At 35.6% G+C, this 144,179-nt stretch overlaps 4 protein-coding genes across 10 annotated transcripts; 2 read left to right on the plus strand and 2 right to left on the minus strand.

Annotated features, from left to right (window-relative positions):
* The first annotated feature begins 29,996 nt into the window (after nucleotides 1–29,996).
* LOC131801110 (protein artichoke-like) lies at nucleotides 29,997–97,455 on the plus strand. The gene is made up of 9 exons (XM_059119215.1): nucleotides 29,997–30,318; nucleotides 30,693–30,771; nucleotides 73,219–73,352; nucleotides 75,013–75,172; nucleotides 83,802–84,065; nucleotides 90,960–91,059; nucleotides 91,125–91,414; nucleotides 91,474–91,620; nucleotides 93,365–97,455. The coding sequence occupies exons 3-9, from the start codon at nucleotides 73,219–73,221 to the stop codon at nucleotides 96,458–96,460; spliced, it is 4,191 nt and encodes a 1,396-aa protein (XP_058975198.1). The 5' UTR covers nucleotides 29,997–30,318; nucleotides 30,693–30,771; the 3' UTR covers nucleotides 96,461–97,455.
* On the minus strand, nucleotides 90,552–120,745 carry LOC131801115 (prostatic acid phosphatase-like). 4 transcript variants are annotated; one of them, XM_059119223.1, is made up of 7 exons: nucleotides 120,113–120,745; nucleotides 119,936–120,034; nucleotides 109,173–109,412; nucleotides 108,659–109,108; nucleotides 108,339–108,597; nucleotides 106,412–106,512; nucleotides 90,552–90,848 (listed from the first exon to the last, which is right to left on the minus strand). In XM_059119223.1, the coding sequence occupies exons 1-7, from the start codon at nucleotides 120,443–120,445 to the stop codon at nucleotides 90,744–90,746; spliced, it is 1,587 nt and encodes a 528-aa protein (XP_058975206.1). In that variant the 5' UTR covers nucleotides 120,446–120,745; the 3' UTR covers nucleotides 90,552–90,743. The 4 variants fall into 4 exon arrangements, with proteins under 4 accessions (XP_058975206.1, XP_058975218.1, XP_058975211.1 ...); XM_059119228.1 differs by lacking the exon at nucleotides 90,552–90,848 and adding an exon at nucleotides 105,990–106,265 and having other exon boundaries at nucleotides 120,113–120,744; XM_059119235.1 differs by lacking the exon at nucleotides 106,412–106,512.
* Nucleotides 120,746–121,772: 1,027 nt separating this feature from the next.
* LOC101889452 (uncharacterized) lies at nucleotides 121,773–126,167 on the minus strand. 4 transcript variants are annotated; one of them, XM_011292079.3, is made up of 5 exons: nucleotides 125,999–126,159; nucleotides 125,538–125,844; nucleotides 124,564–125,356; nucleotides 124,038–124,439; nucleotides 121,773–122,118 (listed from the first exon to the last, which is right to left on the minus strand). In XM_011292079.3, exons 1-5 carry the CDS (start codon nucleotides 126,023–126,025, stop codon nucleotides 122,106–122,108), a joined length of 1,542 nt encoding a protein of 513 aa, XP_011290381.2. In that variant the 5' UTR covers nucleotides 126,026–126,159; the 3' UTR covers nucleotides 121,773–122,105. The 4 variants fall into 4 exon arrangements, with proteins under 4 accessions (XP_011290381.2, XP_011290374.2, XP_005175108.3 ...); XM_011292072.3 differs by lacking the exon at nucleotides 121,773–122,118 and adding an exon at nucleotides 123,333–123,466 and having other exon boundaries at nucleotides 126,020–126,167; XM_005175051.4 differs by lacking the exon at nucleotides 121,773–122,118 and adding an exon at nucleotides 123,333–123,466 and having other exon boundaries at nucleotides 124,564–125,239.
* A 3,773-nt stretch (nucleotides 126,168–129,940) lies between these two features.
* LOC101889278 (beta-arrestin-1) lies at nucleotides 129,941–140,069 on the plus strand. Its single transcript, XM_059119253.1, has 2 exons — nucleotides 129,941–130,926; nucleotides 136,958–140,069. The coding sequence occupies exons 1-2, from the start codon at nucleotides 130,356–130,358 to the stop codon at nucleotides 137,818–137,820; spliced, it is 1,434 nt and encodes a 477-aa protein (XP_058975236.1). The 5' UTR covers nucleotides 129,941–130,355; the 3' UTR covers nucleotides 137,821–140,069.
* The last annotated feature ends 4,110 nt before the right edge of the window (nucleotides 140,070–144,179 follow it).

Below are 144,179 nucleotides of genomic sequence, written 5' to 3' on the forward strand. Positions count from 1 at the left end.
GATCAGGCCATTAATCTCGACTGGAATGTCGACAATGAGGGAAAGACAAATAAAGAACAACTTTCATTTTCCACAATGGAATTCTCAACTATGAATTTTCACATGATGAACTAGCCACTAGAAATGTGCATTCAAAGAAAATAAGTTTCATAAACAATGGAATGTCATAGGGGTATTAAAATGGACTTTGAAAACTTTAAGGTCGTATATGACGACGACTTAAAAGTCGTCAACAGAGATGACTTTAAGGTCGTCTACAGAGATGACTTTAAGGGCGGCAACAGAGACGACTTTAAGGTCGTCTACAGGGATGACTTTCTAGGTCGGCTACAGAGAAGACTTTAAGGTCGTCTACAGAGACGACTTTTTTCGGGTCGTCTACAGAGATGACTTTCTAGGTCGTCTACAGAGATGACTTTCTAGGTCGTCAACAGAAATGAAATTAAGGTCGTCTATAGCTGGTCGACTATATAGAGAATGTTTTCAACTACGAATTTGTGCGCCTCACATGCTGAACCAGTCATTAGCAATATGCAGTTAAAGAAATATTCTAAACAATGGATTGTCATAGGGATATCGAATTGGACCTTGAATATAAGGACGACTATAAAATCTTCTATAAAGGCGACTTCATCTTTATACAGTGTGAGATATAAAAACTGCAACAAATTTACATAATTTTTACATTTTTTTAAATTTACTGAATGAAAGCGAAAAATGTCGGAAATAGCATCAAATTTTAGAATTAGTTTAAATTTGTTCGTATTGGTCACTTTGGCACAAATTATGGCCGTCCAACGGCCAATGAAACCGTCATACGCTGCCCGAATGTTGTTCTGCGGTATTTTGGCCCATTCCCGGCGAAACGCTTGCTTGAGGTTATCGACACTTTGGTATTTTTTAGTGCCAACCTTGCTTTCCAAAATACTCCAGACACAATAAACCAACGGATTGGTATCCGGAGATTTTGGTGACCATTGTGCGCTGGGAATTAAGCGAAGAACCTAATTTTTTAATCACTCTTGGGTGGCGCGTGCTGAGTGCGATGGTGCTAAGTCCTGTTGGAAAGTCCAAGATCTGCGGCCAAAATGTTTGCGTACCCTCCAGAATATTTTCGCGATAATATTCGGCACTTATTCTGGTGACACGGTCAATTAATACGAGCGGAGAGCGACCATCGGCTATTATGGCGGCCCACACCATCACCATGGCCGGCGCTTGAGTTCTGGTGGCCAACCGAAGGTGCAAATTTTCAGCTGACCTCTTTGGCAAGTAAACACGATTATTTTCTTTGTTTACAAACTGCTGGACAACTAATGTTTTCTCATTGGAGAAAACCAAATTCGGCAGTTTACCACTTTCGGCCAAGCAAAGCAACTCTTTAGCTCTTCTGAGTCTATTTTCTTTCTGTGGCGGTGTAAATTCTTGCACTTTTTGGAATTTCAATGGCTTTACCCCGAGCTAATTTTTCAATATTTAGCGAATAGAATATTGCGATATGTTCAGCTCACGAGCCATTTTGGCCACTGCGATGCTGGTTTCGATCAAGTTGCTTCTTTACTTTTCGAACCATTTCTCCAGATGTTGCTGTTTTCTTCCGTCCACTTATTTGTCGTCGGGCTACGCTACCAATATCACGGTAACGAGCGATGGTATGAGACACAAAAGGTTTATTCACATTTAAATGCTGGAGTGCTCTAACGATAGGCACTTCTGGTTTTCCACCCAATTATAAAGAAATCACACTATCACGCTTGAATTCCATCAGGAGTAACTTATTTTCTGGAATATTCTCACCAAAATGCTTTTGTACGCTTGTAAACAATATAATGAGCTGTCACTGGAACAATTTTAACATTTGTCGGACGAGTGGTTACAAATGACAGCAGTCTAAAGTTGATTGCAGTTTTTTCATCTCACCCTATAACAGGGTTGCCCATATTCGACGGCCCTTTGGGCCCATTCCAATCGACGAGGCTTGTCCGCAGGCAACATTCTTCGCGTCAATTGAATTTTGTACGGGAACAAATGCAAATCAATGCGAATAATCCGTTGTAAAGTGGACCGAGCCATGCCCAACTGCTGAGAACGGCGTTTTTGGGATGTTCTTGGGGACCTCTCAACACTGGCTCGTACGGCAGCGATATTCTCGGCCGATCGCCTTGGTCGACTTTTATATGGCCTCTTCGGATTAGAAAGAGCCTTACCAGTTAAAAAATTTTTCGTATAAACGCTTAATGGTGTTCTTAGAAGGCGCACTTCTCACATTTTTTAATGTTTTAAAAGCACGTTGAGTTTTCACAATTGACTTCTTCTGTTGAATGTAAATTTCAACTATTTCAGAGCGCTCGCGTGGCGTGTATTGGTTCATGGTAAAAATCTGCTTGGACTGACGCTTCAAACGCGGTATGTCATTAAGCGATGTGACATCTCTGTCAAAAGTTATGGCGTTGCTAGGTGGGTCCGTCGAATATGGGCAACCCTGTAGAATGTCATAAGAATTTAATATTTTTTTCAATAACCCTTTACCAAAAAAATCTACATATATATGTATTTAAATACAATGTCACGTGACGTTAGATGCTCAGGCATATTCGCATAAATCACCGGCTACAAAAAAAAATCCCCACGATTGCGCTTTCATCAAAGCTTTTATCGAGACCTTTCATGACTACAACGAAATGTAATTGAAGACTTCATAATAACACATGTATGTACGTAATGTAGTGTATCGCAAATCCAACAAATACAATTGGGTAAAGAATTCATTGAAGTGTATGAACATTTTGTTGTTCTTTCAGCTGGTTATTGTTGTTGCTTTATTAAATAATTTCTTTGGCTTCTGACTTTCATTACACTCCCTCCATCTAATTTCCAGAGACAGAGAGGGAGATGGAGACCACAAAAATGATGCTTGAACGAATGAATGAACGACACAGACAATATGTGAAAGCGGTGTAAATTAGCACAAACCGTCAGTGACGACAACACAACACAACGACCATCAGCTGCCAGACGTCGATCAAAAAGTAGTACTAGCTGGCGCATTAGAAGTTGACAATTGAGAGAGTTAAGAAGAGGATGTGGATACGAGATCAAGAGGACGGGAAGCAAAGCATCCACATTTATGCGATGTTGTGATGTTGAGTTAAGATGGTGTGTTAATTCGCTTGCATTCCTGTGCATATATTGTTACACATATTTACATACATATGTATTTCTATATGGTTCGCTGATAAAATGCCGACAAGTATTTTGACGACAAGTATTTTTTGACTTAGATCTGCGAATAATTTTCGTTCATACATCCCTTTACACTTACCATTTTCGGAAAAATTTGATGTGGTGGGATGGACTCTGGTTGCTGCTTTTTGCCTTTTTTTCTTCAGCTATCGCCGATATGAAAATATTGTCCTGTGTTTGCCACTGCGTATAAGAAATTTTGGTATAGAAATTTTTTAGATTACGTTACGGTTGAAGAGTAAGTAGAACTTAATTTATTAAATTTGATGAGGAGACTTCTTATATTTGCCCGTTTTCCTGATAGTTTGTTCCTGAAAAAGAATAATAAACTATTATAAATTAAAACAATATGATTCAAAAAAAATTATCAAAATATAAAAAATGACATTTAAATGCATGAATTTCCAAAAACTGTTCGAAAGAAATTGAACAAGTCTTGAAAGCATTGGGCTTAGCATGGCAGAAAACCATTAGGAAAAACTAAAATCTTTGAAAATAAAAGCACTAAGATTCAGTACTCGGAACGAGTCGATTTTCCAATAAAATCAGTAGAAAAATTTGGTTGGTCTGGTCTTCTACGAGAAGAAGACCTCCTGGTATTCTACGGGAAGAAGACCTACTGGAGAAGACCTACGAGAAGAAGACCTTCTGGTCTTCTACGAGAAGAAGACCTTCTGGTCTTCTACGAGAAGAAGACCTTCAGGTCTTCTACGAGAAGAAATCCTTCTGGTCTTCTACGAGAAGAAGACCTTCTGGTCTTCTATGAGAAGACCTTATGGTCTGGTCTTCTATGAGAAGACCTTATGGTCTGGTCTTCTATGAGAAGACCTTCTGGTCTGCTATGAGAAGACCTTCTGGTCTTCTATATGAAGACCTTTTTCTCCTCTATGAGAAGACCTCTTGGTCTCCCAAAAGACGACCTTATGGTCTTCTATGAGAAGTCGCTATGGTCTTCAATGAGAAGACCTTATGGTCTTCTATGAGAGGAAGACCTTCTTGTCTTCTATGAGAGGAAGACCTTCTGGTCTTCTATGAGAAGAAGACCTTCTGGTCTTCTTTGAGAAGTCCATGTGATCTTCTTTTAGAAAACCTTGTGGTCTTCTATGAAAAGATGTTGTGGTCTTCTTTTAGAAGACCTTCTGGTCTTCTATGAGAAGACCTTCTGGTCTTCTATGAGAAGACCTTCTGGTCTTCTATGAGAAGACCTTCTGGTCTTCTATGAGAAGACCTTCTGGTCTTCTATGAGAAGACCTTCTGGTCTTCTATGAGAAGACCTTCTGGTCTTCTGTGAGAAACCTACTGGTTATCTGTGAGAAGATCTTCTGGTCTTCTATGAGAAAATCTTCTGGTCTTCTATGAGAAGACTTTCTGGCCTTCTTTGAGAAGTCCTTCTGGTCTTCTATGAGAAGTTCATTTGGTCTTCAAGGTTTGTGAACATATTTTCCAATCGATTTTCGCAATGTATGTCCATCTTTAGAAGTACCTCTACCAATAGAATGCTGCATTAATTTCAAGGGTCTTTACCATATTTTCCAATCGATTTTACTATGCGATTTTGTTGTATTTTGGTTTCTTTGCGGGTAGAAAACAAAAGAAGGAAAGAGAAGTACCAAGTGCGCATTCCCAACGGATTTGGTGCAGTATGTAGTGAAGTTGTTGGTCAGGAAACCCATACTCCAAAAGGGTTTTCCAATTTCAGATTAATTATTAATATTAAATATTTAGATATTTTTTAAATTTTATTTAATGAAAGCAAAAAATTTCGGAAATAGCATTTTAGAAAAAGTTTAGATTTGTTCGAATTGGTCACCTTTGGCACGAATTATGTCCTTGCTTGAGGTGATCGAAACTTTGGTATTTTTTAGTGCCAACTTTGCTTTCCAAAATACTCCAGACACAGACCAACAGATTGGTATCCGAAGATGTTGGTGGCCATTGTGCACTGGAAATGGAGCGAGGAACCTCATTTTGTAACCATTCTTGGGTGGCGCGTGTTGAGTGCGATGGTACTGAGTCCTGTTGGAATGTCCAAGGTCTGCGGCCAAAATGTTTACGTGCCCAAGACTTTGGTACATCCTCCAGAATATTTTCGCGATAATATTCGGCATTTATTCTGATGCCACGATCGATCTATACGAGCGGAGAGCGGCCATCGGCTGTTATGGCGGCCCACATCATCACCATGGCCGACGCTTGAGTTCTGGTGGCCAACCGAAGGTGCACATTTTCGGCTGACCTCTTTGGAAAGTAAATACGATCATTTTGTTTGTTTACAAACTGCTGGACAACGAATGTTTATTCATCGGAGAAACCCAAATTCGGCAGTTCACCACTTTCGACCAAGCGAAGCAACTCTTTAGCTCTTTTGAGTCTATTTTCTTTTTGTTGCTGTGTAAATTTTTGAACTTTTTGGAATTTCAATGGCTTTACCCCGAGCTCATTTTTCAGTATATGCAGAATGGAATATTGCGATATGTTTAGCTTACGAGCCATTTTTCGGCCACTGCGACGTGGGTTTCGATCAAGTCGCTTTTTTACTATTCGAACCATTTCTGCTGATGTTGCTGTTTTCTTTCGTCTACTTCCTTGACGTCGGGCTACGCTACCAGTATCACGGTAACGAGCGATGGTACGAGACACAAACGATTTATTCGCATTTAAATGCTGGAGTGCCCTAACCATAGCCACTTATGGTATTCCAGCCAAATATAAAGAAATCTCACTATCACGCTTGAATTCCATCACGAATAACATCTTTTCTGGAAAATTCTCACCAAAATGTTTTTGTACGCTTGTAAACAATATAATGAGCTGTCACTGGAATAATTTTAGCAGCTTTCGGACGAGTGGCTTAGAAATGACCGCAGTCTGAATTTGGTTACAGTTTTTTCATCTCACCCTGTATACCTCGAAACATTGGGGTTCCTTGTAAAGGGTGAAGGCTCTATAAAGACCTTCATAAAATTTGGCCTTGAGCACGAAACTCATTTGAATTAATTTAGGTCTATTTTCAAGTTTTTCGAATTTGTTTATTATGTATTTCGAATTGCTTACAAGTGGCTCGAAAATGCACAATATCATCCCAATGAAATTGAGAATTTTAATGATCGTTTCAAATCGATAAGAATGATCTTGATTTTTGATTTGATTTCCAAATATTTCAAAACAATCCCAGGAGCAAAATCTGCATATTACATGGAATTTCGGGAGTAATTCATAAATTATGGGTATGTGCAACACCTTAATTTAAAATAAAAAAAATAATATCAGATAATTTACATTACAAAACTTAAACGCTCTTGCAACATATTTAATACGATGCATGAACATAGATACATCCACATATCACATATATGATTATGTGTGAGTTTTCATCGCCAGATGGCAGAGGCAGTCAACGCAATTTCGAGACGTAAGAAGCAGCTATCAAAGTGCCTATTTATGTAAGATGCCAGTTGTTTTGGCTGGCAAGCATAATTTCAACAAGAAAAATGAAAAATATGAGGCACATTCAACTCAGCCCGTCGTCGAAGAAGAAGAAGCTGAAAAAATAACAACAGCAGCAACATCGGCAGGCTGTTGTTGTTGTTGTTTTTTGTTTTCCAATTTGGCATGGAACATGCTATGCCAATTGTTTAGATAATACCCAAGGCATGGCTAAAATATGACGACGGCAGCCAGATATCGACAGCAACAACAACAATTAACTACAGACAAACACACACGCACACATATAAGCTACATACATATACATATGTGAATGAATTGCCTTAAACTAACAAGTGGCCCAAACCATTGAAAACCCACCTTCAGAAGGCAACGCACCTCCAAATAATAAAATCGCCATCTCTGTGTTGTTGGTTGTTGTTTGCATTGTTGTAATTGTTGTTGTTGTTGGGAATTTCTCTGCATGGCTTGTTTAATAAAGGCTTAACACTTTCTTCATTAGCGGAGGAGCAAAACAAAAAAAATGAAAAAAACCAACATCAAAATCAACAAATTGAATTTAATTGAAACCTTTTGCAAGGTAATTTGGAAAATAAAAATATGATACCGATTTTTTTTCAGAAATGAAATTTTGAATTATTTTTAAACGCAGTAATACCAGACTTTCTTAATTTCTTTTTTGATGTAGTTTTTTTTTTTGAAGATAGTTTATGAAATAAAACTGTGAAGAAATTTATAGAAATCGAAAAAAACATAATTTCTTTATACAAAGTGCTTGTTTACAACAAAACACATTATTGAACAATATTTTAACAAGTATTATTATAACATAAGCGCATATTTGCAAAGTACTAGATATGTGAATGAACGAGTGGACATTGATTAACAGAAATTTTTTTGGCATTTGTGAAACTCCAGATCGAAATCAAAGTTTTATAATAACCAACATTTAGAGGAAGGAGTAATTAAATTTACATACCCTACAACACTATATTGTGAGGGCATTATATGTTTGATTGGGCCAAAAAGTCTGAAACACCCCGGAGTATATGCCCTAAGTCCGCTAAGTTGTATATTAATTATAAGGGAGTAAAATTCTTTTTTTAAGGTTTCGCAGCTCAAAATTATCAACGTGTGAGATAAAAAAACTGCAACAAAGTCACCCGCCATAATGTTTACATTTATTTTTTTTTTTTTATTTTATTGAATGAAAGAAAAAAATGTCGGGAATAGCATCAAATTTGGAAAAAGTTTATATTTGTTCGAATTGATCACCATTTGGTCACGAATTATAGCCTTCAAACGGTCAATGAAACCGTCACACGCTGCTCGAATGTTGCTCTGCGGTATTTTGGCCCATTCCTGGCAAAGCGCTTTCTTGAGGTGATCGACACTTTGGTATTTTTTAGTGCCAACCTTGCTTTCCAAAATACTCCAGACACAATTGTCCAACGGCTTAGTATCCGAAGATTTTGGTGGCCATTGTACACTGGAAATGAAGCGAAGAAACTCATTTTGTAATCATTCTTGGGTGGCGCGTGTTGAGTGCGATGGTGCTGAGTCCTGTTGGAATGTCCAAGGTCTGCGGCCAAAATGTTTGCGTGTCCAAGGCTTTAATACACCCTCCAGAATATTTTTGCGATAATATTTGGCATTTATTCTGATGCCACGGTCGATTAATACGAGCAGAGATCGACCATCGGCTGTTATGGTGGACCACACCATCACCATTGCCGGCGCTTGAGTTCTGGTGGCCAACCGAAGGTGCACATTTTTAGCTGACCTCTTTGGCAAGTAAACTTTGTTTGTTTACAAACTGCTGGACAACGAATGTTTTCTCTTCGGAGACGGAGAAAACCAAATTCGGCAGTTCACCACTTTCGGCCAAGCGAAGCAACACTTTAGCTCTATTTTCTTTCTGTTTTGGTGTAAGTTCTAACACTTTTTGGAATTTCAATGGCTTTATCCCGAGCTCTTTTTTCAATATTTGCAGAATGGAATATTGAGATATGTTCAGCTCACGATCCATTTTTCACTTCCTTGACGTCGAGCTACGCTACCAGCATCACGGTAACGAGCGATGGTACAAGATACAAAAGATTTATTCACATTGAAATGCTGGAGTACTCTAATGATAGCCAATTGTGGTTTTCTAGCCAAATATAAAGAAATCACACTATCACGCTTGAATTCCATCACGAATAACTTTTCTTTCTGGAAAATGCTCACCAAAATTCTTTTGTACGCTAGTGTTAACAATATAATGAGCTGTCACTGGCATAATTTTAAGAGCTATCGGAGGAGTGGCTTAGAAATGACAGCAGTCTGAAGTTTGTTTCAGTTTTTTCATCTCACCCTGTTTTTCACAGAATATAATTTACCTTATAGAACAAGAAAGAATGAACCACTTTTGTGCGAATTTTGCAATTCCCAATATTTGCATCAGTACCAGATCAGGTGAGAAAATGGACTATATCGACCCACTCTTTCAAATTTTAACTTTTTTAATATGAACAGAATTTCCAAAAAAATCCCATGACAAATTTTAACAAATTCGGAAAAATACCGTTTAAATGATGACCTTTATACGGGGGCTATACGAAGACGTGGACCTAAATAAGTTTTTTTTCGTAGGCTGTATTTGAAACAATTCGGGTAAATAATGTAGCTAAAAATCATCAAAATACCGAATATCGGGAGGAACCGTTATATATGGGATATATGGGGGATATACGAAAACGTAAACCGACATGGCCCATTTTCCTGTCTACTTATAAAAATACACATGTGCGCAAAATTTAAGCCTTCTATCTCAATTCGTTCGGAAGATAAGCGTGATTGCAAACAGACATACAGACGGGCAGACAGACAAGCACCGCTAAATTGTCTTAGAATTTTACGCTGATCCAAAATATATATCATGAATATTATATATGAATATATACCCTCCATAAAATGGAGGAGCGTATAAAAAATAAAAAAAAAAAACATTTCACGAAACTCCCATATTCGACGGACCCATCTGACAACGCCATATCTTTTGACAGAGATGTCACATCGCTTAATGACATACCACGTTTGAAGCGTCAGTCCAAGCAGATTATTACCATGAACCAATACACGCCACGCGAGCGCTCTGAAATAGTTGAAATTTACATTCAACAGAAGAAGTCAATTCTGAAAACTCAACGTGCTTTTAAAACATTAAAAAATGTGAGAAGTGCGCCTTCTAAGAACACCATTAAGCGTTTATACGAAAATTTTTCGACTGGTAAGGCTCTTTCTAATCCGAAGAGGCCATATAAAAATCAACCAAGGCGATCGGCCGAGAATATTGCTGCCGTACGAGCCAGTGTTAAGAGGTCCCCAAGAACATCCCAAAAACGCCGTTCTCAGCAGTTGGGCATGGCTCGGTCCACTTTACAACGGATTATTCGCATTGATTTGCATTTGTTCCCGTACAAAATTCAATTGACGCAAAGAATGTTGCCTGCGGACAAGCCTCGTCGATTGGAATGGGCCCAAGGAGTCATGGGTCCGTCGAATATGGGCAACCCTGTACAGACGGGCAGACAGACGAGCATCGCTAAATTGTCTTAGAATTTTACGCTGATCCAAAATATATATCATGAATATTATATATGAATATATACCCTCCATTAAATGGTGGAGCGTATAAACAAATAAAAAAACATTTCACATGTCATTTCCCAAATGGCAAACCATAACGTTTGCTTCATTACGGTACGTTTCGAACCATTTTAGCTAGAATTTTCGCTACAGTCACCTACATTCCAAATTTCAGAGTTTTACATTTACATGACACTAAATTCCATGAGACGGTATTAATTAGTATTATAATTTATATTTAGTTATAATTATATTTAGTACGCTCATAGAGCTATTAAAAACACAAAAAAACCACCTTATATGACTACTATTTACTTTAAGTACTTTTCGTATACCGTCCCTACAAAGACACCGACTTTGTAGAAATGCTTTTCGAAAACATTTTGAGAATTTTGTGATTTTTTCAACCCGAATTTTATTTAAAAATCCAAATTTTACAAGTTTTACGGAGGCCCGAGGGCGAACTGCCTACATGTCGGTGTCGGTAGGCTAGAACTCTAGCTTAACCAATTTCGTAAATGACATGGCACGAAGTGTATCAGAAAATAGTACGCATCGTGCCCTTTAAAATTTTTCAAACCCAGACTTATCTCACCCCCGTTTATCAATTGTAGGCAATGTGCTAAATGTAAAGTTTCTCCCAATATAAACGGTACAAAGCCTTTAGACTTAAAAATATAAAAAATATACTACAAACTTTTTCGTCTTTAATATAATCTTAACGAAATGAATCTAATTCCAAAGAACCCCTTTCAACCATAATCAAGCTCTATACCATTTGTATTAACAAACAATGTGCAACAAAGTCCACAACAGCACGCTGAAACGTATCCGACAACAAAACTGAATGCCATATCATGTCATAATGCATTAGCTGCAACATGTTTTTCCATCATCAACACCGTCATCAACCATTGAAAACGTCATCGCAGATATCAAAGCCATAAAAAGAAATTAAATCAGATGCACATGACCAAAACCTATTAATAAATTCAAGCGGCTGGAAAAAAAGCAGAAACACTCACGATGAAATGATGTTCATAGCCATAACCTCTTTTCGAAACAAAAAAACACGAGTGTAAGACGTTGTTGCTGCTGCCATCAATGTCGTCAACACAATCGCAAATGGTTGCTGCAACATCATGTCAACAGCTGACTTTCCATATTCATTTGATTTGTTTTCTTTGGGTTTTGTGTAATTTCGACTGGCAGTACGACTTCACTTGACTCCGTGATTCCATGACAAGTGAAGATCCCGCCAAGTACTAAACAGACGACATCACCTCTCCATTACTGAAAAGTAATTAGTGTTTGTCAATGTCGTTGATGGCGTGGTGGTACACTTGTATCTGCCCAATTGCAGGCAGGTGGAAATATTGACAGGCACCTCATCCAAATTTTAATTCCAGTTGTTGTGAAACGAAAGGGGCGGGAAAAGAGGCAGAGATTTGTGATTGCCAAGATATGTGCGTATTTATGTCTATTGCAACTGTAAAAGTAATTGACAAGTAAATCTTTGTAAAATGACGTAAAATAACCAGTAAAGAAAGTCTTAAAGTCGGGCAGGGCCGACTTTATGATACCCTACACCACTTTGCTTATTTAGTAGAGCTGCGCATAACAATTAAAAGTTTTTATGGGAGAATTCAATCATATATGATTATAATTATAATTTAAAGTTCAAAGGACTAAATATGCCGAAGCATTTGTATCTTTTAAATTCGGACTTGTATTGTACATTTGGTGCACAATTAATTTGAAATCGGATAAAAATATATATGGGAGCTATATCCAAATCGGAACCGATCTCGAAAAAATTTGGCAAAGATATTTCTGAGCTGTATTTGATATATTTCCCTGATTATCGTTGTTACGGAGTGCATATTATGGCTGTAGGTAACAAATATACCAAAACGGATGAACAATATATATGGGAGCCATAGCTATATCTGAACCGATCTTCACCAAATTTGACATACTAGCTTCTAGACTCAATTCGGCCGTAAGTGTCATTTCATCCAATTTGGGCAAATATTATACGTTTGCTGCACAATCCAAGGTAAATCGGACGAAGTTATATATGGGAGCTATATCCAAATCTGAACGGATCTCGATAAAATTTAGCAAATATATTTCTGAGCTGTATTTGATATATCTCCCCAAATATTGTTATTGCAGGGTGCATATTACGGCTGCGGAGGACAAAAATAACAAATCGGATGAACAATATATATGGGAGCTATAGCTATATCTGAACCGATTTCGATCGAATTTGGTATACTTATTTTGAGGTCCAATCTGATCGTACGTGCAAAATTCCATACTATTCGGACTGATATTACACGTTTGGTGCACAATAAAAAGCAAATCGGACGAAGATACATATGGGAGCTATATCTAAATTTTGACCTATTATCTCCAATTTCAATAGGGTTCGTCCTTGGGCCAAACAAATGATTTGTGCAAAATTTCATCTGGATAGGGCAATAAATGCGAACTGTACTTTGTTTACAAAAATACATGGACAGACGGACGGACCGACATGCATAAATCGGCTCAGAATGTGATTCTATGCACATCATCAAAAGGAACTGTGGGTCTATCTCGTTTCCTTTTGCCTGTTACAAAGAAATGCACAAAGACATAATACCCTGACCACCTTGTGGTGTAGGGTATAATAAAGTAATTTATAATAAAGATAAAATATGAAAAGGTTATGGAGATTGCAACATTTTAGATAAGACTAAGTGAAGAGGAAGAGCCAAAGTATTCTCTTTGCAATGAAATGATTTTTTTAGCTACCAATAAACGTTGCGTCATAATAACAAATTAAATAGTATCAGTCATGTTTGCAGGAAGATGTATACCACCGGCCTTGAGTTGTGATTATTCTGATTCTTGACCCTTTATGGGCGAGGTTCCGATGCATTTGGACAATATTGTCCAATACGTATCTAACCTAAGACTGATATAAATATAACAATGTGTCATATTTAGACAATATCGTCTACTTCGTCTAATTTGAGATATGTGATAATATTTGGAAAATGTGGAAATATGTGTGAGGTAACAGATATAGCGGACCGAAGTATTCCATTTTATATAATACAGACAAAAATTTCAAAATTTAAAGGAAATTGAATATTTATATCGAATTTTATATGAAATCATAAATTCCGATAAATTACTTATTCATATCAGAGAAATATTTAGGTATAGCAAGTTGTATAGAATCGCCGAATTGTTTCACAAGTTATGACAGATATCAGTATTGAAAATTGTGACTCTTTGTTGGTGAGGTACCAGAAGTGGTAAATAGATATCTATCATCTTCACAACAGATTTTGCGTTAGCAAAAATGTTTGGATATATGAAATCTGAAGAAAGTTGGATGCCTATTTCGCGTTTTATGATCGTTTTTTTTTTCAAAATGTTAAACCCTTTGTGGGGGTAGTTCTTTCTTAATGGCCGATATATGCCATTTTCACAGCTGATCTTGTGTTAGTAAAAATAATGGCATATGTGAAATTTAAAGAGAACCGGATGCTTATTTCGGATTTTATGATAGTTTTGGTTATTCAAAATTTGGATTTGGTGGAGGAGATACCAGAAGAAGTAGTCCGATCTATATCATCTTTAAAACAAATCTTATATTAATGAAAGTATTAAGATGTACCAAGTCTGAATGGAGTCTAATGTTAATTTCGCGCTTTATGAGCTTCATTGATATTCAAAATTTTGACCCTTTTTGGCAGAGGTACTTTGACCGTTTGTGGGGGAGGTACCAGAAGGAACGGTCCGATCTCTACCATCTTTATAACAGATCTTGTGTTGATAGAAATATTGATATGTGCCAAGTCTGAATGAAATCGAATGTTAAACTCGCGTTTTATGAGCTTCACGGATATTCAAAATTTAGACCATTTGTGAGGGAGATACCAGAAGGAGTAGATCGATATATTCCATCTTCGCACCTGACCCTGAGTTAAAAAAAAATATTTCGATGTGTATAATTTGAAGACAATCGGACATCACATTTTGTAAATGTTATAATTATTCATTATTTTGTGGGGAACGAACTTGATGGAGTGAACCGATACAGTCCACTTTAGCACCTGACCTAGCTCTGAGACAAATAATAGGATTTGCAAAGTTGAAACAAAATCGGATTACCCTTTCTGTGTCTGTGCAGCAAATTTATTTATTTATTTATTTTTTCTTTTTTGAAAATTTCGAACTTTTATAGGGGAGGTACAAGAAGGAGTGGCTCGATATTGCCCATCTCCGAACTCGATCTAAGTTTGACAATAATAATACGATGTACCAAGTTTGGCATAAATCGGATACTTCCTTCGAAACTTATCGTGCGCACCACCCATCCAGACAAACAGACGGACGCACCGGCGGATGAACATAGACTCAAAATGTCCTGAAACGGATATGGTCCAAAGAGACCTAGGATCTAAAACTATTATATACCCTCTGTAGGCATATGGCTGTTGGTATAAAAGTATCGGTGTTGCCCACAGATGTGATCCTTCATGTCCTATGTCCGTTTATAAGTCTAGCCAGGTTGGACTATATATCTACTAATTTCTCCACTTTATATTATATATATACAGGGTGAGATAAACAAACTGCAACAAGATCAAACGTTATAATTTTTATTGAATGAAAGAAAAAAAAAGAAATGTCGGAAATAGCTTTAACTTTGAGAATAAGTGTAGATTCGAATTGGTCACCTTTGGCACCAATTATGGCCTTCAAACGTCCAATGAAACCGTCACACGCTGCCCGAATATTGCTCTGCGGTATTTTGCTTGAGGTGATGCGTTTGCTTGAGTTGATCGACACTTTGGTATTTTTTAGTTCCAACCTTGCTTTCCAAAATACTCCAGACACAATAATCCAACGGATTGGTATCCGGAGATTTTGGTGGAGATGTTTGCGTGACCAAGGCTTTAGTACACCCTCAAGAATATTTTCGCGATAATATTCGGTATTTATTCTGATGCCACGGTCGATTAATACGAGCGGGGAGCGATCATCAGCTGATATGGCGGTCCACACCATCACCATGGCCGGCGCTTGAGTTCTGATGGTCAACCGAAGGCGCACATTTTCAGCTGACCTCTTTGGCAAGTAAACACGATCATTTTGTTTGTTTACAAACTGCTGGGCAACGAATGTTTTCTTATCGGAGAAACCCAAATTCGGTAGTTCGAATTTTTCGGCCAAGCGAAGCTACTCTTTAGCACTTTTGAGTCTATTTTCTTGCACTTTTTGGAATTTCAATGGCTTTAAACCGAGCTCATTTTTCAATATTTGCCAAATATAATATTGCGATATGATCAGCTCACGAGCCATTTTTCGGGCACTGCGACAAGGGTTCGATCAAGTCGCTTCTTTACTTTTCGAACCATTTCTGCTGATGTTGCTGTTTTCTTCCGTCCACTTTCTTGGCGTCGGGCATTGCTACCAGTATCACGGTAATGAGCGATGGTACAAGACACAAAAGATTTATTCACATTTAAATGCTGGAGTGCTCTAACGATAGCCACTTGTGGTTTTCCAGCCAAATATAAAGAAATCACGCTTGAATTCCATCACGAATAACTTTTTTCCTGGAAAATTCTTACCAAAATGCTCTTTTACGCTTGTAAAAAATATAATGTGCTGTCACTGGAATAATTTTAACAGCTGTCGGACGAGTGGCTTAGAAATGACAGCAGTCTGAAGTTAGTTGCAGTTTTTTCATCTCATCCTGTATCTATGCCAAATTTAACGTTTTATTTACCACTATCAAAAATTATTAGTAAAACTTCTCTTCCTTTGATTGGTAGGGATCTAATAACCCTTTCAGATTATCTGCATTGCATCTCTTTTAAATGGGTTATTTCACAATAATGCCTTAAAATATTATTCATTCTCTATTTCAACGACGGCAACTTTATGCGTTCAATAGCAATCTAAAGTTTAAACCGCAATAACTTTTACCAACACCACAACCTATGGGAATTCTAAACTAACACACTTTTTTGTTCAAGTGAAAAAACAAAAACTGTGTTAATAAATGTTTCAAACCACAACCATGTTCACCTACTAACAGACAGACAAAACAATTCACCACAGAACAGACGATAAGAACGCACCAAGATGCTTCACGGAATAGAATATTTCAAAAATCGGTGGCAATAGAAAAACAGAAAGAAAATGAGAAATTCTGGAGCATCAACAGCTTAACACAATTCGATCGTTCTAGCTGCGTTCGTTTGCTGCAAATGATTTTTTTCTCTTCGCCACAACATCATCATTATTAGCCTTGTCATCAGACGGCAAATTTCGAAAAAGAAAAATAACCGCAAAAATAAGTTAATGGAACTGAAGAACGAAATGAAAGCTAAGAACCGAAAAATAAAAACTTTCTTCCACAAAAATATAAGAAAGAAAAAAAGTTTTTTGTTATTATCACATTAAATAGTGCATTAAAGGCATTTGGAGAATTTCATGTAAAAGAACTTAGACCCAGCATACAAAGATTGGAATTTATAGAAGAAGAACAAATATCAATTTAAAATTCAATTTTTGTAATTACCAACTTGTTAATAAAAAATGACAAATGACCAATGCTGAAATACCAGTTTTTTTCGTATAAAAAATTGCGGAACATCTTACTGACGCAGACATAATCTCTGCAGTTTGTCTGTCTACCTGGCTGAATCGCTGTCTCTTGTGGTCGTCATACATTTAAAACTTGTCACATGTAATGAAGTCTAAAAATTGCAATTAATATAAATCAATGGATGCTCTTAGAATAGAAATATTGGATGTGTTTTATTTAATAAATCTAACGAATAATTCAAAAAGATGGAGTTGGTTTCAAGAGGTGTCAACTAGTTATATTTCGCAGCCTGAACCAAAGATAAGTGGGCTTTGAAGAACCTATTCTCAAGGAATGTAGTGGAATACTCTGTGCAACACAAAACATAATTACAGGGGAAAATACGCAGGTTATGCAATATCTACAAATAGAAAATACATGTATCGACGTTTTTGAAATTTACATCGCAAATAAACAAAATCGAGGGGCAAGCACATTACATTCAAAATTTTGTATATTGAATGTGAAAATTATGTGTAATGTTGCTGAATCGAAAGTAATGAAAATGATCCTCATATATTTATTAGTAATATTGCCAATGACACTATATACTAAAAATGGAAGGATTCAAACGAATCTAAATTCGAAAAAATGTTGTTGAGATCTTACCCTTCTCCTTAGAGAAGACCATAAACATGTCTTCAATTTTTAGCTACTTTAATAGTCTACTAAGTTTTCATATAATTATTGAAAAAATGAATTTCAAGTATCTCTGACTCAATGTAAGCACGATTCTTAACCACTGTATGGTTGTGATTCTCACAAAAGGTTGTGTTAAAACAGCTCCAAATATATAAGAACAAACAAGTGAAAAAAATGTCAAACCAATTTTGCAATTTTCAAAAAAATAAAATCCGGGAGGGGGACTTGATTGATTGGACCGATTTTGTCCATTTTCTCACTTGACCTAGCTTACTTACTTAGCTGGCACGAGACAGAACATTTGTTCCATAAGCTGAGTTTAGAAAAGATTTCCAGGTGGGTCTGTCTTGTGCGCAGTTTTTCCAATTTGAAAGACCATGTTCCGATATATTGTCTTCTACTTGGTCTTTCCATCTAATTCTTGGCCTTACCCTTCTGTGTGAACCATCAGTAGGCTCGCTCTTATATACCTTATGAGTTGGGGCATCCTCATCCATACGCACTACATGACCTAGCCACCGTAGTCGCTACAGCTCGATACGTCTGACTATGTCGATGTCCGAGTATAGATGGTATAGCTCGTGATTCATTCGAAGTCGATATTCACCGTCGATGCAGATCGGCCCGTAGATCTTTCGGAGAATTTTTCTCTCAAACACTCCAAGCGCTGCCTCATCTGCTTGCGCAAGTACCCACGCTTCAGATCCATACAACAGCACGGGTAGTATCAGTGTCTTGTAGAGTGTGAGTTTGGTCTGGCGAGATGTGGCCTTATTTCTGAACTGCTTACATAGACCATAGTAGCATCTATTGGTCAACACTATCCTTCTCCGAATCTCAATACTGATGTCATTTTTTTGTTTATGACGGTACCGAGGTAGATAAGGTCACTGACTACCTCAAAGCTGTAGTTTTCAAGTTCCACAGTTGGCCCGAGTCTACTGGACGTCTTGCGCGTTGATACCATCAGCTTGGTCTTCTCGCCATTTACTACCAGACCCACTTTCGCAGACTCCTTCTCAATTTGTTCAAAGGTGGCTGTTACCGCTCTCAATGTTCGACCCATTATGTCGATGTCATCTGCGTAGGCGAGCAACATGTGTTGTTTGGTGTACAGAGTGCCTTTCTGTTCACCTTTGCATCTCGTATGACCTTTTCCAGCAGGATGTTAAATAGGTCACACGAGAGGCTGTCAACTTGTCTGAACCCTCGTTCCTTATTGAAGGGCTCCGAGAGGTCCTTTCCGACTCTAACTGCTGACCTTGTGCCAATTAAAGTTATCCTGCATATCCTTATTAATTTTGCAGGAATGCCGAACGCAGACATGGCTTTAAACACCTCTGAGCGGATAGGACTGTCAAATGCGGCTTTATAGTCGACGAAGAGGTGGAATGTGTCGATATGTTTTTCTTGGGTCTTTTCCAGGATTTGGCGCAGAGTGAAAATCTGGTCTATGGTGGATTTGCCAGGTCTGAAGCCGCATTGGTATGGTCCAATAATGTCATTGACCATTGGCTTCAGTCCATAAGAACCATAAAAAAATGGGTTGAGGCGTCGGGTTAGTTGCCCACACTCGGAAAACTCCCTCAACTATGAAAAAGCAAAGAAAAAGAAAACCAAACCCCCACTTGACCTAGCACTGATGCAAATATTAGGAGTTGGAAAGTTGGAGCAAAATATTTTTTTTCTGTGCAGCAAAATAATTTTATTTTTAGCTGAAGTGCGGCTGAGACGAACCTTGAATGCCCTCCGCCTTTTGGAACGAATTTGGCCGTTATATTAGGGTTCATACGACAACGTGGACCTGCTTACGCAACTTTAGTAACAGGCCATTACAATATTCAAATGCAAAACTTAAAAAAGTCGATGCATAATGTAGCTAAAACCATCAAAATACCGAATATCGGGAGGTATTGTGGGGGCTAGACGAAGACGTGGACCTGCACAGACAATTTTCTGTCATAGGCTGGATACTACCATTACAAACTTCAAATACCAAATTTGAAAAAATTCCGGTGAATAATGTCGCTAAAATCAACAAAATATCGAATATAGGGGGGTGCCGTTGTATGGGGGGCTATACGAAAATGTGGACCTGCACAGACAATTTTCTGTCATAGGCTGTAGTATCCATTACGAACTTCAAATACCAAATTTGAAACAATTCTGGTGAATAATGTCGCTAAAATCAACAAAATATCGAATATAGGGAGGTGCCGTTGTATGGGGGGCTATACGAAAATGTGGACCTGCACAGACAATTTTCTGTCATAGGCTGTAGTATCCATTACGAACTTCAAATACCAAATTTGAAACAATTCTGGTGAATAATGTCGCTAAAATCAACAAAATATCGAATATAGGGAGGTGCCGTTGTATGGGGGGCTATACGAAAATGTGGACCTGCACAGACAATTTTCTGTCGTAGGCTGTAGTATCCATTACGAACTTCAAATACTAAATTTGAAACAATTCCGGTGAATAATGTCGCTTAAATCACCAAAAAAACCGAAGGAAGGAAGGTAGCATTATATCTGGACTATTCCAAAACGTAGACCTACATGACCCATTTTCAATACCGAAAGTCCTGCAGACATAATATACATTTTAAAAAAATTTTATCAACCTTTCATTCCGTTCGGAAGCTAGAGTGATTTCCACAGACGGACAAACATCGCTAAATAGACATAGAGTTTTATGCTGATCAAGAATACAGGGTGAGATAAAAAAAAAAACAAGCAACAAAGTCAAACGCCATAATTTTACATTTTTTTTTTTTAATTTATTAAATGAAAGCAGAAAATGGCGGAAATAGCATCAAATTATAGAATAAGTTTAGATTTGTTCGAATTGATCACCTTTGGCACGAATTATGGTCTTTAAACGGCCAATGAAACCGTCACACGCTGCCCGAATGTTTCTCTGCGGTATTTTGGCCCATTTCCGGCAAAGCGCTTGCTTGAGGTTATCGACAGTTTGGTATTTTTTAGTGTCAACTTAGCTTTGGTATCCGGAGATTTTTATGGCAATTGTGCGCTAAAACCATACTTGGGTGGCGCTGTAACCATACTTGGGTGGCGTGTGCTGAGTGCGATGGTGCTGAGTCCTGTTGGAATGTCCAAGGTCTGCGGCCAAAATGTTTGCGTGCCCAAGACTTTAATACACCCTCCAGAATATTTTCGCGATAATATTCGGCATTTATTCTGATGCCACGGTCGATTAATACGAGCGGAGAGCGACAATCGGCTGTTATGGCGGCCCACACCTCACCATGGCCGGCATGGTTCTCCACTGGCGGAACGTAATATGTATAGGTCCACGTTTTCGTATAGCCCCCACATAATAGTACCCCCGGATATTTGAGTACAAATTTCAATACATACAGGGTTGCCCATATTCGACAGACCCATAACTCTTTGGGCCCATTCCAATCGACCGAGCCATGCCCAACTGCTGAGAACGGCGTTTTTGGGATGTTCTTAAGGACCTCTCAACAATGGCTCGTACGGCAGCGATATTCTCGGCCGATCGCCTTGGTCGACTTTTATATGGCCTCTTCGGATTAGAAAGAGCCTTACCAGTCGAACATTTTTCGTATAAACGCTTAATGGTGTTCTTAGAAGGCGCACTTCTCACATTTTTTAATGTTTTAAAAGCACGTTGAGTTTTCACAATTGACTTCTTCTGTTGAATGTAAATTTCAACTATTTCAGAACGCTCGCGTGGCGTGTATTGGTTCATGGTAACAATCTGCTTGGACTGAAGCTTCAAACGCGGTATGTCATTATATGGGCAACCCTGCACAGAAACGCTTATGCTATGAAAGAAAGTCTATTAAATTAATTTATAGTTTGTAACGATATACAAATATTTAGATCGCTAGCTCTACACGTTCACTTCCTGTCCGTCAATATCAATTTATTATCTTTTAGTACTAATCTTAATTTTAGTCTAAAAATAGAACGACTTATTTACAGGTTCTTAATGACATATTGTAGGTACTTACTTATAATATCTTCTCCATGATAAAATAAGGAGTTACTATTACTGGTGTCAAAACGTACTTAAGAAGCTTTTTATTTGGCTATTAGGTTTTTGGTAAATTTAATAATGCCTTGAGAACACTGGTGTAGACTGCGAAAGTTTTTTTCAATAATTTCTACCTCCTGTATTTGTTTCAAATTTCAATCTTATTTCTCCCAATTTCCGAAGCAAAGAACTCTAATTCATAAACATTTTTTACTTAACAAAAGTCTGTCAATTTTTGGAAGGATATGATCATTTTAACTAATTATGCATTTACATATTACACTATACTTATACTAGTATAAACATTACATTTTAAAATTGTTAAGATTTCCAAAACACAACTATTATTTTTATCGACAGACTTTAGCATCTTCTAGCCTCTGTACATCATAGTTATTGACCAGAGCTAAACGAAAAAAAAATAATTACCAACAGTAACCATCATCCTCATCTTTCGTTACTGGCACGAGCACTTGCCATCAAGATGCGGCGATCTATGTAAGTATTTGTGTGTGTCTGTTCGCGTTGGCTGGAAAAGAAGAAGATAATCAGCTAAAGTCAATTGCAACACTTTGCAATCGCTAACAAAAAAAAATCCCCATTTACCAAGGTAAACTGGTAATAAATGCATTTTTTTGTTCCCAATGCTATTTCCTATCAACCTGTTACAACTGCAAAATAACAACAACAACAAATCGCAAACGTAAATGGGTACATGCGTGTGTGGATTCTAGATCATGTAAATAATTTATTGAACAGAAAGGTATGTGTTAAGAGCTATGGGATGTTAATGCGTAGGTGTTGAGTGAAAAAGTGTTAATCTTTTCTTTACAAATTACATTTTTGATATGAAAACTTGAAAGATTTGATATTTGAAAAACTAGGAAGTTAAAAAAAAACTCCGCAACGTCCTCAAAATGTTGGATAACTATAACCGATCATAAAATCCGAAATAAGCGTCTTGTTCTCTTAATATTTAAAACATTTCATTATTTCTACTAACACAAGATCTGCTGCGAAGATGGGATATATCGGTCAATTCCCTCTGGTACCTCCCCCACAAAGGGTCAATATTTTGAATATCAATGAAGCTCATAAAACGCGAAATTAACAAACGATTCCTTCCGAACTTGTTACATCTCAATATTTCTATCAACACAAGATATGTTATAAAGTTGGGAGGGGGGATCAGATAATGTTTTCTGGTACGCTCAAGAGAAAGCGAAATAAGCATTCAACTTTCTTCAAATTTCACAGTTTTCTATCAAAAGATCTGTGAAGATGATATATATCTGGCAACCCCTTCTGATACCTCACCCACTAAGGGTCACAATTTCCAATACTTATATCTGTCATAACTTGCGAAACAAGTCGGCGAATCTTTATCTAAATATTTCTCTTAAACAGAAATCTTATATATACAGGGTTGCCTATATTTGACGGACCTTTGGGCCCTTTGGGCTCATTCCAATCGACGAGGCTTGTCCGCAGACAACATTCTTTGCGTCAATTAAATTTTGTACGGGAACAAATGCAAAACAATGCGAATAATCCGTTGTAAAGTGGACCGAGCCATGCCCAACTGCTGAGAACGGCGTTTTTGGGATGTTCTAGGGGACCTCTCAGCACTGGCTCGTACGGCAGCAATATTCTTGGTCGACTTTTATATGGCCTCTTCGGATTAGAAAGAGCCTTACCAGTCGAAAATGTTTCGTATAAACGCTTAATGTTTTAAAAGCACGTTGAGTTTTCACAATTGACTTCTTCTGTTGAATGTAAATTTCAACTATTTCAGAGCGCTCGCGTGGCGTGTGACTAACCATAAAAAAGAATAAATCGTTTTGAGTCTCGTATCATCGCTCGTTACAGTGATACTGGTAACGTAGCCCAACGTCAAGGAAGTGGCCGGAAGAAAACAGCAACATCAGCAGAAATGGTTCGAAAAGTAAAGAAGCGACTTGATCGAAACCCGCGTCGCAGGGGCCGAAAAATGGCTCGTGAGATGAACATATCGCAATATTCCATTCGACAAATATTGAAAAAATGAGCTCGGGGTAAAGCCATTGAAATTCCAAAAAGTGCAAGAACTTATACCGCAACAGAAAGAAAATCAACTCAAAAGTGCTAAAGAGTTGTTTCGCTTGGCCGAAACTGGTGAACTTCCGAATTTGGTTTTCTCCGATGAGAAGTCATTCGTTGTCCAGCAGTTTGTAAACACACAAAATGATTGTGTTTACCTGCCAAAGAGGTCAGCTGAAAATGTGCACCTTCGGTTGGCCACCAGAACTCAAGCGCCGACCATGGTGATGGTGTGGGCCGCCATAACAGCCGGTGGTCGCTCTCCGCTCGTATCGACCGTAGCATTAGAATAAATACCGAATATTATCGCGAAAATATTCTGGAGGGTGTATTAAAGCCTTGGGCATTCCAAGAGGACTCAGTACCATCGCACTCAGCACGCGCCACCCAAGAATGGTTACAAAATGAGGTTTCTCGCTTCATTTCCAGCGCACAATGGCCATCCAAATCTCCGGCCAATCCGTTGGACTATTGTGTCTGGAGTATTTTGGAAAGCAAGCAAGTTGCCACTAAAAAATACCAAAGTGTCGATCACCTCAAGCAAGCGCTTCACCTGGAAAGGGCCAAAATACCGCAGAGCAACATTCGGGCAGCGTGTGACGGTTTCATTGGCCGTTTGATGGCCATGGGGGACCACTTCGAACAAATCTAAACTTATTCTATAATTTAAATATCGCTGCCGTACGAGCCAGTGTTGAGAGGTCCCCAAGAACATCCCAAAAACGCCGTTCTCAGCAGTTGGGCATGGCTCGGTCCACTTTACAACGGATTATTCGCATTGATTTGCATTTGTTCCCGTACAAAATTTAATTGACGCAAAGAATGTTGCCTGCGGACAAGCCTCGTCGATTGGAATGGGCCCAAAGGGCCCAAAGGTCCGTCGAATATGGGCAACCCTGTATGTAAGGAAGTAGTCGATATAGTCCAAATATGGCACGTCGTAATATTTTTATCAGTTTTAGTTCTGATACGAAGAGGTAAATATTGTCCAACTGCTTCGGAACCTCCCCCATAAAGGGTCAAGATTTTGAATAATCATAACTGAAGGCTGGAGGTATATATCTGTCGGCAAAACCGACTGATACTATTTTACTTGCTTTTTACGAAAATCTGTTATTTATTTGATGTAGAATTAAAAGAAAATTTAGGATTTACTTCTACATCTCATGGCTATATTGGTTAATCTTATATAATAAAATATGTGAGTAATTAGATTCAAATACATATGGATCTCGTTCATCCATCATTTTATCTGTATGACTTGGGAGGCACGAGAAATAAAGCATTCATTTTCGATTAATATGAGTTTTTATTTTATTTAATTATTTATTTTTTTTTTAATTTCATCTTTTGAGTGGACCTATCAGAAGGAGTGCAATGGTATTGCCCATCTTCAGGATCGATCTAAGTTTAATATAAATATTACGGACCAAATTGGATATTCCCTTCTAGGGTTATTATTCGAACCTGACAGCTTAACTTACAAACAGGAGACGAACATCGTGAGATTGGCCCCAATTGTTCTACAAGGGTTTTGATCTGAAGAAAAATGGTGTAAAATTTCAAATAAATTGAGATAGGTTTCCCAATATTATTTCAAATGATACTTTTTTTCTTGGAACCTCAAGCTTAATATTAATATGCTAGAAAATCACTTCTCCAGCAGTCTATGTCAAGAAAAGTGTTAGAAACTAATTAATATCCATTTGACATTGTAAGATAATTTAATTTAATTAGAATACACACCATGCAGCATAGTTTCCGTACAAATGGAAAAAAAAAGAAAACAAAAACAAAAGTCTAACAAAAAATGAAACAACAATACAACAACCTTATTCACAGCAATGGGCCGCTACCTGTAGAGGAACAATAAGAAAAACCACAACACACATCAAAGCCAACTTAAAGAAAAACTGTTAGATTACAACAACAAGATCGTAACGAAACGCGGCGCAACAGCGGCGGTAATCAATAAGAAGCTATTTCTTGTTGTTGCTGTTGTTTCTACTATTGTTTGTGTCAAGAATGAGGTTCTTTCAAAACAATGCTGCTGCCACAAAGAGGTCAACACATTTTGAAAAATTAAGTAAACAAATAAACCAAAAACAAAAGACTTAAGCAACGAACTTGACTGGGGCAAGGAACAGCAATGAAATTAGAAGGGGGGGGAATGGTTATTTTTGTTCGTTTTTTTTTTTTTTTTTTTTTTTTTGAATTAAATTTTAATTTGAGTAGCGTGGCCTAAAAAGGTGATATAATTTTTTGGGAAACTTCGATTTGAAAACATTTTTTAGACTTTATATTTACCACTGAAAATAAAATTGGACAAATTACAAGAATAAAACACATTCAAAAATTGTAAACCAGATCAGTTTTGGATTCAACCTAACAAGGATATCGCTAGCAAAACATCACTTTTTATACCCTCCACCATAGTATGGAGGGTATATTAAGTTTTTCATTCCGATTGTAACACCTCGAAATATACATTTTAGACCCCATGACGACTTAGCGATGTCCACCCGTCTGTCCGTCTGTGGAAATCACTCTAGCTTTCGAACGAATTGAAGTACATTGATAAAATTTTACTCAAATGTATTTTGGTATTTGAAGTTTGTAATGGATACTACAGCCTATGACAGAAAATTGCCTAGGCAGGTCCAGGTAATTGTATAGCCCCCATATAATGCTACCTACCGATATTCGGTATTTTGATGGTTTTAGCGATATTATTCACCGGCATTGTTTCAAATTTGGTATTTGAAGCTCGTAATGGATACTACAGCCTATGACAGAAAATTGCCTAGGCAGGTCCAGGTATTCGTATAGCTCCCATATAACGGTACCTCCCGATATTCGGTATTTTGATGATTTTAGCTACATTATTCACCGATTTTTTTTAAGTTTCGTATTTGTATATTGTAATGGCTTTTGACAAAAGTTGCCTGTGCAGGTCCACGTCGTCGTACAGACCCTAATATGACGGCAACATTATTTTTAAGATTTTAACAGAATTTTTAATAGATTTTATTTATTTATTTATTTATTTTTTTTTTTTTTTTTTTTGAGAATTGTCAAATTCGTTCCAAATGGTGGAGTTTATTCAAAGTTCGGTCCGGCAGAACTTACAGTTTTTTACTTGTTTAATAATAGGCTTCCATCGCAAGATTTCATTCGTAAGCCCAATGCAATGGGCGATTTATCGAACATACAACCGAGATGGTCTGGTTGTTATTGTTGTTAGTTTATGATGATAGAAAATCGAAAGAAAAAAACAAGATGCAACAATTACCACAGCATTGCATTGAATAGGAGCGCTATATAGACAGCAGGCGAAAATTATATAAGCTTTGTTTGCAAGAAAAAAAACAACAAAACAATTTCATAGCCGGGTCAGTAGAAGGAAGCTTCGCCACTTTTTTATTTCTTCTTTGAACATCCGAGCAACATTTCAAACGATGAAAAAATTAAATGTTTGCAACTACCAAAGCATTGGTGTTATTGCGTCTGTTTTATGTAAATTATGATTGGAATGTAGAGATGCTGGTGTTTAGATGAATGTATTTGTTTCTACTTCCATAAGAGGCAACTTGAACTGCATTCGAAGATCACAACAACGGATGTTACATTGATGGAGATCTGTTGAGAAGTATGTGATTTTTTTCAAGATTTATGGAAGTTTAAAATATTCTTTTTTTTCGAAATCAATATAAAAACAAAAAAAGGATTTTTGGCAACACGTTTGAGATCTTTAATCAAATACGTAATTATTTCCTTGAAAAGAACAAAAAAATCTTACACAAAAATGGTGAAATAAATTACTATAGCATAGTAAGCTGTAGGTAACGGTTTAATCAATCTTGAGCTCCAGAAAAAAACAGGAGGGGACCATAACGACATAACGATGACTGATCTAAAGAGTTGCGCTAGATGCTTTAACCGACAATATGTAGAGCACCCCAAGAGCCCCGAGGCAAAGCGATGAGTACAACGTCGTCTCTACCCGTCGAAGAGGCACCACCATAATTTGCGATGGGTGATGTTGAAAATGTCATTCGAAACGCTAAGTCATCCAAAAGCGTTAGGCCCAAAGGGAATGTTAATGGTAATGTTGAAACAACTGCATACGCCGGATGTTGAGTACCCGGTAAAAGTTCACAACCTGTCGCTTGCCACCCACGTCGTTCCCGAAACCAGGAAAATGGGCCGCTACTGACACCAGACAAGGTTGCCAGCAAAGGCGAATTAAACCGTCCCATTTTCCTTTTGTCGCCAGCGACAGAGACTCAGAAGAAGCTATCCAGTTGCTTCGCTTGGCCGAAAGTGGTGAACTGCCGAATTTGGTTTTCCCCGATGAGGAAACATTCGTTGTCCAGTAGTTTGTAAACAAACAAAATGAGTTTGCTTGCCAAAGAGGTCAGCTGAAAATGTACACCTTCGGTTGGCCACCAGAACTCAAGCCCTGGCCATGGTGATGGTGTGGGCCGCCATAACAGCCGATGGTCGCTCTCGCACGTATTAATCGACCGTAGCATCAGAATAAATGCCGAATATTAATCGGGTAGCGTGTGACGGTTTCATTGGCCGTTTAAAGGCCATTATTCGTGCAAAAGGTGACCAATTCGAACAAATCTAAATTTATTCTAAAATTTGAGACTATTTCCGACATTTTTGCTTTTATTCAATATAATTAAAAAACACAAGTAAAAAAGCAGATAAGTTCGGCCGGGTCGAACTTTTAATATCCTTCACCATTTCGAAGGAACTTGAAGAATTTAAAAAAAAATCGAAAACTACAGCTTAAATGAAAACCGTCATATGGGGGCTATACCAAAACGTGAACCTGCATACGAAATTTTTTGCCATAAGGTGTAGTACCCATTAAGATCTTTCAATACGAAATTTGAAACGATTCCGCAGAATAATATTGCTGAAATCGTCAAAATACCGACTATCAGGAGGTACCGTTATATGGGGGCTATACGAAAATTTTGACCTACATACGAAATTTGAAACTATTCCTAATGTTGCTAAAATTATCAAAATACCCAATATCGGTAGGTACCGTTATATGGGGGCTATCGAAGATTTGGACCTGCATACAAGAATTTTTGTCATAGACTGTAATGGGCCCGACCTTCAAATACGAAATTTTAAATAATTCCGGTAAATAATGTCTTTAATATCATGAAAATACCGAATATCGGGAGGTACCGTTATAGGAGGGCTATACGAAAACGTGGACCGAAATGGCCCATTTACTCCATAGAATGGTGGAGGGTATAAAAATTTAAAAATTATGGCGTTCGAATTTGTTGCAGTTTTTTATCTCACCCTGTATATGTACGAGAAATCGGTGTTAGTTATTCCGCTTAACAAAACATCGGATTTTTTCATGAGAAGAATGTTAAGGATGGGGAAGAAGTCTCGCATTATGGATGACCATTGGATTATATTTAACTGTAAAATGGATCACAACTTTCGTGTGAAATTGTTTTGAACACCTTACATCACGATGGAGTGCGTAAATATTGGGTAAATGCCCCCGGTCTGGGCATTATTTCAAAGACAAAATCTTCCAAAACGGATTTGGGCATAATGGGGCTTCCAACATATTGTAGTGTTGTAGAGTTATAGCTTTTGCTTACTTGTTCAAACCTCTACTAGGCTATGCTATAAATGTAAAACCTTAATTTTCATAGCACGCGAACACTTCAATGTCTAAGAAAACAAAACCATTTTAATTTACTTGAAAAATTGTCTGCACTTAAAAAGGGTTCAGTTCGAAAACAAAAAACAATAGACTTAAGCAACAAACCTCCCCAAAATGATCTCCACCTTTGACATGTTCGAGAGTAGCTTTTCAAAACTCAATGCAAAACCATTCATAAAATCTGCATGGTGTTGTTTTACTACGACATTTTAGTACTATTTTAGTACTAAATTAAAGAGAACCAAAGAGCACATCCATCTCTCACTTCTTTGTGCAAATTTGCTTGTTGTTGGCTCAAAACTTGTTCTTTGAAATTTTGTTGGAAAACCATGGCTGCTCGCGAGATATTTAACACCTGCCTAGGCGGCTCTTCCACGAGCGTGTTTGTGTGCGAGTGTTGGTACAACACAAGACGAAGAGAAAAAGAGTATTGTGTGCCCAGACATAGTAGCGTTTAATTGTTGCTGCCACCATCTCATATCGCCTGTGCTCCAAATGATGCTTTGTGGTTATGTTCAAGTTTCAGTTATAGAGCGACTGTGATACGTGGTGGTACGTTTCAAAACAAGTTAACGGATAGTAACGACTGAATTGGACTTTTTTTTGTTGTGTCTGTGTGTTTTGTTTTGGGCCTTTGCAAAGCTTAACCACCAGGTTGCTACTGTTGGCTAGCCGGTCGGGTTGTATACCTTCAAGTTGCGTTTAACGTTACTCTATTTGGGCCTTCGATGTGGCACTGGTGGCAGTTCTGAGCCATAACGCATTGCAGTGCGCAGACTTGTTTGTCTGCATTTTTGTAACTCTTCGCCAGGCAACAACAACAACACCAAAAGACACAATCAAGGCAACTTTCGTGACGCGTCTTCGCTTCTCGGTAATAGAAATTATCTTCTTTGGCAGTACTCCATTTTTTTGGTTCGTTCATGTTTTTCAGTATTACTACTGCTGCTGCTGCTCCTGCTTCTGTGCAATTGTGAAAATACACAAGAAAAAAATATAATTTTAAAGCAAAAAAAAAATAAAAAATCATAAAGAAAAATCTCTAAACTTGAATGGAGGGAGAAGAAAGAAACCAACCTCATTAAAAGAGTGGGAATTTCTTCTCCATAAAGAAAGAATCGTAATTATAAGCAGCAATAAGTGCACGCTACCAGAAAAAAAAAAATGTGGAACAAAATTTAAATAAATTTTCAAGAAAAAGAAATATCAAAAAATTGCAAAAAAAATAATAGATTTGTTCAATTTCAGTTTTTAGAATTTTTTGTGTGTGCGACATCTAACAAATAACTACAAAACCAAAATAACCAACAGCATAGCAGCATTCAAGGTGAGTTCAACCAAATAGAATCATATTGAAATAGCCAAATCGAGTCTTGTGAACAAAAAATGTTTTTTTTTTTTATTAAAATACTACCTTCAAAAAAAACTTGTTCTTCTATTCTTGTGAAATTATGAATGCTTTTGATTTATGAATGCATATAACTTGGTTTCAAATAAAATGGTTTTTGGTGATTTTTGCAATGGTACAAGGTCCGTCAAAGGATTTTAAACGCTTTTCGAAGAGGTACAAAGTTATAAACATGGACCATGTCGTGTGTAAAACCACCTTCTTAAGATCCATCATGATCATAGCAAAAATTATATTTTCGATAGAATTTTTCTACATTTTAAAGAAAAATGAAATTTCTTAGTTACTCCTCTAAATGTTCGTCGTCGACCCTATAAAGTATTCCATATATAAAAATCTATATCCATAAAAATGGAAAATGTTTGATTGTTTTTTTATACCCTCCACCGTACTATGGAGGATATATTAAATTTGCCATTCCGTTTGTAACTCCTCGAAATACTCATGTCAGACCCAACAAAGTACATATATTCTGGATCAGCGTAAAATTCTAAGTCCATTTTGGAACGTCCGTCTGTCTTTGTGTTGTAATTACGCTGTTTTTCGAACGAATTAAGATAGAAGGCTAAAATTTTGCACACATACAGGGTTGCCCATATTCGACGGACCTTTGGGCCCATTCCAATCGACGAGGCTTGTCCGCAGGCAACATTCTTTGCGTTAATTGAATTTTGTACGGGAACAAATGCAAATCAATGCGAATAATCCGTTGTAAAGTGGACCGAGCCATGTCCAACTGCTGAGAACGGCGTTTTTGAATGTTCTTGGGGACCTCTCAACACTGGCTCGTACGGCAGCGATATTCTCGGCCGATCGCCTTGGTCGATTTTTACATGGCCTCTTCGGATTAGGAAGAGACTTACCAGTCGAAAATTTTTCGTATAAACGCTTTATGGTGTTCTTAGATATATTCGGTATTTTAATGATTTTATGAACATTTTTTCACCAGAATTGTTTCAAATTTGGTATTTGAAGTTCGAAATGGATACTACAGCCTAGGACAGAAAATTGTCTATGCAGGTCCACATCTTCGTATAGGCCCCATATACCAGTACCTCACCATATTCGGTATTTTGACAAGTTTCGGTACAATACTCACCGAAATTGTTTCAAATTTCGTAATGGATACTACAGCCTAAGACAGAAAATTGTCTGTGCAGGTCCACGTTTTGCATATAGCCCCCATATAAAGGTACCTTCCGATATTCGGTATTTTAATGATTTTAGCGACATTATTCACCGGAATTGTTTCAAATTTGGTATTTCAAGTTCGTAATGGATACTACAGGCTGAGACAGAAAATTGTCTGTGCAGGTCCATGTCTTCGTATAGCCCCCATATAACGGTACATCCCGAAATTCGGTATTTTAATGATTTTAGCGACATTATTCACCGGAATTGTTTCAAATTACGGATTTGGAGTTCGCAATGGGAACTACAGTCTGTGACAGAAAATTGTCTATGCAGGTCCATGTCTTCGTATAGGCCCCATACACCAGGACCTCCCTATATTCGGTATTTTGACGAGTTTAGGTGCAATACTCCCCGAAATTGTTTGAGATGTCCTATTTGAAGTTCGTAATGGATGCAACAGCCTATAACAGAAAATTGTCTATGCTGGTCCAGGTCTTCGCACAGCACCGATATACGATATTAAATCATCAAAATATCGTATTTCGGTGCTGTGCAAGTATGGTAATGACTAATGGCAAACAATGCCTATGTAGGTCCACGTCATATAGACACCAACATAACGGTTATATTCGGTATTTTTAAAATTTTAACAGAATTTTTTAAGGATTTTTTTTTCCAAATTCGTTCCAAATGGCGGAGGGTATTCAAAGTTCGGCCCAGCCGAACTTACTGCTTTTTAACTTGTTGTTTGTAATTTATGGACTTGAAAACCGCTGCACAGATTTTCCTGAAAATTTCCAAGTATACTACAAAATCGCCTGAAGGTAACATAGGCTATTTACATTTTTGAAATTCCTCCTGGAACTGAAGATATAGCATCAGAATCGTAGGTACCTAGATTTTAGATTTTACATGCACATATCTATTGATCGATGACAGATACAGTCTCCAAATTTGGAATGCGTAACGGAATTTGGAACAAAAATAAATTTGCCGAATTATATTAAAATTGGTTCAGATTTGGATATAGCTCCCATATATATTTTCGAGCGATTTCGTTTATTTTATGCACCAAAAACGATAGGTATATTCGATTTCAATGAAATTCGGTGTGAGTTACGGGATTTTATCAGAAAATAAATTTTCCAAATTATATTCAAATCGGTTCAGATTTGGATATACCTCCCATATACAAGGTTGCCCATGTTCGACGGACCCATCTGACAACGACATAACTTTTGACAGAGATGTCACATCGCTTAATGACATATCGCGTTTGAAGCGTCAGTCCAAGCTGATTTTTACCATGAACCAATACACGCCACGCGAGCGCTCTGAAATAGTCAATTGTATCAATTAAAGTCAATTGCGAAAACTCAACGTGCTTTTAAAACATTAAAAAATGTGAGAAGTGCGCCTTCTAAGAACACCATTAAGCGTTTATACGAAACATTTTCTACTGGTAAGGCTCTTTCTAATCCGAAGGCCATATAAAAGTCGACCAAGGCGATCGGCCGAGTATATCGCTGCCGTACTTGCCAGTGTTGAGAGGTCCCCAAGAACATACCAAAAACGCCGTTCTCAGCAGTTGGGCATGGCTCGGTCCACATTACAACGGATTATTCGCATTGATTTGCATTTGTTCCCGTACAAAATTCAATTAACGCAAAGAATATTGCCTGCGGACAAGCCTCGTCGATTGGAATGAGCCCAAAGGTCCGTCGAATATGGGCAACCCTGTACCGATTTCGTTTATTTGATGCACCAAACCCGATATGTATGTTCGACTCCAACGAAATTGAATATGAATGATGTCATACGATCAGAAAATTAATGCGCCAAATTATATTGAAATCGCTTCAGATATGGATATAGCTTCCATACATAATTCCGGACGATTTCCCACATTTAATGCACCAAACACGATACGTATGTCCGATTCAAATGAAATTCGGCATAAGTGACGAAATTTGGTACAAAAATAAATTTGGTGGAATTTAGCTGCAATAATAAAGTTGACAAATTAATTAGAAATCCGTTAAAATTTGGCCATAGGTCCCATATATATTCTCTGCCGATTTCACATATTTGATGCACCAAACAAATTTCAATGAAATATGGAAGGTGTGACAGGATTTTGTGTAAAAGTAAATTTTGTCAAATTATATTGAAATCGGAAAATAATGGGATATGATTCTATTAAGAAGCATTGACCCACAACACGTTTGCAATGCTATTAGGGTACCAGTAAAAAACTACACAACAATTTAATTGAGGATGCGATTATTACGAAAAAGGGCAGGGTGAGATAAAAAAAAACTGCAACAAAGTCAAACGCCATAATTTTTACATTTTTTTTTTTTAAATTCATGGAATGAAAGCAAAAAATGTCGGAAATAGCATCAAATTTTAGAATAAGTTTAGAGTTCTTCGAGTTGCTCACCTTTGGCATAAATTATGCCCTTAAAATGGCCAATGAAAGCGTCACACGCTGTCCGAATGTTGGTCTGAGGTATTTTGGCCCATTCCCGGTGAAGCGCTTACTTGAGGTGATCGACACTTTGGTATTTTTTAGTGCCAACCTTGCTTTCCCAAATACTGCAGACTGGGGATTTTGGTGGCCATTGTGGGCTGAAAATGAAGCGAGGAACCTCATTTTGTAACCATTCTTGGGTGGCGCGTGCTGAGTGCGATGGTGCTAAGACCTGTTGGAATGTCCAAGGTCTGCGGCCAAAATGTTTGCTTGCCCAAGGCTGTAATACACCCCCCAGAATATTTTCGCGATAATATTCGGCATTTATTCTGATGCCACGGTCGATTAATCGGAGAGCGATCATCGGCTGTTATGGCGGCCCACACAATAACCATGGCCGGCGCTTGAGTTCTGGTGGCCAACCGAAGGTGCACATTTTCAGCTGACCTCTTTTGCAACTAAACACGATCATTTTGTTTGTTTACAAACTGCTGGACAACGAATGTTTTCTCATCGGAGAAAACTAAATTCGACAGTTCACCACTTTCGGCCAAGCGAAGCAACTCTTTAGCGCTTTTGAGTCAATTTTCTTTCAGCTGCGGTGTAAGTTCTTGCACTTTTTGAAATTTCTATGGCTTTACCACGAGCTCATTTTTTAATATTTTCCAAATGGAATATTGCGATATGTTCAGCTCACGAGCCATTTTTCGGTCAATCCGACGCGGGTTTCGATCAAGTCGAGCTTCTTTACTTTTCGAAACATTTCTGCCGATGTTGCTGTTTTCTTCCGTCCACTTCCTTGACGTCGGGCTACGCTACTAGTATCATGGTAACGAGCGATGGTACGAGTCACAAAAGATTTATTCACATTTAATTTCTGGAGTGCTCTAACGATAGCCACTTGTGGTTTTGAAGCCAAATATAAAGATATCACACTATCACGTTTAAATTCCATCACGAATAACTTTTTTCTGAAAATTTCTCAGCAAAATGCTTTTGTACGCTTCTAAACAATATATTGAGCTATCACTGGAATAATTCTAACAGCTGTCGGACGAGTGCCTTAGAAATGACAGCAGTTTTAAGTTGGTTGCAGTTTTTTTTTTCATCTCACCCTGTGTTTACCCAGATAAATATGCATGATATGACTTCGAGGTGGGTTATATAAAAAAAATATATTTATTGGCGCATGTCCAAGTTTCAGTAAGTGGTAAAATTGAATATAAAAAAATCTAACCAATTTGTGTTTATATTACATATAGGGTGAGCTATATGTCTGGTCCAACTATCCAATACTTTACGATGATTCCTGAATCCATATTGATAATAATATTGAAAATAAAATCTTAAAATATTGTTATTTGTGGAGCTAACCAAATATTAAAGAATTTATTAAATAGTCGAAGACTGTCAAATTACAATCCTTTCGGACTAGGCATGTGGTCGAAGCATTACATATAGCTGAGAAAATTGTAGTAAATACATAAGTAGGCATAACCTCGCAGTGATATATTCGAGTGGGCCACATTAACGTAAAATTACATTTTTAGGAACTCATTCAGCATTTAAATATTAATAAAATCGTCTTTTGAAAACTCTACAACTTCCTAATTTCTAAAGACACGCGTCCTTATTTATGGCCCCTTCGACATACACCCAATCATAAGCAACTTTCCCATTTACCGGGTATTTGAAATCATAATTTTATTATGTCCATTAGATGCATTTTTTCGATTTCTGATGTTGGTAGTTAAAACACCATCTTATAAGTACAGCTTACAAGCTTTTGTAACCTTCACGATACTACTTTTCAACTTGCTAAATGCGACCCCTTACATTTTTGATTTCCTTATTTCCAATTCCACGATTCAACAAACACAACGCTTGCTGGCTTTGATCTTCATGACATTGTTATAGGTTCGGTTTATCGATTTTCAGCATCTGCCAATAAGAAGATGTTTTGGTTATTGTTGCCAGCCACCATTGCAACGACTGTAGCTTAAAGTCAATGAATTCTTTTAAAGGCCTTTTGTAGCGGCAGCATCCACGCCATTTCTGGTGGCATCTTTTGCGCTGCATCCATGAATTCATCATTTCAGGCAAAAACATCGATGGACAAAAAAAAAAAAACAAAAACAAACCTGTTAACCAAGGTTACGCTATTCGTATATAGTAAAAATTGCTGGAAGCTGATCTTTTGTTTATAGAAAACAAGAAATAAAATAAAACCTGCAATCATAGTTACATCGAATGTTTTGTAGTTTAGCTATTTTATTTGTTTTATTTTTTTTTAATTTTTTAAATAAAACCAATGGAAGCCAAGGAATTTTGTTGTGTTTTTTTTTTAAGAAAACAAAAGACTTAAGCAACGAACTTGACTTTGAAAAACAATTTTGATGCACCTCAAAACTTATGGGGGCAATGCATTGCGATTACCTTGAATCGTTTGCTTGCCGAGAGAATTAAATGACGAAAAACTTTTGTAAAACAAAATATGTGGGATATTTCTTGGTAGGTGTAGTTTTGTAATTTTCGTCAACATTAATTATAGGTCTAGGAAAATATGGCCGGTGAGTGAACAGCAATTTAGCGATTTATTGCCAATAAACAATAATTATTTTTGACATATGTGTTGGGAGTATACCAGTAATGATGAAATGTTCGACCATTTGTTAGGAGGGAATATTTAAACCAGTAAGGAAAGTTCAAAAGTCGGGCGAGGCCGACTATATGATACCCTACACCACTATGCGTGTTTCGCAGAGCTTCTGTAACAAAAAAAATTAATTGGGAATTTATGTGAAGTAGATCATGCCAACTCTGAACCAAATAACATTGCTGTATAGTACATGATATGACTTCGAAGAGGATTATATTAAAATATTTTTTGGAGCAATATACCAGACCAGATATACCTGACAGAGTTTCACCATATGAAAAAATTCGGTTGAATATAAAAAAAATCTAACCAATTTGTGTTTATATTACACATATGATGTGCAATAACCGTAAAATCGAATGAAGAAGAATGTCGAAGCTATATAAAAATCTGAACCGTCTCGACAAAAATTTGGCAGAAGTATTTTCGAGCAGTGTCTGATATATGGTATCAAATATTATTGTTGCGGAGTGCATATTACGTATTTTAGGGACTTAAAACCCCAAATCTAACAATACATATACAGGGTGAGATGAAAAAACTGCAACCAACTTCAGAATGCTGTCATTTCTAAGCCACTCGTCCGACAGCTGTTAAAATTATTCCAGTGACAGCTCATTATATTACTTGCAAGCGTACAAAAGCATTTTCGTGAGAATTTTCCAGAAAAAGAGGTAATCGTGATGGAATTAATGCGTGACAGTGTGATTTCTTTATATTTGCCTGGAAAACCCATAAGTGGCTATCGTTAGAGGACTCCAGCATTTAAATGTGAATAAATTTTTTGCGTCTCGTACCATCGCTCGTTACCGCGATACTAGTATCCCGGCGTCAAGAAAGTGGACGGAAGAAAACAGCAACATCAGCAGATATGGTTCGAAAAGTAAAGAAGCTACTTGATCGAAACCCGCGTCCCAGTGACCGAAAAATGGCTCGTGAGCTGAACATATCGCAATATTCCATTCGGCAAATATTGAAAAATGAGCTCGTGTAAAGCCGAAACAGAAAGAAAATAGACTCAAAAGAGCTAAAGAGTTGCTTCGCTTGGCCGAAAGTGGTGAACTGCCGAATATGGTTATCTCCGATGAGAAAACCTTCGTTGTTCAGCAGTTTGTAAACAAACAAAATGATCGTGTTTACTTGCCAAAGAGGTCAGCTGAAAATGTGCACCTTCGGTTGGCCACCAGAACTCAAGCGCCGGCCATGGTGATGGTATGGGCCGCCATAACAGCCGATGGTCGATCTACGCTCGTATTAATCGACATTAGAATTTCGCATTCAGCACGCGTCACCAAAGAATGGTTACAAAATTAGGTTCCTCGCTTCATTTCCAGCGCACCATGGCTACCAAAATCTGCGGATAGCAATCCGTGTTTTAGAAAGCAAGGTTGGCACTAAAAAATACCAAAGTGCCGATCACCTCAATCAAGCGCTTCGCCGGGAATGGGCCATAATATCGAAAAGCCACATTCGGGCAGCGAGTGACGTTTTCATGGGCCGTTTGAAGGCCATAATTCGTGCCAAACAAATCTAAACTTATTCTTAAATTTGATGCTATTTCCGACATTGTTTGCTTTAGTTCAATAAAATTAAAAATTATGGCATTTGGCTTAGTTGCAGTTTTTTATATCAGCCTGTATATCCAAATCTGAACACTTGTGAGGGACTCAAAACCCCAAATCATATGAATATGATTGCTATAGCTATATCTGAACCGGTTTTCACCAAATTTGTAGTGCTTGTTTCTAGGATAAATTCAGTCGGAATTACCAAAATTCAGTCCATTTGGGCTGATACTATCCATTTTGTGCCCAAAAAATCTAAACTCGGAAAACGATATGTATGGGAGCTACATCCAAATCTGAACCGATCATGACAAAATTTTAGACACTTATTTCCGAGATTTTGGTTGTGGAGTACATATTACGAATTTGAGGGACTTAAAACCCCAAATCCGATGAAACATGTATATGGGAGCTATAGCTGTATCTGAACTTGAAGTAATCCGGTTGGATGTGCCAAAATTCAGGTCATTTGGACTGATATTGCCCATTCGGTGCACAATTAACCTGAGATCGGTGGAAAAACTGTATGGAAGCTATATCTAATTTTAAGCTGATTTCAATAGGGTTCGTCCTTGGGCCAAACAGATATTGTTTGGAAAATTTCATCTCAATCGGATAATAAATGCGACCTGCATTTTGTCCACATAAACACATGGACAGACGGATGGGCATGCATAAATCTATCCAGAAAGTGATGCCATGAAGATCCTCAAAAGTCACTATGTGTCTATCTCGCTTCCTTCTCCATTTTACAAACAAATGCGGAAAGACGTAATACTCTTACCACTATGTGGTGTAGGGTATAAAAAGGTTGAGTGACTGATAAAGCAAAGCAAGCATTTTGAAAAAGTAGTCTGGGTTTTGGGAAACTCTCAGGATAAAGGATTTAACAAAATTTTACTAGATTTTTTGGAGTTTTGATTTACAGCAGACCCCGTTTTTATACCATCCACCATACTATGGAGGGTATATTAATTTTGTCATTCCGTTTCTAACTCCTCGAAATACTCATGTCAGGCCCAACAAAGTATATATATTCTTGATCAGCGTAAAATTCTAAGACGATTTAGCCCTGTCCGTCCGTCTGTCCGTCCGTCCATCCGTCAGTTGTAATCACGCTACAGTCTAAACGAATTAAGATAAGAAGCTAAAATTTTGCACAGATCTCTCTTTTGTCTTCTGGCAGGTCAAGTTCGAAGATGGGCTATATCGGTCCACGATGTCGTATAGCCCCCATATAACGATACCCCCGATATTCGGTATTTTGATGATTTTAGCCACATTTTTCAGTGGAATTGTCTGAAAATCCACACAAGTAGTTCCTTGTTGGTACTTTATACCTCGGCAAAGAATTGTCTATATAGGTCCACGATATCGTATATCCCCCATATAACTGTACCGACCGATATTCGGTATTTTGATGATGTTAGCCACATTTTTCAATGTAATTGTCTTTAAATCCACACAAGTAGTTCCTTGTGAGTTCTTTACCCCCTGAGAGAGAATTGTCTATACAGGTCCACGATATCGTATATCCCCCATATAACGGTACCCCCGATATTCGGTATTTTCATGATTTTACCCACATTTTTCATCGGAATTGTCTGAAAATCCACACAAGGAGTTCCTTGTGGGTACTTTATACCTCGGCAGAGAATTATCTATATAAGTCCACCATATCGTATAGCGATATTTGGTATTTTGATGATTTTATCCACATTTTTCAATGGAATGGTCACAAGGGGTTCTTTGTGAGCACTTTACCTCCGACAGAGAATTCTCTATATAGGTTAACGATAACGTATAGCTCCCATATAACGATACCCCGCTATATTCGGTATTTTGAAAATCCACACAAGGAGTTCCTTGTGAGTACGTTACACGCAGACATAGATTTGTCTTTATAGGTCCACAATATCGTATATCCCCACATATCGGCACCTTCTTATATTAGATATTTTAAAGATTTTAAAATAATTTTTAATGGATTTTTTTTTTTTTTTTTTTTTTTTTCTTGAAAATTTTCTAATTCGTTCCAAATGGTGGAGGGTATTAAAAGTCCGGCCCGGTCGAACTTACTGCTTTTTTACCTGTTACCATTAAGATTTAAAAACTCTTTTGTAACAAATTTATTATTTCTGGGAAGTCCTTGAGATTTTTCACACCCTACACCAAAGTATGGAGGCTACTTTACAATTGCCATTCTGATTGTGACTTCTCGAAATAAGGATTTTAGTCCCAACAAAGTGTATATATATTCTGATTAGCATAAGATTCGTCCACGCGCCAATAGTAATCCACATCTAGGGGACCAAGGCAATCATTCTCAATTTTAATACTTTTACTTTAGCCGTTACCTTGGTCATTGATGAAACCATTACACAGTCAGTCATCTTAACAACCAATCCCAAAATTAAATTATTAACCATTAATTATTATATTAGTTTTCCCCCCTAATTATATATTTGTTTGTTTAACACAAATCTATTTTTTAAACACACACTTATTATTTCCAAAACCAACTGACATCTATTTCCAAACAGATTTTGTTTAAATTTCTGGCCTTACCATATTTAGAAAGTTCCCAGCAAACCAAAAATAAATGCGGCTTTTCAAGAGATTTCACTGAGATCCCAAACCGTTCTGCATGCTTGTGTGTGTTTTCGTTAAAATATTAAGAATGTACATAAATTAACATAACCCAGTATGGACATTAACAATCATCACAAGAGCTCTAATGAATATTTTCAACTTGTCAAAAAGCTGACTGTCTGTCTGTCTGTCGGGCTTGTTGAGATGATGATGTTTGATGAGAATTTGTTTTTGTGAACAAGGTTTCGCTTTCAAAAAAATGTGTTTTTTATAACTGGTTTTCTTTAAATGGATGTTATTTAGGCGATCTTTGTTGGATTCTTTTGCTAAAAATAATTTTAATTATTTAAAGAGGGTAATGTGAGGTTGTTTTTGATGGAATTTATGAAAAAAAGGCGTGATATTTTGGACGTAGTTTAAAATATAACAAAGCCAAGCCCAAGATTGAGAGGAGTACAAAATATTGCAGAAATGTTGAATAAAAATTCGGACATAAGACGTAGAAGGAAAACACAATATTTTTAGCTTATCTCGTACCACAGCTTTTTATCGATAGCTTTAAAATTTGACATTTTTTAGCGAGGACTGTAAACAGAAATTTTGGGATTCAATTGTTAAAATTTAGTGATAAAGACCTACTAAAACGAAAAACGGTCATTCAGTAGAAAAACTTATTGCAAAACGAATTACCAATATAAACTAAGTTAATTCATTGGTCACAAATAAGTCTACATATAAGTAGTTGTTTTTTGTAGTGTATGAAGAATCAGTGCTATCTATTTTTTTATTCTTTAGCCAAGGAATACGTATTCATTCGAGAGATACACCATTGTTAAAGCAATGTGTTAGAAACACGAAGGAGTGAGTTTGTATGGGCAATGTTTGATCATAAGAAGCAGTACCCACTGACAACCTCAAATTTCGAAACTCAAATAATTCTGGTCCGAAAATAAAGAAATACCGTTATATGGTATCTACACAAAGGCATGAAATACTAAATTCCGGTGAAAGTGTGACAGAAATCATCAAAATACCAAACGTATGGAGGTACCGTTATATGGGGCCTATACGAAACAAGTAAGCAAAGACTATAGTAGTGCAGGGCCGACTATGTTATACCCTACAACACTACAATATGTTAGAAGCCCCCTTATGTCCAAATCCATTTTGGAAGATTTCGCTTTTGAAATTAGGATTTCGACTAGGGACATTTCCCCAATATTTATGCACTCCGTCGGGCTGTTAGTTGTTGTAGTCCATTTTACAGCTAAATATAATCCAATGGTCATCCAAAATGCTAAAATTCTTCCCTGTCCTTAACTCTCTTCACAGGCGTGTCGATTGGCTTCAATTGTGTAATCGGGAAAACATTTCTGTTTTTGGTTAATTTGAACCCCTAAATATTTTGCAATCATCTTCAAAAGCAAGAAGCCCCTCCGTACCTCCAATTTTAGACTCATCTATATGATTTGCTTGTCTACGATATTTGGCTATATTCGTCAACGAAATCAGCATAAAAAAGCCAGAAGTTTGCCTTTTGTGTATTTCGGATATCGCCTGTAAGTAATGCAGGTATTTTTCACACAAAATTAGTGGTCTATTGTACCCGCTGTCCTAAACTCTAACTTTATGCGAGATTTCGAGTCCTTTGGTTTCTATTTGTGACCTTTATAATGGCTGCAAAATCAGGAACATTTTTAGTTGTTGGTCCATTTCAACCCCTAATATATTGCGATCATCTTTGAAAACAATAGGCCTAGCCCTTCTGAGCCCAACAATACCCTTGTGAAAATTTTCGTGAGGATCGGACGATATTTGAAATACTTATATAATATCCCCAAACTGTGTTGTAAGGTGAAAAAATATTACAAAATATTAAAAGTAAATTGAAAAAATCGCATGCGATAAAAAATATGAAAAAAAAATATCACAAAATACTACAAAATCTATATTAACACCATTATTGGTGCGATTTTTTTAGATTTTATGCTTTTATGTCAAGAGGGCATTCTGAACTGACAACATTTGTCAAAATCGGTCCAGACATTCTTGAGATATAAGCATTCTAACTAACATCCCCTTCCTTTGTATATACACATTGTATATATTTCGCTATAGATAACCGATATATTTACTATCGGCATCTACGTAACTGTCAGAATTGACATGTTCGTCTATTTGTGATTTCGCCGGGATTAAAAATATACGCGGTTTAATGGAAAATATGACTTTTATTTAACACAAATGTTGTGGTCTATTTCACCCACTAAATATTGCCCGATGACCCTTAAAATTGGAAGGCTTCTGCCCAGCCCTAAGCTCTAGCCCCATGCTAACTTCCGCTTGGATTGGTCTATAATTGCGACCTGTAGAGCAAGTGCAAAGTCAGGAATTTGTTCAGTTTTTGGTCCATTTCAATCCCTAAATATTATGCGATCATCTCCAAAAGAAATAGGGTTCTATTCTGACCCTAGCTCCACCTCCATTCTAAATTTCGTGAAGATTGGGCCATAATTGCGACCTGGATGGATGGACATGGATAGACGGACGGACGGACATACATACATCGTCTCAGCTCGGCGAGATAGGAAGACCCATATATACTTTCCTATGTATATATATATATAGGTCCACGTCTTCGTATGGCCTCCATATAACGGTACCTCCCGATATTCCATTTTTTTGATGATTTCAGCTACTTTATTTATCGAGATTTTTTTCAAGTTTCGCATTTGAATATTATAATGGCTTATGACAAATGTTACCTATGCAGGTCCACGTCGTCATATAGACACTAGTATTAAAGCTACATTCGCTATATTTAAGATTTTAACATGGTTTTTAACGGATTTTATTTTTTTTTTTCGAAAATTGTCAAATTCGTTCCTTTTTTTACTTGTTTTAAGATAAAATCTATTTATTATCATTTACCTACACAAACCTCAATTGGCAAATTCTATATGACGAAAAATGTGGATAAAATCATTTAAATGCAAAAAGTCGGTACACCGAATATTATATGGGTGCTATACTGGAACCCTATTGAATATTATCATCCAGAGGGTTAGAGTCTACAACAAATTTCAACCACTGGAAGTGTCAACTTTTTTTTTTTGGTGTGAAAGGTTCTTACGACGAAAGGGTTCTCCATTTTCTCCACCTCCCTCACCAATAAACCAATCATGTAATTGCTTGATATAAATCAGGAAATATTTCATATTTGTTTTATTTTGTAGATATTTGCTAAATTCATAATTGGGCGAGTACGTTTCAACGCATATGACATAAGTCAAAAGGCAACTCCTATAGGATCCACCCTTATTTCAAAAATTCTTTATAAAAATCTGACATCATAAATAAACAACGCCCATAAAAAGCCATACCAAGTGGAAATATATTTTGCAAATAAATTTTTTTGTTCAATATACCAAGACTACTAGCCACAAATTGAAACAAAAACACCAAAAACTAACAACATCAAAACAACACGAGCCCCACCAAACCCATCATCTACCGTTTGCTGTTAGAAATTCTTCTCATATCTTCAAAGTATGAGAAGATAGATATAGAGAGAGAATGAAAAATGGGTCACAAGGGGTTTTGTGTGGCTGTGGTTTAGAAAAACAAATAACAATGCTGATGATGATGATCATCGTCAGTCGTCAGTAAGCCAAGAGTTGGCATATTTTACCACAACCCAACTAATGTCTAATGTTGTGGGTAAAAAAAAATGATGATAAAAAAAAAACGCTGACTACCTTAATTACAGCCAAAACAAAAAGATGAAGTACATACAAACAATTTCAAAAAATAAAACAAAAAAATGCACGAAAAAATCTTCTTGCAGCCACATAAATTCCACCACAATTTTAATGAGATTCATTTATTCTGATCACTTGCCCAAACCGTCAAACAACCAGAAAAAATTAGGTTTTCATAAAGTCTTGGCAATCTCAATTTCCTCTGGCTTCATCGTTTTTGGCCTTTGTGTGTGTGTGTGTGTTATTGTCGCCGATCACTGAACCATGTGAAAGCTTAATTTTTCATTTTGGCTAAATTTATTGTACACTTTTATGTTATGAGATAATTTGAGGAACGCTTGAAAAATACAACAAACAAATAGAAAGAAAACGCCATCAACTCCCAGTGATTTTTATGGGTGCGTTATTTACATGAGTAATTTTCGCATAATGAAAACAAAAGACTTAAGACACAAACATGATGTTTATTTATCCCCCTTCTCAAATGACAAACATAAAATCGCATAACCAACGTTTTTATACCCTCCACCATAATATGGAGGGTATATTAACTCTGTCATTCCGTTTGTAACTCCTCGAAATACTCATGTCAGACCCAACAAAGTATATATATTCTTGATCAGCGATTTAGCCATGTCTGTCTGTCTGTGTGCCTGTCTGTCTGTCCGTCTGTCTGTTGTAATAACGCTATCTTTCGAACAAATTGAGATAGAAGGCTAAAATTTTGCACACATGTATATTTTGCCAGTAGGCAGGTTAAGTTCGTAAATGGGCCATGTAGGTCCAAGTTATCATATAGCCCCCATATACCGTACCCCCCGATATTCGCTATTTTAATGATTTTAGCGACATTATTTACCGGGATTGTTTCAAATTTCTCATGTGAAATTCGTAATGGATACTTCAGCCCATGCCAGAAAATTGTCTGTGCAGGTCCACGCCTTCGTTTAGCCCCCATATAACGGTACCCCCTGTATTCGGTATTTTGATGATTTTAGCTACATTATAAACAGATTTTTCTTCAAGTTTCGCATTTAAATATTGTAATAACTTATGACAAAAGTTGCCTATGCAGGTCTACGTCGTCGTATAGGCATTTGGTATTTTTAAGATTTTAACATAATTTTAAACGGATTTTATTATTTTTTTTTTTTTTAATTTTTTTTTTGGAAAAATTTGTACCAAATGGTGGAGGGTATTAAAAGTTCGACCCGGCCGAACTTACAGCTTTTTTACGTGTTTTTTTTTCGCCATGGTAAGTAAATATGTGATGATGTTTTGAAATGATTTTCGAAATGTTTACACGCCACTTAAGAAGGAAGTAAACTTAATTAAGCTGATGAATGTAACATTGGGTTATGGCAAATGTAAATGTCTTTCAATCATAGTGTTTGTGTAACAATTTCAATCATGTATGGATGGGTCGATAAGGATTGCCCCAATTTCATACCCATACCATAATTGTTTGATTTTGTTTTGGTAAATCTTATTTTCCCACAGAAATTTCGGAGTCTCCATAATGCAATTGTAAATTCTTATACCAGCCAATAAATGCAAATAAAATTTATATTGTCAATAAAAGTAGCCATACACGTTACCCAATCACATAAACATCGTTAATGCCAAAAGTCACAGCTGTGTAAACCATTGCTTGATTGCACTGGACAGTGAGTGAGTCAGTGCAACATTTTATGGAGTCATGTAAAGTGATTTTCTCTGAAAAGTACTTGTAAAGTTGAAACAACGGTACTTGTTTATCATCCTCACAATTTCAATAATAAAGTGTTATAAATATATTGACAGGTTATGAGAATTGAGTTATGAGCATTATAAAATAGGCTATTTTTCCTCTTTAAGAAACTGCAATCAAAACGATGCCAAAAACCCCGAAATGTCATTATTTAAGGAGTTATGAGCATTTTAAAATAGGCTATTTTTCCTTTTTAAGAAACTGCAAACAAAACTATGCTAAAAACCCCGAAATGTCAATATTTAAGGAGTTAGGCTATTTTTGGTTATGTTTAATTGATTCTTTATAAAAGTTATGATATATTTATGATTTCTGTTTTTTTTTTTTTAATGACGTTAATCAAAAACAAATATAATAATTTTTAAAACGGAAACATTGAGCACAGGTGGCTATGAGTATTTAAGAATTAAAAAATCAAGTCAAAATATGTCCAAATTTTCGCCATATCTAAATAGTATATGAAACTAAAAAAAAAAACTTTGAATGGCCTTCACCATTTGGAACGAATTTGGCAATTTTCAAAAAAAAAGCTAAAATACATTAAATATTCTGTTAAAATCTTAAAAATAGCGAAGGTAGATATTATATTAGGGTCTATGCGACGACGTGGACCTGCATAGGCAACTTTTGTCATAAGCCATTACAATATTCAAATGCGAAACTTGAAAAAAAATCGGTGAATAAAATTCTGCAGACATAATATACATTTGAGTACAATTCTTCAACCTAGTTCAATTTCTTCGGAAGCTAGAGTTATTTGCACAGACGGACAGACATCGCTCAATCGACATAGAATGTTATGCTGATCAAGAATATATATATTTTGTGGGGTCTAAAATGTGTATTTCGGACAATTTTCTGTCATAGGCTGTAGTATCCATTACGAACTTTAAATGCCAAATTTGAAACAATTCTGGTGAATAATGTCGCTTAAATCATCAAAATACCGAATGTCGGGAGGTACCGTTATATTGGGGCTATACAAAGACTTGGACCTGCACAGACAATTTTCTGTCTTAGGCTGTAGTATCCATCACGAACATCAAATACCAAATTTGAAACAATTCCCTTAAATAATGTCGCTAAAATCGATCAATCAATATACCCAATATCGGGAGGCTATACGAAGACGTGGACATGCTCAGACAATTTTCTGTCTTAGGCTGTAGTATCCATTACGAACTTCAAATACCAAATTTGAAACAATTCCGGGGAATAATGACGCTAAAATAATCAAAATACCGAATATCGGGAGGAACCGTTATATTGGGGCTATACGAAGACGTGGACCTGCACAGACAATTTTCTGTCTTAGGCTGTAGTATCCATTACGAACTTCAAATGCCAAAGTTGAAACAATTCCGGTGAATAATGTCGGTAAAATAATCAAAATACCGAATATCGGGAGGTAACGTTACATGGGGGCTATACGAAGACGTAGACATGCACAGACAATTTTCTGTCTTAGGCTGTAGTATCCATTACGAACTTCAGATACAAAATTTGAAATAATTCCGGTGAATAATGTCGCTAAAATCATACAAATACAGAATATCAGGAGGTGCCGTTATGCAAAAAAGGTGGACCTACATCGCCCATTTTCAATACCAAAAGTCCTGCAGACATAATATACATTCGAGTAAAATTTTATGAATCTATTTCATTTCGTTCGGAAGCTAGAGTGATTTCCACAGACGGATAGACGGACACAAGGACGGATATCGTTAAATCGACATAGAATTTTATGCTGATGACGTATACAGGGTAAGCTAAAAAACTGCAACTCTGTCAAATGCCATAATTGTTACATTTTTTTTTTAATTTATTGAATGAAAGCAAAAAATGTCGGAAATAGCATCAAATTTTAGAATAACTTTAGATTTGTTCGAATTGGTCACCTTTGGCACGAATTATGGCCTTCAAACGGCCAATGAAACCGTCACACGCTGCCCGAATGTTGTCCTGCAGTATTTTGGCCCATGCCGGGCGAAGGGCTTGCTTGAGGTGATCGACACTTTGGTATTTTTTAGTGCCAACCTTGCTTTCCAAAATACTCCAGACACAATAGTCCAAGGGATTGGTATCCGGAGATTTTGGTTGCCATTGTGCGCTGGAAATGAAACGAGAAATCTCATTTTTTAATCATTCTTGGGCGGCGCGTGCTGAGTGCGATGGTGCTGAGTCCGCGATAACATTCGGCATTTATTCTGATGCCACGATCGATGAATACGTGCGGATAGCGATCATCAGCTGTTATGGCGGCCCACACCATCACTTTTCGAATCATATCTGCTGAAGTTGCTGTTTTCTTCCGTCCACTTCCTTGACGTCGGGCTACGCTACCAGTATCACGGTAACGAGCGATGGCACGAGACACAAAAGATTTATTCACATTTAAATGCTGGAGTGCTCTAACGATAGCCACTTGTGGTTTTCCAGCCAAATATAAAGAAATCACACTATCACGCTTAAATTCCATCACGAATAACTTTTTTTCTGGAAAATTCTCACAAAAATGCTTTTGTATGCTTGTAAACAATTTAGTGAGCTGTCACTGGAATAATTTTAACAGCTGTCGGACGAGTGACTTAGAAATGACAGCATTCTGAAGTTGGTTGCAGTTTTTTCATCTCACCCTGTATACCACCCAGCCTTGAGTTATGATTATTCAAACTGTTGAACCTTTATAGAGGAGGTTTCGAAGCAGTTGGCCAATATTGTCCAATTCGTATCTGACCTAAATCTGATATAAATATTATAACGTGCCAGATTTGAACTATATCGACTACTTCCTATACTTAATATGAGATATGTGCAAATTTTTGGAAAATTTTTGATAATGCGTGAGGTACCATATATAGCGGACCGATGTATTCGATTTCCATACTTCATCTAATACCGATACAAATTTTGGTATGTGCAAAATTTTAAAGAAATCGAACATTTATATCGAATGTTATGCGAAATCATAAATTCCGATCAATTACATATTCATGTCAGATTTCTGGTTAAAAGAAATACAGGGTTGCCCATATTCGACGGACCCATCTGGCAACGCCATAACTTTTGACAGAGATGTCAATACACGCCACGCGAGCGCTCTGAAATAGTTGAAATTTACATTCAACAGCAGAAGTCAATTGTGAAAACTCAACGTGCTTTTAAAACATTAAAAAATGTGAGAAGTGCGCCTTCTAGGAACACCATTAAGCGTTTATACGAAAAATTTTAGACTGGTAAGGCTCTTTCTAATCGGAAGAGGCCATATAAAAGTCGACCAAGGCGATCGGCCGAGAATATCGCTGCCGTACGAGCCAGTGTTGAGAGGTCCCCAAGAACATCCCAAAACGCCGTTCTCAGCAGTTGGGCATGGCTCGGTCCACTTTGCAACGGATTATTCGCATTGATTTGCATTTGTTCCCGTACAAAATTCAATTGACGCAAAGAATGTTGCCTGAGGACAAGCCTCGTCGATTGGAATGGGGATAAAGGTCCGTCGAATATGGGCAACCCTGTATTTAGAATAAAAAAAATATAAAAAAAAGTTGTAAAGAATAGCTGACTTGTTTCGCAAGTTATGACAGATATAAGGATAGGAACTTGTGATCCTTTGTAGGTGAGGTACCAGAAGGGGTTGGTAGATAGCTATTATCTTGAAAACAGATCTTGCGGTAGCAAAAATATTTGTGATATTTGAATAAAGTTAGATGCTTATTTCGTTTTCTTTGAGCTTTTTGTTTTTCAAAATCTTCAACCCTATGTGTGGGAGGTACCAGAAGAATTGATCCGATCTCTACCATCTTTATAACAGATATTGTGTTGATGGAAACATTGAGATGTACAAAGTCCGAATAGAATCGGATGTTGATTTCGCTTTTTATGGGCTTCATGGATATTCAAAATTTTGACCCTTTGTGGAGGAGATACCAGAAGGAGTGGACCGATATATATATCCCATCTTCACACCAGACCTTGGGTTAATAAAAATATTGTGATGTGTGTATTCTTAAGACAATCGGACTCTTACACCACATTTTATAAGAATTTTAATTATTCAAAATTTTGACTCTTTGTGGGTGAGATACTTGATAGAGTGGACCGATATTGTCCATTTGCGCGCCTGACCTAGCACTGATGCAAATATTAAGATTAGCAAAGTCGGATTATCTGTGCAGTAAAATACTTTTTTGAAAATGTCGACTTAGTTTTCGAATCCGGAAGGAGTGAAGCGATATTGCCTATATCCGAACTCGATCTAAATTTGATAATAATATTACGATTTACCAAGTTTAGACCTTCGAGAATTATTATGCGCACCAGTCAGCAGACTGACGGACGGACATCGCCAGATCGACTCCAAGTGTCCTGAAACGGATTTATTTCGATTAGCCACGTTTAGGCCGCATCAAATGATATGTACCCTCTCTTGCCATATGGCTGAGGCTATAAAAACACCATTTGGACAAGAAGCGTTCGTTTCCCGTACATAAAAGTCAAAAAATTCATGAAAATATTTACAGTTTAATTATCGACAATTTCCTTGAGAGAGCAAGAGATGTCAACATTAGTTACCCCATCATGCTTATAAAATCGTAGATAATTTTAATTTCCTTTCTTTGTCCATTTGATAATGTGAAATGTTATTATTTGTTCCCATACCAACCAAAAACTATAGCACTTCATTTTTTGAAATTTTTATGGCCTATCATTAAAAGAAATGACAACACAGGGAGAATGGTAATTAAATGAAATTATTCTATGGCAGTACAATGACCGGCTGTGAAAAAACGCAGATTATGAGAGATTTTTTTGGTATCTCTTGAAAAGATTGTTCACAATTGTTGCGAATGTTGGTAGGCAATTCGGACGATGGCAATGTTGGTGGCAACTCCATTATAAACTTTCTTTGTTTTCTTTTGCTTCCTCAAAAATTCCAATTGTTAAGGTAGTTTGGTGGGTTGTTAAGCTTTTTTCATTACTTCTGTGATCTTTTTTTCTTGTTTGCAAAAATGCGCATAGTAATTGTTCACACGCATGTCTAAGTTGAAGTGTTGCGTGTGTTGTTTTTGTTTCTGTTTTTTTCATTTTCCCTAAAGAGAGTAAAGGGCCTTTCGTCCATTCATTGAGATTTCTATGCAGTGATATAAAAATGAATGAATTTCCTATATGTAAAGTAAAAATGTCTTTGCAAGGGTAATTATATGATAATTATTATTGTACTATGATAATCTTTTCAGATAAAAAACATAAGGTAATTGATTATTTTCTTAGATGCCGTTAGGACGTTGTTCGGTTTTAATTGTGGTGTATATAAACCTTCACGAACAGCTGTAGGAAAATTAAAAAAAAAAAAAAAACGAGTAAAAAAGCTGTAAGTTCAGCCGGGCCGAACTTTGAATACCCTCCGCCATTTGGAACGAATTCGGCAATCTGAAAATCGATAAAATCCGTTAAAAATTCTATTAAAATCTTAAAAATACCGAGTGTTGCTCTTATATATACGACGACATGGACCTGCATAGGTAACTTTTGTCATAAGCCATTACAATATTCAAATGCGAAACTTAAAAAAAATCGGTGAATAATGTAGCTAAAATCATCAAAATACCGATACCGTAATATGGTGGCTTTACGTAGACGTGGACCTGCACAGACAATTTTCTGTCTTAGGCTGTAGGATCCATTACGAACATCAAATACCAAATTTGAAACAATTCCGGTGAATGATGTCGTTAAAATCATCAAAATACCGAATTTCGGAAGGTACCGTTCTATGGCGGCTATACGAAGACGTGGACCTGCATAAACAATTTTCTGTCTTAGGCTGTAGTATCCATTAAGAACTTCAAATACCAAATTTGAGACAATTCCGGTGAATAATATCGCTAAAATCAACAAAATACCGAATATCGGGAGGTACCGTTGTATAGAAGCTGTACCAAAATGTGAACCTGAACAGACAATTTTCTGTCATAGACTGTAGTATCTATTTCGAACTTCAAATACCAAATTTGAAACAATTTCGGTGAATAATATCGCTAAAATCACCAAAGTACCGAATATCGGGAGGTACCATTATATGGCGGCTATACGGAAACGTGGACCTGTACAGACAATTTTCTGTCTTAGGCTGAAGTATCCATTTCGAAGTTCAAATACCAAATTTGAAAAAATTCCAGTGAATAATGTCGCTAAAATCATCAATATACCGAATATCGAGAGGTACCGTTATATGGGGGCTATACGAAAACGTGGACCTGCACAGACAATTTTCTGTCTTAGACTGAAGTATCCACTTCGAATTACATATACCAAATTTGAAACAATTCCGGTTATTAATGTCGCTAAAATCGAAAACGTACCGAATGTCGGGAGGTACCGTTATATGGGGGCTATACAAAGACGTGGACCTGCACAGACAATTTTATCGATTACGAACTTCAAATACAAAATTTGAAACAATTCCGGTGAATAATGTCGCTTAAATCACCTAAATACCGAATATCGGGAGGTACCGTTATATGGGGGCTATACCAAAACGTGGACCTACATGGCCAACTTTCAATACCAAAAGTCCTGCAGACATAATATACATTTGAGTAAAATTTTATCAATCTACTTCGTTTCGTTCGGAAGCTAGAGTGATTTCCAGAGACGGATAGATAGACGGACATCACTAAATCGACATAGAATTTTATGCTAATCAAAAATATATATTTTTTTGGGGTCTAAAATGTATATTTCGAGGTGTTTCAAACAGAATGACAAACTTAATATACCCTCCATACTATGGTGGAGGGTATAAAAACAAAAAATTGAGATCAAATTTTCAATTCCCCACATCTGGAGGAAAGGATGCCACCGTCATGTCAAATATAAATGTACCGTTACATAAAAGGAAAATACATTTGTAGTGAACATTTTCTACATCTAAGGATTCCAAAATAAAATATTTTATAATGGGAAAAATAAAAAAAAAAAAACTTTGCAAATTCCGAAGTAATGCATCCCCAACCACCAATTTAAAAATTAGTTTCACATCCGTCCAGTAATGATGGTGCGGTTTTTAATTATTTCAAATGAATAATTGAAAAACTCCCAATCTCAATAACCTTCAAATTACATCATTTAAAATAACCAAAAAATCAATTAAATCAATACAATCCGTACATGCATATATGTATGGATATACATATACCCCTAAGTATTCCTCAATATTAAAAAGCACTAGGTGGTCAAATCGCAGCGCCAACACACGTACCTATTTAACAATGCCCCTCGTCGAGTAAAGATCAACAACTACAGTAACGGCTTTGCAACTAACCTCTCACACCAACAGCAAAATAATCAACTTCCAGACAACGAAAGACTGATTAAGTGAATAAATAAATAAATATAAAAACCTCCAAACACCTGCAATTTGTTTTTTATTTCGATTTTCTTGTTATTACAAGTCTTGTTATACCGCCGCGGCGGCCTGTTGCAATTATTGAACGAACCGCACCATCGACGAGGGAGTTCTTTGTCTCTCACACTTCTAAGGCCTTCTCCATTTTGGCCAGAAATCACTTTGGTTGCCACATACCAAACACCCAAGCAGTAGTAGTAAAAAAGCGGTAAACTAGTTTAGTTAACTGTCGGATATTGGCCAAAAACAATTAATTGATGCAATGTGGATGGAATGGAATGGCCGGCTGTGTGGGTGGATCGCTGGTTGTTTGTGGGATAGATGAGTGAATAAATTAATCTTTGTTAAAGTGAAATTTGGAATGTTGTACTTGCATATATTTTATGGATTGTCTTTCACTAGAGGCATGTGTGTATAAGAAGATTAAAGATTGCAGTTGATATTTATAGGGGGATATTTAAAATAAAACATTAATAAAAATTGGAAAAATCGTCAGAAATGAAAATATTCAAATACCATTAAAATGTCTAAAACTGAAGACGTTGTATATAGTCCCCACAAAAACAAGCTGATGACACTTTTGGTTTAAAGAATATTTTGTATACCCTCCACCATACATAGTATGGAGGGTATACTAAGTTCGTCATCCCATTTTTTACTCATCGAAATAATAATTTTAGACCCAACAATGTATATATTCTTGATCAGTGTAAAATTCTAAGACGATTTAGACCTGTCCGTCTGTCTGTTGTAATCACGCTACAGTCAAAACGAATTAAAATGGGAAGCTAAAAATTTGCACAGATCAAGTTCGAAGATGGCCTATATCGGTCTACGATATCGTATAACGTTACCCTCCATATTGGTTATTGTGATGATTTAGCCACATTTTTCAATGGAATTGTCTGAAATTCTACACAAGGAGTTCCTTGTGATTACTTTACCCCTTGAAAGAGAGCTATCTATATAGGTCCTCGACATAGTATATACTACCTCCGTTATATACCTCCATATAACGGTACCCCCGACATTAAGTATTTTGATGATTTTAGCCACATTTTTCAACAGAATTGTCTGAAAATTCACACAAGAAGTTCCTTGTGAGTACTTTATCCCCTGAAAGAGAATTGTCTATATAGGTCCACGATATCGTATAGTCCCCATATAACGGTATCGCCATATAATCGTTTTTTTTTTTTTTTTTTTTTTTTTTTTTTTGAAGATTTTGGTCACATTTTCAATGGAGTTGTCGGAAAATTCTCCTTGTGAGTACTTTATCCCCTAGAAGAGAATTGCCTACCTAGGTCCACGATATCGCATAGACCCTCATATAAAGGTACCCCCCAATATTCGGTATTTTGAGGATTTCAGCAAAAATTTTAAATTGAATTTTCTTAAAATCCAAGGATCTCCTTGTCTACATGGGTCCACGATATCATAAATCCCCTATATAACGATTCCTCCCGAAATTCGCTAATTTGATTATCTTGGCAACGTTATTCCAATTTCGCAAATAAAGTTCGGAACAATTACTACAGCCTATGACATAATTTACTTATGCAGGACCACGTCTTCGGTACACTCCTTCTGGTTCCTACCCCACAAAAGATCGAAATTTAAAAGAATATATATATTATCTGGACAGAAAGAGAAACGATAATCAGATTTTGCTCCAACTTTGCAAATCCGAATATTTGCGTCAGTGCTAGGTCAGATGCGAAAATACAGAGGGTCAACATTTTCAATAATTACAACTCTTATAAAATGTGATGTAAGAGTCCAATTGTCTTCAAATTTCACACATCCAAATAATTTTATTAACCAAAGGTCTGGTGTTAAGATGGAATATAGCGGTCAACTCCTCCTGGTACCTCCCCCACAAAAGGTCGAAATGTTGAATATTCATTCAGCTCATAAAACACGAAAAAAACATACGATTTCATTTAGACTTGGCACGTCTGAATCAACACAAGGCGGTAGAGATCGGACCATTCCTTCTGGTATCTCCCTCGCAAAGGGTCAAAATTTTGAATATCAATGGAGCTCATAAAACTCTAACTTAACATCCGACTTGGCAAATCTCAATATTTCCATCAACACAAGATCTGTTATAAAGATGGTCGAGATCGGACCATTTCTTCTGGTACCTCCCAACATAGTGTTCAAAATTTTGAGAAACCAGACGCTCAAAGTAAGCCAAATAAGCATTCAACTCTCTTCAAATTTCACACATAGAAGCATTTTTGCTAAGTAACACAAGATCTGTTGTGAAGATGATATATAGCTGCAAATCCCTTCTGGCACCTCACCCACAAAGGGTCACAATTTTTAATACTTTTATCTGTCATAACTTACAAAACAAGTCAGCGATTCTTTACAATTTGTTATATATATTTCTCTCAACCAGAAATTTGAGATGAATATGGATTTTATGATGAAGTTACCAATAGAGACCATACCCGGCAGGTCGCCACTCCATAGAAGTGAAAATATATTTAAATAATCGATCATTGGCTGAAGGTATACATCTGTCGGCAGAATCGACTGATACTTTTTAACTTGTTTATCTGACAATTGTATGCAGCGACAAAGCTCATTTTTTGATCAAATGCATTAAGCAGAATTATTCGATTTTGTAGAGAAACATAGTCCATACACATGACATCAATTGACGCATTGGAAGACAACATTCGGAGATACCGGCCATTCATGAGATACCATCCATTTAAGGCGTAGTCGTAATCACATTTGCATGAACTTGTCTTCAGACATTAGATTATACGAACCGTACTATCAATTCTAAGAAGGATTTCATGGATTTTCTGAATTTCAAGTGTATTTTAGACTTTTCCATAGCTCTTAAAAATCACCCTTTATATAGACGACAAAGGAGTTATTTTTAGAAAGCGATTATTTAAAAAATGTTTTTAAATACAATATATACAGGGTGAGATCAAAAAACTGCAACCAACTTCAGACTACTGTCATTTCTAAGCCACTCGTCCGACAGTTATTAAAATTATTCCAGTGACAGCTGATTATATTGTTTACAAGCGTACCAAAGCATTTGGAGAGAATTTTCCAGAAAATAAGTTATTCGTGAAGGAGTTCAAGCGTGATAATGTGATTTCTTTATATTTGGCTGGAAAACCACAAGTGGCTATCGTTAGAGCACTCCAGTATTTAAAGGTGAATAAGTTTTTTGTGCCTCGTACCATCGCTCGTTACCGTGATACTGGTAGCGTAGCCCGACGTCAAGGAAGTGGACGGAAAAAAACAGAAACAGCAGCAGAAATGGTTCGAAAGTAAAGAAGCGATTTGATCGAAAGCCGCGTTGCAGTGGCCGATAAATGGCTCGTGAGCTGAACATATCGCAATATTTCATTCGCCAAATATTGAAAAATGAGCTGGGGGTAAAAGAACTAAAGAGTCGAAAGTGGTGAACTGCCGAATTTGGTTTTCTCCGATGAGAAAACATTCGTTGTCCAGCAGTTTGTAAGCAAACAAAATGATCGTGCTTACTTGCCAAAGAGGTCAGCTGAAAATGCGCACCTTCAGTTAGCCACCAGAACTCGAGCGCCGGCCAGGTGATTATGTGGACCGCCATGACAGCCGATGGTCGCTCTCCACTCGAACTCTAATCAGAATAAATGGCGAATATTATCACGAAAATATTCTGAAGGGTGTATTAAAGCCTTGGGCACGCCATCACACTCAGCACGCGCCACCAAAGAATGGTTACCAAGATAACAATCGGTTGGACTATTGTATCTGGAGTATTTTTGAAAGCAAGGTTGGCGCTAAAAAATACCAGTGTCGATCACCTCAAGCAAACGCTTCGCCGGGAATGGTCAAAATACCGCAGAGCAACATTCGGACAACGTGTGATGGCTTCATTGGCCGTTTGAAGATCATAATTCGTGCCAAATGTGACCAATTCGAACAAATCTAAACTTATTCTAAAATTTGATGCTATTTCCAACATTTTTTGCTTTCATTCAATAAAATTTAAAAAAATATATATAAAAATTATGGCATTTGACTTTGTTTCAGTTGTTTTTTTATCTCACCCTTACATAGTTGGAGCAAAAAGGAACAACATTTTCAATTTTTAAAATTAGTAATTTCATTACTTTGCAACATTTTCAATGCTTTGAAGTATAGCTATGTGTAATTACTTTAAATAATTTTCCTTCACATTTTCCAAAGGAAATAAGTGCCGGACATTTTTATATAATTTTCATGGTTAATATGTGTTTTCCTTTCGGACGTATGCCACCATTGTCTTTGAAATGTTAAGACAATGCGTTAGACTTGCATTTATTTTTTTTTTTTTCTTAAATTATAATTCCACTTAATAACAGTAGGAAGTAAATCATGTCTTATTTTGCACGCAATTATAATTGCTTGCTGAAGAAATAAAAGCAACAAATTCGTGTTGGCGATTTCAAATGGCAGTAATAAGTGGCTGTCAGTACATTGTCGACAAATGTAATGACGGTGAGAGAGCAAAAATACACATTTCACACTTTGAAGTTGAAACAACAATGTGATCGGGTGAATTTCCTTTCCATGTTGCTGGGTGTTTCCGTTGAATGACTGGCCAGAACATTGATTGCTTATGATGAAGGATTGAAGCCTAAACCATGACCAGGGTGATTTATGGGTTTGTGGTCCGGCTGAATTCGTCGATGCTACCTTTACATGTATTGCGGTTTTAGCACCATTTGAAAGTTAACAGTAAAATTTTAACAAAAAAAAAAAACCAGTAAAGAAAGTCTTAAAGTCGGGCGGGGCCGACTTTATGATACCCTGCACCACTTTGCTAATTTAGAAGAGCTCCACATAACAATTAAAAGTTATTATGGGAGAGTTCAATCATACACGCTACGATTATAATTATAATTTCAAGTTCAAAAGACTCAATATGCCGAAGCATTTTTATCTCTTAAATTCGGACTTGTATTGCCCATTTGGTGCACAATTAATTTGAAATCGGATAAAGATATATATGGGAGCTATATCCAAATCGGAACCGATCTCGATAAAATTTGGCAAAGATATTTCTGAGCTGTATTTGATATATTTCCCTGAATATCGTTGTTACGGAGTGCATATTACGGCTGTGGATAACATATATATCAAATCGGATGAACATTATATATGGGAGCTATAGCTATATCTGAACCGATCTTCAAATTTGGCATACTAGCTTCTAGACTCAATTCGGTTGTAAGTGCCAAATTCCATCCCATTTTGACAAATATTAGACGTTTGGTGCACAATCCAAGGTAAATCGGACGAAGTTATATATGGGAGCTATATCCAAATCTGAACCGATCTCGATAAAATTTAACAAAGGTATTTCTGAGCTGCATTTGATATATTTCTCCAAATACTGTTGTTACAGAATGCATATTATGGCTGCGGAGGATAAAAATAACAAATCGGATGAACAATATATATGGGAGCTATAGCTATATCTGAACCGATTTCGATCAAATTTGGCATACTTATTTTCAGGTCTAATTTGGTTATATGTGCAAAATTCCATACTATTTGGGCAAATATTAGACGTTTGGTGCACAATAAAGGGCAAATCGGACGAAGATATATATGGGAGCTATATCTAAATTTTGACCGATTATATCCAATTTCAATAGGGTTCGTCCTTGGGCCAAACAAATGATATGTGCAAAATTTCATCTGGATAGGGCAATAAATGCGAACTGTACTTTGTTTACAAAAATACATGTACAGACGGACAGTCGGACGGACGGACATGCATAAATCGACTCAGAATGTGATTCTATGCAGATCATCAAAAGGAACTATGGGTCTATCTCCTTTCCTTTTGCCTGTTACAAACAAATGCACAAAGACATAATATCCTGACCACCTTGTGGTGTAGGGTATAAAAATCAAATAATCTTATGGCTGTTCGTTTCTTAAGTCTTTTATTATGCATACATCATTGCTAACCTTTTAAAATATTTTTTATAAAATATTGCCAAGATTCTTAAAATCAACACTCACAAATTATAAGAATTTATTTTATTAAAGGAAAAAAAAAGAATGTATCTTAAAAAATCCCACACGACCTCAAACAATCCCCCTAACTTCTAAACATCACTACATATATATTTCTTTATTTAATAAGCAAAATAGTCATTTAGCAAAAAACAAAAACAAACATACAAACATTTATAGAATCAAGTAAAGAATACCCGTTTGCCAAGTTCAAGTTCGTAAAGAGAAACCACATCACACAAAAACAGAAAATATGAACGCACGCTAAACGTCACATACAATCACAAAGGCAACTGTAACCGCCAGTCGAAAACCGCTATACAATAATGTTATTATGTTGACTTTTAAAGTTTTGCATATCCACAGACATCTACACATACTTACATGCAGATATCTATGAAAAACCACAAAACACCTAAGGCACTAAGACAAAGACACAATCACAGCACAAAAAAAAACACTTTGTCATTTATCAAATGAGTCAACATAATAAAATAAAATGATTAATAAATGCATAGAAGAGAGAAAAGAGGAATGAAAGATTGTCATAGAAATCATAGAAAAACATTTATCAATGATATCCGCTTCTTGTTAAGGTAAGAGGCATGCCCGGAATTGCAAAGAGTCTGCGAAGCATAAAATAAGGTCTTGTATCAGTAAAAGAGCTTTAGCAAGGTTTCTATCCATACAAAACATCAGGAGGGGGCCTATAGTAGGATTTTTATACATAGAGGCAATTAGAGGGTCTTATATCCTTAGGAAACCTATAGAAGGTTTATTTTAGAAGACCTTTAGAAGGTTTTCTATTTGAAGAAGACCTATAAAAGGTCTTCTTTCCATAGAAAATCCCCTGGTAAAAAAAACAATAGAAGTTCTTCCATTTATGGAAGACCGATAGAATTTCTTCTATCCGTAGGAGACACCGAGAAGGTTTTCTATCCGTAGAAGAAAGTATACAAAACTTAGAAGACCGATATACGGTCTTCTATCCATACAAGATATATAAAAGACTTATATCCATAGATGGCCAATAGAATGTCCTCTTTCCATAGAAATCCTAATTATAGTCTTCTATCCATAGAAGGCCAGTAAAAGAAGACCAATTGAAGATTTTCGATCCTCAGAAGGCCTATATATGGTCTTCAGACAATAGAATAACTATAGAAGGTACTCACAGAAGACCATTAGAGGGTCTTCTTTTAATAGAAACTCCCCTATCCATAGAATACCTAAAGATGGTCTTCTATTCATAGAAGATCTATAGATGGTCTTCTATTCACAGAAGTCCCATAGAAGGTCTTCTATTCATAGAAGATCCATAGAAGGCCTTCCATCAGTAGCAAACCACGAGAAGGTTTTTTATCCATAGAAGACCCATAGGGGGGCATCTATGCATAGAAAATATATATAAGGTCTTCAACACCTAGAAAATCCATAGAAGGATTTATGGAGAACATTTTACCGTGATACTGGTAGCGTAGCCCGACGTCAAGGAAGTGGATGGAAGAAAACACCAACATCAGTAGAAATGATTCGAAAAGTAAAGAAGCGAATTGATCGAAATCCGCATATCGCAATATTGCATTCGGAAATTTTTGAAAAATGAGCCATTGAAATTTCAAAAAGTGCAAGAACGTACACCGCAACAGAAATAAAATAGACTCAAAAGATCTAAAGAGTTGCTTCTCTTTGCCGAATGTGGGGAACTGCCGAATTTGGTTTTCTCCGATGAGAAAACATTCGTTGTTCAGCAGTTTGTAAAAAACAAAATGATCGTGTTTACTTTCCAAGGAGTTCAGCTGAAAATGTTCACCTTCGGTAGGCCACCAGAACTCACGCGCCGGCCATGGTAATGGTGTGGGCCGCCATAACAGCTCTCCGATCGTATTAATCGACCATGGCATCAGAATAAATGCCGAATATTATCGCAAAAATATTCTGAAGGGTTTATTAAAGCATTGGGCACGCAAACATTTTGGTCGCAGACCTTGGACATTCCAACAGGACTCAGCACCATCGCACTCAGCACGTGCCACCGAAGAATGGTTACAAAATGAGATTCCTTGCTTCATTTCCAACGGACAACGGCCACCAAAATCTCCAGATACCAGTCGTTTGTACTATTGTGTCTGGAGTATTTTGGAAAGCAAAGTTGGCTATTGTTGTCTTCTACTCATAGAAAAAAGAGATCTTCTATTCATAGAAGACCCATAGTAAACCTATAGAAGGTCTGCAATACCTAGAAGATCTATAGAAGGTGTTTTCATCCACGAAAGACCTATAGATGGTCTTTAATCCCCAGAAGACCTATAGAAGATGTACTATCCATAGAAAACCGATAGGAGGTCTTCTATACATACGAGACCTATAAAAGATTTATATCCATAGAACCCATTGATAGTCTTCTATCCAAGGAAACCAATGGACGATTTTCGATTCTCAGAAGGACTGTGTATCCATAGAAGAACTATAGAAGGTACTCTGTTCATAGAAAATCTATAAAAGGTTTTCTATCCATAGTTGATTTATAGAAGGTCTTCTGCCCATCGGTCTCCTGACCGTTGGTAGGTCTTCTATCCACAGAAGGTCATCTATCCATAGAAGATCTCTAGATGATTTTCAATCCATATAAGTAAGAAAGTCTTCTATTGATAAGGCTCCTATGGAAGCCTTTCAATCCCCAGAGGAAAAAAATAGTCATCCACAGGAGACCTTAAGATTACCTTCATTCAATCCCTTTGTGGAAAGCCTCCAAAAAGTACCCTTCTCCACTTCGGTAATCTTAATCTCAGTGGCCAGTAGTACCCAATCAAAATTTCGTTGATGAGTGTTGTGGGGGGAGGGGATAGGAGTTTCCTCTTTCCCACTCTCAGAAGACCTATAGATGGTATTCTTTTCATGGAAGACCTATAGAAGGTCATCTGTCCATAGAAGACTTATAGAAAGTATTCTATCCAGAGCACACCCATATGAGGTCTTTTATTCATAGAAGACCCATATGAGGCATTTTATTCATAGAAGACCCATTGAAGGTCTCCTATTCTTAGAAGGTCTTATATTCATAAAATACCTAAATGAGGTATTCTATTCATTAAAGACCTCTAGACGATCCCTAGAAGATGTATAAAAATTCTTCAATCCATAGAAGACCTAAAGAAGACATTCAGACCACAGGGGACCCGTGATGTGTCGTCTATTCACTATCCATCCAACCATCTCCTAATGGATATTTGAAACTCCCCTTTTCTCCACGGTAATTTTGATCTCCATTGGCCAGCAGCACCCAATCAGCATTTCGTGTGATTTTCTTTGTGCAACTCCACATTTTCATAAACTAATGTCTAGCTGGAGTCTTATTTTTGGTTACGCTTGGTTGTGCTTCAATTGTAAGAGAGTAGAGAGAGTCAAGACATATAATTACACTGGAACGTCAAGCACGAAATCATAAATGTGTGGTGGCCAGACGGTGGCTTGTTATGGACAGCAATAGAAATAACTGTATTGGCAAAACATCCCCCTCCGTTTTGTTCATTAAGAACAAAAACGAAGAAGAGTATTGTGAGGGGCCGGAGATAGGAGTTTCTTTTGTATTAGACAAGAAAACAACAATGATGGAGTTGGTAGTAGTCTCAAATCAACACCTCTTGGAATAATACATATCAAGTGTTATTGGATGGTCGTCATCACCCATTATAATCATTATGATCATCATGAAAACGTAATCAAATAATAATCAAGTTTGATAAGCATGTAATTCTTAGAGTTTAATGGATTTTCAACAGCTATCAAATAAATATTAGAGCCACAGGAGAAAATATTATACGAGCACAGAATATAATTTATCAAAATCATAACGAAATTTCAATATTGTTATGGCTGTTCGTAAGAAGTTTTGGGAATTGCTAATGATATAACATGGCTAGGTGTTGTTGCGAGATTATTTCTTTCCATTGTTGTAATCATTAGATGTTTCTTTTGTAGGCCAAGCCGTTATGCATAATGGATGTATTTGTTGCACGCTTTAGGGGAAACAAAAAAAAAACTTAAGACTTAGGCAGCAAACTTGATTTTTGATTATCCGCGTTCTTTACTTTGAAGTGAAAGCTTTGTGGTAAATTCTTAGTTGTTTATGATTCAAATGATTTATGATCTAACAAAATAAATCCGTTATTAATATTCGATTTTTCTTCCGCCATTTTTTTTTTATTAAGTAAGAAACTTAGTCCTCTGGCTGTAATGATATTTTACAGAAACAGCAAACGGAAGAACACCTTTAAAATAAAGATCCTAAGAAGAAAGCAATAATGGAAAAAATGGTAGCCTATACCACATAAGGTGTACTGAAATTTGAGGTACTTTTAATTTGAAATCGACATCATGTACAGGGCGAAATAAAAAAACTGCAACAAAGTCAAACGCCATAAGATTTACTTTTTTTTAATTTTTGAATGAAAGCATAAAAGGTCGAAAATAGCATCAACTTTTAGAATAAGTTTAGATTTGTTCGAATTGGTCACCTTTGGCACGAATTATGACCCTCAAACGGCCAATGAAATCGCCACACGCTGTTGCTCTGCGGTATTTTGACTTATTCCCGACGAAGCGCTTGCTTGAGGTGATCTACACTTTGGTATTTTTTTAGTGTCAACCTAGCTTTCCAAAATACTTCAGACACAATAGTCCAACGGATTGGTATCCGGAGATTTTGGTAGCCATTCTTGGGTGGCGCGGGATGAGTGCGATGGTGCTGAGTTCTGTTGGAATGTCCAAGGGCTGGGGCCAAAAGCATTTAATACACCCTCCAGAATATTTTCGCGATAATATTCGGCATTTATTCAGGTGTCACGGTCGATAAATGCGAGCGGGGATCGACCATCGGCTGTTATGACGGCCCACACCATCACTATGGCCGGCGCTTGAGTTCTGGTGGCCGACCGAAGGTGCACATTTTCAACTGACCTCTTGGCACGTAAACACGATCATTTTGTTTGTTTACAAACTGCTGGACAACGAATGTTTTCTCATCGGACAGTTCACCACTTTCGGCCAAGCGAAGCAACTCTTTAGCTCTTTTAAGTCTATTTTCTTTCTGTTGCGGTGTAAGTTCTTGCACTTTTTGAAGTTGGTTGCAGTTTTTTCATCTCACCCTGTATATCATTTGATATGGCCAAAACTTGCGTCAACGAAATAACGGTTTTAGACCCTAGGTCTCTATAGACCAAATCCGTTTCAGGACATTTGGAGTCGATCTAGCGATGTCCGTCCGTCCGCCTGTCGGTCTGCTGGCTGGAACGCACGATAACTCACGAAGGTAGTATCCGATTTGGTCCAAATTTGGTACATCGTAATATTGTTATCAATTTTAGATCGAGTTTGGAGATGGACCATATCGGCCGACTCCTTTTGGTACCTCCACCACAAAGGTCCTAATTTAAAAAAAAAAAAAAAAAAAAATATATATATATATATATATATATATATATATATATATATATATATATATATATATATATATATATATATATTTTGCTGCACAGAAAAAAAAGGATAGTCCGATTTTGCTGCAATTTTGCGAATCCTAATATTTGCATCAGCGCTACGTCAGGTAGACTCGGTCGATCCCATCAGACACCTCCCCCCAAAAGGTCAACATTTCAAAAAAAAAAATATTTTGCTACACAGAAAGAGAATACATAATCCGATTTCGCTTCAACTTTACACATCCTAATATTTGCATCAGTGCTAGGTCAGGAGAGAAAATGGACAATATCGGTCCACTCCATCAAGTACCTCCCCTACAAAGGGTCAACATTTTAAATAATTATAACTCTTATAAAATGTGATGTAAGAGTCCGATTGTCTTCAAATTACACACATCACAGTAGTTGTATTAACCCTAGGTCTGGGGTGAAGAAGTAATACATCGGTCCACTTCTTCTGGTACCTCCCCCATTAGGGGGTCAACATTTTGAATATCCATGAAGCTCATAAAATGCGAAATTAACATCAGATTCCATTCAGACTTGGCACTTCTAAATATTTCCATAAACACAGAATCTGTTATAAAGAAGGTGGACATCGGACCATTTCTCCTGGCAACTCCCCCACAAAGGGTCAACATTTTGAATAACCAAAACGATCATAATATCCGACATAAGCATACGGGTCTCTTCAAATTTCACACATCGATTTAAAAAAAGCGAAATGAGCATCTAATTCCATTTCAGACTTGGAACATATCAATATTTTCATAAACTCAAGGTTTGCTATAAAAATGGTAGAGATCGGACCATTTCTTCTGGTACCTCTCCCACATTAGGTTCAAGATTTGAAAAACAAAACGCTCAAAGAAAGCGAAAAAGTATCCAACTCTCTTCAAATTTCACACCTACAGTAAGTATGTAACCAATATTGTCCAAACCTGGCACGTCGCAATATTTATATCATATTTATTTAGGACCGATACGAAATGGAGGGTCAGCAACTTGAATATTTATAACACAAGTCAAAATATATTTAAATAATCATACATTGGGTGAGGGTATACATCTGTCGGCTAAACCGACTGACACTTTTTAACTTGTTTTGATATCAAATAAATACGCTATCGAAATGATTCATTCATCAGCATATTTTCTAGATGAAAATTACAATTCAAATTATTTCGACATCACAAATAAATTTGCAAGTCTTTACAAAAAAAGATCGGGTTTTTTGTGTATCCTGCTCGAAGAATTTCCCCAATTCTTCCTGAAAGTGAAATCTTTTTTACACTCAGACTAAGTTAAAGAAGTAAAAAAGCTGTAAGTTCGGCCGGGTCGAACTTTTAATACCCTCCACCATTTAGTACAAATTTGGCAATTTCCAAAAAATAAAATTCGTTAAAAATTCTGTTAAAATCTTAAAAATACCGAATGCTTATACGACGACGTGGCCATTCATAGGCAACTTTTGTCATAAGTTATTACAATATTTAAATGCGAAACTTGAAGAAAAATCTGTTTATAATGTAGCTAAAATCATCAAAATACCGAATATGGGGGATACCGTTATATGGGGGCTATACGAAGACGTGAACCTGCACAGACAAATTTCTGGCATGGGCTGAAGTATCCATTACGAACTTCACATGCGAAATTTGAAACAATCCCGGTAAATAATGTCGCTAGAATCATCAAAATACCGAATATCGGTGGTACGGTATATGGGCGCTATATGAAGACGTGGACCTATATGGCCCATTTTCTGTTTTATGCTGCACTATCTATTACGAACTTCAAATACCAAATTTGAAACAATTCCGGCGAATAGTGTCGCTAAAATCATCAAAATACCGAATATCGGGAGGTACCCTTATATGGGGGCTATATGATAACTTGGACCTACATGGCTCATTTACGAACTTAACCTGCCTACTGGGAAAATATACATGTGTGCAAAATTTTACCTTCTATCTCAATTTGTTCGAAAGATAGCGTGATTACAACAGACAAACAGACAGACAGACGGACATGGCTAAATCGTCTTAGAATTTTACACTGATCAAGAATATATATACTTTGTTGGGTCTGACATGAGTATTTCGAGGAGTTACAAACGGAATGACAAAATTAATATACCCTCCATAGTATGGTGGAGGGTAAAAAAGAAAACTCTATTATTTTCTCGAATTTTGAAAATAATTTTCGTAAAAATTGGTTGCCATTTTTTTTTTAATTTCTAAAGACCCAGACATGTCTGTATGTAGCTTTAAACTTGCGTTTCCCTAAACTTCTCCCGTTACTCGATGGATTTCCATAACGATTAGTCATTGTTGTTGGTACGAAACCCAAAACCACGAATTCCCTTAGTCATTGTGAAGGGGAGCATTTGCACTGTTACCGTTACGGTTTGAGGTTTTCTCACGTGTTGTGATTTGTTTTATTCTCTTCTTCTTCGTCTTTGTTATTATTTATGTCTGGAACAATGACATGGGAGGAGTGGGCAACAATCGTAGTTATTGGCTGCACATAAAAATCATGTCACAGTCGTTATTTCGTTGTTTTTGTATGCAATGGCAAAAAAAAGAAACAAAAACTACAATATCATAATTTGTAAATAACAAAAGTGACAGTTTCACAGAAAAAAATGGAAAAATTGCAACAAGTCCCCCGCCACGAACTGTAGACAGCAATTTTATTGTTGTATTTGAAAGTGAAGATAAAAGTTGTATTTGTGTTTTTTTTATACCCTCCACCATACTATGGAGGGTATATTAACTTTGTCATTCCGTTTGTAACTCCTCGAAATACTCATGTCAGACCCAACAAAGTATATATATTCTTGATCAGCGTAAAATTCTAAGTCGATTTAGCGATGTCCGTCTGTCTGTCTGTCTGTCTGTCCGTCTGTCTGTCTGTTGTAATCACGCTATCTTTCGAATAAATTGAGATAGATGACTAAAATTTTGCACACATGTTTATTTTTCCAGTAGGCAGGTTAAGTTCGTAAATGGGCCATGTAGGTCCACGTTTTCATATAGCTCCCATATAACGGTACCTCCGGATATTCGGTATTTTGATGATTTTAGCGACGTTATTCACCGGAATTGTTTCAAAATTGGTATTTGAAGTTCCAAATGGATACTACACCCTAAGATAGAAAATTGTCTGTGCAAGTCTATGTCTTCGTATAGCCCCCATATAACGGTACCTCCCGATATTCGGTATTTTGATGATTTTAGCGACATTTTTCACGGGAATTGTTTCAAATCTGGTTTTTGAAGTTCCAAATGGATACTACACCCTAAGACAGAAAATTGTCTTTGCAGGTCCACGTCTTCGTATAGCCCCAATATAACGGTACCTCAATATATTCGGTATTTTGATGATTTTAGCGACATTATTCACTGGAATTGTTTCAAATTTGGTATTTGAAGTTCCAAATGGATACTACACCCTAAGACAGAAAATTGTTTGTGCAGGTCCACGTCTTCGTATAGCCCCCATATAACGGCACCTCGCTATGTTCGGTATTTTGATGATTTTAGCGACATTATTAACCGGAATTGTTTAAAATTTGGTATTTGAAGTTCGTTATGGGAACTACAGTCTGTGACAGAAAATTGTCGGTGCGGGTCCAGTTTCGAATTTGAATATGGTAATGGCTTATGACAAACAATGCATATGTATGTCCACGTCGTATAGACCCCAATATAACGGCTATATTCGGTATTTTTAAAATTTTAACAGAATTTGTTAAGGATTTTATTTTTTGAAAATTTCCAAATTCGTTGTAAATGGTGGAGGGTATTAAAAGTTCGGCCCGGCCGAACTTACTGCTTTTTAACTTGTTTTCTTTTGCATGCCTTCGAGATTATTATGTGGTCTATAAGACATGCTAATTTTATGGCAGAAAAAAAAACAAAGAAAAAAATGCTATAGTTTCTCGCAGCAAATTCAAATTAGGATGAAATTTAAGCATCATCTGTGTTATTTGATAATTATGACTTTGTCTCAGCGAGGTATTCAGATAAGAAAGTCATTTTTATTAGCATAGTTATCGTAAAGATATGCGAAAGACTTTCCATTTCACAGAGATTAATCGTCAAATTTAAATGCATTTTTTAAATTTGAATCTTGGACTCTCGATTTCACAAGAATATTCAAAATATAAGCTGTTTTGAATGAAACTTCTATTTGGACAGTTTTAATATAATTTAAAAAGTATTAGTCGGTTTTGCCGACAGATGTATACCCTCAGCCAATGTTCGATTATTTAAATATAGTTTGTTTACTTTTATGATTATTCAAATTGTTATATGAAATATGTGATAATTTTTAGAAAATGTTAAAGTGTGCGTGGTGTACAACATATAGTCGACCGGAGTATTCCATTTTCATGCTTCATCTAATACAGATAAAAATATTGGTATGGGCAAAATTACAAGAAAATCGAACCTATATGTCCAATTTTATGCGAAATCATAATATCGATATTCATCTCAATTTAGTGGCTGAGAAAAATATTTAGATATAGCAAGTTGTAAAGAATCGCTGACTTGTTTCGCAAGTTATAATAGATAAAAGTAATGACCCTTTGCGGTTGAGGTACCGGAAAGGGTTTGCAGATATACATCATCTTCACAAAAGATCTTGTGTTAGCAAAATAGTTGGTATGTGTGAAATTTGAAGAGAGTTTGATGGTTATTTCGATTTCTTTGAGCGTTTTGTTTTTCAAAATCTTGAACCATATGTGGAGGAGATACACGAAGATATTGTCCGATCTCTACCATCTTTGTAACAGATTTTGTGTTAATGGAAATATTGAGATATACCAAGTCTAAATGGAATCGGATGTTAATTTCGCGTTTTATAAGCTTCATGGGTATTCAAAATTTTGACCCTCAGTGGGGGAGGTATCAGAAGGAGTGAACCGATATATCCCATCTTCACAGCAGATCTTGCGATAGTAGAAATAATGGGATGTGTAAAATATGAAGAGAATTGGATGCTTATTTCGAATTTTATAAACGTTTTGGTTCCTCAAAACATTGACCCTTTGCGGGGTAGGTACCAGAAGAAATGGTTCGATCTCTACCATCTTTATAACGGTATTATTTTCATAAAAATATTGAGATGTGCCAAGTCTGAATGGAATCGGCTGTTAATTTCCTGTTTTATGAGCTTCATGGATATTCCAAATATTAGCCATTTAGAAGGAGTAGACCGATATATTATATTTTCACAACAGACCAGATGAGTTTGGGATACGTATTAAATGATATATACCCTCTCTAGCCATATGGCTGAGGGTATAAAAATATGAACAATATCCATAGCAGACATTTGGGTGGTATTTGGTATTCAGAGAAAACTCTAAGAAACTCTTCTCCTTAGGAGAAGAGGTATTTTTTATATAGAAGAGTTTGAGAAGATCCTCGATCTTTAGGAGACCTACAAAGGGTCTTGAATCGGTGGGGAACCGTTAGAAAATCCTTTGTTCGTAAAAAATCTTTAGAAGGTCAATGGAAGACCTTAAGAATCTTTTTTAACTTTTTTTTCGTATAGAGGACCCTATCAAGTTCTTCTTTGTATAACGGACCTTTTCGAGACCTTCTTCGTATAGAAGACCTTTTAAAGGCCTTCTTTGTATAGAGAACGTTTTCGATGTCCCTTTCGAGGTCTTCTTCGTGTAAAAGACCTTTTCGATATCTTCTTCGTATAGAGGAACTTTTCGAGATCTTCTTCGTATAGATAACCTTTTCGAGGTCTTCTCCGCTTAGAGGACATTTTCAAGTTCTTCTTCGCATAGAAGATCTTTTCGAGATCTTCTTCGTATATATGACATTTTGGAAGTCTTCTTCGTATAAAAGACGTTTTCAAGGTTTTCTTTGCATAGAATACTTATCAATTTCTTCCCCGCATAGAGGACCTTTTCGAGATCTTCTTCGTCTATATAAGATTTTCGAGGTCTTGTTCGTATAGAGAACCTTTTGCAAGGCCTTCTTCATATAGAAGATTTTTTGGAGTTCTTCTTCGTATAGGGGACCTATTCGTAGGCTTCTTGCATACAGAAGACCTTTTCAAGGTCTTCCTCGCATAGAGGACCTTTTCGAGGTCTTCTTCGTCTATATAAGATTTTCGAGGTCTTGTTCGTATAGAGAACCTTTTCAAGGCCTTCTTCATATAGAAGACATTTTCGAGGTCTCCTTCGCATAGAATACCTTTTCATGGTTTTATTCGAACAGAGGACCTTTTCGAGGTCTTCTTCGAACAGAGGACCTTTTAGAGGTATTTTTCGTATATATGAGATTTTAGTGGTCCTCTTCGAATAGAGGACCTTTACGAGGTATTTTTCCTATATATGACATTTTCGAGATTTTTTCGCATAGAGGACTTTTTCGAGGTTCTTTTTCGAGTTCTTTATATAGAGGCACTTTTTGAGACGTTCAAAAGCTTTGCTTGCTATAAAAGATCATTGCAAGGTCTTCTTCCTATAGGAGTCCTTCAAAAAATCTTCTTTATAAAGTTTTCTCCAGATATTTTTAAGACCTTGCAAGATTTTCTTCATATAGAAGACCTTACAAGGTCTTCTTTTAAAGGAATACTTCTCCGTATAGAAACCCCAAAAATGTGTTTTCTCTATAGAACTTTAAAAGGACCTTTCTATATTGACTATATTTTAAAGCTCTTTTCTATGCGGTGAACCTTCAAATAACCTTCGCTAAGGAAAATGCCATTAAAAGACCTTCAAAAAATATTCTTTAGATAGAAAATTTCAACGGATTCCACTAATTGGGAGACCTGTAAATGGTCTGCTCGGTAAATACTTTTCTCTGTATAGAATTTTATTATATGATTTTCTTCAAGTTGAAGAACCTTTAAATGTCTTCTTCGACATTTGAAAATATTTCCCTATGGAACTTTTAAGAGGTGTTCTCTGTACAGAAATGTTGCCTTCTGCATATAAAATACCCTTAAATGGCGTTTTTAAAACGACGACACTGTTTGGAAGATTTTTGAAAGGTAATTTCTCTGTCGAATGTCTTTTAAAATTATACTGTGAAAAGAAGACTCTTAGGAGGACTTTAATTGTTTAATTTAATTTAATGAGTAGGCCTTCTTTATTTACAAAATTTATGAAAAGTCAACTGTATGGTTGTATTGTATATGGCCACTATATATGACGACTTTTACAAGGTTTTCGTTGCAAAAGAGCTTTAGAGAGTATTTTAGAAGATCCATGGAATACTCTTAGAAACTCAAAATGTTCTTCTAAAACCTACTTGTCTCTCCTCTTTTTTCTGCTTTAAGATATTTCTAGAACTGATTTATCGCTCCTATTCTTTGGGCTAAATTTATGTAACCATTATTTTCAACAAACAGGTTACAGTTATTTTCCTAGACTTGTTGAAAATTAAAATTTATAATTTTGTTCACAATAGTAATAATAAATAACAATAACAATAACTAATAATAAATTCCATCTCTCTTTCTTTTGGTTTCTTTCGCAGATGTTCCCGCACCAACGACACACACAGCGAATACGACACATGAGCATATTCTTGTTGTTGCTACTCTATTTGTCACAAATCAAAGCCTGGCGACCATGTGTAGAATTGAGTCCAGCTTTGCGTTTACCCTGCAGGTGTGTAAAAAAGAAGAAAAAAATAAAAATAACAATTTTCAAACAAAGACAACAAGACAGACGTGAAAAAACACTAACTAACGCAACGCCACAAAACTAACTGTCATCTAAGAAGCAACGCACCAAACCAGCATCACATGGACCCAACGCGGCGACAGAGAAAAATCAACTATGCAAATAACTCGGCCATAAAAAGCTCGAAAGAATTTCAGTAAAAATCAAAAACAACGACAACAAACACACGACACTAATAGAAAACCCAACGCGAATGAATGAAAACCACTACCAACACAACAACAACAACACTAACTTTATAACCGAAAAACAATTTCCGCCTATGGCAGATTGATTTTCAATCGATCTGTTTTTGATGTTTTCCACTAGTTATACCCTACACCACTAGGTGGTCAGGGTATTATGTCTTTGTGCATTTGTTTGTAACAGGCAAAATGAAACGAGATAGACCCATAGTTCCTTTTGATGATCTGCATAGAATCACATTCTGAGTCGATATATGCATGTCCGTCCGTCCGTCTGTCCATGTATTTTTGTAAACAAAGTACAGTTCGCATTTATTGCCCTATCCTGATGAAATTTTGCACAAATCATTTGTTTGGCCCAAGGACGAACCCTATTGAAATTGGAGATAATCGGTCAAAATTTAGATATAGCTCCCATATATATCTTCGTCCGATTTGCCTTTTATTGTGCACGAAACGTGTAATATCAGTCCGAATAGTATGGAATTTTGCACGTCATATTGGACCTCAAAATAAGTGTGCCAAATTTGATCGAATTTGGTTCAGATATAGCTATAGCTCCCATATATATTGTTCATCCGATTTGCTATTTTTGTCCTCCGCAGCCGTAATATGCACTCTGTAACAACAATATTTGGGGAAATTTATCAAATACAGCTCAGAAATACATTTGCTAAATTTTATCGGGATCGGTTCAGATTTGGATATAGCTCCCATATATAACTTCGTCCGATTTACCTTGGATTGTGCACCAAACGGCAAAATTGAATGAAATGTTGCACTTACGACCGAATTGAGTCTAGAAGCTAGTATGTCAAATTTGGTAAAGATCGGTTCAGATATAGATATAACTCCCATATATACTGTTCATCCGATTTGCTATATTTGTTACCCAAAACCGTAATATGCACTCCGTAATAACGATATTCAGGGAAATATATCAAATACAGCTCAGAAATATCTTTGCCAAATTCTATCGAGATCGGTTCCGATTTGGATATAGCTCCCATATATATTTTTATCCGATTTTAAATTATTTGTGCATCAAATGCGCAACACAAGTCCGAATTTAAAATATACAAATGCTTCGGCATATTTAGTACTTTGAACTTTAAATTATATAATTATAATTAAATAATCAAAGCGTGTATGATTGAATTCTCCCATAAAAACTTTTAATTGTTATGCGCAACTCTACTAAATTAGCAAAGTGGTGTAGGGTATCATAAAGTCGGCTCCGCCCGACTTTAAGACTTTCTTTACTAGTTTTTCTATTTAGTTTTTTTTTCTTCTTCAATGACTTGGATGTTTTTTTTCATCGTTTGTTGTTTTTATTGATTTTTTATTTGTTTTATGTTTTCCTTACTATTGTTTGTTTGATTTTTGTTTTTGTTTTACAGATGCAATGTTGTTGCCTTCGGTTCAACGGGACAACTTGGCGCTGTGGCCATGGATTGTGATCGTGCGGTATTTCATGGTGAAGCTCCTCAGCTGCCGTACGGTGCTCCCATTGTATCGTATTCCCAACGTTACAGTGGCCAACAAATTTTACCGGCACAGGTAAGGGGTTTTCCAACAGAAAACTTATGTATATATGATTATTAGTATAAAATGCATTAACTTCAAGGAACACAAAAAAATATTATTTTCCGCCATGATGACATTTTTACAGAATTTTTAGGTCTCAGTCAATAAAGACATATTTTGCTCTTTCAGAGCTTAAAAATCCAAACATGGATCATTCGATATTTAATCTTAGCTAGCAGTAAGGTTTGGGTGCACCCAAATAAAATTGATTAACCTGAACTTCCCCGTAACTATGCTGTCTAATATCTCCCACTGCGACAACACTAATTTTTTCTCGTTTACCAGGCCAATCTTTGGGCTGTACTTAACGACTTCAAAAATGGACTGACTGCTCGATGATAAGGGTTATTTAAGCATTAAATTATACTGATGCATTTTTTTTAACAAAAAACTAGTCTTAAACTAAATCAATATTTAATTTTGTTCTGTTATGCCGAACTTATAATAACTTCCAAAAAGTGTAAACCTGAGTTACAGCCAAATGGGCTATTCCGGAAAACTCTTAAATTAGGAAGTTTCGGGGGGAGATGAAAACACCTGAAATAATAAATACAGCTGATTTTGTTAGGAATTGAGAACAAAACTTTCAAAATAGGACACATCAAGTGGAGCTAAATTCAATATTTTTGTGGGGGAATTAAACTACTCAATGAGAACCATAGACTTCTAATTACAGCTTTTATAGTGAGAAATTGGGGTCGAAAACTTCAACATGAAAATTAAAATCACGATGAACCATTATATGAGAGTCTATACCTAAACGTGGACAGATGAATTTCATTTTCCAAACTTCAACAGCCGAAACTCATGCTGTTAAAAAATGAGCATTTGTCTTCAAAATGTGATTTTCAAACCTAAATTTGAACATTTTCGTGATCTTCAAATTGTTGAATTATAAAATTCAATTCCACAGAAAAATGTAGCTAGATCCTTCCACTCCCCAAAAATTGGACTAAGCCGATAAAGAGAAGCTTAGTCAAACCGTAGGCCAACATTGATTGACATTATCAAACGAAAACCCAGAATATTAAATTGTAGCAAATTCACTTGGTAACTGCGGCTGATGATGGGCTGCCAATATTGTCTACAAAACAGTGCATAAAATTTCAGAAATTTCTAAGGTATGACTTCCATTAACATACCTCTGACTTAAAACATGGAGCTCAAATCCTGTAAATCTTTATATTTGAATCACATTCGGGCAGAGACGTGCGCAAGAAGGGACTCTCTATAAACTAGTTGGATCTCGAAATGATTTTTAAATACTTTTTTGGATTTGCGGCTACACTGAGGTCAAGTGCGAAAAAGGATAATATGAGTCCGGTTTACCAAACACCATCTACTGGGTTGCCCATATTCGACGGACCTTTGGGCCCATTCCAATCGACGAGGCTTGTCCGCAGACAACATTCTTTGCGTCAATTGATTTTTGTACCGGAACAAATGCAAATCAATGCGAATAATCCGTTCTAAAGTGGACCGAGCCATGCCCAACTGCTGAGAACGGCGTTTTTGGGATGTTCTTGGGGACCTATCAACACTGGCTCGTACGACAGCGATATTCTCGGCCGATCGCCTTGGTCGACTTTTATATGGCCTCTTCGGATTAGAAAGAGCCTCACCAGTCGAAAATTTTTCGTATAAACGCTTAATGGTGTTCTTAGAAGGCGAACTTCTCAAAATTGTGATCATAAATGTAATTAAATAAGAAATGGGTCAGTAATTTTCCGTACACCTCCTATAAGTAGTCAACACTTAATAAATCTTAACATTTCCATCAAATATAAGTCGGTGCCTCTCCTCTGGACTATCAGGGGAGATGAAAAAACTGCAATTTCAGACTGCTGTCATTCCTAAGCCACTCGTCCGAAAGCTGTTAAAATTATTCATGTGAAAGCTCATAATATTCTTTACAAGCGTACAAAAGAATTTTGGTGAGAATTTTCAAGAAAAAATTTTATTCGTGATGAAACTCAAGCGTGATAGTCTAATTTCTTTATATTTGGCTGGAAAACCACAAGTGGCTATCGTTAGAGCACTCCAGCATTTAAGTGCGAATAAATCTTTTGTGTCTCGTACCATCGCTCGTTACAGTGAAGTGAGCGGAAGAAAACAGCAACATTAGCAGAAATGGTTCGAAAAGTAAAGAAGCGACTTGATCCAAGCCCGCGTCGCAGTGAAGTGGCTCGTGAGCTGAACATATATAAAAATTCCATTCGGAAAATATTGAAAAATGAGCTCGGGGTAAAAACCTTGAAATTAAAAAAAAATTCTAAAACTTACACCGCAACAGAAAGAAAATAGACTCAAATGAGCTAAAGAGTTGCTTCGCTTGGCCGAAAGTGGTGAACTACCAAGTTTGGTTTTCTCCGATGAGAAAACATTTGTTGTCCAGCAGTTTGAAAAAAAAAACAAAATGATCGTGTTTACTTACCAAAATGTGCACCTTGGGTTGGCCACCAGAACTCAAGCGCCCGCCATGGTGATGGTGTGGGCCGTCATAACAGCCGATGGTCGCTCTCCGCTCGTATTAATCGACCGTGGCATCAGAATAAATGACGAATATTATGGCGAAAATATTCTGGTGGGTGTATTAAAGCCTTAAGCACGCAAACAGATCTTGAACATTCTAACAGTACTCAGCACACGCCACCCAAGAATGGTTACAAAATGAGGTTCCTCGCTTCATTTCCAGCGCACAATGGCCATCAATCTCCGAATGCCAATCCGTGGGACTATTGTGTCTGGAGTATTTTGGAAAGAAAAGTTGGCACTAAAAAATGCCAAAGTATCGACCACCTCATGTAAGCGCTTGGCCGGGAATGGACCAAAATACCGCAGAGCAACATTCGGGCAGCGTGTGACGGTTTCATTGACCGTTTGAACATTTTCCAATAGATGAATTATTTGTCAGATTATTTGCAAATATCGAGTTTGACATAATTCTGTTGTAAATGTACCTAAAATCATAAAAATACTGAATATTGGGATGTACAGTAATATGGCGTAAATCTGTATGGGGAAATCCTACAGACCTAAAACACATCTGAATATTTTTTTATTTGCACAGACGGACGTGCAACGCTAAATCGACATAAAATTTTATGCTGATCAAAAATATATACACTTTGTCGGATCTAAAATGTATATTTCGAGGTTTTAGAAATGACGAACTTAATATACCCTCCATACTTTGGGGAAGGGTATAAAAATGACGTTGAGTCGAAGTCTGGTGAAAATTCCTACTTTTGCATCCATCCTAATATATTTTTATGCTTATTCATTCCTATATCCTGTGAAAATATTTCTTATTCACACAATAATTACATATAAATTAAATAGGTTTTTACTGCATAAAGATTTTTTCACACACTTCCAATTAGGTTTACAATCACGAATCCTATTAGATTAATAGGGAACTATTAAAAAAAAACAAAGACTCCATAAGACACCATATTGTTTGCTGTCATGTTTTGAGGAGTTTTGTTTCCATTGACTGGCAACAATTGCCATCCACAGATGGAAACATTAACAATGCACAGCCATACGCTGGCAAACTTCAAATAAAGTCAAGGTTATTTAAAATAGCACCAACAGCTAACACCACCGAGAGACACCAAAAAGCAATAAAAAAACCGAACCTATCGACCTCAAACAACGTGGCCATGCTGACTGACAATCATTGTTGCAGTCGGTGTGCATTACAAATTTAATTTAATTAAAATCAAAACAAAAGGTAGCATTAAAACCAAAAAAAAAATCTCAAAGATCTTTGGGAGATTATTTCAAAATAGAAACACAATGTTGGGTTAATTAAGAAAAAAAAATAAAATAAAGCAGTAATTTTTCCCTTGGCATTGTCACTGGTTTGGTGGTTATAGGTGTTTTAAAGAAATTAAAAGTGAAACAAAATCTAAATTAATTAAGATATAAATTGTCAGTAGACACGAAATGAAGATAATAGCCTTCAAATGCTGGAGCTGCTTACAGCTGCAACAATGAAATAAAAACAACAAAATCAACGAGCAAATATTCAAACCAACCAAAGAAGATATGTACCTCAAAGCAATAAACTTTTACTTGAAGTTAAAAGCTTAGTCACACACGTCACTCAGTATTTGTTTTTTTCTTCATCTCTGAGCCCAAACAAATGATATCAGGTCCAAGCCAGAGTTTCAGTGATGCGCACAAAATTCAATGGGTCTTCACAAAAAAAAAAAAAAAACAAAAAATTTAAGAAAAAAAGTAAACAAAACAAGTACTTTAACGTTAAAGATTTGTTTTTGTAGATAAACAAAGTTGTGTTGATGCTTAAAATGATCACTGAAATGTAGAAGAGAAGAAAACGTGAAATAAAGAAGACAACAATAACAAGCTGAAAAAAACCCAACAAAATATGAATGAAAGTAAGTTTTCTTAACAGGCAACACTTTCACTTCGATCTGAACAGCGGCAGCAAACAAACACTCACACTCACCTCTCTTGTAGCTGCGCACATGAAAGTGAAAAGATTTTAAAGAAATTAACTCAGATATGTTATACAAAAAATAGCCAAGAATATTAACACACTTAACAAGTGTGCGCTTGCTGCCTACCCACATCCGAACAGATGGAGATACTCGTGTGTCTGCAGATACATACGTATGTTTATTGTTGTGGTTTATCGGAATGTATGCCAATGCCGGATCAATCTTAAGTAATTTTATTAATCTCTTAAGTAATTAAGAGAATATGATTTTTGTTGTTGTTGTTCTTGTTATATGCCAAAGATAATCAACTTTCTTTGTAATCGCTTTAGGAAACAAAAGACTTAAGACACATGCATGCATTCAATGACAATGCGGAGAAATGTTAAATTAAATTATAGAAAAAAATGGAATTATATTTTTTCGACTAATTGACTGCTTAAGTCTGGGATATTCCTCTATTGGCTTAACTTCAAATTACTCTCCATTACCGAGTGAAATGTTGTTCGAAATAAAACTGATAGCCTTGTAATATTTTTTGATCGCTACCAATATCATAATTTCATCTCGACGAAGGCAATGTTCACTTGGCTTTTTCGAAATGAATTTTTCGACTAAAATTTAAATTTAATTCAAGCCAGATGTAATAATAACAAAGAAAGAGAAGATATGGAAAGATAATAAATGTGAATAAGAAGTTGGAAACCATATGAGACACTTTCATACCTACTGAGTCAGAAGTAGTACAAACAAGTTAAAAAGCAGTAAGTTCGGCCGGGCCGAACTTTTAATACCCTCCACCATTTGCAACGAATTTGGAAATTTTCAAAAAATAAAATCCCTAAAAAATTTTGTTAAAACTTTAAAAATACCGAATATAGCCGTTATATTGGGGTCTATACGACGTGGACATATATAGGCATTGTTTGTCATAAGCCATTACCATATTCAAATTCGAAACATGAAATAAACGGTGATTAATGTAGCTAAAATCATCAAAATATCGTATATAAGGAGGTGCCGTTATATCGGAGCTGTGCGAAGACCTGGACCAGCATAGACAATTTTCTGTCACAGGCTATAGCTTCCATTACTAACGTCAAATACGATATCTCAAACAATTTTGGTGGATATTGTACCTAAACTCGTCAAAATACCAAATATAGGGAGGTACTGATATATGGGGCCCATACGAAGACCTGGACCTGCATAGTCATTTTTCTGTCACAGACTATAGTTCCCATTACGAACTCTAAATACGTAATTTGAAACAATTCCGGTGAATAATGGAGCTTAAATCATCAAATACCGAATTTTGGGAGGTACCGTTATATGGGGGCTATACGAAGACGTGGACCTGCACAGATAATTTTCTGTCTTAGGCTGTAGTATCCGTTTCGAACTTAAAATACAAAAGTTGAAACATTTCCGGTGAATAATGTCGCCAAAAACATCAAAATACCGAATATCGGGAGGTACCGTTATATGGGGGCTATATGAAAATGTGGACCTACATGGCCCATTTACGAACTTAACCTGCATACTGGAAAAATAAACAGGTGTGCAAAATTTTAGCCTTCTATCTCAATTCGTTCGAAAGATAGCGTGATTACAACAGACAGACAGACGGACAGACAGACGGACAGACAGACGGACATGGCTAAATCGACTTTTTACGCTGATCAAGAATATATATACTTTATTGGGTCTGACATGAGTATCTCGAGAAGTTACAAACGGAATGACAAAGTTAATATACTCTCCATAGTATGGTGGAGGGTATAAAAACATGTAAGCGAAGACTGCAAAAAGGCGTTATGGCGTTTAACATAATTTTTATTATTTTTTTTTTTTTTAATTTTATAGAATGAAAGCAAAAATGTCGGAAATAGCAACAAAATTTTAGAATAAATTTAGTTTGTTCTAATTGGTCTCCTTTGGCCTTATGGCCTTCAAACGGCCAATGAAACCGTCACACACTGCTCGAATGTTGCTCTGCGGTATTTTGCTATTTTTCAGTGCCAATCTTGCTTTCCAAAATACTCCACACACAATAGTCCAACGGATTGGAATCGGGATATTTTGGTGGCTATTTTGCGCTGGAAATGAATCGAAGAACCTCATTTTGTAACAATTCTTGGTTGGCGCATGCTGAGTGCGATGATGCTGAGCCCTGTTGGAATGTCCAAAGAATGCGGGCAAAATGTTTGGAGGCTTTAATACACCATCCAGAATATTTTCACATTAATATTTGGCATTTATTCTTATGCCACGGTCGATTAATACGGGCGGAAAGCGACCATCAGCTGTTATGGCGGCTCACACCATCACCATGGCCGTCGCTTGAGTTCTGGTGGCCAACCGAAGGTGTACATTTTCAGCTGACCTTTTTGGCAAGTAAACACGATCATTTTGTTTGTTTACAAACTGCTGGACAACGAATGTTTCTCATCGGATAAAACCAAATTCGGCAGTTCACCACTTTCGGCCAAGCGAAGCAAGTCTTTAGCTCTTTTGAGTCTATTTTCTTTCTGTTGCGGTGGAAGTTCATGCACTTTTTGGATTTTCAATAGCTTTACCCCGAACTCATTTTTCAATATTTTCCGAATGGAATATTGCGATATGTTCAGCTCACGAGCCATTTTTCGGCCATTGCGACAAAGGTTTCGATCAAGTCGCTTCTTTTCGAGCCATTTCTGTTGATGTTACTTTTTTCTTCCGTCCCCTTCCTTGACGTAAAGCTACGCTACCAGTATCACGGTAACGAGCGTTGGTACGAGACACAAAAGATTTATTCACATTTAAGTGCGGGAGTGCTCTAACGATAGCCACTTGTGGTTTTCCACCCTGTGATAAAGAAATCACACTATCACGCTTGAATTTAATCACGAATAACTCTTTTTCTGGAAAAATTTCACCAAAATGCTTTTGTACGCTTGTAAACAATTTAGTGAGCTGTCACTGGAATAATTTTAACAGCTGTCGGATGAGTGGCTTTTAAATGACAGCAGTATGAAGCCGGTTGCAGTTTTTTCATCTCACCCTGTATATAGACAATTCGCTTTCATGGGGTGAAGTACTCACAAAGAACTCCTTGTGTAGAATTTCGAACGATTACATTGAAAAATGTGGTTAAAATCATTAAAATACCGAATATCGGGGCCTATACGATATCGTGAACTTATATAGATAATTCTCTCTCAGGGGATAAAGTACTTACAAGGAACTCCTTGTATAGAATTTCAGACAATTCCATTGAAAAATGTGGCTAAAATCATCAAAATGCCGAATATAGGGAAGTGCTGTTATTTGGGGAAATACGGTATCGTGGACCTATATAAATAATTCTCTTTCAGGGGATAAAGTACTCACATGAAACTCCATGTGTAGAATTTCAGAAAATTCCATTGAAAAATGTGGCTAAAATCATCAAAAACCGAATATCGGGTAGTACCATTATATAGGGGCTAAACGATATCGTGGACCGATATAGCCCATCTTCGAACTTGACCTGCCTGCAGGAAAGGAAAGATTTGTGCAAAATTTTAGCTTCCTATCTTAATTCATTTTGACTGTAGCGTGATTACAACAGACGAACAGAATTTTACGCTGATCTAGGATATATATACTTTGTTGGGCCTAAAATTATTCTTTCGATGAGTTACAAACGGAATGACGAACTTAAATGTTAGTCCTTATCGGAAACTCTTTTGAGAGTATCCAAGATTACACTCCAAAAAACTGACGGCCTGACAGACATTATTGATCCTGATGAACCACAAGACAATTTTTATCAAACAAATGTGAGGTCGAAATTCTAAATTTCGATTGGAGACATTGCTGACCGTATAAACCCACTGTAGCTGTTAAAGTTGCAACCATTGAGGAAATGTATCAGACAAATTACGATGTACATAAAAATCTTACGAATCTTAGTTGGATAATTATATTATTTTACTTAAGATATCTGGAAAACTCAGTGGGTGAGTTTCGGTATTCCAGATTTACCCGTATTTTGTCTGAATTATTTATTTAAAGAGTTGTAAAAATGCCATCAATATTTCTTAAATTTTATCTTACAGATTTATTTATCTAAATACCGTATAATAATTATTATTTATTTTTTATTATTACAGCACTTTGGCAATTTAAATTTACCCATTGAAGAATTGGATTTATCCTATAATCTAATACGCCGTATACCCGAAAAAGCATTTGAAGGTATCAAAGACACATTGACGGTGCTGCGATTGGCCAACAATTTATTGGGCGATAGTTTAAATCCAATATTTTCAACAGCCGAATTTCATCCATTGAACAATTTGAAATTATTGGATTTATCAGCGAATAAAATCAAATCGATTGAGGAGGGTCTGCTGAAAGGGTGCGGTGAATTGAAGGTCAGTATGGCAATAATAATAATAAAAAACCATACAATCAAATCGAATAATTTTAGAAGAGAACTTAAAATGTTATTTTTGGCAATTAACAGGCAAAAAAAATGTCCATTAAGATAGATTCGAATCTATCTAGCAAATACTCAAACCACTCAGCAATTAACAGAGTACTGTTAAAATTAACAGAGTGCTGTTAAAGTTAACAGAGTTAAAAAAAAATGTTTTTTTAGCCAAAAATATAATTTTAATTGAAAACAAATATATTTAAGTAAAAATTATAAAACTTTATTAACTTTGTTATTATTTTCACCACAAAAATGCAACATTAAGTTATACGATAAAGGCCGAGAGAGTTATTTCTGTTGGCTAGGTTATGTGCTCATTGATCCTATAAGGATAATTCTGCCGGGACAACATGGATACCGCTGAAAAGCTTATCGAGAGTACTCTCCATAGAAATAATAAAAAGATTCAAAAATATTCCCCGATGCCGCCGAATCCACCCATTTCTGAAATTATCCTGGGGTAAGGATAATTATTCCGGCCATTACTCCTACAAGGATAAATTCTGCCGGGACAACATGGGTATCGTTGGAAAGCTTATCGAGAGTACTCTCCATAGAAATAATAAAAAGTTTCAAAAATATTGCCCGATGCCGCCGAATCCACCCATTTCTGAAATTATCCTGGGGTAAGGATAATTATTCCGGCCATTACTCCTACAAGGATAAATTCTGCCGGGACAACATGGGTATCGTTGGAAAGCTTATCAAGAGTACTCTCCATAGAAATAATAAAAAGATTCAAAAATATTGCCCGATGCCGACGAATCCACCCATTTCTGAAATTATCCTGGGGTAAGGATAATTATTCCGGCCATTACTCCTAAAAGGATAAATTCTGCCGGGACAACATGGGTATCGTTGGAAAGCTTATCGACAGTGCTCTCCATAGAAATAATAAAAAGATTCAAAAATATTGCCCGATGCCTCCGAATCCACCCATTTCTGAAATTATCCTGGGGTAAGGATAATTATTACGGCCATTACTCCTACAAGGATAAATTCTGCCGGGACAACATGGGTATTATTTCTATGGAGAGTACTCTCGATAAGCTTTCCAACGATACCCATGTTGTCCCGGCAGAATTTATCCTTGTAGGAGTAATGGCCGGAATAATTATCCTTACCCCAGGATAATTTCAGAAATGGGTAGATTAAGCGGCATCGGGCAATATTTTTGAAACTTTTTATTATTTCTATGGAGAGTACTCTCGATAAGCTTTCCAACGATACCCATGTTGTCCCGGCAGAATTTATCCTTGTAGGAGTAATGGCCGGAATAATTATCCTTACCCCAGGATAATTTCAGAAATGGGTGGATTCGGCGGCATCGGGGAATATTTTTGAATCTTTTTATTATTTCTATGGAGAGTACTCTCGATAAGCTTTTCAGCGGTATCCATGTTGTCCCGGCAGAATTATCCTTATAGGATCAATGAGCATATAACCTAGCCAACAGAAATAACTCTCTCGGCCTTTATCGTATAACTTAATGTTGCATTTTTGTGGTGAAAATAATAACAAAGTTAATAAAGTTTTATAATTTTTACTTAAATATATTTGTTTTCAATTAAAATTATATTTTTGGCTAAAAAACATTTTGTTTTTAACTCTGTTAACTTTAACAGCACTCTGTTAATTTTAACAGTACTCTGTTAATTGCTGAGTGGTTTGAGTATTTGCTAGATAGATTCGAATCTATCTTAATGGACATGCAAAAAAAATCGATAATTAAGAAAGCTTTAGGAAAATATGATAATGGACACAAACCCAACTAAAACTAATTATTATGAATAGAAAAAACGAAATATGATGACGAATAGGACTTTGATTCTACCTATAGTTTTGTACTGCAATATACTCAAAAATCTAACATTAGCATTTTTTTTCTGAAAATTATATTTCTCATAAACCTCTTTTTCTACCACTGTATCTCATTTGAAGCACATAATGAATTATTAAATTAACAATTCGTTGGAGTTTCTGTTTAACCACTTGAAGGTGTTTTTATTTCATTTTACTGTTGTTCGTCTTATTACCGATCTCATCGACCGCTTCATGTTAGACGTCGTCGAAACGGAGCCATCGACCACCATCAACACACCTATAGCCGATGGCCAAAAGAAAAAATCCAGTTATTCCGAAGCAGACAGTAAACACAACAACACAATTGCATGAAATTCACCAGTTTCTGTTTAACTAATATCTATTGCGTTGTTGTTGTAACAATTCTTGTTGTTGTAATTAAATTGCAACAACCTAGGCAACCTTAATATTGGAAATCTTTTATTTTCTTCTCTTAATTGTCAAATTGGTAGGAGGTTGAAACTTAAGTTTATAAAATTTGAAAGATAAGTGGGTAGAGATTTGCAGTTCTGCAGACAATAGAAGAGCCTAATATCTTCTAAAGGCAGTTAAAGACCTCGAGGTCATGTAAAGGCAAAAGAAGACCCCAAGGTCAATACCCCAAAGGCCAAGGTCAAGACCCCAAAGACAATAGATGGCCTCAGGGTCATCTAGCAGACATCAAGGTCGTCTATAGGCAAAAGGAGACCTCAAGGTCGTCTGTTGAATATGGAAGACGTAAAGGTCTTCTATAGAAAATAGAAGACCTCAAAGTCCTCTTTAGACAAAAGAAGTCCTCAAGATCTTCCATGGACAATAAAATACCTCAGATACCCTATGAGCAATAGAAGATTTCAAGGTCTCCTAATGAAAACAGGTCTTCTATAGACAATAGAAGACTACAGGGTTGTCCATATTCGACGGACCCATGTGGCAACGCCATAACTTTTGACAGAGATGTCACATCGCTTAATGACATACCGCGTCTGAAGCGTCAGTCCAAGCAGATTTTTACCATGAACCAATACACGCCACGCGAGCGCTCTGAAATAGTTGAAATTTACATTCAACAGAAGAAGTCAATTGTGAAAACTCAACGTGCTTTTAAAACATTAAAAAATGTGAGAAGTGCGCCTTCTAAGAACACCATTAAGCGTTTATACGAAAAATTTTTGACTGGTAAGGCTCTTTCTAATCCGAAGAGGCCATATAAAAGTCGACCAAGGTGATCGGCCGAGCCAGTGTTGAGAGGTCCCCAAGAACATCCCAAAAACGCCGTTCTCAGCAGTTGGGCATGGCTCGGTCCACTTTACAACGGATTATTCGCATTGATTTGCATTTGTTCGAACAAAGAATTTGATGCTATTTCCGACATTTGTTGCTTTCATTCAATAAAATTAAAAAAAAAATATATAAAAATCATGGCTTTTGAATTTGTTGCAGTTTTTTATCTCACCCTGTAGAGGGCCACAAGGTCGCCAATAGACAATAGAAGACCACAAGGTCGCCTATAACCAATAGGCGAAATCAAGGTCCCCTATTCAATATAGCAGACCTCAAGGTCTTCTATGGACTAAAGAGCACTTCAATGTCTTCTGTACGCAATAGAAGACCTCAAGGTCTTCTATACACAATATAAGACCTCAAGATCTCATGTGGACAAAAGAAGACCCCATTGCCTCCCATCGATATATTTGCCTGTGTATGTGAACATATGTGTGTATACACCTGTATAAGACATAGCTTTTTCATTCGTATTGTATTTAACACCAAATGCATTTCGTGTCTGAAAAACACAAGTATTTATTATCGCGTGTTGAACAGCTGTTGGCAATTGTACATTTTGTTGTTGCAACTGTTTGCGTTCATTGTTGCTATTGATTTTGAGTTCATTGATTTAATAACAGATTTGGGGTTGGAGATGTTGTTGGCTACAGTTAATCACAATTGCACACACGCACCAATTTTGTCTTGGCTTTGTGTCGGCATAATTAAATCAAATTTTATTGGCAGTGTTTCGTTGAAAAAAAAAACAAGAAACAAATCAATTTTTATGATTTTTTTTTTTTTTGGAAATTTGTTAATATTTCATGAAAATATTTGTATTTTCTGGTGTTATCTGAGGTCAGTTTTTTGGCTATGAAAAGTTGAATGGTTAACATTACATGTACATATGTACGTACTTGAGTATGGAATTTTCTTTTGGATTTCATTGATAACCATATACATTTTTATACCCCCAGCCATAGGACAGAGAGGGTATACAGAGTTGCCCATATTCGATGGACCCATGACTTTTTGGGCCCATTCCAATCGACGAGGCTTGTCCGCAGGCAACATTCTTGGCGTCAATTGAATTTTGTACGGAAACAAATGCAAATCAATGCGAATAATCCGTTGTAAAGTGGACCGAGCCATGCCTAACTGCTGAGAACGGCGTTTTTGGGATGTTCTTGGGGACCTCTCAACACTGGCTTGTACGGCAGCGATATTCTCGGCCGATCGCCTTGGTCGACTTTTATATGGCCTCTTCGGATTAGAAAGATCCTTACCAGTCGAAAATTTTTCGTATAAACGCTTAATGGTGTTCCTAAAAGGCGCACTTCTCACATTTTTTAATGTTTTAAAAGTACGTTGAGTTTTCACAATTGACTTCTTCTGTTGAATGTAAATTTCAACTATTTCAGAGCGCTCGCGTGGCGTGTATTGGTTCATGGTAAAAATATGCTTGGACTGACGCTTCAAACGCGGTATGTCATTAAGCGATGTGACATCTCTGTCAAAAGTTATTGCGTTGCCAGATTGGTCCGTCGAATATGGGCAACCCTGTATATCATTTGATACGACCAAAACGTGCTTCATCGAAATAACGGTTTTAGACCCTATGTCTCTTTGGGCCAAATCCGTTTCAGGACACTTGGAGTCAATCTAGCGATGTCCGTTCGTCCATCCGTCTGTCTGGCTGGTGCGCACGATAGCTCTCGAAGGGAGTCCAAACTTGGTACATCGTAATATTATTATTAAACTTTGATCGTGTTCGGAGATAGATAATAGCGGTCCACTCCTTCTGGCACCTCCCCGCAAAAGGTCCAAATTTTCAAAAAAAAATATTTTACTGTACACAAAGAGAAAAGATTATCCGAATTTGATACAACTTTGCAAATCCTAATATTTGCATCAGTGTTACGTCAGGTGCGAACTTGGACAATATCGGTTGGCTCCAACATGTACCTTCCACACAAAGGGTCTACATTTTGAATAATTAAAACTCTTATAAAGTGTGATGTCAGAGTCCTATTGTTTTCAAATTACACACATCCAATTATTTTTACTATCGTAAGATCTGATGTGAAAATGGAATATATCGGTCCACTCCTTCTGGTACCTCCCCCACAAATGTTCACAATTTTGAATATCTGTGAAGCTCCTAAAACGCAAAATTAACATGCGATTCCATTCAGACTTGGTACATCACCATATTTCTATCAACAAAAAATCTGTTAAAAAGATGGTACAGATCGGACCATTTCTTCTGGTACCACTCCCACATAGTGCAAGATTTTGAAAATCAAAACGCTCAAAAAAGTTGAAACAAGAACCCAACTCTCTTCAAATCTCTTACATACAGGGTTTCCCTTATTCGACGGACCAATCTGGCAACGCCATAACTTTTGACAGAGATGTCACATCGCTTAATAACATACCGCGTTTGAAGCGTCAGTCCAAGCAGATTTTTACCATGAACCAATACACGCCACGCGAAATAGTTGAAATTTACATTCAGCAGAAGAAGTCAATTGTGAAAACTCAACGTGCTTTTAAAACATTAAAAAATGTGAGAAGTGCCCCTTCTAAGAACACCATTAAGCGTTAATACGAACAATTTTCGACTGGTAAGGCTCTTTCTAATCCGAAGAGGCCATATAAAAGTCGACCAAGGCGATCGGCCGAGAATATCGCTGCCGTACGAGCCAGTGTTGAGAAGTCCCCAAGAACATCCCAAAAACGCCGTTCTCAGTAGTTGGGCATGGCTCGGTCCACTTTACAACGGATTATTCGCATTGATTTGCATTTGTTCCCGTACAAAATTCAATTGACGCAAAGAATGTTGCCTGCGGACAAGCCTCGTCGATTGGAATGGGCCCAAAGAGTCATGGGTCCGTCGAATATGGGCAACCCTGTACATCATATTTATTTAGATCCGAGACGAAATGGACAATATTGTCCCATTTCTTCGATCCTCTATTCCATGGATGGTCAATAATTTGAATAATCATAACACAAGTCAAAATATATTTAAATAATTGAACATTGGCTGAGAGTATACATCTGTCGGGAAAACCGACTGACTTTCAGAAGTACATCGATCATTTAGGATTTAAAAGATTTGAAATATTTAAAAAGCGGAGAAAAATATGAAGTTATAATTTCAATTAATAATAAATAACAATATTTTTGAGGACGTCACGTTTTTCCAAATTGTAAAAGAGAAGTCTCGTACTCACCACAGATATAAGATTTTTTGTTGTTATAATTTACTTTAAATTTGTATGGCATTTTTATTATTATTATTATTTTTTTTTTTTTTTTTTGACTAGGAAGCATAGTTTTCTGTTTAAAGCATCGCATTTCTTTATATAAATATGTTTCACAAAATATATATTTGTTGTTTTGTAAAATCTCTATTTAGAAATTCATTGGATGTTCCCTGATTTGAGTAAAGCTGAGTTTTTTGTTTATTTTTAATAACTATCACCAGTGTCATAAAATCTACTTATTTCTTCTTGCGCAAATGAGGACCATCTCCCTCAGATGAGCGACGTTTGGGTATCAACTGAGTTTTTGTGGGCGATTTGTCTGAGCCATTTTTAGGGGGGACCTGAAAATACAAGATAAAAACAATAATATATTTAATATAAAGTTTTAATAAAAAAATTAAAAATACATTCTAAAAATTTGTAATTAAAGTTGTTTTAATTTTTCTTTGCAGGAATTCTATTTAGATCGCAATAGCCTGACATTGGTACCATCACATTCCCTAAACGGTCCAATGTCACTGAGACATTTGTCCCTGAAATATAACCACATAAGTATGACATAAAAATCTCCAACTTTTACAATTCTTATTATTTTAACATTATTTTTTTCCTGTTAGCATTCCTGGTTCAAAATTCGTTCATTTCCCAACCCGAATTGGAGATTATCGATCTGCGTTACAATGAAATACGCGGCATAGTTGGTGGTTCATTTTATGGTCTACGTCGGATACGTGAAATAAAATTGGCTGGCAATCGTATTGTTAATCTCAACAGTGATGTCTTTGAAGATTTGCCAACGCTACAAAAACTGGATTTGTCTGAGAATTTCATGCAAAAGTTCCCCGTGGTTGCCCTGGCCGCCATTGAACATTTAAAATCGCTGAATGTGTCATCGAACATGTTGCAGGTTTGTGAATAAAATAAACGAATTTAAAGAGATTACTCAAAATATCTGTGATATTTTAGCGTTTTGACAGTAGCCACGCCCAGGTCTTAACAGCATTGGAATCCTTGGATTTAAGCCGTAATAGCATTACCGCAATACCACCGGGCACATTCCGTGAAATGAAGTCACTGAAATATTTGGACTTGAGTTTGAACTCATTGAGGACGGTAAGTACACACAACGTCCATACTTTTGTAAAAGTTTTAGTAGTCCTAGTTAAGGAGTTTTATTGACATTCATTTATCAACGTTCGGAGAACGTTATCCCCTTCCACCTTTTATTAAATGTTCGGATTAAGATTCCTAGGAATCTTTGCATTTTCAATTGAGAGATGAAAAAACTGCAATCAACTTCAGACTGCTGTCATTTCTAAGCCAATCGTCTGACAGCTGTTAAAATTATTCCAGTGAAAGTATTTTGGTGAAAAATGAGCTCGGCCAAGCCATTGAAATTCCAAAAAGTGCAAGAACTTACACCGCAACAGAAAGAAAATAGATTCAAATGAGCTAAAGAGTTGCTTCGCTTGGTCGAAAGTGGTGAACAACCGAATTTAGTTGGACAACATTTGTTGTCCAGAAGTTTGTAAACACACAAAATTATCGTGTTTACTTGCCAAAGAGGTTAGCTGAAAATTTGCATCTTCGGTTGGACACCAGAACTCAAGCGCCGGCCATGGTGATGGTGTGGGCCGCCATAACAGCTGATGGTCGCTCTTCGCTCGTATTAATCGACTGTGGCATCAGAAAAAATGCCGAATATTATCGCGAAAATATTCTGGAGGGTGTATTAAAGCTTTGTGTACGCAAACATTTTGGCCGCAGACCTTGGGCATTCCAACAGCACCATCTTGGGCACCATCGGACTCAGCACGCGCCACCCAAGAATGGTTACAAAATGAGGTTCCTCGCTTCATTTCCAGCGCACAATGGCACTAAAAAATACCAAACTGTCGATCACCTCAAGCAAGCGCTTCGCCGGAAATGGGCCAAAATACCGCAGAGCAACATTCGGGCAGCGTGTGACAATTTCATTGGCCGTTTGAAGGCCATAATTCGTGCCAAAGGTGACCAATTACAACAATATGGCTTTTTAACTTTATTTGGTAGACAACTGTAATCCCAGGCGACCCGCCTGATATGTCTTTTTCGTTATTTAAAAAATGCCTTAAAACTCCCTTTAACTGGGATCGTAGCAAGGCAAAATATTCCACGAAATTATTTGTCATAAAATTCTACTAAATTCTATCCAAATTCCCAATAGTACCTCCATACCTCGGTTCACCTCGATTCCAATTTGTACCAAATTTAGTGTCATTCAGTACACATAAGTACGAATTTCAAAAACTTCGTACATACCTCAATCCTACAATGTAAGAGTAATCTTATTTCTAAAATTTCAGCATTCCAGCTCTATCGGTTCACACAAATCGAAATTGTAGCACATTTAGTACTTTTCGTACACATAAGTACGCATTTCGAAAAAATACATCCCAATCCTACGCTCCACCAGCAATGTTAGTTTCATATTTCTGGATTCCAGCTCTATCCGTTCCTCCATATTTCAATTGTATCAAATTTAGTACCGTTTAGTAATTTCCGTACACATAAGTACACACTTCCAAAACTAGCTCCTTAAATTGACCCTTCTCCTCAACCTTGATTTTCATATAAAATTTCAAGTTATTAACTTAAATTATTGTACATTTTAGTACTTTTCATTTAAAATTTAAAATTTCTAGCTCCTTTTAGTACCCTTTCGTACTTTTCGTAACGTTCTACCACGTATTTCAAAAACCCCAGCCTTATCTGACACCTTCGGACCAGGAGTGACCCTTACCCAAAATTTTAAGATTATTATAGATTATTAAAATATTTACTCATTTTTTCCCCCTCTCTATATCTCTCTTTACAGATCGAAGACGATGCCCTGGAAGGGTTGGATAGTCTGCAGACACTGATCATACGTGACAACAATATTCTTCTAGTCCCCGGTAATGCTTTGGGACGTTTATCCAACCTCAATGCCTTACATTTGGATTTCAACCGGGTAGCCGCCTTGTCAGCTGAAATCTTGGGATCCATACAAGCTTCCGATATTCGTACTCTAACCCTGTCGCGTAATGTCATACGTGAGCTGCCCACTGGAAGTTTCCAAATGTTTAGCAATTTACGTTCCTTGGATTTATCGGGCAATTCATTGGCCGTTATAAGTGCAGACATCTTCCAAGGTCTCGAAACATCGCTGAATGAATTGAAATTAGCTCAAAATCGTTTAACTGGCCTGGGCAACACGCCATGGGCTTTGACTGAATTACGTAGCTTGGATTTGAGTCACAATAACTTGGCGGAAATTCCCAAGAATATTTTGGAAGGCTTACAGAATTTGCAGTATTTGAATTTAAGTGGCAATCATCATTTGACACCCATACCTGCCGCCCTGATACGTCCATTGGCACGGCTACAAATTGTGGATTTCAGTTTTTGTTCCATGAAACAGTTGTCGGGTGATTTGTTCTTAACTTTGCAGGATTTGAAACATATCTATTTGAATGATAACAATATACAGGAGATCAATGATGGTACCTTTATGGACTTGTGGAACATCACATCCATTGATTTGTCGAATAATCAAATTACCTCCATACGACCGGGAGCATTTGTGAATGTTATGAGCTTGCAGAAACTGAGCTTGAGGGGAAATCAGTTATCGGCTTTCAAGGGAGAATTCTTTAACACCGGTACCGGTATCGAGGAATTGGATATATCCAATAATCATTTGAGTTATCTATTTCCCTCTTCGTTCCGTATTCATCCCCGTTTAAGAATGATTTTGGCGGCAAATAACAAGTTCAGTTTCTTCCCGGCGGAATTAATTTCAAGCCTACAATTCTTGGAGCATGTGGATTTGTCCCAGAATCAATTGAAAACTATCGAGGAATTAGATTTTGCCCGTTTGCCACGCCTGCGGGTACTGAAAGTGGCCCACAACCAATTGGATATGTTGAGTGAAATGGCCTTCCACAATTCGACTCAGCTGCAAGTTCTGGACTTTTCCAATAATAATTTGGATCGCATTGGAGAGAGGACCTTTGAGGGTCTCATACGTTTGGAATCTTTGAATTTGGAAAATAATAAACTGAACGAACTGGCTGAGGGCATTTTTGAGAGCGGTAAATTGGAGTTGCTGGAAAGTGTCAACTTGGCCGGTAATGGGTTTGAATATGCTCCCCTCAAAGCTTTGAGGCGTCAGTTTTATTTCGTCTCCTCTGTGGATTTGAGTCACAACAAAATCACTGCCATACCCAGCGATGATGATATGATGGTGAATATTAAAAATTTGGATTTGTCATTTAATCCCCTGTCGCGCGATGCAGTCAAACATATTTTGAATGAGCCAAAAACGGTGAGGGAGTTGAACTTGGCCGGTACCGGAATTGATCACTTGGAGGCATTGGAGACACCTTTCTTGCAGTACTTGAATTTGTCGCACAACAAATTGAAGAGTATAGAACCAAAGGTCTTTGAACGCACCACTTTATTGGAAACTTTGGATTTGTCCAACAATCTTTTGGATAATCTTACCGAACTTTCAGCTGCCTGGCCAAAACTTCAGGTGCTCCACACTCTCGATTTGTCCAATAACAGCTTTGAATTGGTCTCCCAAGGTGACTTTGCCAAACTAAATGCCTTAAGGTATTTGAAACTTAATGATTTGATTAAATGTACACGTCTGGAAAAGAATGCCTTTAAGGATATAACCCATCTCTCGTCCCTGGAAGCGTTCAATCTACCCTCTGTGGGCTATTTGGATTTGCAGGGAATTTTGGAGCTATTACCAGGTTTGGAAATGATAGATGTTGAGGTAAAGGATACGTCAATTGGTACCGAACAAATTCAGCCAGCCAAACATCCTCGGTTACGCTCGCTAGGCATAAGGGGTGACCGTTTGAAGTCAATATCTTCGGGAACCTTGGCTGGGTTAAAGAGCAGCGATCTTACCATAAAACTTCAAAATACCTCACTTACAGCCCTGCCACCGGCCCTACTTTTCCCTGTACCCAGATCTTCACATCTCACATTGGACATTGAAGGATCCAAGGTTGGGGTTTTGGTGCCACAGTTTCTCAATGCTCTGGAGGATCGCCGCTCCAGTTTGAATTTGAAGGGTTTGGCCAGTAATCCCATACACTGTGATTGTAATGCTCGGGCCTTGAGAAGATGGTTGCCCAACTCCCGCATGACCAATGTGGCTTGCCATTCTCCCGCCTATTTGGCGGGTAAAAAACTCATTGAAGTTGGCGATGATGAGTTGACCTGTGATCCTCGGAGAATGACCTCCACAACAGCAAGAACCACAGCAACTAATATGCTCAAATCCTCCTCTCGTTTGGTAACACGCCCCACCATGACCACCACAGAAGAACCACCCATGATCATCTGGAGTATGGAACCCACACAACCACCACCAATGAAAATCAAAACAAAAGCTCCGCTCATGAAGGCACCCATTATGACCAATGATGATACGCTCATCATTGGCATCGTTGGTGGAGTGGTGGCCTTTATTGCCATACTCATTATCATAATTTGCATTGTGCGCCTGCGCATGAGCAGCAACGATTATCACAATGGCCCGGCAATGATTGGTATACCACCCATGACCATGGGTCCCGGTAGTGTTCCACTAAGCTATAAGGGTGGACCAGCTGCTGCGGCGGCAGCTTTATATGCAGTACCACCCTATGCGGCGCAGACATATGCCACATTGCCCCACAAGGCGGCCTCTATACATCAGTCGACACAAAGTTTGGCTCAACGCCAACAGCAAGTCCAGGCCCAACAACAACATCAGCAGCAGCAGCAACAACAACAGCAGCAGGCCCAACAGAACTATTCGTCGCGAATGTCCTATTTTGGTGGTTCGACACCGCAAAATCAACAGGCGGCAGCCAATTTGGCAAATGCTCAGCCGTACATCATCTATTCGGATGATAAAGCTTATAGATAAGCTTAAAAAGCTTAGTAGAATTAGTATATCGTTACTCTAGGATTTAAGTTGAAATTGTGCAAAAGTTTTGAGTTGAAGCTGAACATTTTAGGAAAGACATTCATTCTATGGAAAATCTAGAGGAGGAGATGAAGCGGTGAAGGTAGAAGCACAAAAATTTTCTGCATGGCTGTCTTTAAATGTAGAATTATAAAAGAATTCAAATCACGCTAGGATCCCATCGCCGAGGTCTTGTGAGTGGAATTCTTATTTAAAATCAAACCTCCAAAAAGCAGACCCCAGGGGGAAGAAAAAACCGAGCATTCTCTATTTTTTTAGAGTGGGGACAAAATTTGCTCGAATTCGAGCAGATTCTGCTCTTAACGAACAATCTTTTAGTTCATAGCAACATCAAAACCGGTTTGTTCTACACAAAACAACTCCGTATAAAATGACCACTCTTTGAGTACTCCTGCTCGGGAGAAAGTTTCACTCCCGAGAAAATTTATGTGAACTTTTTGCTTCGTGTTCGTAATTCTGAGAGTGAACAACGTTTTCAGAAACGACAAATATCAACCCAATCCATGAATAAGATTGCTAAATTTTCAGAAATTCATGGAAATCTTAAGCAGTATTATTTGGAAAGCTTCTATCCAATCACCAACCGCCCAATGGACTGCCCAACAAAAAAACAATAAATGAATGTGACGAAAAGCTGACTCTAACTCCTTAGTAATTAATAAATTAAAATGCACACAGTCGTTAAATATATTTGTATATAAGATTTAGTAAATTTAATATTATAAATGTTAGCACTTAAAAAAAGCTGAAAATAATTAAGCTTCAAGCAAAGCTTTCTTTCTAAGCAAACATTCAAATAGTTATAAGATTTCACATCAATGATGTAAGCAAACAACAACGCGCATAAAAACGTTTTTAACGTTTTCAAGTCAGCAAATAAGGTTAACTAAAATGAAATATCTTCGAAAGATTTTGAAAATTCAAAAAAAAAAAATAATAAACTGCCTACATTCCATTTGCTTTCAATAAATAAAGGTGGTCTTCTGTCAGTCTGAGAAATTGTAAGTTTCTTACGAAATGTTCTACTGTCTGGAACAAGGTATTTCAAATCATTTTATCGAGATTATACTCAACATTGTTTGATTCGTGTATGTAAATTTAATCTACAGAGGATTTTCAACAACGAATTACTATAAGTTAAACATTTCGAAAAAAAAAACAAAATTATTAATAATACGCATGAAATTCTAATATAATTTGTTGTAATTAATATTAATAATTTAAATATAAAGAATAATTTTAAGTCGCATATTCGTGAATCTTTATTACGAAGCGAAGAATATGTTTTGAATTATGTGCAAATAATTAAGTAAAATAAATATTATTGCATTATGATATTAAGTATAAAATAAAGATATTCACATACATACAAATAATATAAAATGAAACCTGTTGTTTTTCTTTGGAATATTTTTTATACCCTCAGCCGAAATAACGGTATTAGACCCTAGGCCTCTTTGGACCAAATCTGTTTCAGAACATTTGGAGTCGATTCCATCTAAAGATGGAAAATATCGCTTCAATCCTTTTTGTACCTCCTCCACAATAGGGTCAAAATTTTGAATAACTATGAAGCTCATAAACCGCGAAATTAATATCCGATTCTGTTCAGACTTGATACATCTCAATATTTTCATCCACACAAGATCTATTATAAATATGGGTGAGATTGGGCCATTCCTTCTGGTATCTCCCCCACATAGAGTTCAAGAATTTGAAACAAAAAAAGCGCTCAAAGGAATAGAAATAAGCATCTAACTCTCTTCAAATTTCACATATACCAATATTTGTGTTAACACAAGATCTGTTGGGAAGATAATATACAAGGTGAGATAAAAAAACTGCAACCAAATTGAGACTGCTGTCATTTCTAAGCCACTCGTCAGACAGCTGTTAAAATTATTCCAGTGACAGCTCATTATATTGTTTACAATCGTACAATAGCATTTTGGTGGAAATTTTAAAGAAAAGTTATTCGTGATGGAATTCAAGCGTTATAGTGTGATTTCTTTATATTTGGCTGGAAAACCACAAGTGGCTATCGTTAGGGCACACCAACATTTAAATGTGAATAAATCTTTTGTGTCTCGTACCATCGCTCGTTACCGTGATACTGGTAGCGTAGCCCGATGTCAAGGAAGTGGACGGAAGAACACAGCAACATCAGCAGAAATGGTTCGAAAAGTAAAGAAGCGACTTGATTGAAACCCGCATCGCAGTGGCCGAAAAATGGCTCGTGAGCTGAACATATCGCAATATTCCATTCAGCAAATATTGAAAAATGAGCTTGTAAAGCCATTGTAATTCCAAAAATTGCACTGCAACAGAAAGAAAATAGAGTTGCTCCGATTGGCCGAAAGTAGTAAACTGCCGAATTTGGTTTTCTCTGAAAAGAAAACATTGGTTGTCCAGCAGTTTTGTAAACAAACAAAATAACTTGCCAAAGAGGTAAGCTGAAAATGTGCACTTTCGGTTGGCCAGCAGAACCCAAGCGCCGGCCATGGTGATTGTGTGTGCCCATACCAATATTTATACCCTACACCACAAGGTAGTCAGGGTATTATGTCTTTGTGCATTTGTTTGTAACAGGCAAAAGGAACCGAGATAAACCCATAGAATCACATTCTGAGTCGATTTATGCATGTCCGTCCGTCCGTCTGTCCATGTATTTTTGTAAACAAAGTACAGTTCGCATTTATTGCCCTATCAACATGAAATTTTGCACAAATCATTTGTTTGGCCCAAGGACGAACCCTATTGAAATTGGAGATAATCGGTCACAATTTAGACATAGCTCCCATATATATCTTGGTCCGATTTGCCTTTTATTGTGCACCGAACGTGTAATATCAGTCCGAATAGTAAGGAGTTTTGCACGTACGATCAGATTGGAATTGAAAATAAGTATGCCAAATTTGAGCCAAATCGGTTCAGATATAGCTATAGCTCCCATATATATTGTTCATCCGATTTGTTATTTTTGTCCTTCGCAGCCGTAATATGCACTCTGTAACAACAATATTTGGAAAAATTTAGCAAATGCAATTTGGATATAGCTCCCATATATATTTTATCCGATTTCAAATTAATTGTGCACCAAATGGGCAATACAAGTCCGAATTTAAAAGTTACAAATGCTTCGGCATATTTAGTCCTTTGAACTTTAAATTATAATTATAATCATAGCGTGTATGCGCAGCTCTACGAAATAAGCAAAGTGGTGTAGGGAATTATAAAGTCGGCCCCGCCCGACTTAAAGATTTTCTTTAGTGGTTTTTATCTGTATTTGATGAAGCAAGAAAAGGAAATACCTCGGTCGACTATATCTGGTAACTAACGCACATTTTAACATTTTCTAATATTTATATCATATTCATTTCATAATATTTATATCATATTGGTTTAGGTCCGATACGAAATGGACCACATTGGTTCATTCCTTCGGAACCTAACCCATAGAGGGTCATCAGTTTGAATAGTCATAACAAGAGTCAAACTATATTTTGATAATCGAACATTGACTGACGGTATACATCTGTCGGCAAAACCGACTGACACTTTTTATCGATTTTTTTTTTTTTTTTCATTCACATACATGAAGTTATAGGTAAAGGAATAACATCAAGTTACTGCATGACAACAGATAACATGAAAACCCATGGTAGAAGAATAAAGGTAGTCGGATCGACATAGCTGCTGGGACAATGAACTGTCAAAACAATTTTGGAAATGAAATTTTTGAATGAAATACTATTCAAATTTTTAAAAATTGATACAAAAAATGCATATCATAACAACTTCCGATTGGCTTCGTATAGGAAAACATATACAAATCTACTTATTTTTGAAAAAAAAAACATTTAATTTATTTTGACATTTAATTTATGTTTCATTTTGCACTAATTTTCATTAGAGTATGTGTTTTAATAAAGGCGTTCTATAATTATCAATTGCTTGCACAAAAATAGATCAACTAATCTTCAAACGGGAGGAAAAAGTTTCGTTGCAGAAAGACATTTTCCTCACCAGAAAACACACAGTAAAAGAACTGTCAAAAATTCTTTCACGAATAGCTCTATTTTATAGAACCTCTTTCCTAACAGACGACTTCCAAAATAATTTGCAACAACGGTTAAAAATTTTAGCGTAACCAGAAAGACCAGAAAGACCTATAATTTGACAAGTACTGCTCTCTTCCAGAAGAAACACCAAGAATCTACTAGTTTTGTAAGTTTTTTTCGATATCATAAAGTTATCTTAGTAACAGTTTTTACTTTCTGCAAGAGAGTTTAAATGAGTATTGGTTTTTCGGTAAACAAACTTACCTCGTTAACATTTTTGCCGACAGGTTCAATTAATTTTTTTTTATATTTTTTTTTATAAAAAAAACGCATATTTTGTCCCGAAATTAAAACGACATAATTTTGCCGAATTCACACAACGCAATCACTACCAATTGATATTAATACGAATCCCGCTTAAATTTTATCAACAAACATTTATTTGCAATGGCCACCGAAACACACGAGCTTATTTGAGAGCGAATGATTTCTTTAAAACCGTATCGACCGACCTATAAGAATATAAAAAACTTCTCCCATCAACACGCACGCACACGAGCTCCTATTTCCCTAAGACCAATCAGAATTACCTCATCTTTGCACGACAAAAAGGAAACATAATATCATACCGAATTATTTTAATTTTATCAATTATTAAACACAAAATCAATGCTAGAAAACTTCATTGTTGTTTTTTTTTTTCATTAATAGTACCACTTTACAATTATCGAACAAAATTCGCGACCGACTGCCGTTAGAGTTTTTATTTACTGGCGGAAGAGCAATTGTTAACAATGTTGTCAATTTTATTGAATGCTTAAAACACTGAAAATATGAACAGGGAATAGGACGGAATAAATACAAATTGACATATAAAAGAATTGCGCCAAAATTTTATTATTAACACTTGCACTGACCCATGGTAGAATTACAAGGTAACCCTTTCAGGCCAGCTGGTATCAATTTGATATGTCAAAAAATTGTTGTAATTTGAATTCGCCTTCATTTACACATAAGAAAATTGTTGCATGATTTCAAACTTTAACAATGCTATTGATAGAAAATCGAGATTTTACGTTTTTATAGAATATGAGGGAAAAAGTGTATATTCAACATATGGTAGGCATAGGTAATATGGAGATCTAAAATTCGTGGATATTTGAAATAAGTGAAACAGGGAATCAATTTCATTTAGGAAATAAACCGATACATGGAATTTCATCATCTTATTTGTACGGATTTTCAACTATGTTATACACTATAGGGCTTCAACAGTGAAAGGTGAATGATTCCAAAGCATATTGGATTGGTTTGGGGAACAAAATATTGGCAATTTTTGGGGTGTGATTAAATATTGAGATAATTTTTTTATTTCAAATTGTTCGAATGTATTAAAGTTATCTATGCTTAAAAGACTTCCTGTCTGCTATACATTTCATAGCTGAGCAAATAATATGCCTGGACTCACAGTAGACTCAGCCCCCCTGTATCTTCTGCAATCTTTGATCCAAATCTTAAGTAAGCCTGAGGAGTAAATATACCCTAAAGTACCTTTTAGGTAGCATGTCACTACAGCGAGAAAGCTGACGATGTAGCAAAAGAAAAAAGGGTACACCCCAGAACCACCACAAAACCTAATTTTAAAGCATCTAAAATAATTTTCCGGATATTTCCTTTAAAGAACATTATCGCTGTTGAATATGAAATCAACGTTGCCAACGTTACCAAGACTGCATGCTGTGTAAGGATGATGAAGAGATAACAACGATTGGACATCTATTATCGCAAATGTCCTTCGTTGGTGCGCCGGAGACTACAATCACTCAATTTCCAGTCTATGTGATTTTCAAAAATGTTGTATTGAACGTGCTATAATCAAACCCAGATGCAGCGGCTTCAGCATTACTTTCAATCGATGTTGGAAGTTTTGAATATTTGCTTTTGTAATAGAAAAAAACACAATTTTGAAAATTTTTAATTCAATATTTTGATTGGAAAAATAATTTGCCCCAAATTTTGTACTTCAAATCAATTCGCCCTGACTACAACTTTGACATATCAAGTTTCCAAAAAAGTTGCTTTGTTGTAATTTTCGCCTATGTTGCTACCTGGTATTTCTACCATGCACTGACCATAGAAAAATGGTTGCCACACGAGCTTAAAGATCTCTTAGACAGAACAATAACCGACCGAATAGAGAACAACAACATTCTCTCATTTCACACACGCACGCACACGAGCTCCCATGCGAAGGAGCAAACAAAATTGCAACATCTTTGCCCGACAAATTAAGACAATAAATAGCGCACCAAAATGGTTTAATTTAAACATTATTTTAACAACGAACAATAAAATCGATGCTAATAAACTTTTTTTTTTTGTATTTCTTTTAATTTATAAACAAACACTTCATTAATATTAAAGGTTTACAATTACCGAATAAACTTTGAGACTGACTGCCGTTAGATTTTTTTGCAACTGACGGAGGAAGCAATTGATAACGATGTTGTCAATTCTTATGAATGCTTAAAACGCCAATACCATTTTTTCACACGAGCTTTTTTCTACCAAATGATCTCTTTTAAACCGTACAATAACCGACCGAACAGAGAACAACAACATTTTCTCAAACACACACGCACACGAGCTCTCCCGAAAAGGAGCAAAAAGAATTGCAACATCTTTGCACGTCAAAACAGAAGAAACGTAAAACCATACCGAAATAATTTAATTAAATACTTATTTTGCAATTATGACAAATAAAATCAATGCTAATAAACTCTATTATATTTATTTTAATTCACAAATGATTGCTTCAGTAATATTAAACGCTCAGAATCCCCGAAGAAAATTTGCGACCGACCACCGTTAGGATTTTTATAAACTGAGGAAAGAAGCAATTGATAACAGTGTTGCCAATTCTTATGAATGCTTAAAACGCTAATACAGTGTTTTTCTAACGAGCTTATAACGACTGGATGATCTCTTTTTTAACCGACCGGTAAAAACAACAACATTCTCTCTTTTAGACACACACGTACGCACACGAGCTCAATTATGCAGGAGCAAGCATAATTGCAATATATTTGCACGACGAAAATAGAAACAATGTTTAAATTTAACCATTTTTTAACAATTAAATCAATGCTAATAAACTATATTGTATATCTTTTAATTCACAAATGATTGCTTCAATAAAATTCAACGCTTAGAATTCCCGAAGAAAATTCGCGACCGACCGCCGTTAGAATTTTTATAAACTAAGGGAAGAAGCCGTTAGAAGCAAAATCAATAGATTGAAATTATTATTTTTTATCGATTAATCGGACGAGAACGATAACCAACTGATCAATGTTCTCCGAAATCACAAGTAAAGACGAGGATAACAAATTATTCAAAATGATACGGAAAATACTAAAGTTACACAATTGCTATATTCTATTTTAAGAAAATCTCAATAACGTTTACTTTAAAAGTTTACAATAATCAAAAAAAAATTCTTTTAAACGCCAAAAGGGTATGTTAGCAATGTGTCAGGCAACAAGCATTTTAATGAAACATGGGAGAAAACTAATTAAAGATGTGTATGTATTTATACCCCTCACAATAAGATGAATTTTTAATTTTGCCATTCCATTATGCAGCACCTTGAAATGATTGACCAAAACCTTATGAAGTGAAGACACTAGATTTGTAGTGCGTTTACATACAATTATTGTGAAGCAAATATGTATTGCCAGTTTGCAATAAAAGTTTGCAACAATTGTTCAAAATTATTGAGTAAACAGGCAGACACCATTTTTAAGATAATTTTAACAGGTTCATATTTAAATATACGACACGAGATGAACTTATGGACACTCTTCAATAAACCTATAATCGGCGTTGGTGTACATTCTAACAGACTTCCTCATAGGGGGGTTATATAAACCGTGCCCATTAGTATTGTATTGTAGGTCTAAGATGTCAAGTCCTTGCCTTGGCATGGACAGACAGAACGAATAACTATCTGACTTCTTGAAACCCCCAACGTTCATTTAATTAAACAGTAAAGCGATTCATGCGATATCGGGAACTTGGCTTTTGGCAACATGGATGTAGTCGTATAAAAAAATCTTAAATGTAGATTAAAGTCCATGTTTGAAGCATATTTAAAAAATCGGTTAATTAGAAATAACCCAACATCGGAGTGTGGGTTTGAATAAGCCACCTATATTGTGTATTCTAAAGGCCGAAAGTAACATTTTATTCCATTTTGCGGTTGAGTATCTATAAACTTATGTCGAGTTTAGGTCTTGTAGATAAGGCTCCCGAAACTTCTTCAAAATACTTAACAAGTATTAAATATTTTCACGTTGTTTTTCTAAAAATAGCAACTAAGCCTGGCTATTTCAAAAAACATCATAATAACTACGTATACCAGAAAATAAACACCAACTCAACTGTCCATTATAAGTTAAGCTTGCGTGATGTGATATGCGTGCAATATGTCACAAAAATGATATGGATTCAATTCTACCCTTGATATTTTCCCAATTAACTAATAACAGTAATACTTTCTGTAATTCTATATATGTGTATCAATAAATTTATCTCACCATTTTTACAGCCAATTAAAACAAGTACGTATTTTTATAATTTGTAATATCTTTCATTTTAATATATGTATCTTGTTTTGAAAATCATTATAATAATATTTTAAAAAGTTCTGTAATATTCATATATTTGGATTAATGTTTCATTTTATTAGAGATATCATTTTAAAATTTTATATATATCTATAAATCTTTTAGGTATATGATGTAGAGGTACGTTTAAAAAACTACATTTTTAATAAAAATCAACAGTCTTATCAAAAAGAGAAATTACAGATCGAAAGGTCGAAAGATGAACCAATAAAAAATGCATAATTATAAAGACTATGAAAATAAAAGGAAAATAATTACGTTATAATCTACATCACTCTTGTGCTACTAACGCGGACCTATCTAGAGAAATAAAGAAAATGGTTCATCATCAAAAATAATCAAAAAATGTAAATGCAAAAACTTGCGAAAGAAAGCGTTGCTGTAATATACAGTCATTATAAATATGTAATGTAGATTATAAAAACAATTGTAAATATGTGATATAGATTATAAAAAAGATCGTAAGGGACACCTATAATTTTTAGAGTTTTTTTTAACGATTGAATAATGCTAATAAAACAATGATAACATTTAGAAAAAATCTCCATTTCCTGAATATTTCAATTTATTTTATAAATATTTTTTTGTTTTTTTTTTTTTTTTCGTTTCCTACTAATAATGAAAATGTGAATCACAATGTGTAAATGACTTGTTTTCCGTCTCTATGCGTTATGTTTTTGTCTAAGTTTTTTTGTTTGGTTTGAATAATATTCTTAAAACTTATTTTAAAACAGACTTGTAAATAAATGTTTTGTTTTTCATAATCATAATAATAAATGCAACAATTATTTTCTTCTCTTTCATATAACAAAATGCAATAACAAATAAAATTTCTAATAGCTACGAGATAAAGAAATTAAATATGTAAGCTAATGAATAAATGAAAAATAAGATGCAGGATTTCTGTGCTTGAGATTTGTGATATTTCGTTTGTTAGACTTTCATAGTGATGTTTGGCTGATTGATTGATTGATTTTAGGCATCCAATTTATGTGGCTAGTAGTGTTGTGGGTTTTCCAAAGAAGTTGATTTCAACCAAAAATGAAATTTTGTAAAGAAAGAATTTCGGTTAGTCATTGCAAATAGAAAAGAACGAAAAGAAGAATTTTGAAACACAACAGTAAAAAAATTGTTTAAGCCACCTGTGTATAGGAGAAATAATTTTTATAACTGCGTCGCCTGTAGTAAACCATAACCACATATGACAGGAAGAGCATTATTGTAATGATGGCCACCAAAATACCTATGGGAGAGAATATGTAATAAGAGATAAGAATAACGTAAATGAATATGAAATATATAAGTCTAGGATATATATATTATAGGGATTATAAAAAAAAATTGATCGACATTACACATTTTGTAAGCCAATAACTCATTAAGTAATGACTATATAAAGGCCTTACAAGAGTTTGGTCTCCCCAAAATCGAAATACTAGGGATATTTTAGATAGATAAAGCTAACACACTTGTAGTATATAAATTTCGAATGTAATTTTCTTTAAAACTATTGAACCTATATATATGCAGGGTGAGATAAAAAAAAAAAGTCAAACGCCATAATTTTTAATTTTTTTTTTTTAAATTTTATTGAATAAAAGCGGAGAGCGACCATTGGCTGTTATGGCGTTTTGGCCCAAACTATCACCATGGCCGGCGCTTGAGTTTTGGTGACCAACCGAAGGTGCACATTTTCAGCTGACCTCTTTGGCAAGTAAACACAATCATTTTGTTTGTTTACAAACTGCTGGACAACAAATGGTTTCTCATCGGAGAATACCAAATTGGGCGGTTTACACATTCGGCCAAGCAAAGCAACTCTTTGGCTCTTTTGATTCTATTTTCTTTCTGTTGCTGTGTAAGTTCTTGGAATTTCAATGGCATTACCCCGAGCTCGTTTTTCTATATTTGCCAAATGGAATATTTGCGATATGTTTAGCTCACGAGTCATTTTTAGGCCACTGCGACGCGGGTTTCGATCAAGTCGCTTCTTTACTTTTCGAACCATTTCTGCCGATGTTGCTGTTTTCTTCCGTCCACTTCCTTGACGTCAGGCTTCGCCACCAGTATGCGATGGAACGAGACACAAAAGATTTATTCACATTTAAACGCTGGAGTGCAAAGCCACTTGTGGTTTTCCAGCCAAATATACAGCAATCACACTATCACGCTTGAATTCCATCACGAATAACTTTTTTTTTCTGAAAAATTCTCGCCAAAATGCTTCATTGTAATGAGCTGTCACTGGAATAATTTTATCAGCTGTCGAGTGGCTTGGAAATGACAACAGTCTGAAGTTGGTTGCAGTTTTTTCATCTCACCCTGTAGTTTATTCTGACATTTTTAGTAAAATTTTGTGTAAAATATTTCTTTTTTCAGTCTAAAACAAAATTTTATGTTGCTTTTAAGCTCACCCACAAAAAATTGATGAAAATTGATCGAAGAAATTTGAAAATATTTATGATTTATGTTTATAACTGAAATATAGATTTTGTTTGATACTTATAGTAATATTTGATTTACCAAGTTTCTAAAATAATACTCTGTAGGAGTATTTGCATATGCTCACATGAAGTATGTCTTTAATGCTAAAATAAGTTGTTAATCTATACATTCCTGACGTTTAGGTGAGATTTAGACATTTTTAGTTAGAATACATATCTTAGGTATATTATGACAACAAATTCCGAAGGGTATTTTGACTTGCCACAATCCCTTTAAAGGCGTTTTGAACCATATTTAAAAAAAAAGGTTAACATTTTCGACAAAAATAATCCTCATATTTCATCAGTATTATTGCCGATCACACTATATATCCAAAATACTCCTATTCCAACACAAACTTAATCAATAAATAAAGTATGTAAAATAGAGAGAAATTGCCACCTCTTTAAAGGATACTTTGCGATGTAAACTTTCACATCACCGTTGCAGGTGTCTTCTATTTTTAGCTATTTTTTAAAATCTACTGAGCTTTTCCTGCAATTATTTGTTGTGATTCACAGTCAAATTTAGCCTAACATTGTTAATTTTCATGAAAATATTTAAAATTCATTTCTGAGCACTTACCCATTGCAGTACCAATATTCGCTTCTTCATAGGTCATCATAAGAGTTGAAAGTTTACATTCGCTATCCCAATCCTGAGGTAAAATATCACTGTAAATATTAAAGAGCTTATTCAGAGGGCATTCTATGCCACAATCTGGTATAAGCATTGGTTGCGGTTCAGCTGTGCTGTTTTTATAGAAAATCGAAATGAAAGGTTCATTTTTATCATTCAAACGCATTTCCAATAGAATGCAAGCTGTATAGGGTGGACTGTGGACCTGTAAAATTACAAACATGTTTGACAACTTTCTTAATGAAGCAATTATTTTTTCCACTTACATCAAACAATTTCAAAGTATTCAAAACATTTGCCACCGTCGTATCATGAGCCGAATATATCCAAACCGAACGATCAGGATTTAATTTACCCTTGGATTTGTCCACAAAGCGTTGTAGCATTTCCTTGATTAGAGGACCCGACTTCAAGCGGGCCAACTGACGTGTATATGTGGAAATGCTAAATGTGAATGCAGCCACTGCTGTCATATCGGCACTTGGATATATTTTCTTAGTCCATTCGGGCAGGGATTTATTATAAAGTTCTTCAATAAATAGGGTGTTATTTATTCGTTGTATACCCTCTAATGTGTCAACGGTGCGACCCGTGTATTTGGTAAGGTAATTATACAGGTAGGCATATTGATCGTTAAGTTTTTGGAATTCGGGTGAATCTAACAGCGCAGAATAAGCATATTCATAGGCGGGACAGCCAGCTTTGCCAGCAAGGACCTTAAATTTACAATTTAATAGTGTGTAAATATCTTAAACGATTTAAATTTTTTTATGCTCTTACCGAATCTAATTTTTCTGGGCTAGTGTGTACGGGAATTGGTTGCCAGTGTATATCCGGATTCCATACATCTTTGGCCACCGGCTCATACAATCCAGCCAAATTTGATAATGCACTCATCAATGTACGATCTACATCTGTGGATCGTATATAAATTTCATCTTTGTTATAGGTTTTACTCAACAAACTGGAATAACGTTTACGCAGCCATTGTCCCAAATGATATTGTTGTTGTTTGCCAGTCTGTAATTAAAATAAAAGAAAAAAACAACATTAATTGGATTTTAATATTGGAAAAGAAAACCCCAAAATATCATCGCAAAGCTATATAGGTGATGTGACCTGGTTTTGATGGCATAATTAGTAATGAATGAGTTAAAAATATATTTTTTGTGTAAACTGTAAATGGAGAAACTGAAATTACAATGGCGATGTCAGAATATAGTTATAGTTTTCGTGTTAAATAATGTACCCTAAAAGGTGACAAGAGGTAAATAAAGGATCAAAATTTTATTAAAACAAGTGTGGTTCGAGCTTGAGGTCTTTGAGCAATACAAGTTGAGATAAAAAAACAACAACAACAAAGTCAAAAGCCATAAAAAACTGCAACAAAGTCAAAAGCCAAAAATTTCGGAAATAGCAACACCTTTGGCACGAATTATAGCCTTCAAACGGCCAATAAAACCGTCACACGCTACTCGAATGTTGCTCTGTGGTATTTTGGCCCATTCCCGGGAAAACGCTTGTTTGAGGTTATCAACACTTTGGTATTTTTTTAGTGCCAACCTTGCTTTCCAAAATACTCCAGACACAAAAAATGAAGCGAGGAACCTAATATTGTAACCATGCTTGGTTGGCGCGTGCTGAGTGCGGTGGTGCTGAGTCCTGTTGGAATGCCCAAGGTCTGCGGCCAAAAAGTTTGCGTGCCCAAGGCTTTAATACACCCACCAGAATATTTTCGCGATAATATTTGGCATTTATTCTGATTTATCGGCTGTTATGGCGGCCCACACCATCACCATGGCTGGCGCTTGAGTTCTGGTGGCCAACCGAATGTGCACATTTTAAGCTGACCTCTTTGACAAGTAAACACGATAATTTTGTGTGTTTACAAACTGCTGGACATCGAATGTTTTCTCATCGAAGAAAACCAAATTCGGCAGTTCACCACTTTCGGCCAAGCGAAGCAACTCTTTGGCTCTTTTGAGTGTATTTTCTTTCAATTGCGGTGTAAGTTCTTGCACTTTTTGGTATTTCAATAGCTTTACCCCGAGGTCATTTTTCAACATTTGCCGAATGGAATATTTCTCGGCCACTGCGTCGCGGGTTTCGATCAAGTCGCTTCTTTACTTTTCGAACCATTTCTGCTGACGTTGCTGTTTTCTTCCATCCACTTCCTTGACGTCGGGCTACGCTACCAGTACCATCGTAGCGAGCGATGGTACGTGACACAAAATATTTATTCACATTTGAAGGCTGGAATGCGCTAACGATAGCCACTTATGGTTTTCCAGCCAAATATAAAGAAATCACAATCTCATGCTTGAATTCCATCACGAATAACTTTTTTTCTTGAAAATTCTTACAAAAATGCTTTGGTATGCTTGTAAACACTGGAATAATTTTAACAGTTGTCGGACCAGGGGCTTAGAAATGACAGCAGTCTGAAGTTGGTTGCAGTTTTTTCATCTCACCCTGTATGTTGGAGAGTGAAATGGCTAACCAACTAGCTGGAGATGGTTTATAGTCTATTGATAAGACTGTCAAACCACTTATAAGCTATGTCAGCCAATGGACAGATGCTCTCATCGAAGAAGCTGGTACTTGAAGATGAAGAAGAGATAGAGTCGATTGAACACCTACTACGCAAATATCCCATGTTATCTAACAAGAAAGATGGACTATTTAGCAGGTGGGAGATAGGTACTCTAACGTTCTTTTCAAACATAAATCCCAGCAACATCTACAAGTTTGCCAAAACATTCCCTGGCTAAGCAGACCTCCCTGCTTACTGTACTCTCTGTCTCTGTCTATAAACCCTCCCTCCCTTCTCTTTTCTATCTCACACCAATGACCAACAACTTTTTTTCCGAGGATGACCACAACGGATCAAAGCTCTAAATACCAAATTTGAAACAACGGAGGAAACGGGAGGTACCGTTATATTGGGGCTATAGAAAAACGTTAACCTTTGTAGAAAACTCACCGGTTGTATAACCCATAACGAACTACAATTAGTTTTTTAGAGTTTTCGGAATAAAATCGTTAAAAATGCCTTTTATCGGGATTTTTACTCTTTTTCACATTAGTTTTTCTCATGGTGGAGGCTATAAACAGTTAATTCTGGACAAGCTTTTCGCCATTTAAACATGTTTTTAGTTCTTATGCCATTGTTTAGAATTTTTGAATTTTCTTAATAATTTATTTTCCCTATTCATCAATATTTTGCATCTACAACTCAAATGAATTCAAAAATATTATCAGCCTATACGTTTTTTGAGTACAATAACAGCATTTTAGTCAATTGACTTGCATTGTTTAAAAATTACAAGCAATTCTAAACAAAGAAAGTAAACCACAAATTCTACTGACTGTGTCTCGACATTTGTAATGTGACTACGATGAGTGTATATGTGTGTTTATCTTTGAAAGGAAAATATTTAGAAAGGGGTAAATTACTTAATGACGCATTTCTAGTCTTTGTCTGCTGCTGTGGCGAATGGTAATTATTTTGCTTTGCTAATTGCTTTGAGTACATTTAATTACACAGCTGGCCTACTATAACTACGCTTATGCGATTATATTTTGGAAATTAAGGAATTGTAAAAGGGAAGTACATATTTCAATCCAAACATTTCAAATTTTATAAATCATAGCTTTGAAAACAAGAACATTTGAACATAAGTCATAATCAAATTTTAGGCCACAAAAGAAAATGGAAATATTTGTTGGGGCCTTATTGGATTCTACCTTAAAAATAAAAGCAAGAAAGGAAGTAAATTACAAAGACCCAACCAAGCTCTAAAACTTATAAACGTTTCTATTGAGCTTAAAGAAGTGGTTTCCCTTTCCACCAAATGTAATAACAAAACATTCCCAAATATCTGATAGGACAGCACCTAGTATAGCATTGTGTTTCCAACCCCATTGTATATCAAAAAGTCCATTTAAATATACGCCATCGATTTCATCATACACTTGTTTCTTATCAAGCCATTTCTATGGTGTTTACTTATTGGTAACTTATTTACATACGTTACGGGGTATTTATTATTTTATTGTTTTATTTATTTGTTATTTATAAATGACAAAAAAAAAAACAACTGGCCGAGCGGACAACTTCTTCAATGACGCTGAATTATCATCTATGAAGTCCTGAATAATATTTTGACTTTGTCGTTAACGGAACCCAACACAAAACAACAAAAAAGAAGAATAAGTGAGCCAATGATCCCCCATAAGAATAGCATTGTCTATTTATTTTTAGAATTAAGAAACAGAAACAAATACTTTACACTACCAATGCTAGTTTATGATTTACTCAATATTTACGCACCATGACAGTCACGCTGTTGCTCTTATCATCGAAGTGTATGCACAAGCCCAGAAGTTGGGGGAGGAGCAGGCAAGTTATAGTAAATGGTCACTGCAATTGTTTATTACATGAATGAGGGGCAGAGGTAGATTTTTCTGTATTCAAGCATTCATTTAATTTAATAATGATAGCTACTTGTGTTAATAAACTCATAATAACAATGATTTCAAGTCACGTGAGGAGGACTGAAACGACCGAACGATCAGGCTGGCTGGCTGATTGCTTGGGTAGGTAGCAGTTGAGGTCATCAAACATCAAGGCATTAAATAATCGTCGAAATGATGTTGTCTGAACTCGCAAATTAATTTGAAAAAGTTCAATAAAATGATAAAATTAAAACAAGAGCAAATATTTGTTTATGTGGTGATATGTTTAGACCGGGAACTCAATTAGGAAAAATGTAAATAATTTCATAATCCTCCATCACGTTAAAAAAAGAATAGTACATTTGGAAATAATATTATCTTCAGAACTGGTTATAAGCTAAATCGTGGGAAAACCCTTATATTGAAAATCAGGCTCCCGAAGACAGGGTTTATAAAGAGAAGTATAGTTGGCAGGGTGGTTTGCCCAGCCAGAGAATGTTGTTAACAAACTTGTTGATGATAATGGGTTCTGTGGTGAGAAGAACGTTAGAGTTTTTATCATCCAACAAAATAGACTTTCGTCTCAATCTCTTGATCTTCACATAGTCTACAGGAGTCAGGAACACTGTTATCACACTTTTAAGTCAGATATATAATACTGCAGTGGCCCCTCAGTATGCCTTCCGTGATTCTTAGATCAGACATGCTAAGTGGTAAAGAAGAACAAGCTCCCGTTCTTCTCCTCGAGATTACATGCCAAATGGCCTTAGATACGTTGCAACCAGTTTCCAAGTCCTAGTTTCTTCAAGGGCTTTATTGCAGTCAAGGGCCGCCCGAGTATCAACTTATACAGGGTGAGATAAAAGCAAACTGCAACAAAGTCAAACGCCATTATTTTGAAATTTTTTCAAATTTTATTGAATGAAAGCAAAAATGTCGAAAATAGCATCAAATTTAAGAATAAGTTTAGATTGGTTCGAATTGGTCATCTTTGGCCTTCAAACGTCAAATGAAACCGTTACACGCTGCCGGAATGTTGCTCTGCGGTATTTTTTAGTGCCCATCTTGCTTTCCAAAATACTCCAAACGCAATTGTTCAACGGTTTGGTGTACGGAGATTTTGGTGGCCATTGTGCGCTGGAAATGAAGCATTCTAGAGTGACGCGTTCTGAGTGCAACTTTTTTCTGGAAAATTCTCACCAAAGGACTTTTGTACGCTTGTAAACAATAACAAAAACAATAATGAGCTGTCAATGAAATAATTTTAACAGCTGTGCGACGAATGGCTTAGAAATGACAGCAGTCTGAAGTTGGTTACATCTCACCCTGTATAGTCATTCGTCCTATTATGCTATTGCAGAGTTCTCTTACCATTTCGGTTGCTTTTTTGATTGCAAGAATCTTCGCCTGAAAAACTCTTCAATTGTCACTTAGCTTATATGAGCGATATAGCCCATTCTCAACTCCAAAAATTCTACGCACCTAAAATACATCTGAGTAAAAGCTTATCAACCTACTTAATTTCGATTGGCCAAGACAATAAAAAAATAAAACAAGCAATAAAAAATAACAATTCTCTTCAGTTTTTTTTGCAGAGTAATGAGTTTTTACTTTCTATGCAAGTGACACAGTTAGTTCGGCTGGAGAAATATAACTCCGTCAAAAATGAATACGATTTAGAATTCCAATCTTACAAAATTCCTATTTTATTTCAAAAAAGTCAAACAAGTACCAATAATAATCTATAAAAATTTTTGTTTCTTTTTAATAATTTTTTCTTATCAAATTTAAGATAAATAACAGAAAAGTGATACCATTTAATGAATTGAATACTCCGTTTGTTTATTTCTTGGGAACAGCACTTGATATGGGTTAATACCCTTTATATATCATTTCACATTTTGCAATACCTAAGTGTAGTACCGTACACATACTTGCCTTCTTCATTGTAGCTATGATAGTGCTTTCTGTGAATATAAAACAACAAAAACAAACCTAAAAAAAATTCGTACAAAAAAAATTGTCTGAAAATGTCAAATGCTGTTCAAATAGCTATCTATCTATTAGAACTTTTTTTGTCATTGTTTAAAATATTGAAAAGGTGCGGAAGAGAAAACAACTTTCATGTGTGAGATACAATTAAAAAATAGCAATTGAACAATATTAATTACTTCATAACTGTTTGTTGAAATTTTGAATTTTTTACTTTTGATTTTAAAAATTTGTGTTTTTTTTCTCCTTTTAATAATAGTTTTATTATTTTATTAGTAAAATGTTAACAAGAGACTTTTAGTTGAGCTTGAGGTCTCGTTCAAATAAACTTTATTGTTTATAAATTGTTATCATTTCTAAATGTACACCCTGTGCTACCAGTTTAGGTTTTTTACATTTTTTGGCTACCAACAAAACGTACGTCTATAGTAACTAAGCCAGCCACTAAAAATAGAAAAAACAAACGTTTGAACACAAAGACAGTATTAATCATGTTTCGTTTTTTTTTTCAATTTTAACCAGTTTATAAAAATGCGCTAGCCACGCTTAAAAAAAACAAACTGCTCCGATTTTTGCCACACATACAGAATATTAATGATAAAATTAGATGTCTTGTTATTTTGTTGGTGCTTTTAATAATATCAAAAAAACAATTTGCTAATAAATGATTTGACAAGTTAGGATTAAAAAAAAATACCTGCAATAATAGAAAAAAAATTAGGAATATTCTAAGCATTAGAACTGAATGAATACGATAGAAATCGAGTCAATTTTTACAAGATTTTCTTAAAAGCCACTTTTCTGGCACGATGCCACGATGATAGGAATTAGTTTGACGTTGGACGGTCGGACAATGTTTAAAAATAGCTATAGATAACTTTTGGTCTTTGATGGGAGAATAAGTAATTTCCTTTCCTTTCCTTAGAATAAGTAATTTTCGGAGAAAAAGGAGAAAATTATCGCATTAGAGTATCTGATCTAGAATCATTTTTCCAAATGTTCTGTAAATATTATATTTTGATGCAGTGATTTTGATGCATGGTGATTATTACAAAATAATTATAGAAAAAATGCAGTATTTGATGAAAGTAGAGCTAAAAATTGAAGGCGCTTGTATCGGCGTTTCGAAGTTTTACATAGCAAATTAACCAAAACAGGGGGACAAAAAATCGTATAAAAATTCCTTGGAATCCGTTCATTTTAGTTATGTATTGACTTCGGTAATATTACTAATAAAAACAAAAAATATTATTATTTTCGAAAATTTGATAACTTTTTTTCAATACCGCGTGTGACGGTTTTGATTTGAATTCCATAATTCGTGCCAAAGTTGACCAATTCGAACAAATCTAAACTTATTCTAAAATTTGATGCTATTTCCGACATTTTTGCTATCATTCAATAAAATTTAAAAAAAAAATTAAAAATTACGGCGCTTGACTTTGTTGCAGTTTTTTTATCTCACCCTGTATTTTAGTCCAATGTGCAACATCAAAAATAATTACAGGAAAAATGCAGTATTTGATGAATATTTAAGGGTTGAAAGCCTTCATACAGTATATGATACCCAGTTTTACAGAATAAATGGAAGTTCCCATTCACAAAGGTAATGCGAATTCCCATTCACAAAATGCAATTTCGTGGGAAGCCCCTTTCACATTGATTTGCTATTACCAAATTATGGGAACAAGTAAAATCAGCTGATATTTTCGAACATTAAATTATATTTGCTGATAACTGTGAAATTGTTTTCCTATGTCATTTCAGACATTTTTTATTTAAAAAAAATGTGCCCATCCAATTTCAAAGGGAATAAACGTTACTAAATGTGAAAAAAACGTAATTCCCATTTCGTTTCATAATACGTGAATTCACATTCGAACACTGTCAATTTGGGGAAAAAAAATCATAATAACAACAATGGGGAAATGGGAACAAAATTTATGGGAAATAGTTTTCATAATAGATGTGAAAATTAGCTCCAAGGAATCCTTCATCGAAAATTTAAAAAAAAATTGAAGGAGCCGGAACTTGGCCCTTTTATTAAGGTTACGTTGCGATGTAACGCTCAAAATAACGATACGGGTGTCTTTCCTTTTTAGCTCTTTCCATAATCTACTATTTTCCTTGTAATTATTGAAAGAATGAATTTTGTAGAAAAGTGTTTTTTCCCCTTTGCTGTAATCAAATAATAGAATTGCTATTTTTCCTGTGTTTAGTTTTCTAAATTGTTTTTGTAAACAAAAATTAACTACTGCGGAAGTTTGAAAAGATAACAAACGTTTTTACTTCAGAAAAATGCAAATAATAAATTCTAAAACAGATGTACAAACAGCAGACAGTACATAACATCGCTTCCAGATTGTGGGAGTGATGCCCACAAAATAAACATCTTTACAAAGGTAATAAATATATATTATGTTTCGTTTCGTATTTATCGGTAAAAACTGTTATCAATTTCTTATTATTTATTTATTCATTGATTATTACAATTGTTTACTTAGTTGACAACAAAGTAAGAGCTCACTTTCGTTTAAATAGTGTCTGAGTAGGGCATACATTTGAAATGCATTCTGTGAGGGGAATGTTTAAAAATGTGCAAATATTTTATTAAAAAAATCTTATCAGCAAATTACAAGAGAAGTGCACGTGACATCATCACACAACTGTAAATATTAGTTTGCTTTTTGATTTTGAAATTAAACAAAAAAAAAAAATTGATTGTAGCCCACTGATTAAAAAATGTTCCCTGTATTTTACACGTGAAATGTGTCTTACTTTAACAATTATAGGAAAAGGATAACTGGGTATTCAGTATTTTTATGTGATATAAGTTAAACATAAATACAGGGTGAGAAGAAAAAACTACAACCAATTTCAGACTGCTGTTATTTCTAGGCCACTCGTCCGACCGCTGTTAAAATTCTTCCAGTGACAGCTCATTATATTGTTTACAAGCGTACAAAAGCACTTTGGAGAGAATTTTCCAGAAAAAAAAGTTATTCGTGATGGAATTCAAGCGTGATTTCTTTATATGTGGCTGAAAAACCACAAGTGGCTATCGTTAGAGCACTCCAGCATTTAAATGTGAATAAATCTTTTGTGTCTAGTACCATCGCTGGTTACCGTGATACTGGTAGCGTAGCCCGACGTCAAGAAAGTGAACGGAAAAAAACAGCAACATCACCAGAAATGGTTCGAAAAATAAAGAAGCGACTTGAACGATACCCGCGTCGCAGTGGTCGAAATGGCTCGTAAGCTTAACATATCGCAACACTCCATTCGGCAAATATTGAAAAATAAGCTCGGGGTAAAGCTATTGAAATTCCAAAATATGCAAGAACTTACACCGCAACAGAAAGGAAATAGACTCAAAAGAGCTAAAGAGTTGCTTCGCTTGGCCGAAAGTGGTAAACTGCCGAATTTGGTTTTCTCCAATGAGAAAACATTAGTTGTCCAGTAGTTTGTAAACTAAGAAAATAATCGTGTTTACTTGCCAAAGAGGTCAGCTGAAAATTTGCACCTTCGGTTGGCCACCAGAACTCAAGCGCCGGCCATGGTGACGGTGTGGGCCGCCATAACAGCCGATGGTCGCTCTATTAATCTACTGTGGCATCAGAATAAATGCCGAATATTATCGCGAAAATATTCTGAAGGGTGTATTAAAGCCTTGGGCACACAAACATTTTGGCTGCAACCCTTGGGCATTCCAACAGGACTCAGCACCATCGCACTTAGCACGCGCCACCCAAGAATGGTTACAAAATGAGGTTCCTCGCTTCATTTCCAGCCCACACTGACCACCAATATCTCCGGATACCAATCCGTTGGGCTATTGTATCTGGAGTATTTTGGAAACAAGGTTGGCACTAAAAAATATCAAAGTGTCGATCACCTCAAGCAGGCACTTCGCCGGGAATGTGACGGTTTCATTGGCCGTTTGATGGCCATAATTCGTGCCAAATGTGAGGAAATCGAACAAATCTAAGCTTATTCTAAAATTTGATGCTATATTCGACAGTAAATTAAAAAAAAAAAAAATAATGTAAAAATTATGGCGTTTGACTTTACAGTTTTTTTATCTCACCCTGGTAAACAGAATAATGGCAATGAGCTATAATGAACATTATAAACCAGATGGGGTGACGAATATTTTTCTGGTGACCCTTAAGTGCATAATTATTAAATATACACACATACAACTGCTTATGTTGCTTATATCTGGGATGATATTTAATATTAGTATATATTTGCGAATTGCCCCCATATAGTACACCCGATGTTTACATTATATAAAAAAAATTACATTAAATTTGGAAAAGTAAAATTTTTTGAACCAATCGACACTCTATCGCATTAACTAAATTCCGGAGACATCGTTAAATAAATGCTGAAAAACGTGGACCTGTGTTGTTATTCCTCTGCTAGTTCTGTTTCAATTTTTATCTCTCCTATGTTTTTACAAATCAAACTAATAACCCATTGTTTTAACAAGGACATATGACTCGAAATAAGTAGCTACTACTCGACTTAAGAAATAACAAGTATGTAGAAAAAAGTACAATACAATAATGCTGTTTCTGAATCATAATTCTAATGGCCTTTGTTGAAATTTAAAATTTCAAATCAACTATGCACTTGAGTTTGTTTTAATACAATCTTAATCGATTCGTACTCCATTAAACTCAAGTTTAAACACTAAACACATGTTGCGATGCAAAAGCATTTTAATAACGTAAGATTGTGTAATAATCTTTAAAAAGAAAGCCACGATTTAACAACAAAAACCGCCAAGATTTCACCCACTTAAAAGAGAATGTAACTTTCGATACAAACAACTGAATATAACACATTTCGTCGTTGTTTTTTGAAGGTCGACCCCAAAAAAACGCACGTCTGGCTTGCATCGTTAAATAGTAAAATCCCAAAACAAGTTTTGTTGATTTAGTGTTGAATACAATCAATGACTAATAAATGGGGTTGCAAGACCGTATTAAAATTAAAAAAAAAAAACTGATTCAGAGGTTAATACCCTCGCATGAAATAAAGCAAACAATTTAACATTTGAAAAAATGCATGTAATCAAAACTTACATTTGTCAATTGACCCCAGCCAGTGGGCCAAAATTCCGGTTTACGCCAAGGATCTGTGGGATAGGGTTCAATGGGTGTACGGTCTCCATGGCGATAGATCTAAGGTGGAATACCCAAATTAGAAATGTCCAAGAAATCCAAGGCGCAAATATTTGTGCCATATTTCCAAACACTTACCACATGGGCAAAAACTAATTTTCCTTTTAGATTTGTTGTACCAGCTGTTGCTTCTTTGTGCGAAAATTCAACGTCAGTGGAAAACATATCACTCTCTTCCTGCTGCTGCTGCTCACCCATTGCTGTGGAGGTGGGCATATTGTTAATGTCCGAAAAAGACGAAGACGACGAGACCTCAATCGTATTGAATATGACCAAAAATAACAACAAGCAAGAATATGCAATTTGCGATGGACGTTGTTGTAGATACCAACAACAACGAGGAGAACTGCTGTGATGACATTTTGAAGGTGTTTGCTTTCTTGTTATTAAAGACATTTTATGATTTTGCATAATGCTTGTTTTATAAGTTTCACTTTTACACACAGCACGGCGGCGATTGTTTTATTAACTTAAAAATATGCCTTTTGGCACAACGAAAAAACTCGGAATTTTTGTATATCCTAATTTTGTAACTCGAGAGGTTGTTGTCTGCATTACTTCTTCATGCCCGTCGCAAAGAAGCAGTGTAGTGTACTGTTGTTTTCTTATTTGACGAAACGACGACGACAATAGACACAAACGAAAAACACCGTCAAATATCAACGCTTGAATGCTCGGTATCCCCACACAACAACAACTGAAAAATGTTTTTGTTTTTTTCGCGAACTGAGTGTGAAATCCACATGGCGTTGCCAGTATTGGAGAGTCTTCTACAAACTGGGGATAAATTTAGGAAACATGGAAAATTTGTCACATAAATTTGATTAATATTTTCCACATAAGGAATTTTGGTTTAAAATGTGATATATTTAATCAAAATTTAAAAAAAAATTAAATTAAAAATTAAGTTGTTTAATTTTGTAAAAAAAATCCAAACATTTTTCTTACATTAAATTTGAAAATTTGAATTTTCATATATTTTAGGAGATTTTTGTAGAAAAAATAGCAAAATATATTGGCAACCCTACAAGATAAGATTGTCAGTGCCGACTGCATTTACCCAACGGCGTTGATATTTTCTGTTTACACTTTTCCACTCCATTAATAACGACGGAGAATCAGTGATTCTTGTGAGTTTCTCTCAAGACATCTTTTTACTCATATCGGTTACATGGAGTACAAACGTATCAACATCGCGGTCAAGTTGCTCAAACAAATAAAACTTAGAATTCGAAGACAATGTTTAAACCATTTGGTTTTGGTTTTTTATTCAATAGATTAAAAAAAATATTATTTGGCATTCAATCATGGTATTGTCCAGCCAAAGACTAATGAATTGCTCTGTTCCAGAACTGCTAGAATGTAAAAATGTTTATTACGATATCATAAACGGAAAATCGGTTATCATAGTAAAAAATTGCACTCTTGCAGTTCTGGAACAGACCAATAGTTTACCAGTAGACAGGTTAAGTTTATAAATGGGCCATGTCGGTCCACGTTTTCGTGTAGTCCCTATACAGGGTGAGATGAAAAAACCGCAACCAACTTCAGACTGCTGTCAGCTGTTAAAATTATTCCAGTGACAGCTCATTATATTGTTTACATTGAGAGAATTTTCCACCAAAAAAAAAGATATTCGTAAACAATAATAATAAAACCTCGGAATTGTTAACTATTCCTTCCCAACTTTAAAAATCTCAATTGAGATCGTCAATAACGCTTTTTTATTAAAACAAACTTTTTATTTATTTTTTATATTAGATTATGTATATATTTTAAACTGTATTTAAATAAAACTACATATTTATATGATTTTTGTAAAGATGTAGGCACAAGTGTCTTGCTACAGTCTCTTTTTAAAATACTTTTAAATTAAAAGTCTTATAAAATTAAGACATATTAAATTAGATTTCAAAATTCACTTTAGCTTTTTCTAACGTTGAGTTATTGTCCTACCTCACCTGTGAATTCTGAAATATTTCTTAAGTTATCCATGAATGATTAGTACTTTTTAAAAGAAAATTATTTAAAGATCCTAAACTTCGTTCATTTTAATTGCACGTTTGAGTTTTTAAAAACGTCTCCTGCAAAGAAAATAATTAAATGAAGATATTGATAATTGGCGGTATTTTTAATTATTATTAATAAAAGTTGCTAAGATATGTTCCAGAACCTGCAAGAATCTGCTAGTTTTGCAATTTTTTAAAGGAAAAATTAGTCGTCGTAGTAGAAATGCTAGCATTCTTGCAGTTCTGGAATAGATCAAAAGTATTTCATAAATGTTAAGTTATGTATTCTACGTAATTCATTCTTTGAGCGGGCAAACTATGTTACAGTGAATAAAAACTTCAATTTTATTATAATTTGTTACTTACTTCAAGCCTATCCTCTCTTTTTTTTAACGTAGACTTTCGTTTACTCTCATATAAGGTCGGCCAAGAATATAACAATTTGACAATAAACTTTGTATTTTTTGCACTATTGCTATCTGATTCTTATAGGATTTCAAATTGCAATGTCTTTTGACAACAAACTTAGTTGTCTCACAGGCTTACTGGCCGACCTTACATAGGCCAAGATTGCCGTGCTATTGGATGCATGCTATAAATGCCATTGAAAGATCAATATCTTAAATATATCTAGTTTTGGTATATTTAAGTAAACCCACCGGTATTACTCTGAACATTGAAATTGGTCTTTGAATTCAAGTCCCCATTCTATGTGTCGGTTATGAATTGTTTACACAACTGTAGTACTTACGAAACACTTGCCGTTTATTAAGAAAGTTGTATTCTGCATTTGCCTATCGCCTTTTCATAAACTTATTTTAATTAAAACGCATATTTTTCTTCATTTCTTTTTTAGGGGGAGGGCTTTATATATATTTTTTTTTGTTAGATTATTTTAAAACGCATTGTTAAATGTCTTATAAAATTGTGTGTTTTACGATGTCAATAAATTATTTCTGTTACAACATTGTTATTTGTCTGGGTTAATAGAACATAGAATTTCGTTTTAGATCTCCGTATAATGGAGTGAAGGAAAAATTAACTAAATGTGTAAATAAGAACAATCACACAATGATTGTAGTTTTCTAGTATTAAGGTCATTTATAATTAGATGTATATGATATAGTTAAATAACCTATCAGCCAGATGACATTTGTAATACGTGCCTTTCGCATGGCATATTATCTTCTGATTTCTTGAGATATTTATACTTTACATGGATACCTATTTCTATGTTGTTGATTGTATTCCATTGCATGTTCCACTTTTTTGTATTTTAAATATCGCAATTTTGTTTAGATTATGTTAATCGCTCTATTTGTATATTCCATAATATGGAAAAACTAAATTAATTTTTCATGTTTTCGAAATATGGATTTTATCTTAATAGCGGCGATTTGGCATATTTTGTCGTGGTGCATTGCTGTTTAAAAGAATATATAAAATGTGTCGATTAGTTTCGTTTATTTAGATAATTTGATATCATTCTTAAATTAGTCATATTATTATGAGGACCTAGAGGACTCGTGGTTACATTGGACTGTTTACCACGGCAATTTAAGTTGAAAAAAGGCTTTACTTTAATTCCATTTAAAATATGTGCCCATTTAACTAGAATTGGAAGCTCGGTTCCATATATCGCATGCTTGATCTAATTAATATTTTTCCTTTGTATATATTATTCGATGCTTGAATAAATTTCAGAAAATTGTTATATATTCAATATAGAAGAATTGACCATTTCTATACACTAGAATATTTGTTATAGACTGGTAAAACCCGTCTTTCGCATGATTGTGAATTGCTTTTTATTTTTTGTTTATTTAAACAATATAAGATTTTCATACTATCCTACAAATGAAAATCTGAATTTATATATGGAACAGTTGCCAGATTTGATAAGTTTTGGCTGAATAAAGGTACAATGACTTCAAACCTTATCTTCCCTTTCCACAAAAGAACTACCTTTTTTTAATAAAAAAGGATAAACTTACCGATTCATATTGCCACCGCTACCACCACCACTGACTCCTCCAAAACTGCCTCTTCCCAATGGACCACCATTTCGTGGCATGTTGCCTTGCGTATTTCCGCCACGATTAAATCCACCTCCAAAATTACCACTACGATGACCTACGTTTGCTCCTCGATTGTTCCCAAAGTTTCCTTGTTGAGGAAAATCGTTTCCGCTACTTAATGGTGGGAATTGCTGTTGATAGTCATCGCTCACATTCATGTTATTTGAAGCGAAGTTCTTTTTAAAGCCTCCTTGTTGTTGTGGCGAACCAACTGGACCGCCATTTGGGCCACCACGATTATTAAAACCGCCACCACGGTTTCCACCGCGATTGAAATTGCCACCGCCCATATTATTACCGCCAACAGGACCACCACCCCTAAAATGGATAAAAAAAATACAATTTTCAGAGGAAATAAAAAAATTAATTCCTAAAAAGACCGACAGATTTAAAACACCGACTTGCGATTTATCGAACTTTTACGGTACATTGCAACACTTACATGTTAGGTCCGTTATGATTTCTCCTTTGGAAGAGACCATCGTCGTTGCCAAATCCTAAATCACCACCAAAACCACTTCCTTGTTGGTTGCCAGCAACACCGTATTTGGGTGGTTGATTCGTGGGCAATGTAAAGCCACGTCTATCTTGTTGCCCACCAAAATTACCGGCTGGGACATTGTTCATATTACCACTGAAGCCACTTGAAAAGTTGTCATTGAATCCACCACCACCGCCTACTCGGGCTTGATTTTGGAAATTACCACTGCCGGCTCCACCACTTCTATTTGGGCCGCCACGAGGGCCGAGACCGCCACTGACATTATTCCAATTTCCATTATCTCCGGAATTGTTGAAATTTCCACCTCGATTTTGGCCAAAATTGCCGCCAGGACCTCCTCCACCCATTCCGCCAGATCTATTTTGATTAAATTTACCACCTCCTTGTGGACCTCCCGCATTCATGTTTTGTGATGGATATGGGGCAGAACGTTCATTTTTAAAGCCCTGATTGCGCATTGGACCAGGACCACTCATATTTTGGGGACCACCGCCACGTCCGCCCTGGAAGTTTCCGCCTCCTGAACGACCTCCACGAGGACCACCTCCTCCCATTGGTCCACCACCTGAACCAGAGCCCGTTCCTATAAGGAAACCACCACCTCCTCCGCCACCACCTGCAATATTTTCGGTTTGGTTTTGGTCATTTAGCAAATCCAATATGACGCTGGCCAATTGCAATGTGGCCACTTGTTTGGCTTTATTCGAATGCTGTATATTGCCAGGGAAGCCAACTTTAAAACATTTATGGAATGAATAATGGGAAAAAAGGAATACAAAATTGATAGTTATGCCATTAAAACAAAAATTAACGTCGTCTTCATCTACTCGTGTGTTGGCTTCCCTCAGAGCCATTAGATTAGTAACGATTATTAACAATTTCAGATTACAAGCATTTATTTGTTTACAACTTACCACCGCCTCGTCCGCCACCACGCTGGGGTCCACCCCCTCGACCAACTTGATTAGGTCCACCACCTTGTGGGCCACCACCGCGTTCCTTTGGTCGACCGTGTTCCACAACAATTGATTGTCCCTTAAATTCACTGGCATTCAGAGCCTGAATAGCTTTCTCCGCCATTGCGGGATTCTTCATATGTACAAATCCACATCTATTCATGACATCACATTCGACGACTACACCATAGTTTTCAAACAAATGACGAAGTTCTTCTGGTTTTGTGCCTGGAGGTAAGCTACCAACAAAAACTTTGGTAGGTTGCTAAAAATACATATATTTTAATAGAGAAAATACACGGATATATATTTTTTGTAACAATCGCCAAGAATAATCAAAATGCATTGCTGTCCATACGAATAACATGAATAACTTTAATTGACTTTCAAAACTTTTTGTATTTAAGTGGAATACTTACAGCGCTGAAGGCTATACTTACAGCCATTGTATTTCTTTTTTTTTTCTACTGTTTAATCTACTTTCACGAAATTTTATATAAAAATACTTATTTGACGCGGCTTTTTCACATGCAGAATAAACTATGTATGTATGTATGCAAGCTACACCAGTTTGTGTAATGTCAGAGACAATATATCGATAACAAAAAAATGCACCTGTGACATTTCACAGCAGGGAACCGATTAGTAGATACTGTAACGTAAGATACTGCTTATAGAACGTTTACAATAAACATTTTATATGAATGCGATCATGGTATAATTATTACAGGTAGCAGCAATCCCCAGATGATGTGACTCTATAGTAATACTAGTGACACATTCGATACGACGTTTTCTGATTTAATTCCACGTTCTGACATTTAAAGAAAAAATTTATTCAGGTAGTTCCTATGCCCTACCTTTTCTTCATTGTACCATGGTAAAAAATAAATGAATTGAATTTTGACAAGGTAAATTTCAGAAAACACAGAGATGGATAGTCTTGTTTGAAAGGACTTTACCTTTTTAATTTTACCATGGACATTTTGTATGTTTTTCGGCTATTTAACTCTTTCGATTTTTTTTTTCGATTTCAAAATTAACATTTCAGCCAATCAGAAACTGGCAACTATGGTGCTATTTTTATTCGGCTAAATTCGCCCGGTAAAAAGTAATAAAAGGGAATTCCAATGTTCATTTATGTGCACTTTCTTCAATTTGCATTTATTTTTTACCATGGTACAATGAAGAAAAGGTAGGGAATAGGAACTACCTCAATACATTTTTTCTTTAAATGTCAGAACGAGTATAGTTTTATTGTTAAATTTTGCCAATAGAGCAAAAAAATCTATATATTCGCTTCGACACAATAATATATCAGCGAATTTCTGCTTTTATAGTGTTCGGCAATAAATGTTTTATATAATTAAAAAATATTATGATAAATGTCAATGTTTTTTTGAAACCTATTTGCCTTTATTTTGTTGCTTTGGAAGTTGGCCAATGCAAAATGAATATGAAGAACCTTCCTCTCTGATCTTCGGTATAAAATTGAATGTTGTTTCCATGGTAGTCGCATCGACGCTGCTGCTGTCTAACCAATTTTGAAAGAAAAATTTTTGAAATTTGTAAATATGAATTTGTATTTGTTGAAAAGATAAAAAAAGCAGAAAAATATTCTTAAAAATTTGATATATCAATGTTCCCAAGCGTTGATACATCTACCTGTTTTCTTCTACCATTGTTGCTGCATATGCCTATAGTTTTGGAGGATTCATAAGCTTTTTGTAATGGTCGGATTAAAAAACTGGGATATAACGCAAATGTTCTGACGGAACTTTGAACCATAATATCTTGAGAACTTAGAAGAATCACAATTGCTACCCGTGTTAAAAATGACCAATTGATTTGATTGATTGGGCTTTAAACTCGGGTTACCTCTTTCATTCGATTGTACAAGCTAACACAAACGGTTAAGAGTATCCACTGATTAAGAATATCGTTTGACCTTCAATAAGATTTTTTTGCCTTTAGTAATATATAATTATTATTATTATTATTGTTATTATTATTATTATTATTATTATTATTATTATTATTATTATTATTATTACTATTATTATTATTATTATTATTACTATTATTATTATTATTATTATTATTATTATTATTATTATTATTATTATTATTATTATTATTATTATTATTATTATTATTATTATTATTATTATTACTATTATTATTATTATTATTATTATTATTATTATTACTATTATTATTATTATTATTATTATTATTATTATTATTATTATTATTATTATTATTATTATTATTATTATTATTATTATTATTATTATTATTATTATTATTATTATTATATTATTATTATTATTATTATTATTATTATTATTATTATTATTATTATTATTATTATTCTTATTATTATTATTATTATTATTATTATTATTATTATTATTATTATTATTATTATTATTATTATTATTATTATTATTATTATTATTATTATTATTATTATTATTATTATTATTATTATTATTATTATTATTATTATTATTATTATTATTATTATTATTATTAGTATTATTATTATTATTATTATTATTATTATTATTATTATTATTATTATTATTATTATTATTATTATTATTATTATTATTATTATTATTATTATTATTATTATTATTATTACTATTATTATTATTATTATTATTATTATTATTATTATTATTATTATTATTATTATTATTATTATTATTATTAATGACTTATAATAATACTAAAAATTATAATAAATTGTTCTAAATAGAAAAGCAGCACGAAGCCGGTATGAGCATTATCTGCTGTCAAATAAAATAAGTATAGTCTCTCTGGCACCAACTTTCATCTTGTGATGACATACAATCACTGTTAAGTCTCAAGTCCTCTAACGTTGTTTTCCGTAAGCATTAAACGCCCTCGAAAGGTAAAACACAACAAATACACATGGCGTATTTAATAGATCGATCAAGATTTTATTGTAAATTAAAACTAACTCATCCAATGTTATAAGTTAGCCCTAAGTCTGCGGTCCTCGGGTCTTCGGATGCACCTTCAAGAGAAATGGGTGGTATTTTACAATCGAACCTTTGACAACATTTGTAAATGTTTGTATATATTGGGAGGCTGGGATTTAACAGAGGTTCTTGAACAAAGATCATTCTTTTCTTGCCATGTCTTACGAATTTTTTTATCTTTAAATGTGGTATTCTTGCCATAGCTAGATACACAGCACTTGTGTATTTTTATTTTATGGCTGCGCAAAAGATTGAAATTAGTAATTAAATTGCATAGAAAAATCAGTTCACTCACTGCGATCTCATTCTTTTGACCAAAATCATATAAATTAATAAATCATTCCTAATTGTTCTTTTGTTTTTCAAATTTAAATAAAAAATATCTTGACAGAAAAAAACGGACAGTATTATTGACATCTATTGTAGTTGCCAGGCAAATTCAAATTATGTTGACAGAAAATGTAGGTATCAGGTGGTCCTACTTGTCGACCTTACAGTTGGTCCATGGGTGATATTGTGCAAAACTCCATTGCCTTCCATTCGCTTTTCGCGATTATATAAAAATATTGGGAGAAAAATGTCAAATAAAAAAATTATTTGCTGCATTTGTTATTAGTAGATTTGAAGTTACAAAAATAATTAAACGTAACTTTTAAAGTTTCATTAATAGAAAAACAATGTTTGATTTGATACAAATAAAAATAAAGTTTATGGGTTAGCTATAACCATGGTACAATAAGGAGGTAGAACAGCTTCGTAAAACTACAAAAATACAGCCCTGAGGCTATGCCCGCTTCCTGTCAGACTCATTTAAAATTATTGTTTTAATTTTTTCATATTTTTCCTTATTTTTTTTTAAATGAGTCAAATACCGCGAAAAATGAATAAAATGTCTAGACTTTCTCTCAAAAATATGATCCTAACTGTTCAATCTTTTAGTTTCATGGCTGTACTGGTTAATAGCTTTAATGCGCGAGCCGCAATTCATGTGTTGTGAAAATATTTTTTTTTTTCATTTTTCAAAACAATAAATACATACACATAACTGGCAGAAGTCGGGCACACTTAGAAAAAAATTGTAATCAGCTGTTAGCTCTACCTTACCTTTTAATTGTACCATGGCTATAACTTATAACTTGCCTTGAATTCATTGTACCATGTGTAAACATAGTATTATGCCATTATGGCCAACAGCTGATTTTATTGTTACTAATGTGGCAGCTACTGCCGGTGTTGTCGGATGTTTTAGACGGTGACGTCACAGTATACATAAAAAATAGTATCGTCAAAAAATGACATTTGGTTTGTCATTTTCATTTTTATAACAGAAGGCGAATACGCAGTTATCTTACTGGAGATTTTTTAAAAATAAGTTCATAACAGTTAAACAAATAAAGAAAAAACAAAAGAAAAACACACATCAGACCCAATATAACGAATTAAAAAAATAAAAAAACCGAAAATGCAAAACACAAGGATATATAGGAATTAAAACAAAAGCAAACGTGCGCAAAATTATCAATGAATTGCTGTAATAAAAGAACGATAGCTACGACGACGACGTTTATACGAAGAAAATTGTTGAGTATAGAATTGGATTCTTAGGTTACCGGTCGCTACCCTCCGCACAACAGTTTTTAACAGCTCAACAATTTTTTTTAACAAAAGTAGAGTAATTAAACCCTCTGGTTTGGAAAAGAACATAGTGTATCATACATACGCAGACACATAAACTCACACCCAACGAAATACAAGGAGTGCAATGAATAGCCTTAGCGCCAACAGCACTGGTAATTGCAGTGGTGGCATTACAGGTATACGCCCTTCTTCAGCCAGTGACGACCAAGTCGGTGGTGGTGCTGCAGGTGGTGATGCTGATGCAAATTCCAGACGACAAGCAACACGGGTATTTAAGAAAAGCTCCTCCAATGGCAAAATTACCGTGTATCTGGGCAAGCGAGACTTTGTCGATCACAGCACACATGTTGATCCCATCGATGGTGTTGTATTCATTGATCCAGAATATGTTAAAGATCGCAAAGTTTTCGGCCAAGTTTTGGCTGCATTTAGATATGGACGCGAGGATTTGGATGTATTGGGTTTGACATTTCGCAAGGATTTGTATTTGGCCAACGAACAAATATATCCACCGACCCAAAGTGAACGACCGTTGACACGGCTGCAAGAGAGGCTGATAAAAAAGCTGGGACCCAATGCATATCCTTTTTACTTTGAAGTTCCTCCATATTGTCCGGCATCAGTGTCGCTACAACCTGCCCCTGGAGATACAGGAAAATCCTGCGGTGTGGATTACGAACTCAAAGCATTTGTTGGTAAGTATTTGAATTCAGACGCTCGAAACCCCCACCCAATTCATCCCCCCATAATTAGATTGTGGTTTGTCTTTAATTAGACATACAATTTTGTGTAGATAACTACTGCTGATATGAGCTTGAGTGTTTCTGTTTTTTTGATCAATCAAGGTCATGCTACAATAAAAATCATAAGATCACAAGGGGGGCAAGCATCACAAAATGGCAAAAAAAAAAACAATTGAAAACCAAAAAATGAACGTTTAATTAATCAATCAACACTGAACGCCTCACAGTTTATATCCATATGTTTATTGCTGGCGTTTGCCTGCCAATCTGCTTGCTGCTGATTCGTTGACTACTGGCCTGGTCTGGTGGTATATACTTGTTGTACATACATGCACACGCACACAAACAGACACTGACTCGAGTTATATAGTAGCCAAATGATGCTTTATTATGTGTCATCATCGGTAATAAAAAAAGGCTTACAAGTTGTTTTGATCGCACTGTGGGTCATATTTTTTTATTTATATGACCTATGCCTCCACATGCCCTACCTTTTCAATGGAATTATGATTACATGTTAATGGCGATATCATACTATTTGTGTGATGAAACACTTTTCAGGTTCATAAATCCATATGAATATTCAAATAGAATTCAAATTGCCATCAACTTCCAGAGCAATTAAGCAATGTGGTCAAAGTAATGTGGAAAAGAAGGTTAATCTTAAATTCTTAATTCCAAAAACCCCGGGTTTCTGCTACATCCTATAGTATTAGCATATCTTTTGAGTATGGATATTTTTAATTATGAATGTTTGTACTTCCTCTCTTGTAATTGAAATATAAATCTTATAGATATCCAAAAAGCGCAGACTGTGGGGCGAATCTAAACTCAAAGATCGTTGAAAAAGTCATTATGTGCAGATCACAGAGATGGGAATTGCATTCGCCCAGCATGTTATTAAATATGCTTGTTTTTAACTATGAATGTTTGTAACTCCTCTTTGGAATTGAAAAAAAAAAATCATAAAGAGATCCGACTGTAGGCAAATATTTACTTATTAAGCAGATTTATCAATTCAAGCATTGGAGTTCGCCGTAACGCCACAAAAGGAGGGACGTAATTTTACATCTAATCCACACGGATAAATTTTCACGAACGTAATTTCAGATACCACGATGGCTGTTTTAATAGTTGTTCCCTTATGTTCAATTAACTATGAATACAGTTTTCCAGTGATAGATGGGGTGGCCATAAAGTTTTCTTATATTAAATTTTAAGGCATCGAATTTTTAAAAGACCTCATCAAAAAACGTCATTTTGTTGCAAATTGAAATGATTGCCAATAAAATTTCTTTAATTTTCACTTAATTGCAAACTTTTGTACACTGTTTTGGTTTGATTTTACAATACCACGAATCTTAGGTTAATGGAAACACCTTTTCCAAATTGAATACTCTAACTAAAGTATAATAAACTCTTTCCACTTCATATTGTCGGATAAATTCTAATCCGATTATCCCTTTTGTAATTTTTATACCCTCCACCATACTATGCAGGGAATATTAACTTTGTCATTCCGTTTGTAACTCCTCGAAATACTCATATCAGACCCAACAAAGTATGTATATTCTCGAGTTTAAAATTCTAAGTCGATTTAGCGGTTTCCGTCTGTCTGTTTTAAGCATGATATCTTTCGAACGTTTTCTATAGCCCCAAAGAACTGTACCCCTCAATAATCGATATTTTGAAGATTTTAGCGACATTATAGACCAGAGTTGTTTCAAATTTCGTATTGAAAGATCTTAAGGGGAACTGCAAGCTATGACAAAATTACTTATGCAAGTCCGAATCTTCGTATAGCCCCATATAACGGTACCCCTAAATGACCGGTATTTTGATGATTTTAGCTACTTTACAAAGCGTAATGGTTTCAAATTTCGTATTGGAATATGATAAAAACAATTAAATATGCAGGTCCACGTCTTCGTGTAACCTATAACTATATAACGATATCTCCTAATATTCTTTATTTTATAGATTTTAGAGACATTATTCTACGAAATTGATTTACAGCCAACCAATCACAGAAAATAGTATATTCCTTCACGTCTTCGTATTCCCCACATATATCGGTACCTCCCTTTTTCGATATTTTAATGAATATTATTGAATATTTGGATTTTTCGTATATCCCCCCTTAAAAATCGGTTTTCATTTAAAGGACGATATGATCTTAAGATTTTGCATGTTTCTTTCAAATGTAGAGGGTATTAAAAGTTCGACCCGGCAAAACATAGCTGCTTTTTTTATTTGTTTTCTTTGAACTTACAAATATCTACACAGTCAAAAGTGAATTAAAATAACCATTAATTTTAGACTTTGCTTTCTGCAAAATAAAAGTCAATGACTCATTTGATTTTTATTTTGATCTTTAGAAAGCCCGACTTGACAAAATTTACAACCACTGTGTGCATGTAGTCAGTCTGTTGTCATAACATGCATGTTTTACATTCTTCGTCCAAAAATTGTTGTTTTTTTTTTTGGAAAATAACATTTAAAAGCAATCGCTAGGCCGACTTGTTGGCTGGTTGGCGGACAAGCATCAGTATGGATGGCAAGTTCATAAACATTTCTCTTCTGTGTATATTTCATTTTTCCAAGTAAATTATGCGCTTACTCATGCCGATCAGCAGCAACACAAATACTATAATATGTACCCCACCATCAAACAACAGCTCGTAAATATGGCTGGTTGGTGATGGTGGTGGTATGGGTGTATGTTGACGCAGTAACTAAATTTATCATTCATTACCCAGTGTTCGGTTCGGCAGGCTGATCCAGCTTGTGGTGCTGCTGTTGTTTAAATTCTTAATTGTTTTCTCAATGAAATAATGTTTTTTTTTTTTTGGTTTCTCATGTTGATCGGTATTTTTTGCTTTCGCAATTCCCACCTCCCTGGCCTCCTCCATATTTTTAATTAATTTTGCTTGGAGGTTTCTCTACAAACAACAAATAGTGGAATCTATAGAAAAGAAGCTAATAAAAACAAATGCCGGCATTTATTTACTTTTTAATTCGCTATATTGAACCTTCCTATATTTTCTAACGTAGCAAGCTAATAAAATATTTGGAATTTTTATGGAGTAGTAGTAGTAGTGGTTGGCAACCAAGTACATTTTTGCAATATTCCTTATATGTATTTTACTACGTCACAAGTTTTGTTTTTTCTGTACTTTAGCCATGGCTTAACTCGTTATTAATATACCATGGAATTAACGATGACAAATTGTTAGATTTTACGCAATGACATACATTTATAGATAAACTTACAAACAGAGATTCTTTTACAAATTGCCCATGTCCATCCATCCATCAACTCTTTTCCGATGTAAAAATAAACCATTTCGTTGAGATTATTTTATATAAATATATTGATATAACCTCTTATGTCGAATCAATAGAAATGTTTATTTTATAATCGTTTTTTCCAATGAATAGTATTGATTTCTTCTTGTTGTTTTTTTTGTGGTTTGGAAAACACCCATCATTTATTTTTAATTAAACAAAGATGTTAACGATAAGATACAAATTTATAATGAAGTGATAATTCAAAATGAAATATAATTAAATACATGCTGGCTCCATTGGCTGTTTAAGTTTAAATAAACAAAACCCATTTCGCCGGTGGTGTTTGTTTCGATTATGTTTATCTAAAATTTAAGTCTCACATTAAAAATGGAAATTGAATAACACCAACTCTTTACTTCTGTCATTCATTAGGATGTAGACAGAATATTTTACAAAATTATCTGCTGCTAGATCTATTTTTTGTAACGAGTTTTGAGGACAAGTATTTCAACGAATTACATATACATCCCAAAAATTTGCTTAACATACAAAAAACGTTAATTTCAGAATTGTTAATTTTTGTGGGAGAATGTTGCTCTGCGGTTTTTTGACCCACTCCCGGCGATACGCTTGCTTGAGGTGCTCGACACTTTGGTATTGTTTAGGGCCAATCTTACTTTCCAAAATACTCCAGACACAATAGTCCAACAGATTGTATCCGGAGATTTTGGTGGCTATTGTGCGCTGGAAATTAAGCGAGGAACCTCATTTTGAAACCATTCTTGGGTGGCGCATGCTTAGTGCGATGGTGCTGAGTCCTGTTGGAAAGTCCAAGGTCTGCGGCCAAAATGTTTGCGTCGCCAGGGCTTTAATAGACCCTCCAGAATATTTTCGCGATAAAATTCGGCATTTTTTCTGATGCCACGGTCGATTAATAAGAGCAGAGAGCGACCAACGGCTGTTATGGCGGCCCACACCATCACTATGGCCGGCGCTTGAGTTCTGGTGGCCAACCGAAGATGCACATTTTCAGCTGACCTCTTTGGCAAGCAAACACGATCATTTTGTTTGTTTACAAACTGCTGGACAACGAGTATTTTCTCATCAGAGACAACCAAATTCGGCAGTTCACCACTTTCGGCCAAGCGAAGCAACTCTTTAGAGTCTATCTCTTGAGTCTATTTTCTTTCTGTTGCGGTGTAAGTTCTTGTACTTTTTGGAATTTCAATGGCTTTATCCCGAGCTCATTTTTCAATATTTGCCGAATAAAATATTGCGATATGTTCAGCTCACGAGCCATTTTTCGGCCACTGCGAAGCGGGTTTCGATCAAGTCGCTTCTTTACTTTTCGAACCATTTCTGCTGATATTGCTGTTTTCTTCCGTCCATTTCCTTGACGTCGGGCTACGCTACCAGTATCACGATAACGAGCGATGGTACGCGACACAAAAGATTTATTTCCATTTAAATGCAAATATAAAGAGATCACACTATCACGCTTGAATTCCATCACGAATAACTTTTTTTCTGGAAATTCTTACCAAAATGCTTTTGTACGCTTGTAAACAATATAATGAGCTGTCACTGGAATAATTTTAACAGCTGTCGGACGAGTGGCTTAGAAATGACAGCAGTTTGAAGTTGGTTGCAGTTTTTTCATTGTTGTTTTTCTAAGACCTTGCGGATATGTAATTTAATACACATCCCAAAACATGAAATGGCCAACACAATTTTTATTTTGTAGGTAATGTATTGTTATTAAATATTTAAATATAATTTCAGGTATATGACCACCACTACCAATTTTCGACCACCTTTTCAAGCATTTGATGACGTATTTTAGCAATGAAAAAAAAAATCTGTGAATTTTATATGTATTATACTAAAATATTTTCAATTTCGGATTCCCAAATCAACCATTTTTAAGAATGCATATAGCTTTGATCCTATACAAAGATTCCTCAATATTTTGAGATATTTACGTTTTAGTCATATTCTCTATTAAATTTCGTAAATTTTTTATAGAAACTATGATCTAACGTTACTAGCAAAAATATCAAAACTGGTCCACATTTTAGTACTGTCCTAGTTGTAAGATACCCCTCATTTTAAGTTAATTAGGATTTTGGCCTCACTTTCTATTGAATTTGTTTAAAAATTCCAAACTTGCAGTTTCTAATGGGTTGTACCACCGGCGGCAGAATATTGTTTATATTTGAGTTCTAGAAAGATTTGCAAAATTTGATTTCACCCACAATACAGTACTGAAAGATTCTTGGTATTTCGGAACGATATGCATATTTAGTTCCACTGAAGGGAGTATAAATGTTTGTAAAACTTGAAATTTGAACGATTGATTCACCAATGAAACAGTTATATTTTTCCTTTAATTTTTCTATAATCTTCAACCACGATGAGTCGTTTTAATTTCCTTGTACTCCGTTAACTTGAACTGATCGCCAGTTTTAAACTGTATCTAAGTATGTTTAAATTAAAAAAATATATATATTAAAAAGTTGAAAAGATGTTTTATTTTTAATAAACAGTTTCCCAAAACGAAAGAATTTTAAAAAATATTGGGATAAAAAGGGATGGCATACGACCTATCAATTCCATACACATATTTATGAATAATCCTACTTTTTATACCAAGTTAAAAAATTCTAAGTAACTCACTTTCTTTTTCTTTCAGGTGAACATATCGATGATAAACCACACAAACGTAATTCGGTACGCTTAACAATACGCAAAGTAATGTATGCTCCGTCCAAAGCGGGCGAACAACCATCCATTGAGGTTAGCAAAGAATTTATGATGAAACCAAATAAAATTCATTTGGAGGCAAGTCTCGACAAGGAACTGTATCATCATGGGGAAAAAATTTCGGTGAATGTTCACGTGGCGAACAATTCGAATCGTACGGTTAAGAAAATTAAAGTATGTGTACGACAATTTGCCGATATCTGCCTATTTTCGACGGCGCAATATAAATCCGTTGTGGCTGAAACTGAATCCGAAGATGGTTGCCAGGTATTGCCCGGTTTTACATTATCAAAAGTATTCGAGCTGTGTCCACTGCTTGCCAATAACAAGGACAAGTGGGGCCTGGCACTGGACGGTCAATTGAAACACGAAGATACAAATCTAGCATCAAGTACACTCATAACAAATCCAGCCCAGCGTGAAAGTTTGGGTATTATTGTACACTATAAGGTGAAGGTGAAATTGCTTATAAGTGGTCCATTAATGGGTGGTGATTTGGTGGCTGAATTACCGTTCACTTTGATGCATCCCAAACCTGAGGAAGAAGAAAATCCACTGTTGAGTGACAAATCACCGCGTCAAAGTATACGCGGTGATGCCCAGCTGGTACAGATCGGTAATGATGATAGCAGCAGCAATACCGGTGCCAATAACAACAGTGCAACAGGTGGTGTGCAAGAAGTACCAACCACAAATCTAATTCAACTGGACGACGATGATGCCCAAGATGATGATATAATATTTGAAGATTTTGCACGTCTTCGATTAAAAGGTGCCGAAACGGAGGCCTAAATGTGTCTGTCCAAACAAACAACAAAGCCATATGCCATTTATAGTAATGAATGAAAACTACGTGTATTATCCATCATAGATTCTATTTCCACAGAACATTCTCTGTTGCAACAAAGAAAAACAAATGTTTTTTGATTTTAATCATCAAACACATGCTGAAATTGGTGTTAGTAGATACCCCCATCCAACAAACTCCAACTTTAGAGAAACTTGAACTTTGTGTTTTCTGCATATTTTACATCACTCTGATTGGATAGATTTTTATGTTATAGACAAAATATTACTGTAGGCAAATCGATTTTTTAAATATTCAATGTGAGCAAACCATTGTTGGAAATTCTAGAAAGTAAATATTTAATCATAGCTAGTATATATGTATTTGACGATACTACGAATCTCAGGGCACAGCATTTTTGCGAGTTGCATGATGTTCGAAAATATAATAAATAACGTTTTTATTTTTTGGAAAAACTATTGAAATGATTAAAGGAAAATTGTCTATATATTTTGTTATTAAATGAAATTTATGATCTAGAGGTCATCTGCAATTTGTAAAATACCTTCAGTTGGCTATTGAATACCTAGAGGCAATGTATTCTCAATAGGGGAACTTTCGTAATAGAAGACCCTAAGGAAAGACAACGAAGTATGATATTCCTTGTGGAATAACTATAGTTATTCTTGGAGCTATTCTATTTGAGAAGCATGCTGTTGCATATAAGAAAGGTTTACAGCCTTAAATGATTGTGTATTCTACTTCATATATCAGAGTAGAAGACCAATGAGGCTCCTTCTGTTTTTAGTAGATTTAATAGTGTTCTGTGGTCTATAGAAGACCTGATGGCAGATTATTGTATACAGAAGATCATTATTTGATACTGTCTACGTTGTAATAAATATCCTGATACAGAGTGATGTAAAATGTTATAAAGTCGTTTACACATGAAGTTTGCCTTCTTTCAAACTTGATTTTTCTTTTGTATAGGAACTACATAAAAAAACTAAAACAGCGAATGTTTCAAAGTCTATGTTTTCTTTTTCGTAAACGTCTAAGCTAGATAAACCTGAGAAAAGCAGAAGGAGACGAAAGAAATGTTAACAACATAAATTAGAAATTACATGATAACACACAAAAGCATTCGATGTCCATGTTGATGATCCCCTAGTAGTATGAACTGTACGTACATATGTCACACACATGCAATTGAATTCAATTAATTATTTTAAATATTATATAAAACAAAATGTATGTATATGATGTCCTTGTCACCTAGTGTTTAAGTTATAATTTATGCTATCAAATCTACAAACCTACCTATCTATCTGTCAATCAACTGTCAACTGCTATGTTTTCATTTATGTTTTCAATACTGTAAAAAAAAGAAAGGAATGGAAAATATATAAATTATAAACACACTATAAACAAAAGATAATTTATAAATTATGTAATACGAAATTATCTGCCGCTTTTATGCTGTATATTATATGTACATTACAAGAACAACTATTACTACTATTGCTACTATTACTCTTACTACAGAGAGATGTTTTGTTTGTTATCTATGCAAATATGCATATATCATAGCTACATAAAATATACATATTCTACTCCCAGAAGAAAAAAAAAACACACACACACATTAAATATACTCGGCAATACTCTGACAAAAAAAAAATTAAACTAAAAACGAAAATAATATAAAAAATTCTACTCTTACCATAGTTGTAAAAAATCATCATAACATTTTTATTTTTTTTGGAATAATTAGACCAAAGTAACGAAAAAATTTTTGTATAACATTCATGTTGATATAAATAATTTGCTTTCCAAAATTATATCCAATTGTTGTTACTTTTTATCTAAAGCAAGGAACTAGTGGAAATTCACTAACTACCATACCACCAACCACCATCAACACCTTACTTATTGCATACACCATTAAATTTCAAAATAAAATACAAAGAGCTTTAATAATTATATATATTTAATGAGAAGAAGAAAAAACATAAAACCTACAAAAATAATAAAACAAAATAAACATATTATATGTTGTATATTTTTTCAAAATTTTATTTTGTATAAAATAACAGCCTTATTTATAATTCTATTTTAATGAAATTCAAACGTCGTATACTGAAACATACATGCATTTCGGCGCATTTTCCGGATATTTATTTTAAACGAAACACCAACAAATACATACAACAACAACAAAGAATAAAAACACACAATAACATATATATAGAAAGATTTTTTATTTCAATTTCTATTTTGCTAAGGGGTGTTAGGCTATCGGGAAACGAAAAATTTTTTAGTCCATATTTTACATTTTATTAATGTATATCAATTCCATCAATCAGATCATTTTAATTTAATCTTTGTATTATTGGACAATACCTATGCACTACTTGAGGACAAGTAACAACTTGAATTGTAGTCAAATAGTCTGTATTCAAAATTCTAAGCACAATACCTTCAAATGCTCAATATTTTCATAACACCATGACCTTGAATATATCAATATTTGGACAATATCGTAAGCTGAGGGTCATTCAAAAGCCTTGAGGTATTAAAAAAAATTTATTTTTTTGCGAAGATGTGTTCTAAATATACAGGGTGAGATAAAATAAACTGCAACAAAGTCAAACGCAATCATTTTTACATTTTTTTAAATGAAAGCAATGAATGAAAGCAAAAAATGTCTAAAATAGCATTAAAGTTTTGAATAAGTTTAGATTTGTTCGAATTGCTTGAGGTGATCGACACTTTGGTATTTTGTAGTGCCAACCTTGCCTTCCAAAATACTCCAGACGAAATAGTCCAAATTCCTGGTATCCGGAGATTTTGGTGAACATTGTGCGCTGGAAATGAAGCGAAGCTGAGTCCGATGGTGCGTCCAAAGTGTTTGCGCGCCTAAAGCTTTAATACCCTCCAGAATATTTTCGCGATAATATTCGGCATTTATTCTGATGCCACGGTCGATTAATACGAGAGGGAGATACGGAGAGCCTCCATCGGTTGTTATGGCGGCCCGCACCATCACCATGGCCGGCGCTTGTGTTCTGGTGGCCAACCGAAGGTGCACATTTTCAGCTGACCACTTAGGCAACTAAACCCAATCATTTAGTTTGTTTACAAACTGCTGGACAATGAATGCTTTCTCATCGGAGAAAACCAAATTCAGCAGTTCACCACTTTCGGCCAAGCGAAGGAACTCTTTAGCTCGGGCTCATTTTTCAATATTTGTCGAATGGAATATTGCGATATGTTCAGCCCACGAGCCATTTTTCGGCCACTGCGATGCAGGTTTCGATCAAGTCGCTTCTTTACTTTTCGAACCATTTCTGCTTACTGTTGTTGCCATATTCGTTCGTCCACTTCCTTGAAGTCGGGATACGCTACCAGTATCACGGTGATACGAGATACTAAAGATTTATTCACATTTAAATGCTGGAGTGCTCTAGCAATAGCCACTTGTGGTTTTCCAGCCAAATAAAAGAAATCACACTATTTCGTTTGAATTCCATTACGAATAACTTTTTTTCTGGAAAATTCTCACCAAAATGCTTTTGTACGCTTGTAAACAGTATAATGAGCTGTCACTGGAATTATTTTAACAGCTGTTGGATGAGTGGTATAGAAATGACAGCAGTCTGAAGTTGGTTGCAGTTTTTTCATCTCAACCTGTATATATAAAAATCTATAAAATTGAAGCCACTTTAACTAAAAAATATAATGGGGACCTTCAAAACCTTCAAAAAATTGCTTTTGAAAATAATGTGAATCGAAATTAAAAAGTTTTTCAAGGTAAAATTTGTATTTAGTGGGAACTCAAATTTTCAAGCAGTACATGGTAAAGGCTATACCGTATAATGGTCCTATATTGAACATCTTCAGCAGACAAGGAATTTTAAACCCCAAATTTCAATTAATGGGAGTAAACCTATAACATCACAGAAACGAAAGCTTCAACATAACGTATAGCAATTTACAAAATAATAATTTCAAATAAATCTAGATAGTTTTCCACATTGTCCTAATTAATTCAATCGCTAATTGTAATCAACAAATGAGATTATTTTTTTTTTACATTTTGTTAATATTTCTAAAATAAGCTTACACCACATTTGCACATTGTTATTTATTCATTTGTTTATAGAAACGTTTTATGAGTTTTTGGAATAGACTTTCAAATCGAATGAAAAATTGAGTGCTAAATATTGACCAATACTTGTTTACATTTTCGAAATAAAATATTAGATTTTATGATAGTGAAAGAATGAATAAGTGCAAGTGGAAATAAGAACAGTTAATAGAGTTCATTAATTGAAACAAGTAAAAAAGGCTATAGACCGACGACGTGGTACCCTACAACATTAAATCTCCACTTAATTCATAAAAATAAGATTTGTTAATAACCAACATATTGTAGACCAAGAAAAACATGTTTTAGGTTGGGTATGTATCATCTTTCGACAAAACAATATCACAACGTTGGGAGAAATAATAGTAAAAAAGTATTTTAAGTCGAATTTCCCAAATTTATAATAAACTTTAATGTAAAATATATCGTTACGCAAAAAAGGTTATAATGTCATTTAAAAACTCAATATACCGTTTTCTTGATTTATGTCAAACTACAAGTAAAGAAGTTGTAAATCCTTGAGTCCTACAGATATCAACATGAAAATTTGATAAAAAAAGATCAATTAAGATTCGTAGATAAAATATTAATTGGTAACTCAAAAGCGCAAATGTTTCTATATAGGTCGTCCTTAAAAAAAAAACGCCCATTGAAAGGTTAAACCGTATTTCCTGTAATTTTAAGGTTTCTACAAAATTTTCAATCCAATGAGCTGAAACTTAACATAATGGATTTTTAAGCTTAAAAAGGATTCGATGAAAGCCCACTATATGGTATAGTTCTTATATAACTCATGATTTTCGATTTGTTGAAGGGTTTCACATAATAACGGAATTAGGTTAAATTCATATAAATTTTCTCATTAGATAAAAAATCCTCTTATAAAGACACCTTATGGTTCTTCTATTTATACAATCATTATATTCGGTAGTTTAACGTTTTCTGTGTTAACAATGGCTCCGGCTGTCTTTAGGCACTTTAAAGTAGTTGGAATTTGATATTTTGGGATCTTAAGAATATTATAAGTATACATCACAACAACACTGTTATGCTTCAGAAAAAATAGAGATAAAAATCCAACATAATTTATAAACCAATTGTATGGTATCAGTGGAGTTTTTTATACCGTACACTATACAGGGTGAGAAAAAAATTCAACAAAGTCAAACTTCATAATTTTTACATTTTTTTTTAATTTTAATGAATGAAAGCAAAAAATGTCGCAAATAGCATCAAATTTTAGAATAAGTTTAGATTTGTTCGAATTGGTCACCTCTGGCACGAATCATGGCCATCAAACGGCCAATGAAACCGCCACACGCTGCCCGAATTTTGCTCTGCGGTATTTTTTGCGCATTCCCGGCGAAGCGCTTACTTGAGGTGATCGACACTTTGGTGTTTTTTAGTGCCAACCTTGCTTTCCAAAATACTCCAGACACAATAGTCCAACGGATTGGTATCCGGAGATTTTGGTGGCCATTGTACGCTGGAAATGAAGCGAGGAACCTCATTTTGTAACCATATTTGGGTGGCGCCTGTTGAGTCCTGTTGGAATGTCTAAAATGTTTGCGTTTCCAAGGCATGCGATAATATTCGGCATTATGTCCAAAATGTTTGCGTTTCCAAGGCATGCGATAATATTCGGCATTTATTCTGATGCCACGGTCGGTTAATACGAGCGGATACCAATATTTGCGAGATAATATTCGGCATTTATTCCGATGCCACGGTCGATTAATACGTGCGGAGAGCGACCATTGGCTGTTATGGCGGCCCACACTATCACAATGCCCGGCGCCTGAGTTCTGGTGGCCAACCGAAGGTGCACATTTTCAGCTGACCTCTTCGGCAAGTTTGTTTACAAACTGCTGGACAACGAATGTTTCTCATCGGAGGAAAACCAAATACGGCAGTTCACCACTTTCCGCTAAGTGAAACTCTTTAGCTCTTTTGAGTCTATTTTTTTTCAGTTGCGGTGTAAGCACTTTTTGCAATTCAATGGCTTTACCCCGAGCTCATTTTTCAATATTGGCGAATGGAATTTTGCGATATGTTCAGCTCACGAGCCATTTTTCGGCCACTGCGACGCGGGTTTCGTTCAAGCCGCTTCCTTACTTTTCGAACCGTTTCTGCTGAGGTTGCTCTTTTCTTCTGTCCATTTCCTTGACGTTGGGCTGCGCTATCAGTATCACGGTAACAAGCGATGGTACGAGA

The sequence above is a fragment of the Musca domestica genome, unplaced genomic scaffold (genome assembly GCF_030504385.1).
Source record: "Musca domestica strain aabys unplaced genomic scaffold, Musca_domestica.polishedcontigs.V.1.1 1, whole genome shotgun sequence".
Lineage (NCBI taxonomy): Eukaryota > Metazoa > Arthropoda > Insecta > Diptera > Muscidae > Musca > Musca domestica.

Bases quoted from the DNA above. Each gene is read 5' to 3' on its own strand.
- LOC131801110 (XM_059119215.1), top strand. From the start codon at position 73,219: ATGTTCCCGCACCAACGACACACACAGCGAATACGACACATGAGCATA. The intron at 73,353-75,012 runs GTGTGTAAAAAA...TTTGTTTTACAG, and splicing joins GCTTTGCGTTTACCCTGCAG to ATGCAATGTTGTTGCCTTCG. The intron at 91,415-91,473 runs GTTTGTGAATAA...GTGATATTTTAG, and splicing joins TGTCATCGAACATGTTGCAG to CGTTTTGACAGTAGCCACGC.
- LOC131801115 (XM_059119223.1), bottom strand. From the start codon at position 120,445: ATGCAAAATCATAAAATGTCTTTAATAACAAGAAAGCAAACACCTTCA. The intron at 106,513-108,338 runs GTAAGTGCTCAG...TCTCTCCCATAG, and splicing joins GAATATTGGTACTGCAATGG to GTATTTTGGTGGCCATCATT. The intron at 90,849-106,411 runs GTGGCTTAAACA...TTGTATTTTCAG, and splicing joins ATTATTTCTCCTATACACAG to GTCCCCCCTAAAAATGGCTC.
- LOC101889452 (XM_011292071.3), bottom strand. From the start codon at position 126,025: ATGGCTGTAAGTATAGCCTTCAGCGCT. The intron at 124,440-124,563 runs GTAAGTGTTGCA...TATCCATTTTAG, and splicing joins AATCATAACGGACCTAACAT to GGGTGGTGGTCCTGTTGGCG. The intron at 123,467-124,037 runs GTAAGTTTATCC...TCTTTTAAACAG, and splicing joins AGCGGTGGCAATATGAATCG to CAATGCACCACGACAAAATA.
- LOC101889278 (XM_059119253.1), top strand. From the start codon at position 130,356: ATGAATAGCCTTAGCGCCAACAGCACTGGTAATTGCAGTGGTGGCATT. The intron at 130,927-136,957 runs GTAAGTATTTGA...TTTTTCTTTCAG, and splicing joins CGAACTCAAAGCATTTGTTG to GTGAACATATCGATGATAAA.